Below are 144179 nucleotides of genomic sequence, written 5' to 3' on the forward strand. Positions count from 1 at the left end.
AAATGTTTGAATAAGAGAGATTATTTATTTTATTGTATCTGGGGGGGAAAAAATCAAAGATGCAAAACCCCTGGAAAGATGTTGTAAAATAAGTTTAGAAATGTTTTATATAAAAAAATGCAAAAAAAATGCAAATAAACAACTTAAAGCCTAGGTCTGTCATGTCAAGTTATTTAACTATTACTTGTTTTAAACATTTGCGTTTCTCACAGCTATTTTACTTGAACTGTAAATGTCTATCAATATTCTTTATTTTCATTTTTTTTGTTTCCTCTGTTTCACCTGCCCAAAATCAAATTACATTCTTGGATTACTAAAGTTTTGTTGAATATTAGATTTTTACCATCTCTCTCTCTCTCTCTCTCTCTCTCGCTCTCTCTCTCTCTCTCTCTCACACACACACACACACACCGTCCACCGGCAAATGAATGACCTCCCTCCTCCAGCACCCCCCCACCCCCACAGTTGGTAGCGTCCGGGACGGAGCATCATGGCGATTGACGGTAAGAACTCGGTCTCAGGTGTCCTGCGGGACTCGTGTAAAACTTTGCCCATGGCATACTAAATACGTTGTGTGGGGGGAAAAATCACATGGTAGATTAGGAAAGCTGTCATTTTATATCCCGCTTCGTTTTTAAAATCACGCCGTGATTACCGCAGTGCTCCGGAGCTGTGGCTGGGACAGCTAGCAGCATCACCCGCGCTGGTGCAGGAATGTTATGATCCCTTCATGGGATGCATGCCCTACGAGTGAAAGTGGACATATATAGTCCCTGCATTTTGTTTCACGTATGCGCAAAATATTCGATCAAAACATTACATTACAATATTTATGTTTGTCTTAAACCGAAAATCACAGCAGGCTGCTAAGCATCACCTGACAACAACTTTGTTTTGTAACCGTTAAAGATCTACATCACCTGGCGGATGAATATGGAACGTTAAAAAAGAACGTTTGAGTTTGAAAACCTGCCGATAGATAACCGTTAATATTGTGGGTGCACCGTTCTCTGTATACACCAATGGGTTGTTGATATTACTACGATTCATGAGTGACGTGTACAACATGTGTACACAACGACGACAGGTCAGATGTCCCCTGTAGGTTTTATGTAAAGTGATGGGAACACATGACATTGAGCAGTGATAAAATGATGCAGTCATTGCAGAGTACAGGCGCGTGCCTTGGTCCTGTCCTGTCATGAGCACTATTGTGTCACGTGCAGCCATGCGTGCAGCAGCAGTGTTTGTTGATACACCAGCAGAGAGAGAAAGAGGGGGTACGGCTTGATGAAGGCATATCAGCGGTGACTCACCAGTGGCACAGGGAATATAGGCTATCTCTGCAATTCATACACTCATGTAATCAATCTTATTATTCATACAGCAGTGGTTCGTACTTACAAATCAGAATACAGGCAGACTGGACAGTTTCTATATACTGTATCTATGCAATCCAATGCAACTACTAGCTAATAATTCTACCTTTAAAAAGTTTATAAGTTGTCACTGTCTAGTTGGGACTTAGTTGGAAATGTGTCAATTAAGGGATACGTTTTTTTTTTTTTAGGTCACAGTCAAGTGTTGTACTGGACTGCAATATGCTGAGTAGAGTTTACATACATGACAGGGTTACAGTAGTATACAACACATCTCATTTTAATGTAGACCAGTACAACATCTAACACCTCTATGACAGTGTGAACAACAAAATCTTATGAGACATACAAGTATACTTCATGACAGAGGCCTTGTTTTGGATAACATTAGACTTTATTAAACATTAAAATATTGATATCAGAGTTGTGTCTTAAATATCTCAAAACGAGAATCGTATTTCTTTAAAAATATATATTTATCTTGTAGACATACTATTCTTTCATATAACTATAGAAGTTTAATTTAAAATATGTATACACCTAATTAATTAAAGGGATATAAATAAGCTGTTCCTGCTTTATTCTCCACTGGTCCTTAGCTGAGAAACAGCTGAGCACCTCTGCTTTATACAACGGAAAAAGAAGGCAATCAAATAACTTTTCCTATTACAGTAAAAAGCCTTACTTTTAATCTGAAGACATCAGTGACCAATGTATTACTGATTGCTACATTTGGCCAGCTTTTTGTCTCTGCAAGAACAGCCAATAGAGATATTCTGTCTCATTAAGTGAATTGATACTTGTTTGTGACAACCTCTGAGCTTCCTCTTTGCTCTGGCAGCGAAGCGTCACCTCAGACCATTTTCAGTATCCAATCCCCGAAGTAAGGAAATGACACAAAAAGTCTATTGATTGTTGGTTTAAATTAGGCCATATGAGCAGAGTTCGGGGGACATTAGTGCTGCACAATATGAGAAAGAAAGAAAACATCCAAATTAAGATTAATACTTGGAATTAATTAAGACCGATGTTGGGTAGTTTTCAGTTCTGCCTTTCTGCTGTCTTCATGTACATTTAAAATACAACAAATTGGTTTTCCAATCAAAGACAAATAGAAGGAAATGATTTCTGATATTTTTTTATTGAACAAAAGGCATCAATAAAAAAGAAAGATACTTCAAGGGAGGAATTCTGCTGTTACTCTGTTTGAATTCATTCAAATGAATCCCTGACACATTTTTGTAATTAAGAGCCACATTTATACAGCAGAGGTCTGCTTCTGCCTCACAGTAGATACCTGACTCATTAAATACTAAGGTGTTGAGCCGAGAGAGATAACGTGTGTGTGTGTGTGTGTGTGCGTGTGTGTCTGTGTGTTTAAGCTTTTGGGTGAGTGAGGGTGTGCGTCAGTATCCTTTATTAAGTTAAGCCTCAGGAGGATTGTGAAGGAATTTGTGATTTGAAAATAGTAAAACCTTAAAATATTTCCGGATAATGTGGAAGGAACATAGTAATTGGGGATAATTAGGTGAGATATGCATTTAAACTGTGGATGAAGACAGTGTTCAAACTAATGCAAGCATCGAGGTCACAGAGGACATGACCTCGCTTATTTTATTGTAAGACTTTACGGGGGCCCTGTTATGCTAATATTCAGGTTTCGTAATTGTATTTTTTGCATCTACTGTGACATGTTTAAATACTTGAATGTTTAGAAAGTGCTACCTCTTTTCACCCTGTGTCTGAAACCAGAGCCCATCTGCTCTGATTGGTTAGCTGGCCCGGCTCTGTTGTGATTGGTCAACAGCTTGGAGATGTCCCTCCCCTTATCACGTACAATGTGTTGGAGCACTAGCCAACAGAAGCGCACTTTTTACATAGTGATGTCACTATGTCGCAGAACTAGTTTTAGATTTTAGTCTTTGCAAACCATATACATGCACACAAAGCTATACAACACATTACAGGAAAAGGAAAACCCTAATAACATAATAGGGCCCCTTTAAAGGGCAAGGGAGAATTATATATTATTCACACACATTTTGTGGAATGATTTCACCATTTCTGACTTTCTTTAGGACGTCAGAGAGAATTAATATCAGAATCAGAAATCCTTTATTAGTCCCACAGCTGGGAAATGTACCTTTGTTACAGCAGAAGTAGCATAGCAGGTAAAAAATAGGCATGGAATAACACAGAATAATTGAAGTGAAAATCCCTGAACCTCATATTAACAGGCTTCAGCACAATGTTGACCCATTTACTGCAGACATATTCAGAAGTATTCCATTGAACATCAGTTACAGTTTCCCTGCTTTAAAGATAGTTACAGATTGCATTTCCCCTTGAATTTACACACCATTTTAACATCATATTTTTTAAATACGCCTATTGGATGGAGTAAGATGAGAAGATTGATCCTGCTCTCAAATCGTCTTAGCTTACTGTCATTAAGAAAGTGAATAAAAGAGGTTGAACTATTTGTTTTTAGCTAGGCCCCTCAAACATGCATACATGCAAATATTTCTACAATCACAAAATACCTCCCTCTTATGGAACATTCATAATAACATCATGTTCCTATATACCCATTTGAATGTTTTTCTCAGTTATTTTTCCAGCTAATCAGCTTTATTCAAAGAACCATCTGCCAGCTTCACTAACCTGAGGCATGAACATATGTTTCTACAGTATGTGGAATCATCTTTATAACCTTTGACTCCCAACTTCTCTTTCTCTCTCCCAGGAGGGGGGAGGAACTGTGGTGTTCACGAGCTCATCTGTGCAAGAAAAGGTAAAGCCATATTTACAGCCGAGCACTGCACTTGTGTTTCCGCATTAAAAGGATGGTTCAGATTGTTTGAAGCAGCATTGTAGGAGGCACTTATCCATAGTCAGTGTTTTACCTACAGGGGAGAGCGGTTGTAACGCCTTGTACTGTGGACGGGGGCAGCAGCAAAATGTAATTTAGCCACCTTAAAGAAACAATATTAGTTGAACTGTATGTTATATTTAGAGTATTATTAACATTTAAACACCAAAGTAACACAATAACACTAACAAACTAACCTATCGTGGCAAGGGGTAGACCAGCACCTTACAGTCGGGTGGCTTTGAAGAGAGAGGTAACCATTTCAGTTTCCCATCAAAAAAATGATGGCAAGGTAAAGCAGGGAAAATATATTACCTATAGCATACACTTAAATGTATATTTATTATTTTAAGGTGGGCCTTTATTTTAGGTATAGTTCAAATGTGTTTTGCTGCTTCCCTATTGCTTTACATCTGTGCTGGTCTGCTTCTCCAAACTGGTGCCGTACTGATCGCCATCTACTGTAGAAAATACACAGACTGTGGATAAGTACCTCATTAATCCCTGCTTCAAACAACCAGAACTAGTAGTATTTTACGTGTGTGTTTGTTTTGATCCTGCATAATGCTGTACATGCTTTGTAGTACTTCACAACATTACTTTAAAAGCAAACAGATTGCTACACCCAGGTTTACCTGAGGTTTGGTGGAAACAACGTGTTTCTAGATAGACTACTGAAAGCATAATGACCGTGTTTGAATTATGCACGCCGTATCAAGTTTTGGTTTACTTCAGCAAAAGAAGGCAGCTGTGTGTTCATGATTTATTCAGCGGCAAAGGTTTTGTTTCGTTTCAGAAGACCATGTGTAAGCAATATTTCCAGATTGCCTACCTACTTTTTAAACAAGCACACCCAGAAGCCAATGTAAAAATGCACTGATCCAAAAGCTTAAAAGTTGGGTAAGTAAATAGACTTATACATTCATAGATCATTTGTGCCCACAATGAGAATATTTGTATCGCAAATATGTAAAACAATAGCAGAGTCATTTGTTTCCCTTCTTTCTATGCCAGAAAAACAATTCATCTAAATGAACTCCGGTTTCTCTGAGGGTATTGTTCATTTGCTTGTTTGCACTTTGAATGGTTCAGCTGCTGTGTTTGTTGTTTGTTAGTCAGCTTGCTGAAGTCATTACGTGGTAGAAAAAGAGCAGATTGAATCCTGAGGCTCAGTTCAGAATCCTGGGTTCAGCATCAGTTCACACATCATGAAAAAAACCACAGATCTATGTTTTCTTGTTCATTCTGTTCAGACAGATAGAAAGAAAGAGAAGCGGCTGAGAGAAAAACAAATGAAAATCTATTTTAATCTGCTCTGCTTTAAAAACAAATATGAGCCTCTCTTGATAATCATGGGTTTTATATCAGAAATATAAGTGATTGCTGATTGAGAAGCTCGCTATCACTCCATTTTCCAGTGTACATTGATAGAGGCATCAGGTTACCTCAGGTTAGCTAAATTATTCAGCTCCTGTTGACATTTACAGAGCAGGGCCACATATGAAGTGTCTTCACACTCAGGGCCATGAGCTGCTCATTTCGACAACCCGCCCCTGTGCCCGGTGATCGCAGAGGTCATTCTGGCTCAACCACCACAACTGTCTGCAGTGAGAGTTGATACGTAAGCCTGGAAAGTGCTGGCACGGAGTTAAGTGTGAGGGATTTATTTCATGTTGGATTAATTCAGAGCAGGAGAACTTTGTTTTTTCCCCTCTTCTTAGATCATTTACTATCTATAGCAGCAGAATAGTGCTTTTGTGGAACAGCTGGCATTTAAGAGGATATTCATTTAGGGAAGGTAAGCTCCTGCCGCCACATCACCTCTCGTATCTCTCTCCTACTTCTCTTGCCATTCTTGGGAGTTTAGCATTCGTCACTTTGGCAGGTCTGCGGCAGCACTAGTTGTCAGGCTGCAGTGGTCTCTGCCTGTTGCCATGGTGAAAAAGTCCATAAGTTCAGTCTGTAGTCGGGAGGGGTGAGAAACTATGACTCTTATTTTTCTCTCCTGCGCTCTCATTTGTGCTCTTTGGGAAATGCAATTTAATCAGTGACAGGTGATGGTTGTTTCTGAAATGAGTGCCGGCTATAAAACACATTATACTACATTTGGCCAGCATTACCATTGCTTTTCTTATATATATATATACACACACATTTAATTATAGGGCTGCTACCTACACATTATTTGATTATCAATTTGTCTGCTGCATATTTTCTTAATCAATCAATTCACTGTGTCTATAAAATGTCTAAAAATTGTGAAAAAATCTACTTATGTTACCTAAATCCAGGTTTATGTTTTTTTAATACTATGAATACAGAATTTTCAACACATGAGACAAAAAGGACAGCAAATCCTCATAACTGCCAGGGGACTGAGGAGGTATATAAGCTTTTAGCTATATTACTGTATGATGCATTCAAAGTTAAGTCCTGTAATGAAATGAAGTATTATGGATGTGATCGCTCTCAGATTATCTTGTAAATAACTCAAATAAAGAAACTGGGACTTGGACGTTTTGGGCAATTTTGCTTAAAAATGTAAATTCTGATTCAAACAATGCAAATAAATATCACAAATAACATTTAAAGGCATAATCTTATACGATATCATATGCCAGAATGACCCTCTTGTAGGTACTTAGCTGCACTAATAACTGTTTTCATAGTGATACCAACTCAAATGTCATCAACAGAAAACAATCAGCCAATTCTGCTTGCTCTCCCGAAGCATTTTAGCGCCTTTCAGCTCATTGTTTTGGTTATATGGTTCACAATGCTATCACTATTGTTTGGTTTTCCAACACAGCAAGCAGTAAAGGAAACTTCCCCTGTAAACAGGTGACACACAATGTTAGCAACTAGCTGGTGAACTTAGAGAAGCATTCATATGCTAGAGAGTCGCATATTCCCCCGGTGGAGGCTAATAGACACTTTAAAAGAATGAATATTGGATTCTCTGCGTGGCCAGAAACACGACTCAAAATGAATGCTTATATTGCAAGAGAGAAAGGTTAAGAGCGAAAAAGGCTTGAAGACAAGGACTAACTCTTGGTAGCTACAGTGTTAGCGTCCCATTTACATCCAATGCAGAGCAAGCCTATACTCTGATAGAATCCAGCATTGAGATATACACAGTGGACATGCTAGTTATGCTAGTTTTTTCTAACATATCCTGTCACAAACTAATGTAGCAATTCCAACTCTTGGCCTTGGAAGTAACCGAGTCTTTCTTGCAGTTAGTAAGCTAATTAGCTGGAAATGCTAACATCTGCGGCCTATTGTAGAGCAAACAAACACACTTGAATCCATTCCTTAGAGCTTTTATTCTTGGTTTTGGTCCACCGAAGCACTGTGGAAATGTATAGCACTCCTACGGTTGCTAAGCTACCATTGGAACATGGTCGCTCAAGGGACAGGTTTAGTAAACAGTCAATAGAAAAACACCTGTGTGGGCGTTCAAAGCCTTAAAGATTGGTGACCCTAATAAAAAACTGAGGGATTCATTGTCGAAAATGTCAACTGTGGGATCATAAAGACTGTATTATGTGGTAAGAAACAAGACAGCACATATTACAGAGATTTGATTTACAAGCTGCCCTTTTTCACTGGGGCATTTGGTCTTTAGAAATACCGTTCATGCTTCATTGTCCATAAAACTTCTCCTTTTCTCCAGCTATTGCGTTGTGGCGTGTCTGCGTTTTAACACATGAAGTGCAGGCCCGGTGCGGTTTGGCTGGTTTAGTCCACATTTCATTCAGATACAGCCCCTTTGAGGTTCTCATAAAAATAGCACATCAGCAGCGCAGAGCAGCATGGTTACATGCAGTATGGTTGGCCTACATACACTGCTGTAGACTGTGTGGTGCGCCTTTGAAGTCGAACAAACACTGACTGTTTAAAAACACAATATGCTCCGCTGACACTGTTTGATTCCGAAATAAGATGCTTATCATCAATGAGGTTGAAAAAGTGGGGCTCGAAAAACCTTTCTTTTTTAGTTTAAATTTGATGCCAACTACGCTTGTATTTCTTTGTCATTTTTCTCAAGATTACAAGAAATGTAAGTGGTACATTCCTCTATGATCAGTATTATGTTTGTCTAATTTTTACATTATCTTTTTTTCCTGTCTGTCCTTCCTTCCTCCCCCCTCTCTTCTTCCCTCCCTTTATTTCTGTTTCCTCCTCAGTCTCTCCTGAGCTTCTGGGTGTCCTGTCTTCCATTGCAGCCTTCATGGCGTTGATGGCTCTGTTTTTTCTTTACCTCAGCAACAAGCTGTCAGTGGCGAGTCCTGATGACCTGTCACATCTCAACGGGTTAAAGAGCAGCCAGCCAGGTACTCATCACACACACAGACCAACCACAGTGGCTGCTTTCACACACATTAGGATGATCATTCGGTTATTGTGTGCAAAACATGTCCTCTTCCAAAGAAAAACTGAACATGTACAGAACGGAGCACAGGCAGGACCTCAGGGAAAACAGACACGAACACTTAGACAGACAGGCCTGTATAGTGCCGGGACTAATTACATTAACAAGAAACAGCTGAGGGCAGGTAAAGGCACAGGGGCAGCAAGGAGCTCACACACAGGTGGAAAGAATCAGGGGAATTACAAAGGTGGGAAAAAACACACAAGGACAGGAAGTAAAACCAGACAAGACACAAAGAAAAATAACCTTTCAAAATAAAACAGGAAACGTCAAACACAAAAACTAAGCTCATGACAAGTTCATCACTTTATTCCTTATCTGGTTGCATCATCCAGAGTACCACAAAAAAAAGGCCCCCCTCCTTTTATAGAGAACAATGAATAGAGATCCAGTTATGTAGGGGTAGGGGCAATAATATCCAATCCTATACGCATAATGAATCACAAATGTTTTTTCTGATTCATTTATAATTCAGGTGAATAACTTTGGGGTCACTGTTGATGATGTTGTTGCTGTTTTGCAGGTGGTTTCCATTGCTACAGTTAAAATCCTGCAGTATTAATATTATTATATCTGTTTCCATAACAGCCCAGCTGCTACTTGCTGACAATCAATAACTTTTGTATTGATCAAAAAGTTTGTTGTTATTCGATAAAAACCCAAAAGATTGGGAGACAGGATCCAAAATGAGAATGGATCTGCATGGGATGGAGCAAGCAAAATTTACAAAATGGGAAACACAGAGTCTGAAATAAACAGTTAGAATCTGGGGAGAAACCCTGAGAATGAGAAAAAATGTCTTTAAGTTGAGTAAAGAAGTTTGAACCGCTGCTACGCCAGGTTCATAAATGAATCTAAGTTTTATTCTGTAACACTATAAGAGAGTCCTTGTTTCGAAACATGTACAACGATAGGTTTAGTATGCACATGTTGATCTCAGCTCACATTGTAATGCTGGCTCTACACCCTGCTAACAACCACATGTCCGTGTCAGCACCTCTGATGAGATAATCTAGCGTCCTGCGTGCTGACGGGATCCCTGCCAGAGAGATGGCCTTCTTCAAAAGCTTCCAGCAGAACCTCCCCACTGTCAACATTTCCTCCCTCTTGGACTCGGTCACCAGCCGCGTGGACGACCTGGCCACAGCCGTCAGCGATGCCACGTACGCCGTCAGCGACCAGCTCAGTGAGCAGGTCACCACCATCATCAACAAGGTGGACGATGGGGAGATTAACGGGCAGGAGTCTGGTCAGGCTTCCACAGCACAGGAAGGAGGAAGCAAGGCCAGCAACACAGGATCAAAGACCAACCAATCCGTCGAAAACAACGAGGCTGAGTCCGCTCAGAACCAGCTAGAGTGGGAGTGGAGGGACGGATGCTGGCGAGTTAAAAAGACAGAAGTTGAGTTAGAAGAGGAAGAAAAGAGGAAGAAAGAGGAGAAGGAGCTGATGGAGAAGAAAGAGCAGAGGAGGAGAGAAAGGAGAGAAAAGCAGCTTGAGAAAGAAGTCAAGGCACAGAAAGACAAAGACGAATCCCATGATGGCGATAAAGAGGAAAATGCTTTAGAGAAAACAGATTTCGGACAAAACAGAAAGGCGAGTGATGGCGGAGACGTTACAACTCAGACAAAAGAGAATGATTGTGAAGAATCACCTCATCCTAAACAGATAAAGGAAAAAGAAGACAGAGGAGAAGAGAAAGAGGTGGCGGACAGCTTTGAGAGAGAGGGGGATGACGAGGAAGAAGCTGAAGTTACAAAGTCTTCATCAACAGGGAAAAAGAAGAAGTCTGACAAGAAGAAGAAGAAAAAAACAAAGGAGGATAGGAAGAATTCAGATGAAGCCTCAGAGGTGGAGAAAAAGAAGGAGAAAGGGAAGAAGAGCAAGAAGAAAAAGAAAGCAAACAAAGGTTAGATGGTGTGCTGCTTCTATTTCACCGCCTCAGTCTCTTCTCTTTTCTGCTTTCAAACTAAATACTTGGATTCTTAAACTGAAATTCTCCTTTCCAGCGTGCTGTTTGTGAGTTCCAGCATCTGCCTCTTCGTTCCTGTCTCCCGCATTTATTATAAACGCTGCACACATTGTGTTTTGTGAGAGAAATGAAATGTTTGAACAAGAGTCTCCGTGTTTTCTGTCCAGAGGGAGTTTTATCAGACAGTGAGGAGGAGAAAGGGCCCGAGGACATGGCTCCACAGAACACGACTTCAGCATGGAGCAACAAAAGCAAACAGTCCACAGAGCAGGGAGGCTACAGCAGTGAGGCCTCCAGCGGGCGAGGTGAGATTGAAACAAAATGTTATTTAACTCGAGGAGTACATACAGTGTAGAACATAAAACATTGAAGGTCACAAAACACACAGACACACTTCCAAAGTATTACAACATAAATAAAACCATGAAGGACTGCAAACAAGATAGTGTAATTTTGATTGAAGAAAACAGCAGTAATATAATGCAATAAGGACAATAAATGTTAGATGTAACACTATTATGAGATATTACACTTCCTGCTTCTCAAATGACTGACTCACCCCCTAAATGTTATTTCAAAGCATAGTCTCACATTGTGGCAAATACCCTTGTTTACATTCTTGCAGTCAGATATAAGAGAAGAGTTATACCATATTTCCAGAGATGTTTGACTCATTGTAAACCATTGTGTATTTTTCCAACAATCCATTTAACATATATTGCTGCATCATTACATCAAATGACATAAACCTATAAAACTTTGGAAAGTTTAAAATAAAAACAAGTATTTGAGTTGAATTAATCCAGGCTGTATTGCTTCAAAAAGATGGGCTCGCTCATGGGTGCGGCATAGTTTAAGAGGTTAACCCAACTCTCTGGTCGACTGTATGTTGCATACATAATGAATTTCTCTGCAGAGCACAGTGCGTCTCCGGTAACACTCCTCTCTCGTCTCACGTTACTCCCCGTCTGTCCCCTCTCTGTCACTGTCCTGAAAGCAGCCAACAGCATCCAGAGAATAAAGAAGAACTCGTCCCTTGGCGAGCCCCGGCCTCCTCCCTACCAGGACGAGGGCTCGACGGGGCGCGTGTCCTCTCGATCACGGTCAGAGCGAGGGGTCCGGAGGGGGTCGTCTGCGCAGCGCTGCGACAGCCCCCGCTGCTCCAGTGAGGCCAGCGCTGACCAGGACACTGAGAGCTACCTCAACAAAAACTGTGAGGAGGACATCCCCAGTGACAGCACGGCTGTCCTGGGACCAGAGGTGGGGTCAAAGCTTTGTCATTAATCAGCACACAGTAATATATGTCATACTTACCCCTATACCTGTCTGCAGTTCACCGTAACCTGGTGTTAAAAGCCCTCCTTAATGCCAGCTTATACAATATTTATGTTAAGACCACAACTGTAATTAAATGATTTGTTTACTGTGAAAATGGTGCTTAGGTTACAGTGTCAGTTACAGTTCAGGTCCTCTCAACGTAAGGAGGCAAGGGGATGGGGGATGCACCTGTTTAGAAACAACAAATACACCAGTATGTTTCTACAGAATAGCTTAAATCAAGTCTCAAATCTGACTCCTATCATCAAGTATCATTATACATTTTTTATCTGGATGCGTCTTGCAAGTTGTTTAGGGTTATTATTTAGAAAAATAAAAACCAGCTAAAAGCAGATACTTATAGGACTTTATTAGGTAATACTTTACTTGAATCGGTGTTCATAAGACTGACATAACACTGTCATAACCATGACATGACACCTGTCTTAACATTAATGAATACTTATGACAGTTGTCGTTAAGTGTCATTCGGTAAGTTATGTCACTTTTGATGCAAAGGTGACATTGTTTGAGAGACAACTTGTCATAAACATGTCATAGCAGACATCCATATATGACGGTTTAATGTCGCACTAAGATATCAAGCTAAACGTTTTTCTTAAGTTTGACAGTTAGGTCATAACAAGGACATCTCAAACAATGTCACCTTTGCATCAAAAGTGACATAACTTACTGAATGACACTTAACGACAACTGTCGTATTCATTAATGTTTAAGACAGGTTTCATGTCATGGTTATGACAATGTTATGTCAGTCTTATGAACACCCATTCAACTAAGTGTTACCCTTTATTATTTAACGTGAGGGGCTTTTTTTAAACTTTTTATTGCCAAAAAACGTTAGTCTGACCTGTACTTGTCGCAAACAGTGCTGAACTTCATCAGGAAACACAAGAGCTTGTGAATGTGGAGGAAAAATATGTCAGATTTGTCTTTTCTTTCTATTTTTCATCGAGAAAATCCATAAAAACCTACAAGCTTAAAACAGAAAGACAGTGTCAAGAATATTGTGACATAGATTAACTGACCTTATGCTATTCAGGAACAGGGGGAGATGATAAAGGTGCCTCTAACACTTTAGATTCCCTCTCTTTACTACTCCTCCGATTCTCTTCTCCACTCAGGACGGTCACCTCCCTACAGCCTACGAGCCGGAGCCATTTGCCAAATACGGCACACTGGACGTTGCCTTCGAGTATGATTCAGGGGAGCAGTGGTTGGCCGTCACGGTCACCGCAGCGACAGACATCCCCGCTCTGAAACAGACGGGTAACATCGCGTGGCAGGTCCACCTCGTCCTGCTGCCCACCAAGAAGCAGCGGGCCAAGACGGGGGTGCAGAAGGGGCCCTGTCCCATCTTCACGGAGACATTTAAGTTTTCCAGGGTGGAGCAGGACGCCCTCGGGGACTACGCCGTGCGCTTCCGCCTGTACAGCATCAGAAGGATGAAAAAGGAGAAGGTCCTAGGGGAGAAGGTTTTCTACCTGACTAAGCTGAACCTGCAGGGGAAGATCGCTCTGCCTGTCACCCTGGAGCAGGGCTCTGAACTCACGGTGAGAACACTTTGTACAGTTCTATCCATGCACAGTTTTATCCGAAGCGCTGGGATTCCAACAGTCCAATTAGTAATCAATATAACTTCTTTTAAGACCAGGAGCAGCAGGAGCTTGAACCATTGGCATTTTTGTGTTATCAAAATAGTTGCTCTTTAAATGTATTAGTCAACTAATTGTTCTAGTTTTAAATGAGTCTTCTCATTATTTATCAAGGTTCAGTTCTTGTGTTAAAGAATCAGGGTTTCACTTCATCATTCATTGCTACATTTCGCTGGATGACTCAATAGCAATGATAGAGATCAGTAAATGGAGGACTGGGGGAGATAAATGTAAAGCCAGGAGATCAACACTTTTTGTGAGTATTTCTGAAGAGAACATAAATACCTGTACCAAATTTCAAGGCAGTTTATCCAATAGTTATCTCTAGAGATGGGGCTTATCTGTAGAGAAGCCCATAGTGAAATAGGATCAACAATTCCAGGATTACAAAAATCTGTAGGGTTTAGAAGCAAATTCTGTGCAAAAATATCATGGTAATCAATCTCGATATTTCTGTGTGAATGAAAGTGTTGGAACGCCTGACATCCGTGACTAGAACGATGCTGCTAATGGGGCTAAATTGTGCTTCATGTCTGATCCAAACTCCAAACATACAGTAAAGTATCCCACAAAAACTTTAGTGAGTAACCCACTGCGTATCTGTTTGTGTGTGTGTGTGTGTCTGTGTCATGTTGCCAGGGTTGTGGCTCTGTGGTGAGCGTGTCTCGCAGTGCGGGAGCTCTGTCCTATCGCTCCACTGAAGACTCCTCACTGCCGGAGCTCCTCCTGGGTCTGCTCTACAACTCTGCCACGGGACAGTTATCCGCTGAGGTGGTCCAGGGAAGCCACTTCAAAACCCCGGCGTCTGAAAAACCCGTCAGTACGTACAAAAGCTTCCACGTTAGACTTTTTATTCTGTTGTGTTTTGAGTGACATCTTCCTTTCTTTAAAATTCTCCCCTGTAATGGTGCTTCCCCAAAGTGTGCCGATCACACGCAGCCGTTGTTTTGGCAAAACAGATGGGCAAGACTCCCAGAAACATGTATAAAAAATTAACTGTGCCCCATTACATTTTTAATGTTTCCTGGCAACAAGAACTAAAGCCATAATGCTGAAACATCTGCTGCCTGTCAGAGTCCCCCTGAAAGCTGACCTTGTGGTGTATCTCGATCTTTAAACTGTTTCCTCTCTCTCTTCCTTCTAACTGTGTGTGCCGTGGTGTGTGTGTGTGTGTGTGCCACAGACGGTCTGTTCTGTTGTGTTAAACACTTTGTTGGGGGGCAGCTTTATATCATGAGAGGTAAGTCAGCAGTGAATTACTTGATATTTGATCGGTATATGTAAAGGTTTTGTCCCAAAAAGTTGTAAGGACTTGAAAACTGTCCACAGTGATATGTGTTGATTTATGAGAGTAACTAGGACACAAGTATGTGGATGTGTTTAAAATGTCACTGTTAATGCTGTAAGCAACACAAATCAAATGAATAATATAAGACACAGATATCTAAACAGCCTGGCACTCTATCTTCATACAGTAGGTTTTAAAAAAACACTATAATATTGTACAGTGTGTATCTGGTTTACTTGCATACACTGACTTTTGATTATAGCACGGGTTTTCAAAGTATGAGACTGTGAGCCTCCCCTCAGTCAAAGCTTAGGGGAAAAAGCCCTTACCCACCCTTAGCATACTTGCTTAACTCAATTTCTGGTTGCCTTATGGGACTATGATTATGTTATTGGACCCTTTACATACGCAACAACTGAAGCAATAGAGCCTTACATTGCTGTTTGAATTATCTTGACACTACAAGTCAGATATAAAAAAAGGTAATTTACTAGTTTCTGAGCCTGGGAGAGTAGGAGAAAAAAGACGTATGTACAGTATCATTATCTCTTAAACCTAATCAATCACATTTAGGGTAATTTAGATGATCTTTTTTGATAGAATATGTAATATTTCTGCATCTTTGACACTGTTTGGTGACCCCCTTGGGAGTCCTGTCTCACACTTTGAAAACACTGGATTAAAGCACAAGAAAATAAGTCAAACACTATGTAAACCCCCCAGTTTGTTGCAGTACTGATATCCCTCCACTGGATGGCTCTCTCTGCCTCTCTCTGCCCGCTCTCCTTTCAGACACCTACGTGAAGCTGACCATGCTGGACTCCAAGGGAAAGGAGATGTCCAAGTGTAAGACAGCCGTGTGCCGCGGGCAGCCCAACCCCACCTACAAGGAGACCTTCTGTTCCAGGTGGCCCTCTTCCAGCTGTCCGAGGTGTCTCTGGTGCTGTCGGTGTTCTGCCGGCGGAGCAGCATGAGGCCCAGGGAGAAGCTGGGCTGCGTCTCCCTGGGCCTCAACAGCACCAGCGAGGACCAGCAGGCCCACTGGACAGAGATGAAGGAGGCGGAGGGGCAGCAGGTCTGCCACTGGCACACACTGACCGACACATAGAGGGGGGAGGATCTAAGAACACTGAGATTTTACAACATTCCCAGAGTTTGGGGGGGTTAGCAGGAAGCACCAGGAGTGATGTGTGTGTGTGTGCGCTGCGTACAGGTGTGCAGGCAGCACGGGTTTCACTGCCAGAGACTGCATGAATACCCTTTAATCTGCCACAGACTTTTATTGGCAGTGGTGGAAGCTTCAGCGCCTGCCTTTTATTGACAGAAAAAAATGCAGAGGCAGGCAGACTGAGAATGAATGACATTATGATTACTGACCTTGAAGTAAGAGTGTATTTTCAGTAATTCTGCCTACAGCAAGATCTGCATGTAACTGTTTACAGGACACATTTTTCTGTCTCTGAATCTTGGACCAAAGAGCTCGGTCCACGACTAGAAGACTCCTCCCTCTCTCTGCTTCTTCTCCTCTGGATTTAAGCTGCCACCAGCATACCAGACATTTCTCTATCAGTCATAGCCATTGACAAAAGAGAAGGCAATGAAAAGACTGTTACAAAAGGGCCTACAACATGCTGCAACTATGCTTACAAGCTATGCTTTGTACAGATTGTTTACATGCACATGACATTATGCAAGATCCATTTATCGTTTCCCCCCCTTTTATGTTTTTGGATTATCAGTCAAATGGTTTACCAGATTTAAGTGTGTCTCTCTGGGGTTTGTGCGACACAAAGACAGTTTATTATTTCATTTATTTTAGTGTTGGATAACTCGCTACACTATGCAGCCGAAAACACTTTAAGCTGGAGGAGTGAAATTCTGTCTTCCGCTCGCTGAGTCTCTTACAGAATTGGACACAGCATTGCATGCCAGTGTATCAAAGAGGGGCTTCCTTTCCTGTGTAGTACAGATTGAGCCGGTTTCACCATTCAGCCTTCTGACAACTCAGCCATGTTCATTCATGTAGAAACATGGTGCTTCCCGCTGAGGAGGAATATGCAAAAGCCTGCGCAGTCCAATAAACCTGGCTGCCTCTCTGCCGCTGACAGCAATGAAGCGAGCCGGAGTGGCAGAATGAAATTACATTAAAAGGGAACATTTTCTGATTACAAGTGAATAGGAAATGGATAATTAAATAAAGCCTGAACAAATTAAAGCATTGTACAGAAGTGTGAGGAATCTGGTTTTACATGCATCTGGAACAAAGCCAAATTCATTAGAGAAAAAGCTATGAGTCAGAAAATCCCCCCAAAAACATCACTGAAGACTCCACAGCCACACCCTGTGTTTCAGGCAGAAGCTGAAACCCTCCCTCTTCTCTCCTCTGACTGAAGCTGAGGGGTGTGGGATGCATTTTTCTCATCTCAATGATGTCAGATTTCTGGGTTCGGGGGTCCTGCAGCTACACTTCGCCCCATCAGTTCTCCTGCAGAGCCACATTTTCTTAAAGTCAAATTCAATTCATTAGAAGATACAAACCAGATGTGTAGCATTCCTGAGAGATAAACAACTGGCTTTTGATGGCAGAGATGGGAACAACAGCCACTCCAGTGTTTTCATTGTATAGGCCTTTTGTTCTAAGCACTATTTGTGCTTTACCAGCATTTACAACCATTTAGTTCCACTTTTTGGGAAAAGATTGACCAGTATGTTAATATAAAGCTTGTAGTTTGCTTACAGACAGCAGCGCAGTGATTTAGCATTAAGACAGTAACCAGCAGTAAACTCTGGAAACCCATTTTCCCCCCAAAATACATAAATAGATCCTTAAAATGAGAATGACTTACTTAGGAAAAATTAGTAGCTAATCTAGGCGGATTCATTTTTACGACCCCGACCAGACAGTGGTATCTTTTATCAAAGAAAGGACTCATCAAATACTCAACGTGCGGGAGTGTGTTTTTGTAAAAGTTAGGAAAAGAATGAGGCTATACGTCAGATAATGTTTTAACACTGTTTTATTTCCATTAATCTGGCCTTCAATGGTATGTCAGACGCCGTCATCAGTCTGGCACAGCACAGGCTGCAGGTGGCTGGAGCCGGGCCCTCATCTTGGATCAGACATAGTTTCACAAAACGCCCAGCAGAGTGACCACGGCCGTCAGGGGGGAAAGTATCCTGCTTTGGGCCATGGAAAACCAGCTGTGCCAAATAGCCTAGAGGAGGGGTTTAACTTCCAAAGAATACCAGCTGACCCTATTTATGCCCCAGGACAGGTTTAGTCAGCCAGGTAATTATGAGGCCTCCAGGAGCTGCAATAAAAGTGTTCAGGTGTGTCTAGGTGAGCAGACAAGCTGGTTTTTCAAGGCTGGTGCAGCAAGAGTACACATTTCCATTCTGGATTTGTGTAATTTGTATCTGGCTCTTTATCCTGTTCACCTTACAGGCCCAATCTAATAGTTTGGAAGCAGCAGCCACCTGGCACAGGTAGGGATTTGGCTTCAAAGACACTTTATGACTGTGCCAGAAGCTTCTTTTCATTTTATGACATTCTGTTTCAAGTTGACCTTCCCAAGAACGAGGACATCTTGACGACCGTAAAACATTTTCCTGCCCGAGTGCTGCTCTCAGGTCAGTTAGGTTCCCCCTCAAGCATTCAGTGGCACAAGCTAGTTTTCCTTGGCAATGTAATAAAGATATACGGCTAAGTCCTGTTGGGACTTCTTAAGGGTAAGGAATAATGAACTACAATGTTTTTGTTATTTTATTGAATGTGTCATCAGTTTAAAAAATCTTTTTTTAATAATATATTCAATAAATATACAGGAACCATGGACTTGTGAGAGTTTCTGTTTCATAACAGCATCCTCACAGTTAGAAGGTTATTTAGGGGAAACACATCCTTAATTTCTTTTTATTTAAAGGTATATTTTTTAGGTTAATCTTTTGTTCGGATTACACAAAGTCTGATCAATTAAAGGACTTAGAGTACATGATGGAAAGGGCTCCAATGGATCGACTTTGGAACGGAACTACTATGCAGAGTGGAAATGGATGTACCAGACTGCAACCACTCACACGCTGCAAACAATGCTCTGAAGCAGCAGACATTGTACCTATTTGGCAAAGAAAACATTCATCAAGCAATGGTAAAAAACAAACAAAGTGGAACCAATATGGCGACACTAAAGTGACGTTTGTCTGCGCTGGGAGAGATCTATACAGGAGGCATGAACATGGCGGGACATCTCTAATACATCCGTCGCAGCGCTGTAACTGGAAATATATTCAAGAGAGTAGTTTGAAATGTTGGAAATGTGCTTATTTATGGTCTGGTGGAGAGTAAGATGATAATATTTGATAATTCAATATTAGGCTAACCTTTAGCAAGTTGCCACTTAGCTGAGCAAATAGCAAAACAGCTTGTCATGTTTACACCTTATTATTAGTTTGGATTCAACACAAAAACCATCAGTAAGTGCGCTATAGATACTGATAGGCAGATTTTGGTAGGTTAAGGACAGACAGGCTAGTTGTTTTTAACCAGTTTCCAGTCTTTATGCTAATTTAAGCTAAACTAAGTTTAGTTGACAGATTTCAGAGTTCTGAATATCCAACTCGGCACCTGAAAGCCAGTATGTTTATTTCCTAAAATGTCAAGCTACTCCCTTTAAACATTTTGATATTATCCTAATTGTAGTACAAGTATCCTTCTTTATAATTACAACTTCAATTAGACATCCAAACATTTTATTTTTCAGATTTTGGAAGAGGTGATTCTCGACTTAGTCGTACTTCAGTAAGGGACATTGTAACCGTTGACTGGTTAATATTATTACATTTAAATATGACTACTTTAACCTCAGACCAGATTTACAAACATTATTTAACACCCTATAGCATAAAAAACAGGCCATTTTTAAACACTCGTCCAAGAGTGCAGATCCTGTAAGCATAACAAAATGACCAGATGGTGGCTGGTTTTTCATGACAGATTTGAGGCATTATGGTGACCACTGAAGTGAATTCCTTCTTGAACATGTGACACTACTAAACATGATTGGGCCAAACTCTTCAGTCGAGGTCCCGTTTCTTTCTCGAACATATCAGTTTGTGTCTGATCTCCAACAGGCGGAGGATCTGGAAAAAGTTTGACCATCAAAAAAGATTTACACACTTAGATTTTCTTTTAAAAGAAGACTTTTCAATAAAATACCTCTGACCATCAGTGCTTGTCTTGCGTACAAGAAGTACAGTTTGTATCTGTGAAAATTAGGGTGCCATGTGCTGCTGTTGCTCTCCCAGCTGAAACTGTCGACAGGCCGCTGGCGAGCGCAGCACGACACCCGTCCGTCAGTGATGCAGCTACTCACAGCTCCATTGTAAGGTAGAGTTTACCGTGGGAGAGTTTCTGTACACTCTGTACAACCGTCCTCTTTCCTTGGCGAGCGTTAAGAGGTGCTAATGACATCTGTAGTGGTTGATGATTGAGCGTGATTGAAGAACGTGAAAAAGGAAGAGTGGCATCCACTGAAAAGGCTCATTTTCTTGGCAGTCATCCCTTTCAGCTTCCACTCTTCATATTTTCAGTAGAGTTGTGGATTAGACCACCCAGCCAACAACAACAAGGTCTTGTCTCTCCCCCGTGCGATATCCAAACCACAACTTATCCTTTGTGCATTTATCTGGCAGTCCATCCATCTTCTTCACTGCGTGCAGAGGGAGCTGCTGTTCTCTTAAATACTTCCAGTCCTTCAATCCTCTCTACGTTTGGCTCTTTGCTGGGCCACTCAGCCCGGTGCTATATGAACTTAAAGCACTTGGTCTTGTCGTGGGGCAAACGAGTCTTAAAGAGCACGGAGTCCACGCGAAACTGAGTGTACAGCAGCGGCATGTAGCCGTACACTTTGACGAAGAAGTTGATGCACTTGTGGCGTTCGTGGAAATGGGAGTCGTCGTGTGAAAGGGCCTGAGGGCAGCCGGGACAGCGGAAAGTCCAACGTGATGTTACCTAAAGATGGACGGAGAGACAGTATAGTCATATCTGTAAGTAGTCACAATTGCAGTAGGGGATACTGCAATGTAGGGTTGCAAAAACACTCCTTAGGATGATCTACAATACAATACAAAATAAAAGCATTGCCATTTATTAGTTTCAGGAGTGAGCATGAGTTGAGGATGCCATCTTTTTGATTGGGACCCATCAGCTCAAGCCTCAGTCTTTTAAAGACAACACCATAACAGTCCGCATGTGTCCGTGTCCTTGGGTAAGACACTTCACCCCAAATTGCTCCTCTAGGTATTGTCCAAAGTATTGAAGGTATTACGTGTCTAATAAGTAACATGTATTAGAATGTAAATTAAAGCACTTTGAGCACCTGGAAAAGTGCTAAATATGTAGCCATCAGCAGCATTTTTAACAAAACTATAGTTTATTATTAAAAGTAAGCCATAGGTGGAGTTTTAAAACTGATTAGGGATGATGGGCTGAAAAGCTTTTACTATTTGGGAAATAAAAACTGCTAGCCAGTAATATTTGTCATGCTTTTGTCTTATCATCGTCTAAAATCACGGAACAATTGCTTTAAAAGGTAAGTAATTACTTAAAGTGGTAAATCTGGCCCCATTATCATGTAACCGTAAACTGCTAATGTGCCGTGCAAAAACGGTTATACAGAAATCCTAAAAACTGAGTTTGGGTGTTAATTTATCAGCAGTGATTTACTTTCTGTTTTATTTGACTCCACATTAAAACTTGCCCCAAATTCATTATTCACAAGGCTTATTCCTAGCAGCGAATTGCTGTCATGCACAACACACTCGATCAAAGCAGTCCTTAATTCCCAGATGAAACACCCCTGAATATTAACACCACTAAATCAAAAAGAACTTAAACCCAGGGCTACGATAACATTTCTGCACCAACAGCTTCCATGCTGTGATTGCTATAATCATGTGTCTAGCCATAAATATGCCCTCTGGTAATAAATGTCCTTCCGATAAAAATCCAGTCGAAAATCAGGCGTAACGCACCAATTCGATCTTGTTTTTCTTGATTTTCTCATTTGTGTGCAATATTGGATGTGTCAGTTTGAGTAATGGCGATGCTAAGTGGGAAAAAATACAAATACATAGTGCCTGCAGGAGACACAAAGATTACAGACGCTGGACTGCATGCTCCGTCACTGACCTTGATGGGGGGTTTTCGGGTGATGTGAGACACCAGGAAGTTCATGGCGATGTCTTCACAGTTAATGTACTCGTCCACCATGTCTCTGATAGCCTGGGGCATCACGTACGAGTACAGGTAGGCGTAATACTACAAAAACACAAACACACCAGGGGACAAGTGAATGATGTGGCCATGAGACTAGATACATTTGGCTGCATGTTGTACGTTTTTTCTTTTGGAGGATGAGGAGTTCAAGGTCTGACCTTATGGAAGAAAGCCGCTCCTGTCAGGACCATGGAGAGCTCACAGGAGTAGTTGGAGTTGTAGAGCCAGGACTGATGGTTCACGTCCCACGCGTGATACCTCCCGGGGAAACCCACGATGCGATCTCTGGCCTCGCGCCACACTCTGAGAGACAAAAGTCAGCAACATTTCTCCTTTAGAAAAACTCTGGTGTGTGGGCATTGTGCAGTAACACAAAGAGCTTTAAATATATGTATTATTCGTTTTAAAGAATAAATGTTTTATTTGACTAATTAGTTTGCAAAAGGAAAAATAGAGGGAGAAATCTAAAAAGTAAGTGAGTGCTAAAAACAGATATAGTGCTTTTGCCTCGGCTGATTTGTGGGAAGCATTAGCAGTGTGTTATTAAAATGGCTGATAAAGGGTTGCCAGATATCATAATAACTGTCATCCCTTCCTCTCAATGAGATCCGAAAAACATTTAAATGCAGCTGCTGCGTGATTTCCTTTGTAATGAAACGTCGCTCTAATCCGGTTTATAATTCCTCATTTTAAATAAGACATAACTGGGCTGAATTATTAAAGGTTTAATGGACGTTTTATTGTTAGCCACATTTTTTAATGGTCATTAGTTTGGGTTAAAAGTGCCAGTCCCCTTTTTTTTCATATCCAGTTTTTCCATCCATCTTATCTGTATAAAACATGTGACATCTATATTCCTCTTGGGGTTAATGAAGTCATTGTTCTCTTGTCTTTTATCAGTTACACATTCCCATATTGTAGCCCTATAGCTGCAGGAAAGTCTTTGAGATAAATCTGTGTTTCAGTTTTGATCGGATTAGACACTTGGAATTCCTTCTGCAGACACAGACGAATCCAGAAATCTCTAAAAGCAATCTAATATTTTAAATGAGCTCATGTGAGACCACTTAAATGTCTAACAGCTTCTGCGTAATGTTTCCTCTTTTGCAGAAGTGTAGTTGAGGAAGCATTCCTGGGTAATTCTGGGGAAGTCTGAGACGTTTGATGACGAATGACTCCCCACACACACACACGCGCGCGCATGTGCACGTGCCGCGCGCGATTCCTGCCTGCCTGGACACGCAGCTGCAGCACCGTGTTGTAAAGGAGTGTGTGAGAGGGAAGGGGTGATGCAAAAAAAGATCTGCCGTTTTAACTGGATTAGACACGACCTTCACAATCTGCCTTTCGAAGTAAAGTATTAACATACGAATCATAATGTTTTCCTCTAAATTGACCTGGCAGAGTCTCCAGTGGTTGCTTCAGTTTTTCTGTATAATTCAGAATTTCTCAGGAATGCGATGCTTCTCACTGGAGACGAAGCTTTCCCTTTAATTACGCTGCATTCTCAGACTTTCTTCACACCGTGTCTCTTGAGAAAGCACAACTTTACCATCATCAAACTTGTTTTCCTCAACAAACAAAAACACATTCCAGTAATTACAATCCCTCTTCTTTTCAAAATAACCGGTAAAAACGCAAAAATGGTGGTCCTTAAAGATTTCCTTTAACTGCCTGTGCCTTCTGGGTGCCTATCATCAAACATTCAAAAGGTAATTGCCTTGTCAATGCAGTGCCTTGTTTAAAATGCGAGTACTTAAGCAAACATTTTATAATTAAATTAGTAGAGATTTGTTTTCCCTTCAACACTAACTTGGTTTTTCCCCCCCGTGTAAAATCCACTTTAATCCGATGTTATAAGACAATAAAATGCTTTGGGTTTTGAACCGTTAAAGCAAAAAACTAATGAGAAATGCACATGTTTCCCAAGAGCCCAAAGTGATGACACATGTTGTATAAAGGGTTTTTCTCTTGTCTGCATGAATCCCTAAAGCCTCATGTACTCTGTTGCTGTCACTGACCTGAACCCGAACATGATCTCATCGTGGCGGAGGTGAGCGTCATCATCAATCGACAGGATGGCCTCGGTTTCCACGACGTCCCAGGGAAGGAAGCGGTTGTTGAGGCTGTTCTTCTCTGTGCGGACAACCTGCAAGACAAAATTCATCAGTCATTATCCTGATCAGTGATTCCTTTAAAAGAGGTCCAATTTAGCGCTTTCCCTTTCGCTGAAGTGTGTAAAACGTTTTTTATGCAAGACATATTTTAGCACAGAAGTATTCCAAACATGTGTTAGTCACACGTTGTAGTTGTCCATGATCCAGAGAAGCAGTTTATATAAAAGCCTGGTAAATAGTGGTGCCAGGTGGCAGCAAAGACCCTGCTGGCATCGACAAAAACAGAATCTAATTCTTTAGTTTCTCTTCACAGCTTACCACTTGTCCCCGTCACAAACTAATGGGGTGAATATGAATCACATGAATATTTGATTTTTTCAGACTTAATTCAAAAGCCCAAATTGTATTATTCATGGATGTCAGACTTCTCCTTTTCTGTAAAGCTGCTAGTCATTTGTGTGGACTCCTGCAGAGTTTCAAAGAAGAACGGCTCCAGACATATTATGTAATGTACCGCTTCAAACTTTGCACCACCTCAAACACACTACAAGTTACTTTTCTGCACTTCAAAGAGACGGGATAAGACAGAGATATAAATATTACAAATAAAATCAAACAGCGCTGAGATAAATTGGCCATTTGTTGAACAGTGTTAGTGAGAAGGAGCACTCACCACGATAGGCAGGCCAATGTCTGGCCACAGCAGGTCGTCTGAAGGAGGCTTGGGTGAGTTCCACACCACCACTACTTTGTTGAGGTACGGCAGTCCGTTCAGCCTCTCCAGAGAGTTCATCAGCACCTCCTCCCTCTCATAGGTCAGCATGACCACGGTGAACTGTTCTCGTGGCACGTTCCCTCCTAGAGCTGCCTGAAACTCCTTCCCTGAGCCACCCGTACCTCCACCGATGGGCCTGAAGCCAGTTCCAGAGCCGAGGAATTTGGCTTCAGAGGGCAGCACAGGGTCCAGAGGAGTGTGAGGGAACAGATGAAAAGGCCCCGGGGCCCGGTTCCATGCTCTATATGTGTCTGCAGCTGTGTATGTGAAGTTACGGAGAAAGCGCGGAGAGGCGTAGGGGGGCTCTGTCTCAACAGGACCCAGATCCAGGTCCCCGTTGTCAGCCAGGTTGGCGTCAGTGCCGGCCAGCTTCCCTGCTTTGTGAGGGATCTCGTGAGCCGGCTCTTCTTTGATGGGAGCAGCAGGGACCTGGATGCTGGTTCTGATGCAGGCCAGGAGGGTGTTAAGAACATTCTCCGAGGTAGAGAAGTATGTCTCCCAAAGGAAGCGGCCCTGCCGCCTCATGGTCAGCATGTCATTGTCTGATAGGCTGCGCAGCAGGAAGTGTAGTTCAGTGACACGCGGTTTAGGGACGATGATGGCAGCTTCGCTCCACCGTATAAGCTGATGATACGGCAGTCTAGAGTGGTCCCCCAACACGACTGGGATGGTCCCCACCTCGAGGGCCTCAAAGAGCCTCATCCCACAGCCTGCTGAGGCCACCAGCTGCCCGTCCCCTGGAGCTATCACCAGGCCAAAGGTTGAAGCCTTGAGCACCTCGAGCCGGTCCTCCCTCTCCCCACACAGAGCCCACTCAGTCGGCAGACTCGGCCGTGGGTTCTTGCAGGTGAACTCCACCAGCACCTGATCCAGGTGGCTGTCCTGCACTGCCTTTAAGGTGCCGATGATGCGATCGTCATAGTCGGCTGGTGGGTCTCCTTCCATTTCCTCCTCGAAAGACTGAGGGGGTCCTTCCTGTAAGCTGCTCTTTAGTGACTCCACCCTCTCCCCCTGGAAGGTGAAGAGGTATTTCCTCTTTACAGGAACTTGAGGGGGCACTTCTAAAAAGTTTGGCTCTGAGAGGGCATGAACAAGCGGGGACACAACCAAGTCAAAGCCCTCGCGGTACTGCTGCTCCAGGAAAGTGGACTGAGCGACGGCCGCCCGTCCTGTGCTCACATTATACAGGAAGTTCTGGGTCACAGAATTTCTAGAGAAATGCACCAGAACATGATTGTGTCCGTCAGATCTCCAGTAAGGCAGAGCTTTAAGTTGCTTCTCCAGCTCTGAGGGAGGGGGCAGCGGGGAGGACTCCTGCAGCTCCCCGACTAAAACCAGATACAGACAGGCGATGCTGGGGTTATCTGTGATATAAATGTTGCTCTTTACTGAGGCTGCGAACGCCTGCTTCACCAGGGGGTCAATATAGTCCGCCCATGGATAGGAGGTTGTGTCGTAGACATACACAGGAAACCCAGACGTGAGAGGGCAGCGGGCGTAGTCGAAGCAGGAGCGTAAGCGGCAGGAGCGTGCAGACTTCGGTGGAGGTAAACCCGGGTCCTCCTTATCTGGCAGCAGTCTGACCGGCAGGGAAAGCTTGGGCTGGTTCTGGGCCATCAGTTCTTTATACGAGTGCTCAGTCTGGCTGATGACGTTCTTCAGCTGCAGCAGATCCTGCTTGGCGCTGTCTATGCTGCGCTTGCAGGCCTCGATGCGAAGGTTGAGTCGGGCGATCTCCCCGTTGAGCTCCTGCCTCTTGGCCTCCAGCTGCAGCAGCTCCTCGCTGACCGACTCGCGGATCCGGCATAGATCCTGCACATGTTTGGCCTCGCACAGTTCGCCACCAGGCCGTGGGCCAAAGATGCGTTTATCGGGACCCCCAGCTTCGTCGATGGTCGTGAGGTAGTAGTGGGCGATGAGTGGGAAGAAGACCAGGATGAAGAAGAGCATGAAGCTGAGCCAGGTGAGACGCACGCGCCGTAACACCCATGGCTGGCCACCCGCGCCCACCCCACCACCGTTACGCTGCATCGTTGACTCTCTCAGTCTGCTCCTCGCCCTGCCAAGGAAGCGTTGCTATGGGGATCAGCAGCGGCCATGATACGACCTTGTCAGCAAGGTGAGGTTGGGCCTCACCTGGATTCTAAAACGAGCTCTGATGTGGTATAGCTCGCACAGACTAATACCATCTCTATTGCTGTTGTCCTGATCTATACCAGAAAACACTCTGGCGTCTGGAGAGGGGTTCCCCTCGATGGGTGAGGCAGGGAGGGCATGGCTGCTCACAGATCAGAGAGACGGGTGGGTGGCTCAGTTTATGCTCTCCGGGTTGTGCTCATTTTTATGGCACTTCAGGGATTCCTTTTGGAGATCCCGCCACTGGCATATTCCCTTCCTTCTCAAAGCAGGAACCCTGGGAGAGAAAAAAGAAAAACAGGGATTATTCAATATTTTTGATGTATAAAGTTCAAAGGGACTGTTGGAGCTCACAAACATGTTTTATGTCTTAAAACATTTGACATTTTTCATGCATATTTTGAAACTCATGACAGGGAACTGCAAGATGCATTTAGTAAAGCAGGCTTATTCAAGTGTTACAGATACAGCCTGTTTTGTCTCGAACAGAGGCTAGATGTGAAATGCTGCTCTCCATAGTTAGCACAGTAAATGTTGCTCTGTAAAGCAAGACACTGCAGCCCAACCTTTTCCACTGCATTATGTTCATGATTGGCAAGTCCAGGAAGAAAATAATCGTCAGTGTGCTGCAGAATACCAGGGAGTATCTTTCTTTCAACTTCTTTCCTTTCTGAATCAGCCAGTAGGAGCACAACACAGAGGAGGCCCATCACTAGTCAAGTACACACAGCAGGAGAGCCCACACCAGCAGCACCTCCAGCAAAATCTCATTAAGGGTTCCTCCTGCACCCCGACCTCATCACTGACTCAAATGACCCAGCATCCCTGATAACAGTCCATCTGAAGAAGTGATGAGGAATTATCTTCAGTGGCTCATGGAGGAAAAAACAGCTGCTCTGCTGCAGAACTCTCGCATGCCAACTTTAAGAGTTCAAGTTCTCCCCGATGGCTTGTGTTTTATCTTAATGCAAGAATAACCATAAATACATCTTCTCCTGATCATTTCCTCCAGGTTTGGAGCTCATTAGAAAAATATAAGAATGCAAGAAAGAATGACGACCTCGGGATCTGAAGTGTGCGGATGTTTTGAAAAGATAGCTCAAGGCTAAAAACCCAAAACAAAACAGAGTAATATTAAGTCACCTTTCAGAAAGAGTCTTGCGTAATGAGCATTGAGTACACTTCAGAACAGATTCTTTCCAAAGGCAGACAGTCTGAGCTTTATAGCTAAATCACCGCGGCACGAGCCCTGAGGATGTCCACAGAGTGCCAAACAATCCTTATCAAAGACAGAAACCCACAACACTGAGCATCAGCCTCGATAAAGCAGTGCAGACCAGAGGCAGAAAAGGAACGCAGGTGCTGTTTACCTTCTGCCGACATAACAGCTCCTCTTGATAAGGATAACACTCCTGAGACTGGTGAATTTAAGCCTCTGCGGTTGTAGCGGTTTCATTACTGCCCGGTTATATCAGAGCGTAGAGATAACCATCTCAAAAACAAAACTGGGGAGGAAGAAAACATATTTCATTCTGTCAAGTAAAAATGTCTCCGTGCTGCCTCCATGTGACGGGCATTTCTGATGTTTAGAGATTACTTCTCCCCCCGTCTATCCTGAAACACAGCACAGCTGGCTGGTGTGTGTGTGTGCGTTTGTGTGTGTGTGTGTTGGTCAAGGAGAGGAATGAGAAAAGGTACTGGCGATCACATGGCAGTCATGTGTTTTCATCTTGCCTAAAATGACTGACATCCTACCGCCTGTGTCCTCGTAGCTGCGTCCCTGAATGCACCGTACAGCTGTGATGACTGAAATAAATACCAAAACAGTTGGACAACTAATCAAATCAAAGGGCTGAAAATGCATCAATCAATTACATGTGCAATTGTATGATTGATTGAAGGTCCAAAAACGGTCAACAATGCTTAGTCAAATGTGAGTTCATGATGCTGATATGAAACAGAAACAAAAGGGAGCAACACTTCACATTTGAGGAGATGAAAATTGCAAATGTTAAGCTTCTTTTTTCTAAAAGCTTTGTCAAATAGAGTTGTGTTATCCACTAGCACTAAGCACAAAGCCTACTGGATACTTCTGGATTTACAACGCAACCAAAGCATGACCAAGATACTGACCAAAGGATGAATTTTCTAAAAGCCAGATCCAGAGCATCAGTATTAGATAAAATAGTGAAGGTACATTATCAGCCACAGGTATTCCAGGTCATCATTAGACACAATGCTCTGGTCCAACAAAGTAACTACAGACCAGTGATCTTTGGTTTATTTAGAACGGTTACAGTAAAAACTGCGAGGTCATGTGACCCTTTGAACGCTGACCCTCCTCCTGCTACGTAGCGATGTGCCCGAGGTGCATAGTGACCGAGTGACGACTATCACGACCCTCTGATTAATCGCTGCAGGACCGCCAGTGTCACAGGGGGTAATGGCAGACAGATGCTGGCAAAACGCAGTCGCTCGGCCTAATCTGGAGCCGAAAAACAAGATGGCTTAAAGCTCTGCCAGGGGCTGAGTCTGGGAGAGAGAGCAACACACACACGGATGGAAACTAAATCTCAATCTCTTCAGTTGTAGCTTCCTAATCTGCGGGATGTCTTCTCTGCGCTGCACTCAGCTTAATCTGAAAGCTGTTTGCATGGAAAACACACAGGAGAGCATTGATCGCCCCGGGTTTACTCTGTGGGGATCAATGATAATGCCATCATTACCTACAGTGGAGCTGCGAGGTGGTTTGGTGTTAAGCACCTTAAGGGCTGCTGTTGAAGCCATTTTCACTTGTAGGCTTTAGGCTTACAAGGTGGCAGAAGAGGAAGGGTGAGCCATAAAGTACATTTGCACTCGGAGAGATACTGACATGCCCGTTTGTGTCTTCACCTTATACGAATAAAGCTGCCTAGATGAGCTGACTAATCCATTCGTTCATCGACTGTTAAATAAACACCCACTATTCAGCTTTGAAGCACAAGCCGGCTGCAGCGTAGCGCATCATTGTTGATTTGTCGTCATTTTCATGAGGCATGCCGCATATAATGCACTGTCATTGGTTCAAATACACATGAGGTGGGTCTTGTTGGGTTTTTTAAACCACGTTGACCACCCAAATGTCGTGTGGTTGGCCGACAATCACGTCAATCAATCAGACATTCACGTGCGTTTGTTTTTAACTTTTTTAAAGGCAAAAATGGCTACGATCGACGAATACTTTGACAGCGACGGCAGCGATTTGGAATTGGGAGAGAATGAGGAGTTTGAGAGGGAGGTGGAAGTAGAAGTTTTTGTACCTGATGATCCTTTGGTAGAGGACTTTCCCACCCCTCCCCACTCCTTTCCCACCTCTCTCTCATACCAAGGTGCCTTGGTCTGTGTGTTGGCATGTTTTAAAATGTTATTTGTGATTTTATCATATAAAATATTTTCCCTGCCAATCTGATTTAGAGATTTTTTATAAAAATGTGTTGGTATGTTATTGCTAATGGAGCATGTTTAATACAACCTGTGGGTCTTACCTTTTAAATGCAATTTATTTCATGTTTCTATGTGCTACAGAGGCTTAGATATTAAGGTTTTCATAGACGTTGCCAATTCTTAGTATTTTTTCAGAAAACCCTCAGGGGATAAGGACATTTATATCTATTATACATAGGGTTTTAGAGCCGTTCTTTGCAGGCGTTTTAGGAGTAAATGGGTTAAAGCGGACCTATTGGGTTGCGTTTTGTGCCTCTACTGTGACACGTTACCATGCATTAATGTGAAATACAAGTGCTATATCTTTCTCATACTACCTCTTTTCTGTCTCTGTCTGAAACCACAACCCAGTCTGCTCTGATTGGATGGCTGGCCAGCTCTGTTACAGGAAAGAGAAACCCCACAAAGGCATAATAGGGCCCCTTTAATCTTAAGTCCTTCTTTAAGCAAGGATAGCAGAATGCAGTTTTCAACCTCTCACGTATGGATATTTTCTTGCAGTTTCTTTGCGTGATATTAAACTGAATATCTTGAATATCAAAAAAATATATTTAAAGACGTTACCGTGGACTTTGAGAAACTGGGATTGACCGTTGTTTTGGCATTATATAGACCCAACACATCTAGATCTATAGTGGTCCGTAGGTTCATGTTAAATGTTCATCAGTCCCAGCGTTACACAACACAGCCTGCAGTTAAAATATAACCTCAGCCCGAGGAGCACAGAGTGTTATATTATTCTTTTCATAGATTTTTAATGTTGAATCACCTCCTTCCTGAGGGTGAGTAGTCTCTGCATGTATGGTATAAATAGTCCATTACTCATACTGAAAATCAATGCAAATACGAAATACAACCCAGTCTCTTTTTAGAAGGCTGTATCCTGAGACACTTTCATATCAAATGGTCTGTAGTCTTCACAAGGGAACGGAGAAACTTACCCACAGCCGCCTCGCTGATGACCCAGATAAAGAAACGTATGCTACAAATGGTGAGCAGCAGTGAGCAGGCAGTGACTTAAGACTGAAAGTAAGTGGTCGTGTTGATGATTAACGCAGACTATATTGGACTAACAGTCAGTTACATGATTCAGAGGGATGGAAACAGACGAGACGCATTTAACACGGGCTTTAATATCAGTCAGGATCAACTTTTGCCAAGTCAGAGAGCATAACAGCATGTAATGTTTGCAAGCTCTCTGAAATGCATCATGTTGTGACTAATGCACCAAGACGGTCCGAGCAGAGTGTTTTCATCTGAAGTCAGAAGAATAACAGCAGCAGGTGCAGGGAGCAGGGAGGAACTGGGACACTGCCTTTAGATTTCGACATTCGAGGGCAAGCACTTGTATAAATGTTTGAACAGTCTCTCCGCACACTGGCTTTCTGAAGCAGTCCTCTATGAAGACACACGGACAGAATTGACACCCAACTCTAACAGCTTGACCACTGCAGTCACTTCTCGTGTGGGGAAGATGGGGAGAGGCAGCTCGGGAATGAGTGAAAGCTGAAGGAGTGACATATCCAGCAGCCACACCGAGAGTGAGGCTATTGTTTCTTCCGCCAAGAGGCATCTGAGGTTACAGAAAGAGAGTCGAACTGAAGGATTTAAGGGCCGAAAGAAAGATCCCACAGCTTGTATTTTTAATAAGGCCCCGGGTAGCAAGGCTTCCAGCAGAGGTAGCTACTGCAAGGACTGAAATATTAAGAAGATGAATCTTGGATTTTTCTTTTAATGTCACTGGAAGAAAACGTTTAATGATAAGAATTAAAGTGCTTTCACACTTCTTCAAACGCCCTCTTTCCACAGCTTTAGGTACGACTCCCTGAAGAGAACTGTCAGAAAGAAACCTGTGCTTTGTCAGCGAGCCACCTTCGTAATCAGTTGTTGGTTTTGTAGGTGTTTTGTTAATTGACGAAAAGTTCTAGACACACTTCAAATGTTGGCATGGTGAAAGCGCGACGGCGAAGTCAGAATATCAAAGTTAATTCAAATCACCCCGAGGCGAACATAAACGTCCGTAACCAATTTCACAGCAAAACACTCAAAAGCTGTCAAGATATTTTAATAATGCATTGCTTTCTGCTCACCAAAGACTCTTTTAGAATAATGTTTCCTTTGCTATATTTAGAAAGAGTACATAGTGACTCTTAATCAGGTACACTGTGGGACTGCTAGGATCCAATAAAAACAAGACCCCCCCCCCCTCCCCCCCCCGAAATACCTCAACTGGACGCCTTTCTTTACATACATACACAAGGGACATCACTATGTAACCCTCAGTCCAGCAGTGGCCAAGTCAGTAGGGGCTTGGACTGGGAATCGTAGGGTCGCCGGTTCAAGTCCCCGAACAGACTTGAAATATGGAAAGTGGACTGCTACTTGGAGAGGTCCCAGTTCACCTCCTAGGCCCTGCTGTGGTGCCCTTGAGCAAGGCACTGGACATCTCCAATCCCCCCTCCCCATTGCTCCCCGGGCGCTGCACAATAGCTGCCCACTGCTCCTAGTACTAGGATGGGTTAAATGCAGAGGACCAATTTCACTGTGTGTGCTCTGCTGTGTGCATGCATGTGACAAATAAAGAGGGTTTCATCCTCCGATTCTATCTTTCTATCTATCTATCTCATGCTTCTTTTGGCTATCGCTTCAACACATTGTACGATAGCCTAAGGGGCGGGACATTTCTAAGCAGTTGACCAATCACAACAGAGGCCGGCCAGCTAACCAATCAGATCAGACTGAGCTCTGGTTTCAGACGGAGGGTGAAAAGAGGAGCTGCAGAACAGGCAGTATGAGAAATATAAAGAGCTTTTCGAATATTAAAGCATGGAGACCTGTCCCAGTAAAGGAAAAAATACAAATATGAACCAGAAGTAAGTATTATATGTTCTATTAATGTCAGTAAAATGTTTCCTCTGAATGCAACAAACATTATCAAATGTTATTAATGATCCTGTGACACAAAATAGCTGTGTCCAGAAATTGAGAAACTGCAGTGTTAGATGTCACACAGCAGTAGGAAGGTGATATGTACTGCAGGGCTGGGACCACTTATCCTACATGCAGTGAAATCAATAAGTAATACGCCTTACTGTTATTTCTTCTTCATAAATAAATGCTCTGCACATTACAATATCTGGTAAGAGCGCTGAGAGTGATTATTATTTGTATTTTAACCGTTTCTTATGGATTTTCTTAGCTGGTCGAAGATGTGAATAATCCGTCTTACAGTCATAAATTGTTTTTCTAATTGCTCCGTTCTGTCCCCATCATTGAGCCATTACAGCTGCCCGTAGGTTGACTGACAGAGCATTGATTGTCATTTGATTGTAGAAAAATGCCAAACCCTTCTACCAGCTTTTCCCATGTGTGGAATTTCTGAAATTGTTGTTGGCACTAGAAGAAAATGGATACTCGTAAAAACTGTAGCACGCGAGTTTTGTGAATCCTAATATCTGACTGCAGCGCCGGCCTCTAGATGAGATGTTCCTTCAGAAACTCAACATGGCCTCTGGGACTCCAGGTTCTCCGGATGCATTTCTCTCCTTAGGGGGCTCTGGGTCACTGTGCTTGCAGACAAACCTTCAAATAATTAACAGTGATTTGATGGAGAGGATGGAGGTAGGGCGCTCCCTGTGGAAGTGATGTAGGGGAAAAAGATGGAGGCAGCTGCAGGGGAAAGCACAGTCATGGGTCTGTGTTGGGGGGTGGGGGGAGCAGCTGTTGCAGCCATGGATCACAGCTCATCTGTAGACGGCTGACTGAGCCGTCTCAAGGACCTTCCTCACTGCGAAATCACACAAGAGCCTGAAGGGGTTCTCAAAGACCAAGTACAAAGTCAGGAAATGAAGGACCTTAAGAACTCTAAGAGCTCTTTATTAAGAGAAACAACTCGTGATCAGATCTAGTGATTCATGTAATACAAATAAATAGATCAAAATGTTGTCAGCTCAGATCCTCAAACAGCAGTATAGGCTTCATTTTATTTATTAGTATTAGTTATATATGATGAGAGGGCTGCAGTGCTGGGAAACTAGTGGGAGAAGAGAAACTATATCTAAAAGTATGCATTAAAAATGTTAATTCTGTGCAATCTAATGAACTAAATAGTTGAAAAGGTTACTTAAAATCTCATTGGTTCATACATCTTTTTTCGAGTGTCCTGCTCATGTCTTAGCAACATTACCCTTTTAGCTTCCACGTTAGCAAGGGTTTAGATGTATCACAAGTTAAGATAATATGTGTCATTTAAGTCAAACCCTTTACTGAAAACGATATACTTTGGCGTGGAGGCCACATTAGAAAGGTTGTTAAAATCATCTTTAGCTACCACTTCCTGTGTCAGCGTTGAAAACTTTCCAATGACGCGGGCGGTTGCTGCTTAATGTTGCTCTTTTTATTACCTAACATCGCTGGAGAGACGACAGCGAGGCCGTTATGATCATCAGGAGTATCTGTGTGCTGATGACCCGGCGCAGGAGCAATTATGATCGCCCTCCATGTGGACCACCTCCTACTCAGGTCAAAATATACGAGCGTGTTGACCTTTATCTCTCGATGTGTGCATTAAACAGCGAGAGAACACAAAGAGGCAGACAGGAAACCAGCCCTCGCTGCCCTGGTGTTTAAAAACAAACATCACACGACGAGCACGATGCGTGTATTTATAACTGTTTTGCACAGCAGATAACGAGAGAAAGAGAAGCAGAGAAGGAATGAGTTCATGATGACAGATGGGCCTGGGCGCCTCCAAAGCTCCTGCAATAGGACAAGGATTACTCAGGAGTGCACCTTTTTTTTTTAAAAGTCCTTGTCGGGTGGCACATGTTTGACTCACAAAAGACAATCCAAGGTAAACGAAATACAAAATCTATCCAATAAGTTCTTCTTGTAACTTGTTTTTAAGGTTTTTAGGTTTAAGAGCAGGAAGAATGATAAACATAATGCATCACAACGTCTTTGCAGCGACTGCTAATCTGTCACTGGAGCTGTAAAGCTGCTGCCCCCGCAGGGGTGAGGCGAGGAGACGCTCACTGTGTCGGTGAGAACTGAAAATGTGACAGCCAATTACAGTCGGAGAGGACGTACAGACACACAGGACTCCCCCGTTATTCAGGACACATCAGCTGGCACATTTGTCTAACTAGCTCCAACTTTTGAAAGAAACCTCCTTAAGATTGGATGCCTGTTGGATTTCTACTTAGTTTTTCTTTGCCAGAAAGTCACACAGTAACAAAAGATGTAATTATGTGTCATTTAGTTTCCTAAAAAAGGCTCGTTAGCATTGTAACCTTGTCCCTTCCTGGAAACAGAAGAGAGTAAGCAGCTGGTTTTGCTCAAATTACTGTTTACTTGTATCTGAATTGAGGTTGGGATAAGCCTTGACACAAAGTCGAGTCAATTTCGTAAGTACTTTCACATTTAAAAATAACTACAATTAAGTGTGCATCAGGATGGAGAGAAGGGCAGGTGGTTCAGGTTCAGACTGAACCTCTATTGTTCAGATACAGATGTTTGAGTTTAACAAGCAGACTCTAAGCAAGAAGCTCAATTATGCCTTTATCTTATAGCACTACGACATCAAAAGCAGTACAGAGGAGTTTCTTTTTTTAGATTTTGCATGTACCTTAAATCAAAGAGTACCTCAAACCAAAACGTTTGAGTCCAGGATGTCCTTCATACCAAACATTTATGAAGCACAGCTAATTGCGCTTAATGTTGTGTGAAAAGCAGACTATTTTCTTGGCTTTTCTACAAGCTTTCAACTTCTTGCACAATCTAGTAACATATTTAGCTATTTTAGACTTATCTAAATATGACCTGGATTGCAAATGAGGTAATCTAACAGAAATATGAGCTCACATTGTGCAAGACCTGAGAGTTAATTATCTTTCTGAAGTGTCTATGTAGAGAGTCTGTTATTCCTTGATCTGTGTAACATGTGGACACACATTTTCACTTTATCCAAATGTGCAGAAACATTCGACAGAAGGTCAAAAGAGATATTTTTTTAGAGAAAGGAACATCAACTATCTATCTATTCGGTTAGTCACAGTAAGTTTCTGTACATGTTGTGAACGTTGCATCTGACTCAACTAGCTGACAAAGCTTTTTCGTGACAGTTTGTGCTGATCAGCAGAATATTCAGGGAAAGAAACTACAACATTACGCCAACATATGAGCAATGTCCTTGTAACAAAGGTCCAAACTGTGGCCTGAATGGACTTGTCTAATCTTGTTCCATGCAGAGTAAAACCCTTTGGAATAACACTCGGGTTAACAGCTCCTATGTGAAGCTGATTTACAGTTCTTTTGCAGTTGTGTACAACCCACTCTGAGCATAAGTAACTGGCCTATATTTACTCCACAGCTCAATAAGAAAACTGAAAACATTTTAGACTGGCCAATATATTCAAAAAAGCTTCTGATCCATGATCTGTTAAAGTGTTTGCCTGCGTTCCTTGTGACGCACTCGGTCTTCAGAGGGAATTTCTGAACTCAATTGCCTGCAACTGGTGTCTGACCCATTCATTACCAAAAATCTAATTACAGGCTGCCACATGGTACTCATTTACCCATTCGAGTCTACATAATTACTTCAGGCAGAGATGAAAAGCCACGCAACAGTCTGAGGTTGCTAACACCGTCCAGCCTGGCAGAAGGATGTAAAGTGTCACCTAAAACAGAAACTAAAACCGGTTTCAGGATGATCATTGCTCCATCTATCAGGAATCTGTGTCACCTTTTTAACGACTCAAGTATTATGCTATTGCTTGAATTGATATTCATACTTTAAGGGATATCTTTTTTATTGTACTCATGACGCTTTGATCCCTTATAGATTGTATAACTTATTCTTTAATGGTTGCTTTTGTGTTTCTAGGTGTCAGATTTATACAATGACACCCCGATATCTCCCACTGCGCAATTGTCTTTCCTTAGTGGATTGAATGTAAGCATTTATTGCCTCATACTTTGATTTTGAGACAGAATAAGACGAGGGGGTCTGTTTTTCTCCCTACCTAGATGCCTATCAGATAGGTCTTGCTCAGCTAAATGAAAATGAATTCCTTTCATTGATTGAAAAGCTTAGGACACTTCAAAAGCCAGGAAGTCACATTGTTGAAGGGCAGGGCCGCCTTGCTATAATCACGCTTTATCTGGAGCAAATTGAATCCAGCAGGTCACAATTAAAACAACTTCAACAGCTCAGAGTTACACAAAAAAAAAATGTCTAAGAAGGAAGAAGAATGAGGGCAGGATAAAACACGAAGAGTATTTTTGTATTCAAGAGTGGAAGCTGCTTCAGTGATTAAATGAGAGCTCGCTGCAGCAGAGGCTCCCACTGTTCAAAGGAAACGCCTTCTTTCTCTCAGGGAGCAACATCTGAAGGTGGCGCTGAATAAAGGCAAAGTGTCCACCAGATCCTGCCGTCCTATTTGGGCCTTACCATCGAGAATACATTTGAAAAGGGGTGGATGGAAAATCAGAGATGAAACGACTCATCTCGTGTTTTTGATTTCCTGAAGCAAACCCAATGAGCCTTAGCTGCCGGAAAGATTTTGTTGGGGTTTTACGACAAACGGGTTTTTGTCACTACTTCAAAACTTTTAGAAACAGATATAAATAAAATCACATTGTATTTTATTTAAGCTACCCGTTTTTTTCTTAACATACTTTGATGATTTGTTCCGATGTTTGTTGCCTTTGCGTATACAAGTCATATTTCTTAATCAAGATTTGAAGATGTATTTATTTTTGCCCTTTTCCTCAAACCTTTAAAAATATATAATCAGGCAACGTTCTGAATACTTCCGTCTACATCGTACTTGTTCATCCCTAGGACTGTCGTAAAAATCAATAGAGAATTTAAAAATATATGAAGATTTGATAAGATGAACAGAACATTTCCTACAAATAAATATTCATATTTAGAAGTTGATTTTGTCATGAGTTGCTACACAGATCATTCGTTGGATGTGTACAGGGAAGAAAGGAAAGCAATGTGAAACTTATGGTTATCCCTTCAGACAATACTTCAAATACTTGAGATGAAAGTAAAGTGGTTTTAATGTACCCCCAAATGTACACACATGGGCAGCTGGAGACAAATATACTCATGACTTTATCCGGGGATGTGGTGTCTCTTTATATGAGGGACTAACAACTGTTGTCACCTGTTATCCCTCACTCATTTTGATTTCCTCATGAATAAAAGTCTGCCATCAACATTTAACTATCTTTTTCCACCAGGAAACTTTCTAACTTGTCAAACACAGGTGCAAAAACTACCACTAACGTTTCAGGGCTCTGGCATTATGTATTTACATTTCTTAGAGGCACGGCTAACTGGAAGAGAGGCATCATTAATGTAATGACTCACACCTGTGTTATTCCTGCTATAAAGTCCACAGTGAGAAAGGCTTATTTAGACAAGAGATGTCGTCAAGTACACCTGCTGTTTTGTAGCTGGCCAACCTCTCGCTTATTTTCTGTGGTATTCAATGTCAGAAGTCCTTGTGCCTTCCTCTCCCAACTCCACTCGAAAACTTGTGAACAGCCGGGCTCTCCCAAAAGTCGAATGGAAGTATCCCCTCCAAATATTTGCCTTGACGACTGAATCTCATTGTGGAGGCCTCTGCCAATTCCCTGTCCCTGCATCAACAGCCGCTCTGTGCCAGACCCACACTATCAGCAATTTGGGTAAATCCATAAACAGGACTCGTTTTTAAGCCGTGATAATCACAGAGAAAAATAGCCTATGTCTGGCTAACACTCAAAGGTGATTTAAACCCACTGAGACCTGTCCTAGTTCAATAATAAGGCCAATTTAAACATCACTTTGATGCCGTTAGAATAAATATCTTTAAATGCACTGGCTATTTCCTTTGTTGTTATAAAACCGTTTTGAAAAATCTATATTTGGATTAAAACTAGAAAACATGCAGCTGACATTAAGAGCCAGAATAAGTCAATGCAAATGGATTTAGGGTTTTTCTGCAAATTGCACTGAATAGTATTGTTTCTGTCACTTATGGCTGTAGCATTTAAATTGCGTTCATTACATTATTAATATATACTGATCTACTGATAACAATTATTTCAACATTAAGTCTACAACATCTTAGAAAATAGACAGTTTACATTTCTTATAGTTTTTTTTCCCAACTGAACAGACAAAACTAAAATATGAAATATGTATATGAACAGGTCAAAAAGAAGCCAATCCTCTCATTGAAGAGGCTGCAATAACAGAATGTTTAGTGTTTACTGATGAAGACATTATTTAGTAGATTATCCAGATTGTTGGCTACGACTTTAACGCCTGATTGACTTGCTTGGCTGCAATATCATTGGTTTTATTGTCATGCTTTATTAATACTTCCTCCTTGAACCTGGCTTTCCCCTGCAGATATTTGACAGTGAAAACAGCTATAGTGTAACACAATCAACACAAAAGCGGTGAAATCCTGCCCTGCTAGCAAATAAATCCTCTTGTTATCTTTCCATGCCAGTGGCAGCCGCCTCGCTCTCCGTGTCCTCCTGAGAGCTCTTCCTCTCCGCCCCTCGTGCATGCTGGCGCAGACCATAGCAGATTGACTCAGCCTGACAACAGCTGCCAGAACCCCGCAAGCCTCGTCCTCCAGACACTGATGGATTGTGGGAAGGGAGCCAGGGTGATTAGCCCCTTGACATGGGAGAATTATTGCAATGTACCACCCCGGAAGAAATTGCACCTGAGGGTCGCCGTGGAGCGTTCATCCTCACTACTTAAAGCCATGTTGTTATTGTCCGTTCAGCCTTACTCAGGCACTGGGCTTGAACTCGGCATGTCAACAACAACAAATTGCAGGATTGTTTTCGGGGTCACTGATCACACTAGCTCCGCACAAGAGAAATATATTTTTAAAAGTTATGCACTCATTCTTACAGAGTGCATCTTTTCCACAGGACATATTCTGGTGTGTGATTTGATTTGAAGAAATGTCGCAGCATAGTGTATTTTTAACTGCTCTGTCACATAAGGCACTTACCTTGAGCTTGACAGTGACATACACTAACTAAGGTCCACTGCAGGGAGGCAAATGGAGCAACTACTTGAGAAAAATATTGCTGCTTGGAAAATGAATTAGCTGAGAAATCCTGCTGCTTGACTAGCAGGAATGGCACAGAGCTGCCGTTTGCTTAGCGTGCCGAAAGTAGAACTAGTCCAGCCATCTCGCTCTTATTCCCTGCTCTGCTCTCACTGCCACATCTGTTCCAGTCAGAACTTCTATTCACGCCATTAATTTCCCTCTTGCCTAGCGCAATAATAAGAGAAAAACCCCTGCTGTTATTCAGTAAACATACAGAACAAGCTGCCGTGAGTTAATGTAGCCTAACTTTTCCCGCCTCTTAAAGCAGATGTGCAAAAGAGCTCAGGAACACTCAGCTATTCAAGTAGAGTTAAACCTCTGCACTTACTCAGACGGGAGCAGGACAGTTTGACAGAACGGGAGTCGAGAGTCGGCGGCTCCATTCTGTGATTCATCCAAACCCTCATTACAAGGACAGGGCAATTAATGCCCGAGCCTCGATGATCAACACCACAGCCAAAATCCTCTCACTCACTGGACTATGAAATGTTTTCACACTAGCACCACAAATCAGGGCTGCAATAAAGAAGTACACACAGGCAGTCATATTTGTGTAACAGCTAGCTGCACACTAATACTGAAGCACAGGCAAAGGGTTCAGGATAAAGGGCTTTGATGAGTTTTTGATTTGACCTCAGGACATAGCGACGGAGCTTTTTAATGTGGACTTAAGAACCAAGTTGTCCTGACTGTCCCTGAGCAAATACACTATGAGCTGGCTGAATGATCCCCATACAAAGCACACATGTTAACCATTAAAAGAGCTTTGCATTCAAGTTATTCATCAGAAATCTCATTGCACTAGGAAATAAAACAAAATGACCACTACTTTACTTTTGATAAGCTACAATAAGAGTCCAATGAAGTGTTCATATGTAACACTGAATCAACTAAGTTGCATTTGACAACAGATGGAAGGACGTTTCCTCTCCTTTTGCTCCTGTTTTAACGGCTGTTCTCGCAATAAACCGATACTCCCTGAGGACATTTTGACATGTCATGTCATAAAAAGATGTCACAGTCCGACGGGAAAGGTTAATATTGTGCATGCTCGTTCACTGGCGTGGGTTGCTGGGACCGTTCAATGGCACATCAATAATGTTGTTAGTTACACATCTACTGCTATGACAATTCATACGCCAAATAAGGTTTATTATAATCAGATTTCACTTTTTGATTTGAGTATCAGTGAAGCACAGCGATTGGCAGGTTATTGGATGATGCCTTATAGCTCACAATCCTAGGCTTAAAAAAGGTGTGACACTAGCAACATTAATAATGCCTTTACTTCACTAACTGATCTACTAACTGCTTGGGAACATCTTGCCATTTAGGAGCTAAATTCAACACCAAGTGCCCCAGCTAGTTGCTAACTGTGCCTGTCTGCTGTTTCCAGATTGTGTACAGAGGTTTTTTAGAGGTTAATAGCAGAAAGAGGCTGCCTGATGTGATCGTAAATGCACTGTAAGCGAGATCAGAGTGAATCAAAACAGTGATGTCCTGGCTGGGCGGATAAACAATGACCTGAAACTCACTTCAAAGCTCAATAAATCCATTGGAAGCCGAACCACTGCCTACGCACTTTAATTTGATACTAGGTTATTATACCAAACATCAATTAAAGCCCCTTTGAATAGTGTGTTACATGTAATTTGAAAACACCACTTGTTTGTATTTCATCAGCACCAGCTTCCAAATGTGAGGTTTAATTGGCATCCATCTAGCAGCTCACTATCCAATTATCAACATCTGCCTCATGCCAAAATATTCTACATCGATTTAAAGAGCAGTAATTATTCCACTACAATGGCCTCGACACATGGGAGGAAAAAATGGAGCATCGAGTATTCATTGGGGGCAGCACATCTGCAAGCACCTTGTCACATAATGAAATGCTGATGTCGCCATTATTCTAAATGGTGGCATTCGTTGATTACAATGTGACCACCAGAAGAAAAAACAATTACTCAAAGACAGACTAGTAACCATGCCTCTATGACAAAAATGATCAATATCCTCGTCCACAGTGGGATACACAGTGCCCTGTACAGTCCGTATTAATGCAAGCTGTGGTCTGAGCTAACCATAACAGGGGGGAGGTTAAAGTCATACAACTGGCTCCTTTATGATTAACTAAATGACCAATATAAAATCCATACAACCATGTTTAAGCTTCTTTTGTTTACAGATTGGCTACTGCTTTTGGTTCACAGTATACCAACCTTACAATAACTTACAGCTGTCTTTATCTCAGCGCTGAAAATAAAATCAAAGAGAGAAGAATGCCTCCAATGAACACACCCATCTGTAGCCAACATTAGCATCTGCTGCGTTCAAAGGCAACTGACCTACAAACACTACAATGAACTCTACACTTCTGCCTAAAATTACTGCTGCCCAGTGCTCAACAACTCACACAGTCACTCGCATATAAAAAAAACTAAGAAATTGTTTAGTTTTAGTTTAGTTTTTATGAGAAAACCATAAATCTTTGCTCAGATATTTCTTCTGGAAGACATAAATGAGTCTAGATCATAAATATAATGATTTTTTATTGAGGAAAGGACATATAATCCAGACAGCGGTGTGAAATATGACTCTATAGCTCTAGCTCTCTTTTTACAGAGGTGAATATATAGTGTTTTAGATAACCCTGTAATCCCCTTTTTCTCTGCATCATCACATCCAGGACACTGCATACAGTCATGCTCAGCATCTTTGCTTTCTCACCAACACTTTGAAAAAACAAAATATAATGAAACAATGAAATTTGACTCGCGTATTGCAAAACATCTAACTTTGATTTATTGTTTGATTTAACAAAACCATTCTCCTGTCAAGTAAAAATGCTTTGATGATGCATACAGCCACAGAGAAACTGCCCACAAAACTGTGGGAGAACCAATCTTTTTATTGGCAGCTATTAAATGATCAACTTTGCAAGCTCCCACATGCTGAAAACCTTGCCTTCATATAGGCTACTGGGGATACTGTTCCCTAAACTACAAGCGGCCGGCTCCTCTAATTAAACTCATGCTCTCTGGGCAGTGCTAAGCTCCTCTGTCTGATCAGTCATTGGCTGATAAACATAATGCAAACCACGCAACATCTGCATCCAGTTTCCAGTTAATCAGATACACCTAGCTAAAGCTACTACAGCCATGCAATGAATCCTACCTTCATCAAGGTTGTAATAGTCAGATGGTAGGTGAGTCTAATGCTCTAATACCCTTACTGAATAGATGGGAAGGGAATTAATGCTGTACAATAACACATAGAGTCAAAACCAGCAACATCTTGGTTTTTTCTCATCCATTCACATGTTCTTATCTTGAATACATAAGAACAGATAAAGCTACCTGGCCAAATGACAAAGGTTCAACATGACTGACTGATTTCAAACTTGTAAGTCCCTAAACATAATAGGAAACAGCAAACCGAACTTCTGTTTCAAAATGTGTGGTTTTATCATTTATTCGACAGTAACACGAGCAGCTAGTTTTCTTGCAATCACATATACCAGAATCACCAATGGGATGAGGAACAAATCGTCCGAGTATTCAAGCATGTCGACTTCACCACAAGCTCTTAATGGTATTATTAATTTACACGATTTTGCATACGCCATGATGTGTTCTTGCCATTCACACGTCCACAATGAAATGCCTGTTTTTTGATGAAGTTAGGCGTGGAATTTTGGTCATACTTTAATATCGGAACGTTTTGGGAGTTGCAGATTTGATCATTGGAGGAGGAATAGATTGCGAAAGATTTTTTTTCCATGTGATTTACAGACTACTTAGCGTCCATCGCAACGTAGCCCCTACACCGGCTTGGTTGACGTGTGCTTGAGCCGAGATAAAAGCAAAACAGCCTCACGACTTCCAGCGGCTACAGAGAACAACCCAACTGCCCCAAAGTCTTTATAAAAAAAACACAAATCTGTATCCTATGCACAACATATTAATTACGCATCTTAAACACAACGAGGGGAAGTCGACAAACGGTATCAAATGTGCACCGGGGGCTTTGCAGGGGGAAGACACAAGGGGCCATATGTCTCATCTGGCCAATTAGCTAGCCTGCTAGCCAGCAACGGTCACAACAAAATGCTCTGAACTACACTGGCGCAACTACGTTAGCTTCAGTAGCTACTCACCACAGCAGAAGAGTCCAATTTTTCCAGAGAACTGAGTCAAAGCCGCCCGGTGGGTTTGTCAAAACGTAAATATCTCGTTGTGTTGAATTTTGCACGACAGTCCCCGGACAAGCCTGCGGTGTTGCTGCGTTTTCAGCTCGCTCCGCTCACAGCACCATTAAAAGCTGCATTGTTGGAGCGACGGCTGGACAAACAGCACCGACAGCGCGCTTGCAAAGCATTGTGGGAAATGGCGTTCGTTATCCGTGTCGTTCAAACATGGAAATATTGGCGAAATGCTCCACCCAGTGTTCAGTGTCGGGTACTATGTAGTGACACATCTAAGAACAGATTGCTCTCAATTTAAAATAGAACATTATTTTAATTTAAAGACTACATTGGTTGTTTTAAATGATTGGCTCATTGTTATTTTGCTAATTGTAGTTGTTATGTATTGTATTGTATCATCAAATGCAGTCATTGTCAAATCTTAATATGTGTGTTGGCTTACTGGTCCATCTTCCCCTTGAAAAATACTCGACTATTTTTTCTTACGTCTGTTTAAAATTGAATAATTGTGTCTTACATGTAAGGTGCATTACAACATATAACAACATACAATATAGTTAAAAGGAACATCAGAGGACACAAATAAAAAAGAGATAAACTGGGCTGTGTGTGTGTGTGTGTGTGTGTGTGTGTGTGTGTGTGTGTGTGTGTGTGTGTGTGTGTGTGTGTGTGTGTGTGTGTGTGTGTGTGTGTGTGTGTGTGTGTGTGTGTGTGTGTGTGTGTGTGTGTAGTGCCCCACTAGGTGGCAGCAGTGAGTCGGAGTTGGAGATCAGATAGTCGCAGAAGAAGACTCTCCAGCAGTCGCAGGTTGATGACACACCATCAGGAAAATGGAGAGAAAACACATGTCAGCTTTTGAATTGTACAAAACGTTGTCAACAGATTTGCCTCCTACTGCCACGAAGCCTCCCCTGCAGGTAGATATTATTAAACAAATCATATGGAAAACATTTTTTCTGCATGTTGCTGTACACTGTGATAAACTCACAGCTGCAGGAGGGCCAGTGCTGAAACTAGCACAGTCCTCCTGATAGCTAGTTAGCTGTTAAACCAGGTTATCTGCTAACTATCTTAACTGTGTATATGCGAACTTAAATAATGTTCTAGGTGGCAAATAAGAAGAAAAGGAAAAAGGAGAATGGGGCCAGTAAGGTCATCCCAGTTAAAGCTCCAATAAAGCCTGAAAGGAAGAAAATGCGAAAGAAATCTGCACAAAGAGAGGAGAGTCTTAAGGAAAGTACAAAAGTAAGTGCTGCAAGATACTAAGATAGATACTATGGGGTGCTATTCTGTCACCCATGAAAAGATATGTTTTACTAACAATAGTAGTATGTATTTTTATTTATTTTTACTATACTGTTCAGTAATGTTTCATGGTTTTTATGCCTGTTTTGCAGGAAGAGGAGTGTGTGAATGGAGATGGGGAGGCTGGTGAGGCTCTCGATGCTTTGCTGGCCGATCTGGTAAAAGTGAACAACAGCAGAGAGAGAGCCAGCAAGCTGTTCCAGTGGCTCATCAACCCCATTCCTGTCAAGTCCTTCTTCAGGTACGGATGAGTAATATTATAGTGTTTATTAACATACCTTCAAGTCATCGTTTCTGTGCCGCAGTAGATCAACGTTGTGTTTTGGGTTTTTTTTTAAGCGTAGAGTTTGCATAATAATACAACTATGCAAGTGTCGTATTTCTTGGAACATTCACCGGCTAATATATTTCCTGTCTCTAAAGAGAAACATGGGAGAAGAAGCCCATTCTTGTTCAACGAAAGAATCCAGATTACTACAAGGGACTGTTCTCCACAGCCGAGTTTGATCGCATATTAAGACAGGTAAGGGTCTGAAACGTTATCTCTTCCATCCTTATTTTATCCTCAGTTATAGTTATGTTACCATCCAGAAACATATTTTACACACTACATATTCTACAGAGTTATTATCAATGTATTATTCTAGGTCTTTAGAAATAAAGTTTCTATAAAACAAGTACTTTCCCTTATTTAACGTGAGAAATGCATTTTTTTTTCAACCCAAAAACATGTGTTTATTAGGAGACGGCAGACCTGCAAAAGTTTTTTGGTTAAATCCTGTCTTTGCTGACTGGTAAACATTTATTTTGCATATTAGCTCTTTTGAACCTGAAACTGCTGGGACTTATTATAATCAATAGAAGTTTGATCAGGTTTGCTGTCATTGTTTTAAACGTATATAAAGAAAGAAACATAATGAGAAGTAAATATTGTTATTTTAATGGATTATTTGTATCTTTATATGTTGGTCCTTTCTATTTCCAGTTACAAAATGCCCTGATATATTCTTTTGCCTTTCTTGCATATTGCTCTTTCTATCGTTGATTTAAAAACAACAACAACCGAGCGTGAAAGGAAATCTGTGATACTGAACTATATGTCTGCGTTTTTCAATTAAAGGATGAAGTTCAGTATGGAGTGAACCTTGATGTCACGAGCTACAAGAATGGCAAGAGGGAGACGCACAATCCTCCAGGGAGAGCTCTGCCTTTCACTGTGTGGGACTTCTATGAGGTAAGGCCACATTGATGCAGGCAGCAGATCTCTATAAAGTGATTATTACCAATGCTTACATCCCTGTGATTGAGCATTTTAAATTCCTTATAATTGGATCCTTTTACAGCATGTTATCTGCCCCAGTTTTCTCTCTATGGGGATCATTACAGTTTCCTCTCACTTTGAAATATTCCAGAACCTCTTTCATTAAAAAGCTGTTAGAAGCATGTTTATGTATTCAGCACATTTTACATTTTTCTGTGCTGCAAGCAAGAAGTCATTTTGCGCTAAGTGCTTATAAAATAAAATGTACGCTATCTCCATTTCCCAGAGTGGCTGCTCCCTCCGCTTGCTGAATCCCCAGGCTTTCTCCTCCACCGTGTGGAACGTGCTGTCCACTCTCCAAGAGCAGTTCGGCAGCATGGCAGGAGCCAACGTGTGAGTATTTGGAAGAGTTACTATTCTGGAAACATTTAGGACTTCATCACAATCTAAACTGGATTTGTTCCCTTTACCCAGTTACCTGACACCTCCTGGAACACAAGGCTTTGCTCCACATTACGACGACATTGAGGCGTTTGTGGTTCAGCTGGAGGGGAAGAAGCATTGGAGAGTGTACAACCCCAGGTGAGATACAGGAAGGAGCCATTCAAAGAACTCATTTTTGCTACATAATAATGCAGAAAGAAGTAGATCTTTTTAACAGTTTGAGATGTGACACCACGTTTTATGCACTAAGGATCATTTGCAATTGCTAGCTACTTACATTTTTATTTCTGATGATACACTAAACAAGGATAAGTGAGATATGATGTCCAGAAACAAACGGTGATGTATGTTTACATTTTTTTTTTGTAGGTCGGAAGAAGAAGTCTTGCCCGTGCTCTCAAGTCGTGAGTAGAACATTTTTTATTTTATTTATTTACGAAGGCATTCACTTATTCTCATGATGATTTCAATCGGTTTTTACTGTTTATTTGACTTAGTATTCTTATTTTCATATTACTTAATTTGATGAATTTTGTATCGCTTTCAAACTTTTATAAATACTTTTTTTTTATCATTGTTTGTCTAACATGTTTATTTTTGTCTTGTAAAGTCCTTCGTTGCTTTTTTATGGCTAAATCAATACATTTTCTTATCATTATCTATAGTTTTTTCAAATAAAAAACAACATTTCGCTCATTTCGTTTGAGATATTATTTAAGGACAATTATTCACTGCATTTAATATGGCATATTTTACACGTCTTCAGCTGTCTTTTCTCAGATTTAAATCCATTGGGTTTCCTCTTTAGCAAATTTCAATCAGGCAGACATCGGGAAGCCGATCCTGGAAGTAGTGCTGGAAGCCGGGGATCTCCTTTACTTCCCCCGGGGATTCATCCACCAGGGCGACTGCCTGCCAGATGCTCACTCGCTCCACATCACCATCTCCTCTTTCCAGAAGAACAGCTGGGGGGATCTGCTGCAAAAGGTGATTCTTTATGGTCAACGCGCTAATCAGAAACCTACATCGCTAACAGAAGGCAGCATCTGGACATGTTTTTCTTTTTTATATATGTGTCTTTATATAATGTATACAGTCATTACAAATAGCATTTCCCTCGATACTTGGAGGTGGAAATGGAATTTAACCTACAGCTACGTTTTTGAGAGATTATACATTGCTGATCTAGACACATCCATATCTTCTTGGAGGAAATATTTGAGTAAAGAATAATGAATTCCTTGTGTCCAGTTACATCAAACATAGGAATGCATAAGAAGTGGAGCTGTTTTAGCACTTGTGATGTACCAATCCATGAAAATAAAATAGGAGAAAGATAGTTCTAATCATTTCTGGTGTACAATATTTCTGAATTGATTCTGGATGCAAGTGTTGCAGTAGGTAAACAGTGCATTCAACCACTTTTTTTAGGTTTATTAAATGATTTCAATAACCAAAGCTCTTCCCCTTTTTCAGGTTGTCCCAGCAGCACTGGAAATAGCGATGGAGGAGGATGTGGAGTTCAGACAGGGCTTACCTCTGGATTACCTGACATTCATGGGAGTACAGAACTCTGACAAAGTAATTCATCAGTCCTTTTCTTATTTATTTATCACAGTCCCCATCTTTGTCTTTTTACCGATTACCCACACAATGACGCTCCTCCACCTTGTGTCTTTAGAATGACCCACGCAGGATCAAATTCTTCTCACGAGTTGAGCATCTGATGAATAAGCTAACAACCTACGCCCCGGTCGATGCTGCTGTGGATCAGAAAGCCAGAGGCTTCCTGCATGACTGCCTTCCTCCCATGCTCACACCAGGTAAATGTGGCCATTCACTATAATTAATTGTGAAGAAAATTGCACTGTTGCATTTCAGTGTTATTGATTTTAAACTATGCAGAACAGCCTGAGATACACGCTTCTATTTCAACCCTTTCACACCATCTCTCACAGAGGAATTGGCCACCAGTGTGCAGGGAGCATCTGCGAGGTGGGAGCATGGGCAGGTTTTGGATGTAGGTGCGAAAATCACTGCCAAGACTCGAGTCAGAGTTCTCCGTGGTGGATGTGCCAGGTAATACAACATTTTGACAAGTATAACGGCACGTTCACATACACTATTTAGTACTTGCCTATATGTTGTCAGTAATCCATGAGCAGAAATGTAAATAACACAATCTTAAAATGTAACGTTCTGTTTTCACAGGTTATGTAGTGACGGAGAAGCTGTTCATCTTTACTACACAACAGAAAACTCCAGAGTTTACCACAAAGAGCAGTTCAAGAGTTTTGAAATAAAAGTAGAGGTATGTTGATAGATGTGGGTAAATGTAGTGTCCTTTAGCTGGGGCCACTGACCCTTTTTTTTTTTTTGTCTGTCTTTCAGCACACCGACGCTATCGAGTTTCTGATCCATTCATATCCCAAATTTGTGACCGTAGGAAGTTTCCCGTGTGATTCTGCACAAGACAGGGTGTGTTGTGTTGAGTGCGAATTAACTGTGCTGATTTTGGGCCTGTTGTTAAATGCTCATGTTCTTATTTAAACATCCTGATTTAAGTCAATATTCAAAATGACAATGATGGTAAAATTCCATTGTGGAATAAGCAGTTTTTCATTTTCTCCCCAGATCACTTTGGCTGAGCTGCTCTTTGAGAGGGGGATCATCCACACTGCTGAAGCTCTGTAGTGTCCACAGATTCTTCAGTCATGCATGAATCTGTACAAAATATTGCAGAAACACTTTTTTTCCGATGTATTCTTCATTGGCTCTACTGGGTGATCAAGCTGACTCTCTTTCAGCATCAAATAAACTGGTTTTAAAAAATAAGAAAGTGTGTAATGTGTCATCTCACCAAAGTAACAAACAAGAACAACATTATGTTGATGACAAAGGGCATGTTTATTATTGGTTGATACAACTCATATTAAAGATTGGGAGATCCAACTCAAAAACAGAATCTTAAATATGCTGATTTGAGGGACAGTCACACAACATGGACAGGACACATTGCAGGGAGGGGAGGTCTACTTCCAGGTCACCTCCTCACCAGGCTTCAGCTCCCTAAAGAGACAAGAAGTAGAGCGTAAATTTGTTTTTACACATAGCATTAAGTTTAAACTGGGGGAGAAATGCATAGTATGTAGCAAAAGGCATCTCACCCTTAACAAATTGACAAATGTGGAGGAAACGTCATTCTTACCTGCTGAACAAAAGACTTTTGTTCCTGAAAGATGTCAGCTTCGAGTCCTGCATTTTGTCAAGGTACAATCCGACAAAAAAGCCCATAGGCACCAGGATGTTAACCCAATGCTCACGGGCTAAGGATACAAAGTTGACCATGCTTCCTTCAGAAATAAGCAAAAGACAGACACATGGTAACATTAAATATATGGAGCTGATGTAATACTGATTTAAAACAGGTTTGCTAACTTTTAAAGAGTGATCTGTGCTTTTAAAATAAGTTCCTCAAAATACTTTCAACTGACAGAATCATAACAATCTAAAAAAAACGTCAAATCTTGTAATTGCCTTAGCTTCTTCACAGTGCACATATAGGCAAAGGAGATCATACAAACGAGTGCAACAATCCGACCTGCAGACCTACACGGAAGACTGGCAGAGGACTACACTTTTGTCTTGAGGAAATTGCATCTTTATCTGAGGGCCTCCACAAAACTAGAGTGATTCCAAGTGTCACAAATAGAACAGCATGAACATATTACTGAGGGGAAATTGATAGGCTTGCACAAAGCACACTACATATATCAGGCCTTGAGACATGACAACTTTTTAAAACGTTTCTTTTTAGACTTAGGGCAATCTTACATGTGTTGACAGAAACATAACAGAATGGGTATAGATTCAATATCATTGTTGCTAACGTTTGTTGTAGGTAAGGGTGATCTCTAAGTCCCAGAAATTACATCTCTAGTTAGCTAGTTAACAACAGCTAGTGTCAAATAACTCAAACCATATATGAGGTTCTTCATAATTTAATATTTGCATTATAGCAACCCTCAAATAGTAAATCTGCACACTTAAACAACTCACTGCACCACAGCCACTAGCTAACTAATCAGGTAGCTAGCTTCCATTAGCAATATGTGTCAGGTTTTCGTTGAGAATGTAATTTCAGTTAAAGTACTTTGTGGTTACCTCAGTTAACAAATAAGAGTATAATAAAACCTCAAATGAAAGAGACACGACTCAGCAATATGCAGAATATTACCTTGTGTTTACGCTCGTCGTGGCCTTCAGCTCTTCACTTACCAGGCAGAGGACATTGGACTCTTCTAACTGTGCAAATGCGACAGTGCTGCTTGAGCAAAAGAAATAAAATGTCTTAACGTGATGGCCCTTTCTGTGGCTTATATTATCAATTGCAACTTATTAATTAGAAACTTAAAAGCTACTCTATTGAATTGTATTACGATATAATAGAGACAAGGAAGGTGTATTTTCTTAAACTTATTTTGTACTAACACCGCCCTACTTGGTACGGTCCTTTGCCCTTTCACACATGATGCAGCGGCAAACATGTCTGCTAATCAAGTGTATACAGACAACGCTAGCCAAAATGTCTTAATGTTAGAATTATAGAACATTTACTTATTTTTTTCTATTTGAACGGGAGAAATTTAGCATTTTCTCGTATAAAGGGGTACGTTGCACCTTGCTTTGTCGAGCAAAGCCACTCACATCCGCACGTTTAGTGTAGCTAGCATGCTAAAAAGCCATACATCGCAGGGTACTTTGTTAACGTTGTTGCTAACTAGCTGTAGCTGGCAATCTAACTATGTTTACTTTTAAATAGATGACCCAGCCGCATATGTAATAGACCTATTTATGCATCATAATACTATTGCATCGTACTGTTTCATATATACTGGTTACCGGTTTTTTCATAGATTTAGTTGAATGAGTTCTCAGTCGTAAACAAAGTAATAGAGCCATACTAGTTAGGATTTAACTGCATTGTTTATTTGTATGTTTTTTGTATGTTAACCATTGATCAACAATATTGTACTTTCAGAGAGACACCTAAATAAATATGACGTCCATTATTAAGCTGACAGCAGTGTCAGGGGTGCAGGAGGAGTCGGCCCTCTGTTACCTGCTGCAGGTGGATGAGTTCCGCTTCCTCCTGGACTGTGGCTGGGATGAGACTTTCTCAATGGACATTATCGATGCTATGAAACGGTATGACATCCCCCTTCTTATTAGATCAGTTTCCTCTTTGTTCTGCCATTTGTGAGACGTTTGTCTGATGTCCATTTTCCCTTCAGATATGTTCATCAGGTTGATGCTGTGCTCCTCTCACACCCTGACCCCATACACCTGGGAGCCCTGCCATACGCAGTGGGGAAACTAGGTCTAAACTGCACTATATATGCCACAATCCCTGTCTACAAGATGGGTCAGATGTTCATGTATGATCAGTTTCAGGTAAGAAAGGGATGTAGGAAAATGTCATGCATGTTAAGTAATGTATTAAGAGAGCTTGTTTGCATGACTAACATTTATGATTATTCATATCTCCACTTAGTCTCGAAACAACAGTGAAGATTTCACACTGTTCACCCTGGATGATGTGGACTGTGCTTTTGATAAAATCCAGCAGCTGAAATACTCTCAGATTGTCAATCTGAAAGGTGAGTTAGTTGCAGAGTCTTACAGGTCAGGATCCACCCCTGTTTATGTATCAAAGATAACCATATATCTTTATTTTCATCCAATAGGAAAAGGGCACGGTCTCTCCATCACTCCTCTTCCCGCTGGTCACATGATCGGAGGAACTATTTGGAAAATAGTGAAGGATGGAGAGGAGGAGATTATTTATGCTGTTGACTTCAACCACAAGAGAGAAATGTGAGCACACACCAAACAATGATGAGAAATGGAAAATTCGTTTTAAGTTTGGCTATTAGTTCTTAACCTTTATAACCCTGTTTCTTTACTCTAGTCACCTGAACGGCTGCATCTTGGAGAGCATAAGTCGTCCCTCTTTGCTCATCACAGACTCCTTCAATGCTTTATATGTACAGCCGCGCCGCAAACAGAGAGATGAGCTGCTTCTTAGTAAGTGATCTTTACATGCCTCTATAGTTGCAATCTCTAACATGCAAGGAGTATAGACTAAATAATAAACCAATTTAAAAAACGACCATGTTTGCAAAATGTTAATTTATTTCTTCTTATAATTATAAACATTATAACTGAGAATGACTACAGATTAAATAGAGACTCATAAAGAGAAAACAGTCTTTAGGAACAGAGTCTTTTGAACAAGGATTACAAACTACATATTAAAGTAATGCAAGAAATCAGTTTATCTTCAATAATAATCTCTCTTTTTTTTTCACTCACAGCTAATGTAATGGAGACTCTTCGTGGTGACGGTAATGTCCTCATTGCCGTGGATACAGCGGGCCGTGTGTTGGAGCTCGCTCAGCTCCTGGACCAGATTTGGAGAACAAAGGATGCCGGGCTGGGAGCCTACCCACTCGCTCTGCTCAACAACGTCAGCTATAATGTGGTGGAGTTCTCCAAGTCCCAGGTATCACTGGTTTTCACACTTGAGATGATATTATATTCTTCTACTCCTGCCTGGTTAATTTACCATGAACGTTCTTTAGATTCAGAATCCCTTTTATGTGTATGATAACTTATCCTTTTTGTAGGTGGAGTGGATGAGTGACAAGCTCATGAGGTGTTTTGAAGACAAGAGAAACAACCCCTTCCAGTTCCGTCACCTGACGCTGTGCCACAGTCTGGCAGACCTGGCCCGGGTGCCCAGCCCTAAGGTGGTGCTTTGCAGCCAGCCTGACCTCGAGGCTGGCTTCTCCAGAGAACTCTTCATCCAGTGGTGCCAAGACGCCAAAAACTCTGTCATACTGACCTACCGCACCACACCTGGAACCCTGGCCCGCTACCTCATCGACAACCCCGGAGAGAAGATGCTGGATCTGGAGGTGAGAGCAGCAGTCAAGATGATAACCCGCTGCGTTTATCTCTGATTGCAGCCCCATATGTGTCACACATTCAGACTCATCATTCTGTCATTAACAACATGTCCATTTATCTCATCATCGTCACAGGTGAGGAAAAGAGTGAAGCTCGAGGGAAAGGAGCTGGAAGAATTCCTTGAAAAAGACAAAATAAAGAAAGAAGCTGCTAAAAAAATTGAACAAGCTAAAGAGTAAGTGGAAACAAACACGGGTCTGCTGGGTGCTTCAGGGTTACATGTCTCTGTTTGGTGAAGTTTTATCTATTTTATTCTCTTTTAACAGCTTAAAAGGAAATTATATAAAAAGGCAAATGATATGCAAATAGTGCTCTGGGTTGAATATTTAAAACAGGCTATTTAAATGGGAGATGATTCATGACAGTTGACAACATTTATACTCGGTACAGAAATGTGTTAAAATTGACAGCAGAAAAAGTAAGTACACACACACTCGAAATTAGGGACGTTTGCTGTTTGATACCAACCATGTAATCAGAAAAACAATACGAATGTACACAGTTAATGTTTATTTTAATGCACTGTGCAGGGTGGATGTAGACTCGAGTGACGAAAGTGATATGGACGATGATCTGGATCAGCCGGTTGTAGTGAAAACGAAACATCACGACCTGATGATGAAGAGCGAGAGCAGCCGGAAAGGCAGCTTCTTCAAACAAGCCAAAAAGTCATATCCAATGTTCCCCACACATGAGGAGAGACTGAAATGGGACGAGTATGGGGAGATCATCAGGTACTGCAACAGTGATACACATGGACATCAGATAACAGGAAGATGGACTAAGAATGTAAACACTGTGTGCTGCCATTGTCAATAAGCTGGAATGGTTTTTTCACAGACTAGAAGATTTTCTGGTTCCTGAGCTGCAAACCATAGAGGACGAGAGAAACAAACTGGAATCTGGGATGACCAACGGTGACGAGCCCATGGACCAGGATCTCTCTGTTGTTCCCACCAAATGTGTCTCCAGTATAGAAAATCTTGAAATCAGGTCAGTGACTTTTTTTTTCTTGTGTTTCCTCTGGATGGAACATTGTGATTCTTTCGTTTGCAGACCACTTACATGCACAAAAACCTATAGAACACGCTACAGGAAATTGGAAAGCCCAAACAGGGCCACGTTAAATAAAAATCATCAGCCAGCAGTTCAGTGCTGTGCGGTGCTGGACGGCCTCCAGGTGTGACTATTTGAATTCAAGGCTAATTATTGTTTGAAAAAAGGTTGCGTCTACTCAGCAAACCTCTCCTGGATAAGTGACAACGTCTCTCAGGAAGTCTTGTCTGTGCCGGTGTTCGACACTGTTCGGCAATTATTAAAAAGCGTTATCCTGTCTTCAATCTTCCGCAGAGCGAGGATATCGTACATAGACTACGAAGGTCGCTCTGATGGCGACTCCATCAAGAAGATTATTAATCAGATGAAGCCCAGACAGCTGGTGATCGTTCGCGGGCCGCCGGAGGCCAGCCTCGACCTGGCAGAGTCCTGCAAAGCTTTCAGCAAGGACATCAAAGTGTACACGCCCAAACTGCAGGAGACCATCGACGCCACGAGCGAAACACACATCTACCAGGTCAGCCTTATAAATGCTTCTCTCTGTTTCTAGACTGAATTATTGTACGGAAATCTACCATGTTGGTCCATAAATGTGTTGCCTAAACCTGTAACTGTATAAGAAAGAAAAAGTACTTTTAAAAATATTTCATGGGTTTATAAAGCTTCAGAGAGTTTCTCAACTGCCTTGTTCATTCCTCTGCATCATACAAGCCAGGAGCCAGGAGTGTCCCATATACCAATAAACTAAGGGCGCCCCCTCATGGTCAAAATAGAACACTATCACATTACATAAGAAGTATATATCTCATGAATCACAAAGCTATACACATTACAAACATGAATTAGAAGGGATGATCAAACATCAATGTTAACAGCCCTGTTTCTGCTGTGAGAAAGTAGACCCTGATAAATCTGTGTGTGTCACATAATATTTGTTGCAAATTGGTAATAGAGCTGAGAATATGACTTCTCCAAGGTTGATTCATTCATCTTGTCTCGTCTCTTCTTGTCACGGTACAGGTTCGGTTGAAAGACTCCCTGGTGAGCTCGCTGCAGTTCTGCAAGGCCAAAGACACGGAGCTGGCCTGGATCGATGGCGTGCTGGACATGCGCGTGGTCAAGGTGGACACGGGCGTGATGCTGGAGGAGGGAGTGAAAGAGGAGACGGAGGACGGCGAGCTGCCCATGGAGGTCGCTCCCTGAAGTTGATATCGACCAAAACGCGATAGCGGTGGCAGCACAGCGCGCCATAAAGAGCCTGTTCGGAGAGGACGAGAAGGAGGTGTCTGAGGAGAGCGATGTCATCCCCACGCTAGAGCCGCTGCCTTCCAATGAGGTAAGGCGGGAACACAAGCAAAGGTGTTGCAATGATCTGTCATTATCTCTGAATATGAATATAGGGGTTTTGGAAAATTCAAAGTAAGTGTAAATCCTTTTTAATAAGTATTTGTTTTCCACTGAAGAATTTAAGTTCAGTCTTAAACATTCTAAAGGTTTTAACAAAGACAAGATTAAAATTGCAATATTTAGCAAGATCAGTGGCACTTACTTTTTATAATTTCATGAATACATGTTGAAATTATCCTTAGGGTGTTCCGAGATGTTCAGTATACATGTTACCCTAATTCACCTTCAGGGTAACGTGTTAGGCTTTGAATACACAAGATTCGTAACTTAAACAGTGTTCAGATATGCATGCAATACTTGTATATTTTTTCCAAATAAATCCATGACATGAACTGGAAGGTCTTGGTAAGTTTGGATGGAACAGCTAATCAATCTCCCTGATTTAAAAAAAGAAAACCAGAATCAATAAATATGCAAACATAAAGATTTTCATTTCAAAAAAGCTGGCCACAAGATGTCTCCCACTGCAGTACATTCTCCATAATTGATGTCTCAAGTCATGCTTGCACACCAAGACGAGCAATAAACTGAGATTTAATTTGAGAAATATTCTCACTTTGGCGAAAGTCAAACCTCTAAATGTAGCAACAATGACCAAAAGGGGTAATCCTATTTTAAGTCTTTGCATTAATGCGAATTACAGATGGCTTTAAAATAGCACAAGCAGCGGACGACTTTTAGGTGTCGTGCAGAAAGTGGACACAAACCGTTATTTTGAAGTCTTAAGACTACATGTTGTCAGGCGATAGAAAAAAACCCAGTTTTCTCAAGGTGAGTGGTACAGATCACCATGAGACCGATTGAGAATTGAGCTCACACACGCACTCACACACACACACACACACACACACACACACTCACACTCTTTGTAAAGCGACCTTGAGAGTCCTGAAAGGCGCTATATAAAATTAATTTATTATTATTATTATTATTATTATTGAGAAGGCGTTGTAACACCATTCCACCAGTGTGTGTCCACAAGGTTGTATAAGCACTTGAGACAGCCCTCCGTGTGATTGGCGCTCTCTTCCGTTCTCCCTGCAGATTCCAGGCCATCAGTCGGTGTTCATCAACGAGCCTCGCCTGTCAGACTTCAAGCAGGTCCTGCTGAGAGAGGGCATCCAGGCCGAGTTTGTGGGAGGAGTGCTGGTATGCAACAACATGGTGGCCGTCCGCAGGGTGAGTTGTCCTTCCCACCGGCTCAGAGTGTGCTATCCATCAGATCGCGGCAACACAAGTCCCCCCGCTAACCCTGTGCAGCGAGCAGCGCTGAAGACACATGACACGGGCTGGTTTTACGCCTCAAAACACACGCACACACACACACACACACACAGTTTTATTCCAAATGTCTATGGTATGGCAAGGGAGGTGCATAGTTAATATAAAGAAATTGGAAGCAAGTAAAATGTAAGGACCTTTACAATGCAAATTAAGTATCCAACTAATTTCAAGAATTTTAACAAGCTTTAAGCTAGAGCATAGCTTGTCTGTAACTTTCAGAAACTTCTATTGTAGGTATATATTTTATCAATGCAACAAATATCAAATTTATCTTGAAATATATGAGGTATTTATTGCCTTAAATTCAGTTGATTGAGCCAGAAGTTGTCCCCATTAGACATGCTAATATTGTGGTGAAGCGGTAAGATTCTTACTTTATTGGATGGTGGATTGTCACAGCGGAAGCAATTTGGATTCTAGAAAAACATGAGGAAATATTGCATACAAATGTATTTCTAGTGTGCTGTAGTTACAGTAGATCAATGCTGATCATTATTTACCAACATATTCATATAATATAACACTGGGGTCAATAGTATCTTAGATCTGTATTAAGCTGAATATGACAAAAAAGCTGAATATGACAAAAAATGAGTGTGGTTGTTGATGTTTGAGAGGCTAAGGATTATTTACTTGCACATTCTACAATAAAACACCAGTGCTTAACCCAAGAAAGGAACATTAAACACAAAGGGAAACAGCCTGCCTAAATAGGATTTCTTTTTCTTTTTTAATACCCAGGCATAACAAAACATCTCAGCTCAGAAGAAACGCACATAAAAATAATCACAGGCAGAAGTTAACAACTAAGGGAAAAGAAGCCGTGAGCAGGATACCGCCAACAAAATGCATAATTGACAAGAACTTAAAAATAAACCCCAAACCCGGCAACCCAGAAAATGAGATCAAAGAGAGCTGAGGCTTTTAACGGGGTGTGTGCTCGTGTGTGTGCTTTTTAAACGGGGAGAACTTAAAGTGCAACGCTTCCATTACACATTTAAAATCCCAAGTCTGTGAACGTATTTATTTCAGAGGTCAGCATTTTTGTTTTTAGAGGGCAGGGCTTGTATGTGATATGTTAAAAGGTGGATCCATGTTGTAGGAAATGTTAATGAATGGACCCGTGTGACCTGTGCATCTTTGTCCAGACGGAGGCCGGGCGCATCGGGCTGGAAGGCTGCCTGTGTGACGACTACTATAAGATCCGGGATCTGCTGTATCAGCAGTACGCCGTGGTATAGCAGCAGCAGCAGCAGCAGCAGCAGGAGGAAGAGGAGGAGGAGGAGGAGGAGGAGGACACGCAGCAGAAGAGCAAACCATGGCAGTACAGAGACAATCCTTTACGAGGACTTTACCCAGAGGAGCAGAGTGTACCACACTCCCCTGCCTTACGGGCGGCTCCAGCTGTTTCACTGCAGACCCTGTTGTATATTTTCCCTTTTATAATTTTTCTTTTTCTAGATAATGTGTTTTTTCTCTTTTTTTTTATTGTTAGTTTACCTCTACGAAGTGAGAGGCAGATGCTGTCTCTGGACTGACCTCTTTGTAAACAACTCCTCCCTCTGTACAGTCCTGATGCACTGGATGGGAAAATGGTGTTTCCCCATCTTGTTCTGTCATTAAAAACAGATTTTTTTTTTCAAATATGAATCACGGTTAAAGGTTTGTGCCAGATTAACGCGTTCGGGGTACTGAACCCTTTTAACTACTTTAATACTTTTTGAGGGAAACGTCACGGCAGCATAAAGGATCAGGTTTCAGGTTTAAAGGACAGTATTTCCCTATGGCAGCTTCTGGTTTGTATTTTTGCACTTTCATAAAGATGGCGGCCGTGCAAGAGACAGACTACAGAAAAAAAAGGTAAATAATCAATTTGAAAAAAGTCCCAGTTTGGGATTAATAAAGTATTTCTGAACACAGCTAGTTTTGGTAAACCTTTGAAAATAAACCTAGACCCTATATTTCCAAAAATTCTATTTCAATCCCCTTACAAACAGTGAGTGTTTTCTAAGTGCTCCACATGTGTTGTCAAGGTGGTGAAGAGGTTTCTTCATTTGCATGTGTTTGGGCACATTTGTGTTTTTTTATTTGCATTGTTTTTTTGCAGTGTGCTTCTCCTCATGGAAATGTATTGAGCAGGTTTGATCGTCCACCATACACACATCTTAATATGCCAAACTGGGTTTACCCCCATGACTTAACAAGGGTAATTAGTCCTTACGCGTCAAATTCCCGTTTATGTGAAATGTAAAATGAATATTCCTTAAACAAATTGTGACATCTTACTGCCGAAACGACCAAAATGATCCCCAGCTCTATCCATATTTGATGGGTTTTACACAACATTTACTGCCTACTAGGTCACCTAGTTCCTGCAGTAACACCAGATGGAGACATTTTTCCGCTGCTTCTAACCGGCCTCTGAATACCCGTATCAAATCTGCCCATGCAGCAGGACCATCTGTAATACAGCGGTGAGATGACATTGTCCCTGAAGTGATAACTGGGATTGACTATAATTCAGCATGCCGTCTAGTGAGCCACGATTACTGCTTCTCTTTTTATTTTAGGCAACATTTCTCTTGCAGCAAAAACACATTCTTTATACCTCCCTGGCTCTTGGTGAGGGGCAAAAAAAGAAAATGAAATGGTTCAGCAGTTTGTTTTCTTATCTGTCTCAGGCACACATGGATATACAGCGTCACCTCTGCTGTGCTCCAGTGAGGTCTATCAGCTGTATTAAGGAGGCGGGTGATAAGAGGGGATGCAGCTCGGGTGGCGGACGGAGGGGAAGGCAGGGTGTCATTGCCGGAGAGATGTGTCCGCTGCAGCCGTGGTGGCACATTGACTCGGTTGATTACATTTGCATCGCTGTGTGAATCCCCCGAGGTAGATCCTTAACACATGCAGCTGCGGATTCCCACTTATATGGATACATCAAAACAAATCCCCTCCTCCAGCATCCCCACAACTCCTCTTCATCATCCCATACTCTCTAACCTCACACGTGCATCATAGGTGGCGCAATCACAGGGGGCGCGCGCACACACACACACACACACAACAAGTAGGACAGTGAAAGTGTGTGTGTGCAAGGTTGGAGGAGTTAGACTCGAGCACGCATGGCTCACTGACATGCGGGCCAGTTTTTTTACACTGTTGCATAACATACAGTTTTGCACTTTAGAAACATTAAAATTTAAATGCTCTTCTTTAATCCGTGGCTCTCACACACACATACACACACAAAACTTTCATGTTGCATCAATGGTGCTTTTTATTTATTTCTGCCCCTCCCTCCCCTGAGCCTCACTAACCTGTGACAGACAGAAGCTGAATGAGAGATAGAGTGGAGATGAGGGAGAGAGGAGCTCTTCTGTGCCACAGAGCATGCCAGCCCTGCCCAGTCACTGCTTTTCATTTTGATAATTGACCGACAACGCCAGAAATGTCCATCAGCTAATCCTCTTAGCTTTCATAATGCTGACTCTGTCACAGAAGCCCCTGTTTTAATGTAACGAGCAGCTAAGCCCAGAGCACAGGGCAGGCTCTCCCCCCTGAGTCCACTCTGCCCCCTGGAGGCCGGACAGAGATCGGCTCTCCACTCAACAAGTGCCCTGCCAATCTGTCAAATCTATAAATCCATAACCCCCCCTCCTCTGCCTTTCGCAACGTACACATTGGCATAGAGCTGTAATGAAAAAAAGGGGCATCTTCCTGATCGCTGTGCATCCATTCATCTGCGTAAAGGGAGGATGAATGAATTTAATCCCTCTGAATTCCCGGTCTACTCACTAAGCAGACCACTTAATGCCAATGACATCAATGTAATAATGTGAAAGGGGGACACATTTCTATGAAACCTGACGATATTCAAACATAGCATAAGACACCACAACCCCATGATACCCTGCTCTAAAAATGGACTCTGTGACTCGGCCCAAATGGATGTCACCGTGAAATTTCTGGAGCTTTATCACTGTTAGTTTCACCAGCTCAGGCATAGATTTTGAAGTGAATATGAAGCATTTCTTTGACATAATGACAGTTTATTTGTAAAATGAGTCTCCATGATTTTACCATTGTCATGCTTTCAGATCACCCCCCGAGGAAAATGCGACTGCAATATTTAAAAAAGACGAAACCAAAGCTTAAATAATTATATAGACATTTGAAAATAGGCACAAAAAGAGAATTCCGACAATTATTCCAGCCCCTTTTTTTCAGCCTGACATATCTGGAATTTCTGACAGCCAAAATCTCTCCCACTCAGTAAACTGTACAATGAAGTGTCAAAAAAAGGAACATGGTTGCAAATCTACCATTGTTGGCATTTCCATTTTAATATGTCATTGTCAATTATTTCTCCAAGAATCAGTTTGTGTTGCCTCTTGAAACAAAATGAAGAACCTAAAAGTAGCTTTAGAAGGATTTTGGACGCTGTTCATTCTCTTTCCTGTTTCTAGTCTTTTCATTTTCTTTCCACACATCTTAATTCCTCCCTAGGCCCTAGCTTGCTTTTCCCTCCACCTCTTCCCTAATTCCTGCCTCTGAGGGTAATCCCCATGTGCCAGCATCTTCCCGTGGTAATGGTCCGTCAGTGGAGGAACCACTCTTTCCCACCCTCTCTTTAAGACACGCATAGAAGGGCTGTGTTGAGCAGGAATCCTGAATTACATCATTACGGAGGTGATCCTCTTATGCAACCTGCTCTTCACACCCATCCACAAAGCGGGGATGCTCACGAGTACAAATCCACGAAGGCACTTGCTGCCAGATTATCTGCCATCCACAATACTGCAGCTGCCATGTTTCCCTTTTGATGAAACAATGCGTTTTGTTGGGTGCATGCATGGCTGGGAGTCACGCTGTCTGGCTCCCTGGCACAGACATTTGGATGACTTAGTGATCATGTGTATGTGACTGGATATACAGGACAGATCACATGAGATTGTTTTGCCTGGCTTGTGTACAAACAGTGCATTCTTCTCCTCCCAGAGCAGAAACAAAACTGACCAGTTGGTTGTCCGTAACTTGAGGCGATGAGGGCAATAGGATCAGGAAACACGTTCTTGGATGAGGGCAGTATCAGCCTCTTAGCAAACTGCACTCAGCCTGACATGTGGTTGCAGCCAGTCAGCAGAATGCATCCTGCCTGGCCTGCTCTTTCCGCTCAGCACATCAGAGGCAGCCGGCCTTATCTGATGTGACATGGCGGACACCACCTTGAGAGCTACGCGGACACCCTGCCGATGATTAATTCAAGCTCAGAAGACACGAAGAGGATCGGCTCTCCGTGTTTACCCCTGCAGACGCCTCTCCTAAACTGAGGATGACTCCCTGGCATGACACACAGGCGTGTAATAAGGCTGAATCATTCGCAGCGAATGATGTCGATGTGAGAACGAGTAGAGGCCAGATCCAGGAGTGTGAATCCAGAGAAGTGACTCTGCACTACAACTGTTTGTCTTCGTGCAGCTCAGTTTACATGCCAGCACTCTCAGCAGTGAGCTGCAGACCTCGGCCGAACAAAGAGTCTAAATGATTCCGCTTGCTTTCACTTGAGATGCAACATAAGTGAGCAGCACCTGGTAAAGACAGATAGTGTCAAATCACAGGCAGCTGATTTTTCTTTTGTTGCTTTTTTGTCACTCACAATCTCTTTGAGGCAGATTCTTGCTGTTTCATGCTGAATACAGATTACAATAAAGGCTGTAGTGTATCAGCAGTATGCCGTGGTGTAGCAGCAGGAGGAGGAGGAGGAGGAGGAGTAAGAGCCATATTTGTGTTTCTGAAGATTTGCGTTAGGCTGACTGTGTGAGAGTTGACTTTCTGATACCCTGGGACTGGTTAAGCTTTTTTTCTACCCTTTGGTCACGAGAGGAAAGCCAGAGCCAGTTCCATTCGCTAATTTATGCCATGAGATGAGGGTAAAACATCAAGAAAAGGCTCAGACATTGCCATTACCTTTCCACACATGTAACACGGCTCACACATTTGAACACTTTTTTAATTTCAATGCTAAATATTCCCCTGACTTCAGACATGAGACACAGGCTTGGATTGGAGAACATACTGGTGGCATCACATATTTAACAAATTGGGGGATTTACAAGAAACTAATTTAGAGGGAGTTAAGTAACTGAAGCTGAGATACACTGAACGTTAGAATTAAAAACAGTAACCACAACTTTGAGATGTTAGCCTTTGCAGACCATTTACATGTACCAAAACTTAAATACCCTAAAAACTATAATATGGCCTCTTTAAAAAACCTTTCCACAGGAGAAATGATCCAGCTGTTTTAACAGACTGAGCATTATCTGTATGATGAGCGCACTGCATGTTAAAAATGGTGGAGTGCCACTTTTATTAAAAAACTTTTCTGCTAACATTTCCATCAAAAAGGCACGTTCCAGTCCTCGTGACCGCTTATGAATAATAAGGCTATATGACATTAGCAACTCCTACTCACCCTCCTACCACACAGTGCCTATAACTTTTGTGTCCAGTATGGAGGTGTGTGGGGTGGTGAAATCACACAGCAGGGAAATCTACTGGCTCATTGACTTTATTGCACACGTCTTCATTCCTAGCTCCTCCAAGTGAATGAAGTAGAGGAACTCACCCTCGCCTACCCTCTGTTTCAGAGTCCTGGCTCCTGCATTTTATGAGACTTTGTATCCTGCGTCTCCAACTCTGATGCTATCTTCCCAGAATGAATGGGCTGCATGTTTCTGCTGGCATACCCTCCGTGGTCAGTCTGAATTGGACTCTCCGCTGCTCTTTGCAGCAGGGAAAGATGGCTGTTTGCCTGCATAACCTTCCTTTTGTGCCCTGCAGACAAAAGAATAATGATGTTATTTATGTGCAGCTCATTACAAAAGGTCAAGTCTCTCTCAGATATAGTCCTTTAACTCTAACCACTAAAACTTCATCCAATTTCACACACTCCTGATGCTCACTCTACAATGAATAAACATTCAAAAAGTCGGATGGATCTGTTTGGCGCAGAGGATGAGGGGGGTGTTGAGATGGGTGCAGTGCGGTTCGTAAGAAAAGGAGTTTGACACCAGAATATTGAAAAAGAAGTAACATAATAGTCGAATAACAAGTAACATGAAGAGACATTTACTCTGGAGGAGCACAGTGCAGTATAAAACAGTCCAATGCAACATCAGAGAGCCTCAGGTGGAGCATAAATAAACATTATTGCCCTTTAAAAACTAGTTGGACAACAAATTGTGAATTAAGGTTCACTTACTTGCCTTTACTGAAGCTCTCATTCATATTTTCACAGACTTCCTGAGCAGATTCAAACAGCCACCGAGGTGAATGACCAATTAACGACAGCATCTCAACAAACAAGGTAAGCTTAACAAAAGCAACATATAAAACATGGCACTGTACGGTGTTGCATAATCTATACTGTATACCGTTCTACACATTACGTCAACCTCACGTAGCTACTGAGTCAATGCACCAAACATTTAGAAATACGTTTTCTTGTAAAGGCAGTCCGAAGCCACTCCTGTACGTCACACTGGCACTTATCATGTGTTAGAAAAATAAATAAATCAAAGCCAGCTGGAATGAAACGCACATAAATGACCAATTTGCTGTTTTCTGGTGCAGATACACCTGCATGTCACGTAGTTACAGTATAAAAAAGCGCCTGCATGAATAATATCTTGTGCAGATGCTGGATGTCTCGGGTTGACTGAGTTGCTGACGACAGCTGTATGGGTGAGTTTCTTTTTGATGTCCCGGAAGATGAAGAGAGATACAGAGATGCCTGCTGCCTCCTAGATTAGACTCTCTGTTGCTCCTCTCTGCCCTGTTTACTCTTCACACCTGAACAGGCAAACAAATAAACCTGCAGTGCTGCCCCAGAATGCTCAACACTCACGATTAATATTTTATTTTCCCCCTGCAGCTAACTGAAGAGCTTATGCAAGGAGTAAAAATCAGCAGGTCTCCAGAGATATTTTTACTGTGTGTGTGTGTGTGTGTGTGTGTGTGTGTGTGTGTGTGTGTGTGCCCAGCTTGTACTGTACTATCTGAACCAGCCGTCGGCCTGGTAAAGTATGCTCTGCAATTGTTGGCAGTTTGAGATAGAAAAAAAAAAGAGGTGGGGATATTTCTCCCGCCATCTGTTTATTTGCTTCAGATGATTAGTAAAATATTAGTAACAAGGCCAGCAGCGCATTAATTGAAGGTGTCAAACTCCCTTCTTTGGCTCAGTGTCACCTCTATCCACCACTAACACACCTCAGCAGAATCAGCCCCACTTATACAATACATGGGATATCCCAGCACTGTGCAAACACTGTGAAAGGACATACTGTATTCCAATTGCCCTTGTGTCCTTTGTATCGTATCAACAAAAACAGAATTTAAAGCGATATTCAGGGTAATCTCAGAGTTTTCAAAGTTATATGGTAACATTTATTGAAGGCTTAAAGGGGCCCTATTGTGCTTTTATTTAGTGTTCCCTTTCTGAACATGTAAACATGTCCCAGTAGAGGCACACACATGAAACCTGCAAATTAGCATAATAGGGACCCTTTAAACTTGGAGATAAAAGGAGAAGTTAAGATGGACTGGGCATAAAAAATCATTTCAATAACAAATCCTCCAACAAAAAAACCATGCAATGATTTAATCATCTATATTGGATATATTGACAATCAAACAGCTAGATTTTGCAAAGATAATCATGAGTCAGTTTCTTTGAAGACATCGTTATTAAACAAACTAAATGAGTACACTTCCTGTTTGTCTTTTGCAAAAGTACCATTATAATGTTAACCTGTGACACACTGTGTTGCAGCACCACGAGTAGAGAAGTGATATAAATACAGCAACTTTGACTCTAAGGTAAGTGGCAGCGGCAATGTTTATTTAATGTTTGGGACCAAAAGCTAGGCAGAAGATGGAATTCTTGTGAATTTTGCTTTATACATACTTTCATTTGTATATTGAAGATTGTGACAAACAGTTTCTAAAAGTTATTAGTTACTCAGCTTTATTCTGTATATAGCCATTGTTTACAAACCTCTGACAGCGGTAGGGAAATCCGTCTATAGCGTATACGTTAAGTGGAACATGCTGTGAGTACGCTTCAAAAGCAACACATTATGCACTGGAAAAAGTGTTCCCACAATTACAGAAACAATGTGTAAAGCGTGCCGTGGTTCTGCTGAATCTTAATCGCTGCATGGAACCAGAGAATAAGCTGCATGAGTCATTGCAGCAATAATGGAGTTTGTAGCTGACATGAGCAGCGCTGAGTCAATTGTTGTGCAACACTCACACAGTTCATTGTTAACACCCATGACATCAAGTCATTAGTGATCTGCAGCGCAAGGACGTGACACATGCTTGGCATTTATATCAAACAACACATTTACATCACACTGACTGCTCCCTTTGACATCTACCCACATTAAAACACTCCCACAAAGCCAATCTCTCACCGTCTCCCGGCAGCTAAAACCACAGTTCACACACATTATTATCTCTGTTGCAGATCAGCGGCCTTTCCCTGCGTCCTGCAGGAGGCAAAGGAGGCCATGTATGTATGTTTGACAGAGCCAGGGAGTGTAAAGCAGTGGCTAAATCTCTGTAAGCAGGCCCTGGCACGGATCCCCAATTGCCTGCCTGCTGTGTGGGCAGTGGGCCTGAAGGGGACTAATCCCTTGGCATGGGCTCGGGTCACACATGTCGATGTGTACGTCTGTGGATCTGCAGAAGATCCAAGCTGCAGGATGAAGACCTGGCGAGGGATTCAAAAAGCCATGACTAATAACCTGCAACGCCTTCCGTGCTTAACTAGCAGCCCTGACACAATCTCACATGCTCTTTGGAGAGGATGGTTTTTGGAGATGTACCACAGACAGGGACAACCCTGGTCTTACATAACCTCGCTCTGCGGGAGATTGCGTTGGAGTGTGTGACCTTTGACCCCTGCATGCCGCTCGGTTTTTGCTTAAGTGGACAGCAGATGTGTGGTTGTAAAAAGTTGACATGCTGTTTTAGCCTTTTCGACCTGTGTGCAGATGGCTAAGAGGGCGCCGCACCTTTCCTGTCGGTCATCTTGGCAATCAAGATGACCTGGAGGGTGGCTCGGGGGTAAACAGGTGTATACCAATTAGAGGGTCAGTGGATCAATCTCCAAACCCTGCCGCTGACATGTTGAAGGTTCCTTGGGCAAGACAGGCATCTCTACAGTATTCAAGTGTAGGTACCGTAGGATAATGTAACGGGTAGCAATATGCAGCCTTACAAGTCCCACTGTGATTTCAAGACAGCACTGTTGTCTGTAAAACACATTGAAATAAGCAATATACTTCATAAAAGTTAAAAAAATGTCATAGCATTTCAAAGACAACCCAACTATGATTGGTTGTTTATTTAAGATAACAACATTTCATCCAATTAATAAAAGGCAAAGTAAAGAAAATCCTCTGAAACATTGTCTGTTCATACGCTGATGTAATCTGAGCTCCAAGAACCTAACACTGGCTTTTTAAGTGTTGACATTGAATTTTCAAATTCAATATGATTTACTGTCATGAGTGTAACAAAGACAATAGAGCCAAAGTGTCAAGTTATAAGATTAAAAGGAAAAACTTCATTAAATTCATAAAATCAATTAAAAAGCAGCACAGCTACAACACGAAACATGACTCATGATTAAAGCACAGAGAATTCGACAACGTTATCCATTGATGCTTATTTTATGCAGATTTTTCTCACTTGACAATTAGATGAAAAGATTGAATATACTCTTGAAATTAGAATCCGCCCACCAGCATGTGTAAAACCACACAAACTATTATACTATGAACACACAACCAACCAACAGTGAAGCACATGACTCCCGTAATACCACAAGTTGTCATTTTTACACATGGGCTTTGTACAGACTAAACATATAAGCTTTCCAACTGCTGGGAGTCGGTGTGTGTTAACTGAGTCAAACTGAGCCAGGATAGCTGTTTCCAGTCGTTATGCTCAGCTAAGCTAACTCCCTGAGTGTAGTTTTATAAAAACATTATAGTAGACATCTTCTTTGCTCACTTTCTGTAGGTTTTTAAGAAATCAGGTTTATATTTCCCAAAATGTGGAACTATTTCATTAAAGTTCTTGTAAGTGGAAACATCGTGTGCCTTTAATTGAATGGGAAAAACTATTAAAAGTTCACTAATGGGAAGAGACTTAATTATTTTCTGGGGGCAGACTATAAATACAGCTGGGTACTAACAGGAGATGTGCAGCATGGCTTTTATTACCAACACTACTGCAACATTTAAAATACTTTGACTCATTCTCTTATGGGAGGATTCAGTACAAGAATAAGAAACATGGATACAAGAGATAATATCTTGGGAGTATGTTTTAGATGCATTTTCCCTAACAACATTAATTGATGGTATCATATTAACTTATATCAAAGTATAACGTCTGCTTCTCCTAATCATACTTTCCTTTTGGAGTCTAGGGAATTAAAACTGTCCAATTATTTCCTGTATCAAAAAAAGTGACAGCTCCAGAACTGAAGCGCCCAGTTGTCTTGTTGGGTGTCACATTTGCAGAGATGCGAAGTATCGAACACAAACCAGAGGTGTAGTGGAGGCTTCAAACAGTACAACTTTTACAATTCAAGCTCATACTGTATATCATAGGGAAAATTCATGACATATTAAAGGAAAGTGGGACTCTTTAGTGTTTTTCTAATACACATCAGAATTGATTCCCCCCCCCCCCCCCTTTATAATGCCAATTGTTTACCTTATAGTGACCACCAACATTTATTCTACTACTGTCACACCGACTTAAAGCTCCTCATTACATTATTCATATCTAGTATATGCAGGTCCAATAGCTATTTGTGTGAAGCAATTTTCTGGAGGCAAACTATTACAATCTTGGCAAAAAAAAAGCTTAAGGCAGTGAGAAATGATTTTATGGCTATAGATTTCAAAGGGTGGATGGGGGTAGCACTGATGCCGGTGAGCTTGAAGATCTATAACCTCAATTATTCAGCATGATATCAAAATGAGGATACCAGGTGACTTGGAGGCCAGTTATTAAAGGAGGCTGTGTTTGGGATTTAGAGAAATATGGATTGGGTTGTATAACACTGGGATACTATTGTTGTTTTGAGGAGCATGATAGGGCTTGACTGGTCGCACACATCTAACCTGTGCGTAAGAGATCTCCGGGCTGATCGATGAGGTGTCAATCCAGACAGTGGAGATAAAAGCAGCATTTTTTGTTGTTGTTTGCACATGCAGTCAGGGGAAAGTCCGGTATCCTTGAAAGGGCGCATAGTGGGGGGGCAGCTTGAAGCACAGGGGGCTGATGGTCCTCTCGCTCATCAGCTTTTTCTGCACTGAGGAGGAATCCATGTGAAGGGGGAGGCGCTCGAGCGAGGCGAGCTGCACGACTGCTGGCCGAATTTAACAATTAACCTTGGTGAACACAGATTGGTTTCACTTAACAGGCGCAGGTGCATGGAGTTTGCTATCCGGCGCAGCTGATCGACCCCACGTTCATGGCTGTGTACGCTGACGCATTTGATGCCAAACACAGAAACTACACGGAGAGAGGATATTGCAGCTGATGTGTGTGTGTGTGATTTCTTCTCGACGGGACAGGATACACGTTGCAATGTGAGCCCGTCTGACACCCTTCCTCTTGCAGAATTCAGGTGCACTGCTGAATTGATTTTAATTTGGTGAATTTGACCGCCTTGTCATTGCCCAGCCCACCGGTCCCAGCAGCTAAAAGGCATCTTCGGAGACGCGAAAGGGGGGTGAAACTGTCCGCTCCACTACTCTCCATCTGCGCTCTGGACGGCTTGAAATGAGGAACACATCCCAGTTGTGTTCTGTGTGAAGAAGGCAAGCGGGGCGGCAGTTTTTTCGGCTCTCAAGGACGCAAAAAAAGTGGCCGCCGGCCGAGCTGTGAAGCATGGAGCGGGACGACACCGACACCGTGAGCTCGTCCAAAAAGACAATAATCTCGAAGATATTTAAAGTTCGCAAGAGGAGAGAGATGCTTTTCGTTCAGGTGTGCTTTATCTGCAGTGCCCTTTTCCTGGCTTGGGGTATGTCGGCGCTGTTGACCAAGACAGGTGAGTGGGGAGGAGGGAGGGGGAGACTGCTGAGATGCACCGGGGCACAGGGAGCTGGGGACGGAGGTAAAGGCTCAGAAATCTGCAGTGAAATCATGCACCCACACATATCAGTGTAATTCTAAAGCATCGATCACAGGAACAGCTTTGATCTCAAGGGCATTGGATCACAGCGTTACATTTGTTTGCATGTTCACATAGTAGCAGACCGAAAGTGAAGAACCGATGCCTCTGATTGGGGTTTTCTACCCGTATAAGATATATTAAAATGCAGTAAATAGCCCAGGATGCGTTTTTTGTACCCCCTCAGTCAAAAAAGTGAGCTGCACATGGTATTGTCACGTTACAGTATCTTTCGTATATCCCAGTGTTGAATACATGCGTCTATTTGTCCGTATATGCCGCAGTGTGCGCGCCGTGGCAGCGGCACGTTTTTAATTTGAGAGGCAGGCTCATAATCACGCACACCTCCTGCTCCACATGCACACAGCTATCATGTAACCGATCCCAGAACGAGCGCAATTTGATTGTGGTTTGTTCGCGTTTTGCATTTTTTGTCTGCCAAATCTTCTCTTTCCTTGTTGGGCATTCTCGATCTCACTACACCGGAGCTCAGGATGGTGGTAATGCTGGCATCATTGCGCTTGGCCCGGGGCTACACACACACACACACACACACACACACACACACACACACACACACACACACACACACACACACACACACACACACACACACACACACCACCACACACACCGGCCCACCTCAATCACACTCGATCATCACGCTTCCAGGTTTCGCATGGCCATCGAGGGATGGTGATTTTACGCAGAGGCCACTGACGGTCATTTAAAGGGTTGGAGTGGGTGGGAGGGAGAGGATAAACACTGGGAAGCGTTTGCTTACTGAATGTAACAATATTCATAGCTTTGCTCGAGGTCTGATCATGCGTGATGCGTGTGATTCCCCCATGCAGGCGCGCGCCCCCCCCTTACTGCTTTAACACAGGCATTATGGGTCATGAAAGAGGACAAGGCTTGGTCTGTATTCCCCCCTCAAGTGCTTCTAACCCTATGCCTCAGCAGCCCCAGACCTTGGCCTGTCCTGGGATCAGTCCATCTGCAACCACTTAGGCCCCGGGGCTAAAAGCAGCTGTAAATTCCCCACAACTCCTGCCTGACCACAGATCTCTAACTGATGTATCGGGAGTTTTATTAATTACATTAAAAACAACAAGAGGCTTAAAAGATTATTCTGGAATGATATCATACAGTCGAGTGCAAATCTCTTATCTCCAAAGGCAGGCACTGGGAGCAAAAGTAAGCCCCCCTCTGTCACTAATGGCTTGCCTTTTTTCATTTAATCAAGTTCGCCTGCCCCGCGGTATTTGACAGAAGGCCTCTTCCTCGTGAATACCAGCCTGTGTCCAGTGGTGGTTGTGCTGGGAATTCAAGGTGACACGAAAAGAGAAGAGAACCAGAAATTCTCTCTGAACCCACGAGACCTAAAGCTCGCCATAATGAGATCTGTGTAATTGAATAGCTGTGGCCTTCTCATCTTTCATCCATCACAACAGGAACACTCATTTGTCATGTCACCTTAAAACCTGTGCCATGTGTTTGCCACCAATTTGATGTATAGTAGTGGGAGGGGAGTGTTGATGTGCTGAACGGTCCAGATGGATGGGATTTGATGTACTGCTCTGGGGTTACATCTCCATAAAGAGGGGTGGGGCGCAACATGCTGTCATGCATGCTGATGGTTGCTGTGTGTGGGTATGTGTAGCGGAGGCTGGCTTATAACAGGTGTTTATGAGAAGCAGGGCTCAGCTCTGACAGGTAGCTGCAGCGGGATGGTGGGGTGGGGTGGGGTGGGGTGGCGGCGGCAGCAGGAAGGTGAACACGTATAAGCATCCTCACCACAAAGAGAGATTGATGGATGGTTGTCCTTGGTCCTGAGCTGATTGGACGGAGCTGGAGGACGACATTACTGCTGTGCTATTGTTGCTCCCTCTGCTCCTCAATGTAGTCTCACAGCACTATTCCATTTGGGTTTATTTATTTGTTTCTGCTATAAAGTAGCAAGTAGATTTAGTGTCTTTTCAATGTAACTGTCATGATTTCAGGTTGGCCATGCGGTATAATACTGCTTATCTATAAAGTTACTTTAAGGCTTGACAGTATTTAAATCGGAACTACTTGGATTCGTGTCACAGTGGGCTGCGACTAATGATTACCATTTATTTCTAAGTGATTATTTGTTTGATTTGGTAAAAAAGATGATGAGATATCTCCATTTTTTGCATTTCACAAATCATTAACTGAGGTTCAAAGAATATTTAGCCTCTCTGTGGTAATCTAGTCCAGATTTGACAACTCTAAAACGCAAGATTTTTGGTCTAGATCGCTACAATGCATCCTATAAATGGGAAAGAAAACAGTACATTTGTCGCTTTTCTGGATATACTGTATAGGAGTGTAAATACTGTTTGTTTTAAAGGGCTTCCAAACAGAATTGATCAGAAAAAAGTTACAAATTTCCAGACGATTAAAGACACAAAGGGTACTTTTTAAAGAATCACGTAAATTGGTTAAAGAAACCTGAAAAGACCTCAATGCATAGTACAAAACATTAGAGCAGCATGTCAGCCTGGGTAGCAGCATAGCTGTGCCACTTGTGTCCTCTGTAAAAAACAAAACACTGTGCTCATTGAACATGAAGAATTAGCCTGGACAATAAATCAACGTGAGTCATGCCTACAACACACTGCAGTCCTTATTTTACCCCCAGCCTGCCTAAGTACTGACGGATCGCCTATTAATTTGTTCTCCATGTCAGATGCCTGGCAGAGAGCATGTACCGAATGACGCATGTTTTCAAAGACATGCATGTCTGAACCTGTGTTAAACGAAATATTTCAGTTATGGTCAGGTGATTCAAGGAAATGCATTTAGATTAACTGTTGTGCAAACTTTCTGTGAAAATGATTAAATCCACCGTATCCAATCAGTGTGCATTATTGTGAAACGGCCCTTGTGATGTCTGACTTGTAAGCCCCCCACTTCACACCTTAGATTAGGAGTGCCTTTATCTTGACCATTGCTACAATACAGTGAAACAAAAGACTGGACACAGTATAGGAATGAGAGGGAGCTGGTGAGTGAGGAGGAACAGGTTGGAGTGATGACTGGAGGGTTTGGTCTTTTGGATGGAAGAGCTGTGTGAAGCAGCTGCGGTACAGTCTGTTTGTCCAGCGCCTGCTGATTGTCCGGCTGTCCAACTGTACTGGATTGAAAGCCATTTAATAAAGACATTATCTGTGTCCGTACACATTTGGTCCAGCTAGATGAGTCTCGACAGGGACTTACTTTAAGGTTGGAGAGTAGAAAACAAGAGCGAGGGTTGCCTAAAAATAATACCAGATTTGTTTGTCAGGCGCTCATTAACATGCCACCTGCTGGATGTGTAAACAGACTGCTCATTTTCATAAAAAAACAACTTTTGTTAAATGTGATTACATGTTGGGTTTACAGCTTGTTCACTCAAGCGACCAAGTAAATCATTCTACTTTAAATATTAACTTAAAGTCAATTTGTGCCGTTTATAATTTACTTTAAACTAGGATTGAAACTACAAGTACAGTTAGAGTTAAATTAGATTATTAATTTGATCTATTAATAATTTTAGCCATTTTTAAAAGCAAAATATGCCATACATTCTTGAGTTTAAACTTGTCAAATGTCAGTATATTTAGGGTTTCTTTGTTGTTTTAGATAGAATCGGAGGATGAAACCCTCTTTATTTGTCACATGCATGCACACAGCAGAGCACACACAGTGAAATTGGTCCTCTGCATTTAACCCATCCTAGTACTAGGAGCAGTGGGCAGCTATTGTGCAGCGCCCGGGGAGCAATGGGGGGGGGGGGATTGGAGGTGTCCGGTGCCTTGCTCAAGGGCACCACAGCAGGGCCTAGGAGGTGAACTGGGACCTCTCCAAGTAGCAGTCCACTTTCCATATTTCAAGTCTGTTCAGGGACTTGAACCGGCGACCCTACGATTCCCAGTCCAAGCCCCTACTTACTGAGCCACTGCTGGACACTCTTTGTCATTGGTCAGAAAAAGTAATTTAATAACTATATATACTATAATTATTTGTTTCACAGTTGTTGGACGAAACCATTGATAAATAAATCGAGGTAGTAATGAGATAAATGATTTAATTTGCATCCCAATTAACTCATCAGCAAGCAGACAATGATACATTTACAAACACAGAGATCATGAGTCGACTGCTACAAAGTCTTTCACAACCTGCAAAGGAAATCCTAACGGAGGTAGTCTGAACCACTTGTATATGAATCAAACACAGACCATCTGTCCTCAAGGTATTCCCTAGTGATGCTCATAATTGCGTATACTTGCGATAATGTTTAATCGTGCTGCGAAAAGTTACTACTTTGTCAATTCAACATAGCATTGGTGTGATGACATTTTATGAAAAACGAGTTTAAAACGTCGCTCAACTCGTCGGGATGATTTTACATAATACATTTGGGACAGCAGTTGTTTTTGATGTCCTCATTATGGAGGCTTAAGAGCAGTTTAATGAGAAATGAAACTTGTACGCTCCTCCTCCCACTCTCCCGCCCTGAAACATAATGGCACGGCAGCTGCATGCTGCTGTGTTATTGCTGACGTCTAAAACTTTTAAGAGATTAAAGCAAAGCAACCTTATTTGGATTAAGTTCCGTGATTATGGAACTGTTGGGTCATGAAACATACTGTGCTCGAGCAGCCATGTTGGTTTTGATGGGTCTCAATGAGCAAAATGGGGCGTCGGGTTTCTGCAAATTTTCTTTTGGGTTGACCTCTAATATGACGTGTGATGTCATTGTACATACTTGTGTATAGGCTGTTTTTTATTCATGTTGAACGTGTGATAAGCAGAGCCCTTCTGTTTTCTATTGCAGGCCATGGGATGGTCGTGGAGGGACATCCGAACCTTGAACACTGGGGAAGACGGCTAATGGCCTCAGTACCAGACAACGAAACGGAGCAGAAGAACTGTTCAGCACCAGGTATGTTTTGAGATTAAAGATCAGCTCTTTAACCAACAAAAGATTAATTAACTGTGTAATTCATAAGAGGTCCCTCATAAGTGATATACCAACAGATCATCACCCGACTCCACAGAGCGTTTTAGCATCTTTCAGGTCATTGTTTCGGTTCTACGCCCAACAAAAGTGCCTTGGAAATCCCTCTACACTCTACCAGCTGACACCAACAGCAGACAAGCACAGTTAGCGGCTATCTACTGAATCTAGTAAAGCATTTACAAGCTAAAAAGCCAGATATTTCCCTCAGAAACAAAACAAGCTAAAAGATTAAAAGTGCAGTCGTCATGTCGACAGAAACACGATTGCAAATGAATGGATCTGGTGTTGTTTCATGTTGCTGCGTCTAGGCAGTTGTTTGCTAACATGTTTGCCATAACAACATTATGAGGTTTAATGTTGTCACACTGCCCCCAAGCTGACAAATAAATCAGTTAATACAGCGTCAAATGAGCAATTTTCCTCAATGAGATGCAGTCTGTAGATAGTCAAGATCTTAGTTTCAAAAGCTGGGACCAATTCAAGGTCCAAAACACAGACTGCTATGTCTCAAAGTAACGCCTAATGGTTGAAGTTTTTAAATGATATCCTGCTTTGATTGGTCTCTATTGTTCTGACTCAGTTGAGAATACTTGCGCTGAAAGGGTTATTAAAAGGGTCGGCTATTGATTATGCTGAAGCGTCTTTGGTACGCTTAAAGGAAGCAGCATTCCCTGTAATTAGTTATACAGGACTCTATGCTGACATTTTCACTGACACAGCTCACATCCAAAGCTGCATTTTTTCAGGAAATTATTGATTTGAAATGTAGTGGCAGCTATGCAAAGCCATGTCATCTGAATTTCCTCATTTTATTTTTTACAGGTGCATGGTTCATTTAAACTCTCTTTGATCCTGCATCAGTGTGATAAACATTGTAATAAAACAGCTAGGGTTGGAGTTATGTTGGTAACATTTTATAATCAATATACAGTATATACTTCTGTAATATTAAATGGCTGAACGGGATTGACCTGCTCTTTCAAGCCTCTATATTTCAAGTCATAAAGTTGACATTTAGATTGAAAGGAAGCCTGTTGTAAACTTTGAGAATAACTATTTTGCTATTTAAGCACAAGTGAATACTTGAGTTGTATTACTATACATGTTTGGCTCTCGCTCAAAGGATGACACCAGGATGTAGACAATTTAGGAGGTCATTTAAATGCCTACCGGTTTGTCACAGTAGGAAGTCAATCAGGGATTAGTGACTCATCTCTAACCTCATATTTTATATAAACATTCAAACGAAAGATGTTTACACTAATGACTCTGAATTATTGTGACCATGTGATGGTGAAACTCTTTGAGAGTCACAGTAGCTCCATATTGAAATTACTGCCAAATGACAAGATTATGTGCTTGAAGTTTTTTTTCCTAATCCTTCAGGATTACCTTTTTTTATTTCCATTCAAAAGTCTTAAGCACTGGAGGCACCAGACTGAACTTCACATTCCACACATTTCTCAACAGCTCCAGTTTCCTTTCCTCTGATCCCTCCACTGCTCTGCCTCGTCACCGTGATCTGATCATATGACTCTTTGTTTCCTGGGCCCCGTGAATATCCTGTAATGGCTGTAGATTTCAGGCACCTCAGTTGCTTTGTTTCTTCCAGTTGCCGGCAGTATGAGCGGCCCTGACTCACTTGTCATACTACGTAGAGTAATGCACATTTTCAGGTCCATAATTGTATTTTCTGCTGCTACTTTCAAATGTCTCCATGCTTTAATGTTCAAAAAGCTATTTATTTTTCTCATACTGCTGTGCTGCAGAATCTCTTTTCACCCTCTGTCTGAAACCGGAGCCCAGTCTGCTCTGATTTGGTTAGCTGGCCGGCTCTGTTGTGATTGGTAAACTGCTTAGATATGTCCCGCCCCTTAGCCTATCACGTACAATGTATTGGATGGATAGCCAATAGAAGTGATGTCATTATGTAACAGAACTAAACAAAGGAGCCCAATGGGGCCGTTTCCGGGAGGTTGGTGGGAGAGAAAGTCCCTCTGGAGGGAACTTTGGGATTTTAGCTTTTGCAGACCATTCACATGCACACAAACCACACTACAGGAAAGGGAACACACGCACACACCCCGAAAAAAAGCATAACAGGGCTCCGTTAAAACCATTGGACTTTTCAGTGATGTTGGATGTGTGTTAAGGACTGTTGTAGAAATGAAAAAGTCTGAAGAAAGTGTCTAAAGTGTTTGGAATCTCACACCATTAGCTCTTCTTTGATGATTCATGGTCAGCAAACACAACTCTGGAAATCATCAAGTATGAAAATCTTGGACAATTTGAAACGCTTTACTCAGTAGTCCAAAAGACAGTCTGACTGACTACACTGAACTTAATGTTCATGTTGCATCTGTCATCCGTAATGGATGTTCACGGTGTCTGTGGAGGGAGACCAAATCTTTGTAGTATGACAATCTTATTTATCTCCTACACATTTCCCAAGAACTGAACATAAGTCTTTGCTTACAACTCTCACAGTGATAATCATCTTTGTGTCACAGATCTGTGGGTTTGTCCAGATTTCCCGTGAAGTTGTTTGTCCAGAACTGATGACCCAACCAAAGATAAGCGATGTCTCGGCTGTGCACCCCTCGCAGGGGATCACATTCCGTGGATCCCAGCTCGATTGGTTAAGAATTATTATAGGAGGCTTTTTGTTTTATGCGGAGTGTTTGCAACCTCTGAAGCTCGCTTTAATCAAGCCACTGTTTGTAGAAGGATAGATCACAGTTAGATAGCCCTGGTCTCTCCGTGTTTCCTTATTAGTTCCTTGATCAGTGAAGGAGCCCTTCTCTTGGTTCATGGGGTGCTAATCTTGTTTTTGTTTATCCTGAGACATGGCCATTCATCATAAGTGTCTCCATTATTGGATTTTGGTGAATAACCCTTAATTGAACAGTGTTTGTGCTTCTGCTGAATTGCGACGCATACTTATAAAGAACAGAGGTAACATACTGAGAAAGGGGCTGATGCATCCTCTGGTCACTGTTATTTAACCGTCACATGGAGACCTTGAGTCACACTGATCCTTGAGATGCGTTTCCCCTGTAGCAGTCCCATAACAAATGGAACAAATGCACTCTTTACTTTTTTATCCTTAATTTAACAAGTTGCAATAACAAAATGTTGTATTTCTAAATTCAGAAACCAAGGCTGTGTGAGGAATGTGATCAGAGATGTGTTTGACTTGACTTAAGGACACATCATGTTCAGTCATATTTTCCCCTATAACCCCTGTGGCTAATGCTCTGTGGGAGGAATAATTTGCTTTAAATAAAGATACCATATTTAAAACTCCAACTTGACATAATTGGCCCGATAGAAGTAGACTGCGACAGGGCAAAAAAGAATGTAGAAGTGAACAACAAAGCGAAGGTTTTAGTATGGCTTGGTTTGTACTATGAATTAATCCGACAGGATTTGATTGTAGAGGTTTTAGATATGGCACTAATCTGCTCCGAGTCGGTGGGGGTGCACGTGTTGCATGTTAGGCTTGAACAATGGCGTGGGCGAAGAGGAACTGTGGGTGACTGTGGCCCGAAGCGGAGGCGTCATCACCCTGCGAAAGCTTGCACTGTTGCTTTGGTGTAAATGTCTGTTGGTGGGTAGAGTGTGACTTCTGCTGCTGGAGAAAACACAAAAGGATTTTAGGCAAATGTGTGGATGGTGTATTATGAGGCTTGGTGAGGGTGGTCAGAAAATTTGGCGGCAACTAGAGGTTAAATCTACTAGCTGGTGGCTGCAAGTCCATGTAGGAATGCAGTTAGTCAACTCCAGGAAAACACCAGAAGGAGGCTTTTTAAAAGGGAATTACACAAACGCGGATTATGCTGCGGTGCATAATGGAAACTGACCTCGCTTTGCTTCTCGCTTGCATGCCAACGGTTGAACAATGCAGTTGAGCGGGGGAGCGCAGGCACGAGCACCTGCAACAGAGCACTTTCCGCGCTGTGCAGTTCAAACACGCTTGACTTCTTGTGTATTCAGTCATTCACATTCTGTTCGGCTTCAGATCTGCAGCGGTGTGCTACGTATGAATCTTTCTGTTCTGCTTTTTATGAGTGCTTTTCATTAAAACTGAGGCTAGAAAGGACATTTCACCAGGTTTAAAGCCGCAGCAGAGATGTAGCTCTTTACTCTTTTGCTTTTACAGATCCATGCCAGACCCTGAGGAAGATGTTTGCCTGTTTCTCCTGTACACAGCTGCATGCTTATGTCTCACAGCAGAGTCCCCTTTAGGTTATTGAACCAGGAGTCTTCTGGTCCACCAGCTTGGCCTCTTTCAACAGCCTGGCTGCCCCCTCTCGTACACACGATCACATGTAGGCTGAGGGGAATTCATGCTCAAAGTAGAAGTGAAATAGGTATGCGAGTGTGTTCATGCAGGTGACGTGCTGTGTTTAAGTGCTCGCAAGAGCATGTGTGAGCAGTTGTGCATGTGATGTTTAAGCATGTGAAAGGATCGAGTTAACAAGAGGATAATCCTGTGTTTTGCGTTAACTCGAGCCCCCTGTGCTCATTTTTTTTCCTTTCTTTTCTCAGAAGGTATTCTTTCTGATGGTCACAGATTTTCCAGCGACTCGTGATGTTGTCCTGTTTTACAAGAACGGCTGGATGTCCGTCACATTTGAGTCATGCTGCTCAGAGAAGCGTGCCGGAGCAAACTCATTATCTAATGGACTAATAATGACCCAGAGGAATCATCCTCCTCCGAAGAGTCTCTTGACTACTGTACTGGAGTGTCGACTGTATTCTGTTGATGACCGGGCTGGTGTGTGGGTCTGTGACAGAAGGTAGCACCAGGCACGGAGCCAGAACATTTTACACGCATCATAATGTTATTACTCTGCAGTTTTTATGCGATTACATTGTGATTTTCCGATCTTGTTTGAGGCTTACTTGGCATAGGACTGTACCAATACTTTCTTTCTCAGTCTTTTTAGTCCAGCCCACCTTTAGTCGTGTGGTACAGAGTGTTGTGTACATTAGTGGTTTAGAGTGTAGGGTTGAGACTGTCCTCTCGGTCCTCGTGTTTCTGGGACAACAGACGGCACTCGGTACTGAGCTCCATTATATAACTGCACAATATTATCCAGAATATTACCAGATTATGGTATAATAAATGTAAAGAATGACTGGCATGCTCCATACGCTTTAATAAATTAAGGTTTTCTAAGTAGATTTCCTACAGTAAGAGAGATGTATGTGGTCTGGGAAGAGAGAATATATGCAACACTTGACATTTTTGCAATTATTCAGTGTCTTTGAATAACTGTATTAAGAATACATTTGACTTAATGTAGACGTGTCAAAATAGATTTAAGGAAATTTATGCTTGTTAATGGCATATGCAATACAATAAGTTTTGAAATGGGTTTTATTGACTGTGTGAAAATGAACAGTGCAAGGAACATTATTTTTCTCTTTAAAAAAAAGCAAGGCCCTTCCCAAAGTTAATTTGGTCACCATTAATAACTTACAGCTGCAAAGCACAAACTGTCATGTTTATTGGCCTGATTTACATTAATGCTAATGACGTAAATTAAAAATGTAATTAAAAGCATAAGCAGCAACATTGTGCATGACGATTGCTCATATATATAATAGGAAAATATTCACTTTCTTTCTGTTATTAGGCAAAATGTTCCTTTATTAAACTCTGTACCACCTTTTTATATTGTTTAGTCTTTCAAAGGGAACGCTGGAATAAAATCAAACATCTTGGGTCAGAAAACAAAGAAATGGTGTCCTCAAAATAAATTCAAGTCACTCTGTTCTGACCCCTTGGAATCGTAATGCTGTCCCAACACTTCTTGTTGGGACTTTGTGCGAAGATGTATTTACTTCTGGGGTTGATGAGAAGAGTAGAGATGGGTTAGGGAAACGGATGAACAAAAGTGTTGCCAGTAATTTCTTGCATAATCTGCACAGTCAGGTGTCCAAACAGAGAATCCAGGGTTTATTTATAGTATTTAGCTCAGCTTCGGAAGAGATATCCCTTTTTTCCACGCTCTCGTTCCCTTGTTGCCTCCAAAAATGACAGCAGCCCTGCGCACACACAAGAGCAGCGGGATGGATACTTGTTTTCCCTTCAGATTTGCACACATTTCAGAACACCCTTTATTCTAATAACAGTTTCTTAAACACTTTTATCTGAAGATTTAGAACTTTTTGCTTTTATTGAGAACAAAACGGTGTGTGTTTTATTCAAGGTGCACAAATGAATTTCTTTGTACAAGTCTTAACCTCAAAGCTGTAGATTATGCTGCCATTAATCTGATTAATGTAAATCTGAAGCTATTTTGTAACTTAATTTAGCAAAAACCCCAAACTTTCTAATTCCAGTTTCTCTTTTGTGAAGATTTGCTACTTCTCTGCTGATTTATTTGCCATTATATGATAAAAAACTGAATAAAATTGGGTTGTGTACTGTTCATTTGAGCAGTTATGTCCCCTCTGACTTTTGTCAAGGACATTTACATTTTTTTAAGAGTAGTCAGCCGATTAATTCAAATTTGAGTAAGTGTAAATTGCCTTCTTCTCTTTATTCCCTTTTTATTTTCTGTAATAGTGAGCCATAATTCAACTGAGCTTCACATTATTCATTATTCTATTGATGGGGCTCATTTGGGATGCATCACTTAAGCAATCTGTCTGTTGTGGCGCTCCTGTGTGTACGTCCTGTCCTTGACGCCTGCAGAAGCATGTTCACGTCCGGTTTGACCTCTACAGCGACGAGACGCAGACGAACCCTGTAGACGCTGTCTGCTGAATGTTTACAGGGACTGGGGGGTGACCCCTGCCTGTCTGTCATCTCTCTGCTGGCCCAGCGCTGGCGCCCTTTCAAACGCCTTCTGTGATCACCTATTTTTACCTCGCTCTCAGCCAGACCTGCTTGTATACAGTAGCAAGGTGCTGAACATGTAACCAAAGAACATGGATGTCAATGGCATTTAATTATTGATTCATGGCAGACTTGCAGGTTTGGCTACAGAACGTGGAAGCAGGAGGTGAAAAGGCTTGAACAACGGGAACTTCAAATCATGGACTTTCCCCATGGTTTAATATTTTCAGCAGCCATAATGACGTCGGTCCATGAGGTATCAGCAGGAGTTTAGTGTACTGTATTGGCATCAGTTGGTTTTCAGACACCTCTGAGGGCACAGCTGACAAATCCTGTAATTGATTGCGCATTTGCTTGAGGGCCGTTGCCTTTAAACACGTTTCACTCGGCACATAAACCTTTCAGAAATGAAATGAGCTAACGCTGCCATCGACCGTTAATGTTGCAGCAAAATTCCAATGTCAGCCAGGTGTTCTCCAGTTTCTCGTTGTACTTTGCAAACACATTACTCACAGTTTTTGTATGACTATTTTGTCCTCTAATCAGTCGCATTAAGTCATTTACTGTGTCATGAAGGCAGTCTAAGTACTAAAGTGAGATGCCAAAACTCCTACAAATCACCCAATATTATCTTGTGTCCCATCGCTACAGAGCAAAGAGCCTCGACTCAAAGAAACTACAATGCTATTTCTGGCAGTGATAATGTGTTAGATGACATATGAAGGTACAAAATGTACCACATTTCCATATATATGTGATGTAATTGATTGTAATGTGGTTGGCATGCAGTTGGTTAGGTGGGATTGGACTAGATACTGTGCAGTGTTTGATTTTGCTTGTGCAATGTTCCAAACGCAGCAGTGATTTAGTCATGTGTGAACACCATTGTGTATCAGAGAAACAGGCAATGGTGAGGTTGGGACAGATGCAGGGAGAAGTCTCAGGTGAGAAATGTTCCACTTCACAAGTCCATATGTGACAAGGGGCCCAAATCTTGCCTTTTATTCTCAGTTGTAACGGCATTGTTCTGCCGGCTCAGACTATACCATTTAGTTTTTGCATAATTTGTGAGTTACTGCTCTGCTGGAGTTCGTAAAGTGGAGAATCCCTCCCGTCTATTCGGTTATTATTTTATAGCAAAGGTTTATCCTTGGCTCTAGGGATGGCAAAGTTGGTTGAGGTTCAACTATTTGTCGCCCAAAGGATGACTGAACTGTCGTGGTAGTGTCACTACTGGTAGTTGACAAGTATTCACTACTATTTAAATCTGGCATACAGTTATGTCCCCCTCATGATTACTTTGGTGATCCGCTTCTTATTTTAATGCCATCAATGGGTAAAATACTTTGGCTTATGACCAAACTAATGAATGCCCATTTGGCTTTGTGCTCATTGCTAATTTGCAAATGTTAGCATGCTAACACACTTAACTAAGACGATAAACATGGTCAAAATTAAAACTGCTTCATTTTGACTTCACAGCAGGGAGAGCACAGGTGTACAGTAAGTAGCTAAATGATTGATGGCTGAAATCCACTTTGGCTCATGAGTTCAGTTTCCTAGAAAGGCATGCTGGCACACACTATAATAAAAGAAAAGCCAGTTGGTGTTATTAGTAGCACCTGTGCTTTTCCTACTATGGCAAGTCCACATTTCTGCAGTGAGAAAGGGCCTATTGTTGATGTCTGCACCTGATTTGCATTCTTTTATCAAGGTGATATACAGAATGTAGAACACACACAGCCCTATAGATACTGTACAGATGGCCGGACAGCAAAGGATGCTACAAACACAACACAGAAACCTCAAAACAAATGTACACAACAAAATAGAGTTAAACCCTTGGTGAATATACAAAATACATTCAAACCGTGAGAGTATCTGCTCAACGACAAAACTCTCACAACTGTATCAGTAAAAATCATCTAATGCTAAAATATTCAGCGACTGTGATGCTGACATTTAGCTCAAAGCCTAGATTTAGGTATGTGTAAGTATAGGCTAAATGAGACCCTAGCATGACTGTAGACGTTCTCTTCATACGTCCATGCTGTAAACTTAGTCTTGTTTTTTTCAGTTGGATAGTTTATTCAGCCTGTAGTATAAGGCTAACTGTAGTTTAGAGCTAGCGTGTGTAAGCGTTATGCTAGTTATGTTGCAGGCCTGTTACATGGACAGACGAGATATGAGCCCACAGCTCCTGCCCAACACAAACAGGGCGGACTTGGCCGCAGATGACGGAAGACGGCCAGCTTCTGTCTCCAGCCAGGTGCACCGTGGAGCGGCTGCGCTCCCAGAGATGTGAGCCGTATGCTGGTACCACTATCACACAGTTCCAGCTGCACCTCTGGATGATCAGTCCCCAGCATGGGAGGTTTTTCTGCCTGCTTGCTTTTAATTCTGTATGACTTCAGGCTCTTAATATAGCCTGATCTTTTACATCAGCTTTTGAGGATGAGATAGGATAGTGGTGGTTGTGTTTTTAGTTTTTCCTTTATCCGATGAATAGGTAAGAAGTCATTTGTTGTTGTGTGACTGAAGATGATTTACAAAAAGTGTTCAGATCCCTCTCAGGCCTTTGAAAAATCAAAGCCTTTGATGTCTGAGGTTCCAGTTTTCTTTTTTGGATGATGATCACAGGCTGCTGTTCAATTTGCATTTGACCCCTTCTTGCTGTGGTGCACTGTTTTGAGGTATACAAGACACTTTTGCTGTATTAAATAATCCAGTGGGAAGAGATGGAACAAGGCGTACATTACATATAGGTACCACGACTGAACTAACGCAGTGTTAGCTTGTTTACTCGACCGGGCACCCCAGGCCTGCTCCGCTTAGACTGACGCCCATCTTGAAGTTTATTCGATCCTCTCGGGGTGGGTTGGGGACATGTACCTCGCTGTCATGCGGCTGATGTGTTGTGACCATGACATTTCCTCTCTCCTCAGCGGTACACGAGTTCCCCAGTGACCTTTTCACCACTGATGAACGTAGGAAGGGGGCCGTTGCACTTCACATCTTGGCGGTAAGAAGACTTGTGCTTTTATAAAGCGTCTGCACCTGCATCTCCCGTCACATCAGTCTCAAGTCAAAACATTTCAGTGGAGCGTAGATTGTTGCAGGTGGATTTATGGTATCAGTTTTTACCAAGTGAGATTGTAAAGATAATTTTTAATGTTCAAATGATGCTGACGTGAGGAAAATGTGTATATAAGCAAAGTGGGTATTTGGTTTGAATAGTACTTGGAGCGTTGTGGTTAATTCTTGTCCTTATAATGCATATATGCTGAGGATGGCTGTATCTGGCCAAAAGCTCTTGGAATAGCTCGGTAAGTGCATTTAGAATATTTATTCACATATCCCCTTAATGTTTCTTGGATTTATCTAGCCAAGGCACAACTTCATTTTAATAGGGCTCGGTGTATAGTAAGCAAAAAAGACACAAAAGCAAATCAGTAAAATATGAAGCGCAAGATTAAAATCAGCTGATACAGAAACTAGTGTTTTTATTGGCTTGAGTGTACATCACAACAACTAAACAACGTCATTCATTTCATTCTACAGATTCAGGGGTCGTAAAGCACCGAGGTCTCTCAAAGGAGAGCTTTAACTCATGAGTGTCTGTCTGCAAACCTTCATACATATGCTATTAACTACTCTGAGGTTATAGTATTTTTTTGTGGAGCTCGAATCTAAGAATGATTGATTAAAACAATGCCGAGACGCTTATTGAAAACAGACCAAGAACGAGGGTGAAAAAAAAGGCCAGGCAAATGTCTAATATTTATATTGCATGAGCTGCTTCCTTCCCCATGTCGAGGAAAAAGCTATTACTGTGTACATTCAGCCATGCTAAGCTCCAATGACTTGACATGGAGACACAAAGGCACACGTGGAGTTCAATGGGTTTCTTCAGTATTGTTCAGCAGGAGGTATTGTTGTTCATGCTGAATTTAACTGGCTTTAAAAAAGGTTCTTGGTCAAATACAACTCGGGGCTGTAGCAAGTATTTTAATACATGCTGAGGTCCTTAGGCTCTCCTTGCAACCAATTAAATGGACAACAATGTAAACTAAATTTCCAAGCATGGAATGTTGCTTTAAAGCCTTCTTCATACTTGGGCAGAAATGCTGAAACTTTTAATATATATGATGTTGTTGGACTACAGAACAGTTCATGCATTACCATGTCTGTCAAGTCAAAAACGTATTCACTTTTGCCACAATGTCTCTGCTGCAACTCTGCGAATAAAACACTGGGAATAATTATCCCCAAAACAGCGTAGGAGGGCTAAATAGACAGCTGAAAACTCATTACAGATTTTAGATTTATCAATAGATGTTAATTTATTTTTGCACTCCAAAAAACAACATATACATAAATCCATAAAGGACATTGCCTCAATGTCGGCTCCAACAATACTCTCACTTTTACTAACCATAGTGAGAGACAGTTTTGAGGTGAGGTGAGAGACCTGCAGTACTTTTCCTTCCCTAATATGTTATTCTTTCTAAACCCCAATAAAAGCTGAAGTACACAAACATTTTCATGATCAATTTTGATTTCAATTTAAGGTCTTCTTAGGGACACATTCCTAAGTAAAAGCAGCAATACTCCAGAGTGAATATGTTCAGTTACAAGTAAAACTCCTGCATTATAAATGTTCTTTAAATAAATTAGAAATCCTAAGGATAAAAAAAATACAACATGGGTAAGAGTACTCCTTATACCGACTGGCTCATTTCAGAATAATTTCACCTATATTATTCTACCTGATAATAATCACAGATGCATTAATATGTCCATAGCTTTGCTTTAATGTTGTAGCTTGTAAAGGTGTGGCTTCATTATTACGTCACATACTGCTGGGTAGATTAATTTATAAGGGTGCTTCATCATTCATCAGTTGATTTTATATTTTATATAAAAATCGTAAAAGGTGCCATATTTCCCTTTGAAATGTGTTGGTGTTATAAAGAAGCGCTGAAAGGAAATACTCTACTAAAGTACAAGCACCTCAAAATGTACTTGACTAAAGTGCTTAAGTGAAATGTTTATAGAAACGTTCACCACCAGGAAATGAAGAGACCTATTTCAAATATATCCAAACTGATATTTACGTGTCCCCATCTTTATGCTTCACACTGAAATATGAGTTCTTACTGCTGAGAGGAGTAGTGTGTGTTTGTGTGTGTGTGTATGTGTGTGATCACCCTGCAGTCCTGCACTGCCCCCTGTGGATAGCATAGAGCAGAGCACTGCTGCTGGGCTGCCGGGCCATAGTGATGTCACAGCTGATCTATAATTTATAGATCTTGCCTCAACTACTGAAATAGGTTGCCCCCCCCCCCCTCCCTTAACTCACATCTATCCTCCCAGATTGTGTAGATTTTTCAACATTAGAATTTAAAGGAGGCTTATTTTAATTGGGTGCTGCACTTTGAAATTCCCCTTCACCCGTCCTTTAGCTGGAGAACATTTTGCTCTGCCAAAGCTTTATTAGCTCGGCTAATTTCTGCTGATTTTTAGGATGTATCTACACAGGGACGCACACACTCTGCATCTTGCCCTTGTCTCACACACACAGACACAGTTGCACTTCTAATGTAACTCAGCTGTTTCTGTCTCTAGGCTCTCTACATGTTTCTCGCCCTCGCCATAACATGTGACGAATACTTTGTGACATCGCTGGAGAAAATCTGTGAGGTACTTGGGAGTTTTAAGTCTTTCATCTTTTCAGTCACACATTGCTGGTTCGTCTGTGCAAACTAAAATACTTTGCTTTATATCTGCAGAAACTAGATCTGAGTGAAGATGTTGCAGGAGCCACCTTCATGGCAGCTGGCAGCTCTGCACCAGAGCTCTTTGCATCTGTCATTGGTACACACACACACACACACACACACACACACACACACACTCGGACATTCCCAGATGGTTGGTTTCACTGCTGATTCTGATTGGCTGCTGCTTCCTGTGTGCAGGTGTCTTCATCACCCATGGCGATGTGGGGGTGGGGACCATCGTTGGCTCGGCCGTCTTCAACATCCTTTGCATCATCGGTGTCTGCGGCATCTTCGCTGGACAGGTGTGTGTTTGTGTATGTGTTAGAGGGGCTGACTTCCTGCTCCGGCTGCATCCTGCTGTTTATTTTTAGACTGCAGTACAGCACATGTGTGGCAGAAGTTTTTTTGCTGAGGGGAAACAAAGCCATCTGTTTCGGTTAGCTTTCTCAGAACTGGTTTACGTAGGAATGTAGAATAAACTCTCGGGACAATAACGGATCATAAATCTGTGTTTCTTGAAGTAAAGTTGACATATTGAGTGTGTTTGACAGTACCAATAATGCTCACAGAACTCTTAAAACACACAGATTTTAAATTAAGGATCTAAAATATGACCGTGCACTTTTCCCATGTGTTATCAGGTGGTGATCCTGACCTGGTGGGCAGTTTTCAGGGATTCCTTCTACTACATCCTGTCTGTTTTGGCTTTAATTGCAGTAAGTTGGACCACATTAAATAACATCAGCCATGACTTTCTTCTCTGAGTTTTGTTTTTTGTATCTAAGAACAAAAAATGTTTCCTCATTTTCAGTTCATCTACGACGAGAAGATAGTTTGGTAAGTTGCACATTCAGTTGTGCTGTCAACATGTACATTTTCTTAAGCAAGACTTTGACCTTTAAAAAAATTAATTCATTTGTCTTTTCTAATAATTGATGAGCTTACAATTTTAAGCAATACAACTCACCCTTTCTTCACTATCCAACAGTTATATAATCTTGCTTTAAAATGTAAAACCTTGAGATTTAAATCTTCATTGATCCACTGTAGTTATCTAAAATCTCCTGGATTTTCTATGAATTTCTTACCATGTTATCGCTCATCTTGTCTTTTTCTCCTCTTTAGGTGGGAGAGTTTGATACTGGTGCTCATGTACCTGGGATACATCCTTGTCATGAAGTGAGTTCTGAACATTTTGTCTTATTCGATTATTCAGTCCGTCTGACTGATGCCACGTTCCCACAGCAACCAACTGAGTGTGTGCGTGGGGAGGGATGCTTGAGCTCTTACCCACTGATACCTGTGGGCTGATGAAGATGAGTGCACTCAGGTTTCACAAGAGGAGAGTGGGTTTCCAGCTGGAGGGAAGCATCTCATTTCCATGTCTTCTTCCCCAGATGTTAACGCTCGGCAGCCTCAGTGCTAGAAAGATTTTTTGGATGCTATTTCACAAATTTGGGATTATAATTTTACAGTTTGTTACTTTTTGTCTCTCTGACAATCATACTAGATATGAACACTTATATTTTACATTTTAAATCATTCGAATACATTTATAGACGTAGTTTTAATGCTGGGAATAAACCTCCAGCTGACAATTTCTGATGTTTTACTGGTTTAATTTCAACAGATAATTAACACTTATAAAACTGTGGCCTCATGAAACATTTGACCATGGTGTGTTATAGCCTTTCTTAGGGGTAGGGGTGTCTTTGTAGTTCTTTTCTGGGGTACGCATCATTTATCACAATCTTTTGTTTACACTCGCCCCAAAAATGTCTTCTTTCTGTTTTTCAATCCGTCACCTTTCAGCTTGTATCACCAAAGTCTCCCTATTTTGCCTCCATTGTGTCTTTATAGTCCAAACTGCACCGCCGTCTCTGTCCAGTCGGTAATCTGTGTTACACTCAGCAGCCGTCTGCTCTCTCCCTGCCATAAGAGTTTAATCTTTCTCCCTCTGCAGTGGCTAAGAGCACAGGCTTAACCGGATCCATCCTCTCCTTTCTCATTTGGAGGAAAGAAGTGCTTACTGTAGGATGTGCTGTCATATGTCTCCCCTCTCCCAAAAATATCTGCTGACCATTATGAGCTGTTCCAGGCAAAATGGAGTCGAGAGGGTTTTATTTAGCGCCATCAGAGCACTGAGGTGACCTTCTAGTGCTTGGGTTTTCTATTTTTTTTTTATTTTGCCCGCTCCTCAAATAGCACGCATGCTGGCAATTGTGAAAACAAATAACACCATAGGGAAACAGCTAATGACACACCATGTAAAAGTAAAGAAATCTATTATTTTGCCTTTGAATTCTAAGTAATGAGCATTTGTTTTGGGATGTCATTAGTCTAGATTGCTTCGGCCCAACATTGACTTAATTAAATTACAAACAAACACCCTCCTTCTATCTGCACACAATCTCCATGTATTCTCTCGTCCTTCAAAGACTAGTATGAGCTAACTTTTTCAGATCAAGAAAAGTCAAGCTGGCTCGATGTTTTATCACCTTTTTTGAGGTTAAAGTAAGAATAAAGCTCAGTATTTATTTTGAAACATTATTTGACTCTATCAGCAGTTTCAAAATTCTCTTATTTTTGACTCCTAGTAACTTTTGTAGCCTTTTGTCAGTTTTGGTTGAATTCTGTAAAACAAAAAAACACACTCCATCCTTTTTAACGCTGAACTCAGTGAAGGAAAAAGTTAACAAAAACTTTCATTTAGTTTTAATGATTGCACTTTAACATCAGAGAGGGACAGGGCAGCTCCTATGGGGACTGTATCTATGTTCTCAGGGTCCTATGTTGCCCATCTTAATATCCTTTATATATGACACATTAATGAGATCTTTCATAGTATTTTTGCTCCTGTGGTTTTTCCCTGATTCAGTTATGTAGAAATTCCCCTTATACTGATGTTATGGGCAACATATTGAAACCACTGCCTTTTTTGAAATGTGCGGCAAGATGGTTTTCATTTCCTTTTTCAGACACTAGTATCCCCCACACTGGCACAATGGATTTTAAACAATTCAAGTTGCATAGAAAACTCCACATTACTTCATTCGTTTGTAATTTGACCTGCAAAGATGGCCCATCTCTCACAATCTTGATGACCCTGGCCTTTCTGGGAACTGTTTTTCTACTCTAATGTAGAACAGCATATTTTAGCCAGTTTGTATATTGTAATGCTGACGTGGGTTTTTAGAAAGTAGGCCATCTTTACTGTAAATGCATACTATAGAAATATGTAGAAAAACAGGTTATTTGGGCTAATTAAACCCAGTATTCAACTAAGTTCCAGCCTTTCATCTGAAGCTCATAAACCCTATTTGCTGCAAAAGTATTTCTTCAAACTGAATGCCTTTATCTTTTTGTTTCCCCCCTCCCTTTTTGAACTCTGGGTTGAATTATTTCAGTATCTTTAATTTAGGGGATTTTGTTCCATCTCTTTATCAGATTCAACTCCAGCATGCAGAGATTTTTCATGGGTTCAAAGTCGAAGAAGAACGTGGCCAACGGTAACGCTGCGGCCAGCAGTGAGATGGAGGACGGTAATACTAGTTATGACTATGTTGTGGATGACGACCCGTCATTGCCATTACTCTCACCAGGTAAGGTTAATCAGACAGGCTGGGTTACCCAAGACTACTCTCTGCCAGTAGTGACTAGCGAGATATATTAGACGATTTGATTCTCTGGAAGACTGTGGTTGTTTCCTTCTGTAGAGGGTCTGTGGCTTAAGCTTTGCTCCTTTCTGCTGAACTTGCTTGAATTTTCCTAATCTTATTCTGCAGGAATTAATTTAAAGAATATGTTTGACATTTTGAAAAATATGCTAATTTTGTTCCTTGCTGAGGATACCGATACCACTCTTAGATTTGTTTAGCATATGGACTGGAGCCTGTGTTGTGTCTAGAGGCTATCTCTTGATTTGCAAACTCTTGCATAATGGTTAAGATTAGGCATTGATCCTTGAAAAGTAAAGCTTAGGATAGTTTGTTGAGTCTTGTAAGAGTTTTCCAAAAAAGTTAGCAAATCAAGAGTTACCACGACAAGCTAACTCAAAGTGACGAATAAGAAATAGTCAAACAAATACCAGCTTTGAAACCAGTGAATTATTATTTAACATATTTGTACAAATGCAAGAATGGGTTAACTAATGAGCTTTAAAATGCTGGTAAAGAGATTTGGATAACCTTGGTAGAAGCATGCTAATTAACCCCCATTTCGAGGCTTTACACAATGCTAAGCTAATAGTCTGGTCTGTAGCTTCATATTTAGCATACACACATGACAGTAGTCTCAGTTTTTCTATGAATTTAACAAATAAGAGATTATATGCTGAATATTGATCTCTAGAGGTGCTTGTATGAAGATTTTCCCGCTTTCAGACACAGCTAGAAAACTCTTCACGTCAATGTCTTCCTTTGGTAGAGTATGCTAGGCTAACTGCCTGCTAGCTGTAGCTTTATGTAATTTCCAAAGTGTCAAACTATTTTAAACATGATTCTGCAGAACTCCTTTTTTTCAAAGATACAGGAAACTTCAGTCCCTTGACCTCATGAACTGCACTACCTGAAGAAAGATGGTTTGTTAAATGTATTCCTTGATCTTTTTCTTTGTCCTATATATTCCCTGATTAATTTGTACTTTGCTGCCAAGTCCTTTCCTTGGACGATAAGCACTGGAGCTTATCAGAGCATACAGGGGGCACACAAAGAAATGCTCCTGTTTTTAAAATGGGAGCAGCATTGTGAAGATAGTATTTAATCTTCCTTCAGTAATGCAGTTTAATGTCAAGGGACTTTGTTGTCTTGGGTTTCAGACTTATTAAAAAACTTCTGGATAAATTTGCCTTTTCTAAATAACATCTTTTGATGTCATGCTCGGGTGAGATTTCCTCTTTGCCACAACTTTCCACTTCTTCCTTTCCTGCCTTTGACCTTTCAGGAAAAAGTCTAATCAGTGACATTTAACCCTTTCCACTTTTGCTGCATTAGCTTTAACATGCCTGTCTGTTTAGCCTTACTAAACTTATTCTTGCTTACTGTCAACAGTGTTGTGCTGCTGTGTGCCAATTCTTTCTGCTTGCATACTACTTTTCTTCTGCCGGTCTCTGGGGCGTAGACCCCTCACTCCTGAAGTGGTAATGAATTTCACAAGAGGAAATGTTTATGCCGGCTGTGTTTACACTGTTAATTTATGTGCATTCTTGCATGCATAATAAGTCAAATTAAGGCCGAGTCAAACTAATAAGTTTACTGTAGAACTTCTTTTAATTCCCCATCCACTGCATCTTAAAGTCAATTGTAAACAGAGAGCAATTTAAGAGTTATAGGGTATCAATAAAATATTTAAAGATATGCATTATTGTCAGAGCACACACTTACTGTGTCACATACCTGCATTACAGATTGACGTTGTCAGCTGAAAGACGCCAGAGGTTATGTTTTTCATGTCATTTTAAAATCAATCTTGGTCGACCCATAAATATTCACTACTCGAAGGCACACTTCAAAGCTGCACCAGGCAATTTGGGAAAGCTTTTTAAAGCTCAGTACCCAGAAATCATGTTAACTCTGCTGGTGTGTGATGTTTTATACCAAAGGGGGAATGAGTTCATCGTTGGTAGGTCCGGGGGGTAAATCCCAAAGATTTTTAAACTCCTCCATGATATGAGGGTAGAGTGAAGGAAAAATTGGAGTGATCATTTGGGATCATTATTCTTCTACTGTCAAAACTGCAGTTTTTTAAGTGGTCCCATAGCTGAATTGGGGAAACTACTGTCAAACACCTCAGTAAAACATCCACATATAAATGTATCCATGAAAATACAAACCTATTACCTACAAGTTGATATTTTGGAGACAATCTCACTTTTTTACGAGATATAAGAGACTGGATTTATAATGCTTTTAACCTTCATATCATGTTCCCCTAAAATGAGTTTCCGGAAAGACGACAAAACCAACACAAAAATCTCTTCCATTCTCCCTGTAAAAGGTAAGGGAGAGGATCCAAAGCAGGAATGTACTTCAGAGCTTTGGAAAACATCCCAACCTGTCCAGACGGGACAACCAGGCTCTTATTTAGGGAACGCTGTTACTCTGAAGTTTTGATTTGTGTAGGCATCAAACTGCCCGCACTGAGCCGATGTCGTGATTTAGGGTAATGGGAATGGTGTGTATTGACATAAAAGTCTTGCCTGGTGCAGCTCTAACTCAGAAAGTATGACAAAATATCTCAGGTTTTGCAGCCATTTATATTCATTAGTAAGCTGTGCTAGGAAATTGGAACGCTATTGACTTTAAAATCACACTCCAGTACAGTACATATTTCTTTATGCCTCCTATGTTTTTTTCAATTTTGGGCTTTAGCATGCTGTAATAAATGTTCAGTCCTGAAGTTTAAAGTCAATATACTTCAGTGAAATTAATAGAAAGTGAATGAAAACAATCGTCTCCGAGTCTTTGGTGGATTCATTGATTTGATATGAGGTTTACGAATTACATTTGTTTTATTTTTCTATTTAAATCATTTTCATCCACTCCTCAGTCAAGCCCACCAAGGCTTACAGCCGTGGCTCAGTGGTGATGGTGGACGAGATCATGCACGCCAGCCCTTCAAAGTTCAGGTTTCCAGAAGCGGGCCTCCGTGTCATGGTCACCAGCCATTTCGGACCCAAAACCCGTCTGCGCATGGCCAGTCGCCTCATCATTACAGAGGTACGGATGGACGTTGTGGCTTCAATAAGATTTCCTACAGATATGTTAACTCTTAAATCTTTTCTTTTTTTGTGTTTTCCTGAGTTAAGTTCCCAAAAAGGCTTCCCAAAGAGTCCTTATCTCACACACAGTTTACATTTGAATATTTATATTTACATTCAAAATATGGCTGGAGCGTGGCAGTCAGTGTAGCAGGCCGTCCTCTCGTGTGCTCTTTGACTTAGTTTCTTTTTTCTGAAAGCGTCAGAAGTTGGTCCAAGCTGCCAATGGCGTGGAGACACAAGTGATCGATGGGAAGGTTGAGATCGAGAACGGAAACGTGCCAGAGGACAAACCCACCGAGGAGCCGGAAAACGAAACCATCTCGCCCTTTCATATCCCACGTATGTATTCACTTGTTGGGCATTATTTGGTGGACATAGATGGATTCCTTTGGGGGTAAAACGTATATGGAAATAATGCAGTTTTTAATAAAAACGTTGACATTTCAAGAGATATTTAGAATATTTATGTCCAAACTGTATTTCCTTTCTTAAAATATGATATACATTATTAAGGTCTTTGCTCAAATGTCAGTGGCTTTATATAACAATTATAAAATGTAAAGTGATGTACATGTTGGTATTTCCACTACAGAGGACAGTAGGTCTGCTTAGAGTGACATTAATAATGTAGAAATACATTCATAATATCTAAAGGGCAAAACTGACTTGATTTTAAAGTGAAAGGATTTGTGGGAAATGTAGCGTTTCAATATGTTGAAAAACCAAACCTGCGGCACCTTTAACTAAGAACATAGGTTAGTACATTTCACCCACCATGTTATGAAAGAGGAAGAGGAAGAGGCTGATATTTTGTGCTAAAGCATTTTCATGTTGCAGGGGGTATTGGCAGCAAGTTGAAGTGGCTGATCTCGTGGCCTCTGCTGCTCTTGCTGTTCATAACCGTCCCAAACTGTGCCAAGCCTCGCTGGGAGAAATTCTTCATGGTCTCCTTCTTCTTGTCCACCGTCTGGATCGCCGTCTTCTCCTACTTCATGGTCTGGATGGTGAGTGTAATGTTTGTGTGGAGATCAGGTGCTTCACAAGTGGGAGAAATGTGGCGTTTGTTGGATCAAGGGCTGCTGTTACAATAGACCTAATTAACTATTTTTAAAACGTATGCTTCCTAAAGCTTGATACTGCAAATGCCTTCTGCCAATTGTATCAGTGAACTATGCACATTATTGTATAATTAGTCCATCACATCCAAAATGGTGGAAGCAACCGTTATGAAACTGAAGTGTAAATGTCGATGGCCATTAAGGGAGCATTAAACAAGGACTTTTTTGGCAAAGGTGCATTTCTCATTCATCGTGCTATTTTTGCGCTCTGACACTGTGCATCTGTCTCAGGTGACTATAATCGGCTACACTCTAGGAATCCCTGATGTCATCATGGGCATCACTTTCCTGGCAGCAGGCACCAGCGTCCCAGACTGCATAGCCAGTCTCATTGTGGCTCGGCAAGGTATACCGATCCCACTGACACATTTTTAGATGCAATCATGTTGATTTATAACACGGTGGAGAGCCAGAAAGGGCTTTTTTGGGATGTCCCTTTTTGGATGGAAGAATGTATCCGTATGTAATTCCAGCAGAGTATCCTCCTCGTACAACATTACATATGATATCTCACAAAAGTTATCCTCATTCTCTGAGTTCTTGTACAAATATTCAGCAACATGCACGCAGTATTTTCAAAGTAAATGTTCATCTTTACAGGAAACAACTTGGTTAAGTTTAGGAAAAGATTAGGCTTGTGTCATTACTTATGTACAGGAGTTATGTGACAAATCAATCCTGGTCTTACACGGGACACGCTCCACTGGGTCGAAAGTCCTGTGTATTCAGACCCATCCAACCACCCCTTCCTTGTCCCGATGCAGGCTTTTAGACATTGTATTCTCCCTAAATCAAAATCACATATACATATTCCAGTGAGTTTGCTTCGTAAGACTTGCTGAAGTGTGCATGCACATGGCGTTTACATGCATGTGTGCAAATCACCATAATTGATGAACCTAGCAGACCTTTTTACTAGGGTAACAAATGAGTTGTCTGCCTAATGCACGTAAAAGAGTTGGACAAGTAGGAACTAAACACAAGAAAAACAGCTCTGCATTTATAGACAATCTGGTGTAGATCTGCATCACTACTTGCATCTGAATGAGGTTTGGGCCCTTGTGAATATCTGAAAGTGCAGAACAACAAATCGTTAACCATCCATTAGAAAGAAAAAGTGTTTACTTGACCCGAATACATAAAGGAAAAACTTTCTTACCGATGCTTCTTCTTACTACTTCTGCTTTCGCTGCAGGGTTGGGAGACATGGCGGTGTCCAACACTATTGGCAGTAATGTGTTTGATATTCTCGTGGGACTGGGGGTTCCCTGGGCGATCCAGACCATTTGTGTGAGCTATGGATCAGAGGTAATGTGCTTGTTTTCTTCACAAAAACGTCTGTATTATTGTGCATGTGAGCGTAGGACACAACAATCCAGTTACTCCTTATCTCTGATGTTGACCGATAGCGTTCAGGGGCTGCAGGTGATTTGTTGTTTTTCTCTTGTGTGCTGCAGGTGATGATTAACAGTCGGGGCCTGGTGTACTCTGTGGTGCTTCTGCTGGGCTCTGTGGCCCTCACGGTGAGTAATGGTTAATGATGTTTACGCTGTACAAACATATTGACCACTCCCAGGAAGAATGCCTGAATACCGGACATGTCTGAAATAAAAATCCACAGTACATCACAGAAAAACATCACTGACAAATGCACTATTACACAATAGTGACTAAACCAAATTATGTAATTGGTTCATTAAAACATTTAAATTCAGTGTTGTATTTCCTGTGAAAGACTCCCTGTTGCAAATGAGGTTCAAGCATTTTTCTTTTTTGGAATAAACAGAACAAGATTTGGGTAGTTATTTAAGCAATCTGAATTTAATCTGCGTCTTACTGGAGAAGATAAACCATCCTTTTTAAAGCAATTATGTCTGACTTTCTGACCAGAACTAAACTGCAATATATTCCTACTTTACAATTTGATATCAAACAAACTTGGGTTTTTGATCCATTTTCAGTATTTTTTATAATTACAGTTTCTCCATGTTTTCCGCCCTTGCTGTCTGTGCCAGTGTGTTGATGTTTAGAGTTTCTGCAGCTGACAGAGAGAGAAAGAAAACTGCTGTGGTGAAATCTTTGAGCAAAGATGAACACACAAATGATTTCAGTTTTAGGATGAGATTTGCAATTTGTTAGATAATGCTGCGTTCATTGTTGCATCCAGCCTATAATTCGGCCTTTTTTGCACCATTTTATTAACTGTTTTTTGATGAACTTCATTGAACTGACACTGACATATCTGTTTGTGTGCAGGTGGGGGGGATCCACGTGAATAAATGGAAGCTGGATGTGAAGTTGGGCATTTACGTGCTGGTGTTGTACGCCATCTTCCTCTGCTTCTCCGTCATGATCGAGTACAACGTCTTCACCTTCGTCAACCTGCCCATGTGCATGGAGGAGTAGAGTACTGCGCAGGAATCGCATACCAAATCCTCAACGCTCCCATAGCAACCCAAAATTCTCTATATTTTACTTAAATGATACTGGACCTATCTGCAGACTCTTTTTCTCTTCTCTTCTACTCTCTTCTTGCAATCCTTTGTCCCAAATATGAATCTCATTTCCTAAAGAGGCAGTACATGCTGTAAGAGTGGACTCCATCCTGCGTCTCTATTTGTCCTCTTGTCACACAGTGCCGGTCCTTAATACCCATTATTTCAGGCATTGCCTGTTATTGCAGTAAAAGTCTTTAGTTCCTCTTGTGCGCCTGCTAGCTTTCTACCCATCTAGCATGCCTTTAGATGTCGGGGATCTCCAGAATCATAAGTGCCCCTGTTGATTGTCGGTGTGTGTTTGCACTGTTTTCACATTGTAGATTTCCACACACCATTTCCAAAGCCTTTCCACAAACCAAACCAGAGTCTGTGAAGAAGAAAAAAAATCTTATGATTCCAACCAAAATCCCCACAGACAGAACTCTCCTTGCTTTCTTCCTAAAACAATTACAGTAACCCCGGCACCCAAAGATAAAATACACTCCTTTTTCTCTATTGACCCCACGGAGGAGGGCTTTGTCCTCGGCAGCTCCCCTCCTCCTGGACCCGAATACCCTGGCATGGCCATTGGCATCAGGGAGCAGATAGTGTTAGCGCTTCGATCCCTCTCCGCAACTCTTCCCAACCCTCATCTGCTTGATCAAATCTGCTTTGTTTTCTTAAAAAAAAAGATGACATTTTGTCAGGACGCTTTGTGTCCGGAAATATCACAGTTCAGATCAGATGACTGTGAGGGTGTTATGCATATGCAGCACTGCACAATGTAAACTTGTAAACACTTGTTTTATTTTGTATTAATTTTTTTCAAACAGAGGTTTTGTCTCGTATGATGTGCGGAGGAGAGCTTGTTGCAAATATAGGACATTGCCTGTTTTTCAATGAAACAAATTGCACATGGAAATGCTTTTCTTGCTTTGTGCTGTAAGGAGATTTGACCACTCAGAGGGTGTCTGACTGGTGGTGGGGACTCCACTCCAGGTTTTATTCATTCAGCGATGGGTCAGTCCACTTTCCCTCTGCACAACTTCAGAAAATAATACTGGCTCCAGATCTGTGGATGCATCGGATTTTGTCATAATCAGGTGACTTGTGGCCATGTGAAGACAGCCACAGCATGGAGGTCATTGTTTTACAGAAAATGCAAAGAAACCAGGAGGTTCTCAACACTGACTGTCTGCTATCACACCCTCTGGCCAGTAGGGGGTACCTCAGCCCCTCTACCCAGGGCAGGGGTGCCAACCACAGCCGCCGGTTATCAGGGAAACTCGGAGATGGGCAACTCCAGCAGATGGCGATGGTGTGGTCTCTGGATTTTTGAGTTACATGTAGATATTGCACTTTAACAGCTGTCCTCTCATTCTGAATCAACTAGTGCTTCCTTCTGTGCGTGTGTATTTTCAGTGTATAAGTGTGTGTGAGTGTGTGAGTGAGAGGATTGTATGAGTGTGTTGGCTCAGTATGGGCCCACGCTATGTTTCCCACACCGGGCTCTCAACACCTGGGACAGGCTGGAACCTTGTTAACACCATGAGCACACCCGCCTCTGACTGCAGTGCATGCTGGGACATTAAAACGCAGCTCCTCCACAGCACAGCAAAAAGGCTGAGGGCTTCTGGGCATCACCATGGAAACCGCCCGACCCACTTTACAAAAATCGGCAGCTACACTGCAATCCAGACATTTTGACATCATGCAAAAATGCCCGCGAGTCCACAAGTGCGGTGCAGGGACTAAGCAAGCGCGTGGGGAGTGTTTTCAGTGTCGAAATGATTCCTCTGCTACACCGTTGGCAGCAGGCTCTTGTATATGCAATCTCAATTTAAAGAATTCTATGTGACAGAGGGCCCCTGCAAGATTGCCATATAAAGACAGGGGGGAACCTCGCGGAGATGTGACGTTGGTTTGTCTAGTAGTACTTGATGTGTGAGCTCACAGGTGTGTGTGTGTGTGTGTGTGTGTGTGTGTGTGTGTGTGTGTTAGTAAAAACTGAGGAACTGAGCCCAAAGGACATCTCCATTTCTGGAACTGTGGCTCTTAGGGAAGTCCTACACACACTCTCTCCTTTTTTTTTTCTTTCTCTCTTCTTCTCCACTCTTGTCTCCTCTTGCACAAGGGCATTAACTCTCCACTAACCCTCGCTGAAGGAGCAGCAGGGAATGCATGGATGACTGTCCTCCACCGCCGTTGGGACAATGTGATTTTACAAAGGACAGGGATGAGAGCAGACTTAAAGGAATTAATAATAATAATAAAAAGAAAACCCCCTTAAGCTGCTACTCTATCAGGGTTCAAACTGCTGTGTTTACTGGACGGCGTTGACCACACAGGGCCTACAGACTCCTCCACTATGACATCCTTCCTCCCCCTGAACCCTGACAGTGGGTCTTATGTAAAAACAGGACCTGATTTTTGATGCTTTATCTGGGGAAGGCATGTCCGTACTGTACTTGAGTTGATTCAGAATGTGCAGGGTTATTTCTTTTTGTGTATATTTTTTGTTGTTGCTCTGTGTGGTCATGTCCCGGTTGCCATGTGTGAGTGGCACAGCAGGGGGAAAACACTGCTCCTCTTTTTGTCCTCGTCTTGAAACAGTTCTCACCGGTCGTCTGACTCGCATCTTTGTTACCAAGTCACTTTTTTTTGGAAGTGTGTGGGGGGGGGTAATTAGTATTCAGATGCCATTTTTGTCGTAGTTCTGCATAAATTCAGATTGTATGAAAAAATCCTGTGTACAAAGTAAGCACACACACTTTAGAACACACACGTTAGAAATGGCAATTGAACACGAGAGGACCGGTATGTATTTCTTGATTGAATGCGACCTGATGCACTGTGAGCTCAATGTGACGTGGGAGTTGTTTGTCAAGAATAATAAATGATTAAAAAATATATTTAATGTAAAGTTAGTTACTATAAAAACATTACTGAGGACATCTGTATAACTTATATGAATGTATTGTCTTGCTATACTGGACATATCCAACCAATGCATTTTACTGTAAAGCAATAATGTGAAGAAAAAAAATAAAATGGCAAAAATAATTCCTGTACATTTGTCTCATAAGTTCTTGAATTGTTTGTGAAACCCATCAATTAAATGAAGCCATTTGCAGATGTATCTGCTGCTTGTGCTGTTTTGTTTGTCACAGCATGTACCAACGTTTTAATGGTGATATACTGAAGTCTTATGTTATGTTTATACCTGTCCACAACTACATTTAGTGTAAATAGATGTTCTTTTTATCCCGCTTAATGTATTCCACAGCTGAACTTACCTTTTAGAATAAGATATTGCACTAAAAAACACTTTTCTGCAGAATGATATTTTGCTAATGTTTTATCGTTTCAACATTCTGCTGATAACACTGCTACTATGCAGCAAGATGTTATTGATCTTCTACAAGTCGGGAGACACAAGACACTTGTACTGTATGGTCAAATTGTAAGTGTCAGATGCCAATACTTTTAGTCCTTGGCCCAAAAACACTGGATGCATACACCCTTAATGCAATTTTATAGTTTCACACTCTAAGGGGCTGTATTGTGCTTTTTTTGTTTTCCCTTTCCTGTAGTTTTGTGCATGTAAAAGTTCCCTCCAGAGGGAGTTTCTCTCCCACATACTCCGCCCCCCTGCCTGAAATGCCTCCATCGGACTCCTTTGTTTATTTTGCTGACATGAGGTCACTATGTAACACTTGCGCTTCTATTGGCTAGTGCTCCAACACATTGTAGCCTAGGCTAAGGGACCGGACATCTCTAAGCGGTTGGCCAATCTTAACAGCGGGGCCAGTTAACCAATCAGAGCAGACTGGGCTGTGGTTTCAGACAGAGGGTGGAAAGAGGTGCTGCAGCACAGGCAGTATGATAAAAATAAAGAACTTTTTGAACATTAAACATGGAAACATGTAACTTTAGATGCACAAAATACAAATATAACCTGAAATGAGCGTAACCTTTAAGAGAGTTCCCTCCAGATCCACAGAAGACCTAAAGAAAACTGTCTGGACAGGCTGTGTAGAACTCCATAGGATGAATTGCCTGCATTTGATGTGTAAGGTGGAGGTTCATGAAGTTGGATTTTAATTGCTTTTGACATTGTTGTACTCACCTCTCTCTAATTTCTGAAGGTATAAAGAAAAATATCCCAACAGTATGCTATTTCTTCCTGTAATGTATTCTGAACCATTACTGTAAGATTTAATTAACAGAAAATGACCACTGGAGGATAACTTCAGACCTGCTGACTCTTTATTTCCCCCTTTGACACAACAAAGCTTTCCCTCTGATACTAGCAGTTTAAGATATGTAATATTTCTTTGTGAAATGAGCCTTAAGGTAAATGTAATGAGTTTCATGTACTCCTTACAGCTACTCCTTTTGCATCAGTAGAGATTAAAGAACAAAAGAAGATGTGTATGTTGCTTTGAAAACCCTTTAAAATATATTCCGGTCACATCACCATGGATTGATTACATCTTTTAGTTTTTTCCATTCTACTAGCCATGCTTTTATTCAACACAGAAAAAATCCGATTTTTCTTAAATTAAATCATACCGGCTGTAGTTAGATTCACACTCTGTTGGTGCTAAAACTAATACCATGCAACAATACTTTCACATTTTAGGATATGTGACAGAGTTGGCGGCAAATAAATCATCTACTATTTAGTTGAAGCATCCCTGAATACAAGATCTAAAATGAATGAGATGCACTCATGGTCTAGACGTTGCAGCAACAGCTTGTGTTGTGAATGATGAATAATGATTTATTGGTCCTCACCGAAAACTTTTCCAGTGCGATAATCAAGCTGAAGAGCGCTGTATTTGCGAGACAGGGTGATTGCAAACAATCTGTTATTTACAGTGATGGCTGGCAACATGTGAAGAGCCTATTGAGTGTTGAATGATGCAAAATTGTGATTGCGGCTTTCCTCCATCAGTGCTTTTATTTTTATTTGTATTAATAGAACCAGTAGGGGGCAATGTTGCAACAGGATTCATGTCCCAGTGTCATGGACAAACTTTCTTACAGCTCAGTATGTAATGAAACTGGAGCTCCTTTACCCCAGTGAATAAAACTCTGGCAGTCTATATAAAAGTTTCAGAAATCAAACTGTGACAAAGTCAAACCATGACTGCAATGAATCCTTTCAGTATGATTTCCTGCACATAAAACATACTACACATAATTAGCAAATGATGGATGTCCATATTCTTCATCACCCAGCAGACAGGCAGCCATCTGGTGAGACCAGCATGGCCCGGGTAGGTTACTGGTGCCTCTCCCTAATGAGCCACCCTCTTGGCTCCCGTGCTGCCGTTAACAAGCTTCTCTGTCAGCCGTGATCTTGTGCACTGATGAGTTCCCTCTCTGCCCCCCTAACAAGACGTTTGTGCTGCTTCTCTGTGTCTCCCCTGAATGCCGGCTTAGCTCCCCCTCCACCATTTGTTGTACCACATATAGAGACAAGGCCCACGCATCCTGGCCTCCACATACGGCACGGTAATCCTGCTTTGGAAAGTTGTTTATCTGTTCACCCACCGCCCCTGCAGTTACAGTTTGGGGACATTTCCTTTCCTTGTTTGTGGCTTGCCAGTATTTTTTTTTGACTCCACTGTGCTGTTTGGGTAAATTGCTGTGCTGCATTGATGGATGGTGAACAAACTGGGTTGCTGCTGCTCTCTGCAATCCTTCTTAAGGGCACCCTGTGCTGCTGAACATAAGGTGGTGTGGGTCGCTCATGTTTTCTTAACTGCTGGTTTGTTTGGCTTTCTCTGTGGTGTACCGACATATGTTTGTTTTTCAGCCTACTGACATCAGCTTGTGAAAAATGGATTGCAGTCCTTTTTGAAATAGAAAGTTCAAATTAGACAACAAAGATGTCCACCTCTTGTGCTGTTTATCATTGCAGATGGTTTTGATATATTGTCTCATATGTTTTTGTTTCCAACCCAATTCAATGGTCAATTGAATTTTGTGGTTGGTGCTCACAGCAATGAAAGAAAATGCAGTAAAAACAGAAACAACTCTTCCCAGTAACTCAGGATAATCCACAGATCTCAATGTGAATAGTTTCTATTTTAACTCATGTCTTCATAAAAACTGTTGACAGTCTAATTTGGATTTTTCAGACTAGCCGTAATCTCTAGCCTAAAGATTTCTATCTCCCTTTTTGGTCTCAGTCTGTCGAGCTGGTGACATGAAACTCTTGGAGGTCCTGGGCCTTTAGGAATATGTTTGTTGAGCTAATTGTTCCCAATACTTTCTGGCTTGTAGCTCCTTCAAAATAAATTGATTTTTTCTTGCCATCCCTTATCGCAGATTGAAAATGTCACTTGGTGGTGGACAGCTCCACCGGGAAAGGCCATCTGAGATCATTTTATTGGAAATGATTTTAGGTGGATTAAGATCAAGTTACGCAATAATATAAACCATATACACTTTCTTAAGAACACTTTCTAGACTAAATGACTGATTCACATGACATTTAAGCATTGCAGCAGTCAGTTGTGATGCTGGATTTGAGTTGTTAAAATGTCAAAGGAATTTTGAATTAGTTTGAAATAAAACCCACAAAAAGAGGTAAGTGAAACCAGCTTTTCTTTATAGATTGTTGTATAAACCTAACCCCAAGAAGCCCTTTTTATAATGATTTTTAAACTACTGTGCAGCCTTCAGATGAAAACATTTCAACACGGCTTATAAATAAACTCAATTTTGTGAATTGCACTCTCCAATGGTCTTGTCTTTTTGTTAAGCAGTCAAACATCTTGTGGCTGAATCCATTTAAAGTCTGTACACTAACTTGCCACAATGCTTAAATGGTACATTGCTATTGTACTCCATTGCCACTGTGACCTTTCAATGGTATTTAAACCGTCTGCATACTTTCTAACTAGATACAATTAAAATACAATGAATAATGATGAGAACAGTGACATTATCAGAGCTGTAACCCGTGGCTGTATTGGGAACTTTTTTAAAGCAACCCAGAAAATAATGAACCCACTTTTAAAATATGACATAAATGAAGTCTTGAAGGACAGTCAGCTGTTTTCACAACTAACCGCAGGACCTTCTACGACGGTGCAAACTCAGCTTTCATTTGTTCTTATCTGTTTATGGCAGCCCCCACAGTTCCCTTGTGCATTGTGGCTCCGTGATTAATCCATTCTGCACACGCTGCACAGTTCATGAAGGTAACACAATACCTCCTTATCTACGTATGTATGAATATTAAGCAGTCAGGCAGTTGAAGGGAACGGTGCGAAATGGAGACGTATTTGATAAGACCATCTGGAAATACCAACGTATGGTGAGTCATGCTCTGAGCCCTTTATTCAAGGTTATAGTGGGGATGTGTAATGTACCATAGATCATTGAGCGCTGTGGACTTTTGTTAAACCAATCCATAGACATCTATTATTCAAAGAACACAGTTTGAAAGAGTCCAAGGCTTTCAATTTACTTCACACTCAAAATCAAATTTAATTCAACATCATAAGACTGAAGCTGATTTGGATGCATTGCTTGGTTTTTAGTAGAAAACAATCCTAATTCTGTATATTCTTATCAATAATAAAAACAAAATATGAATCTATGAGTGCATTATATTTGGTTAAAGTTGGCATTGATTCGACATTAAATCCTGAGATTTTCAGTGTGTGTGTGTGTGTGTGTGTGTGTGTGTGTGTGTGTGTGTGTGTGTGTGTGTGTGTGTGTGTGTGTGTGTGTGTGTGTGTGTGTGTGTTTGCTTTTCAATCTTTCTTGACATTACTTCACCTACATGTTATTTGTTGACCAATGCAGCATTTGTGTATATTTATTTAATGATGATATATATTTTTCTCTATTTTTTCATTTTCTTTATGTGTTTTGCTTCACTGCTACATCTCATATATATTTTTTAACGTGGTGCATCTTCTACATGTTTTAATTCTATGCATTGCGGCTTCATTTCTTTTGGAGTCTTTTCTATGTGCCCTAATTCTACGGCAGTGTTTCGGTTTGCACCTGCTTAGACCAAACCCCACACTGTTTAAGCTTCATGAATGCATTATGTTGTCCACTCCGGGGCAGCGCAACAACCTGTAAAACATTACGGCGACGTATTATCACCATGTAAATACGTATATAGTCATTGTGAAATGAAAAAGTGTACACATTAAGTGGCAATGGAGCAACCATGGAGCTACATTGGCATTCATCTGGAGTCTTGTTGCTGGCCATCTGATTGACACATGTAAGTGAAATATTCTTTTATTTTTAGTCTTGTAAATGTTAACTGAGGCGTGAGAGTAATATCTGTCTTTTCTTCCCAAGGCTTAAAAATATAACATTTTAATATCTGTGCGTTAATTAAGGAGAATGTGCCACCTGGAGATATGTTTAGCTAGCTTGGGATAAGACTGAAAGAAGGGGGGAACACCTAGTTGTTTGTTTAACCCAAACGGAAAGTGAAAACACTTGTTGTTTTATTGTGAAATAACCTGCAGCAACTATTAACTAAGATGGTATCCAGCTGCTCACACCCAGGTGTTTTTAATTAGTCTCTGATTACACCTCTTAGTTTAGGTGAAGATAAACTAGGCTACAGTGCAGAGGAAGTTACTTTTGAGAAAATTAAATATGTATAAACTAGTCTGCATCTTCTTTACCTTTAAAGTTAGAAACACATGTATGGTACACAGAGAGCTTGGGAATGAAGAAATACCAGGAGCTAGCCTGAGAGCCATCAGGTTTTGAAAGTCTTCTGCAGTATTGTACACATTTACGGATGATAGGGCTTACATTTGGCATCTGAAAATGGCTAATTCTGCCTACTTTTAATGGGGCTTTTCACCCAAATGTAAAAAAGATGCCCTGAAAAGGCTGAAGGTTGATAACTCCATGGCAACACCATACTTAGTGTTTTGAAGTTTAGTCTGCTTGACCTAAAGTGTCACACTTTGAGAACCCCTACATTAAAGCAAAACTCTCCTAATTGGCATTAAGAGCTGGGATTATGCAAGTATGGCTGCTCAAATGTCATAATCCAACTCACACTTTGTCTCGCTGCAGTTGTTAGGAAGGCTGTTTGGTGACCAAGCCTCCAGTCGACATAAATGTGTTTGCAGTCTTATGAAAGAAGCACAGTCAAAGAGTGATTTCCATATAGATTACTGTGTGCAGTGGGTAGTACAGTCGAAGGGGAGTGTAGCCAAAGTGATTACGGTGCGAGAGCCGAGGCATTTACTAACGAGTGTGAGGCAGAGAGAGCAACCGGTAAAGCAACGAAGTGAACAAACTCCAACAAGTCAGCAAATCCAAATGAGGTCAAGAGAGAGTCTGTAAAACTAAGAACGCCATCCTTATCTGATTGGCTCTGATTTAATTTATCTGAGACTAAGTGCTACAGGAAGTCACGGATACACAGTAAATTAGAGGCAGAGAGAGAAAAAAAGCGCCTTTACCGAGTTATTACACATAGAGAGAGCACAATTACATTCCGGGTACGCATGCCTGGTGATTAATGAATGAATCCCTCGCTCACAGGGTCCCAGAAAAGGTGTTCTGTTGCAAAGGCAGCCACAGGTAATTTATTCTATTCCCAAGTTTGCCATTTACTTTTTCCCCTTCAACCACTTGCGCTGACAAGATTTATTCAGACAATAGCAGTATTATGATGTAAGCCTAACAATGAGGGAATATTTGGTCTCAGTCACAGACATTAGGGTTCTAAATGGTACCAGTGACTGGTTCTTATTCATACAGTGGGACATTTTAATTAAATGCTGGATATAGATCTTCCCATTTTTAGAAAAAGAAAGTGCTGAGTCCACTGTTTAGACGGCATAAGAGGGATTTCATAATGTGAGTTGCGGCGGAGAGCAAACCAGGCCATGATATGCCTAAAAAGGCTCCACAATCTCAGACATTATGTAATGACTCAATGCTGCATCTTTAGCTTTGTTAGAGATAAAAGAAAATACCTGTTGTATTTCAACATTCGGACTGGAGCTGGCAATTGAATTCTTCCTTTTTTATTATTCATACTTGTTTTATTGTTATTATTGCACTGTGCAAAATCCAGATTGACTGCCTCGCTACTAACAAATATGCTCCTAATAGAGAAACCTGGATGTGACAATAACATGTGCAAGGTGACAGGATTTTGACGGATTATTTAAGGTGGGAGAGTAATACTTCTTCCTGTGGGTGTGGGATGATTGACAGTAAACAACATATTGGAATATAAATGTTCAGTAATGTGATAGCAAACTTAGATTCAGGGAAATAACAGGAACAGGAAGTAAGTGCACCCTAAGAGATGTAATAATGCCACATTGATGATCTGGGTTTGAGTTTGACAAAGCCTTTTGTTGCATTACGAAGATATTTGAGGTTTTTTTTATAACTTGGGTTTTATTTTCTAGTTTTGTCTATTGTTGTTATCCAAACTCACTTGAGTAATTGCTGAGATCTCATAATGTGGTGATTTATCTACAACAGAAGAAACACACGCCCTCCTATGATTAAATCCGTTGTAGGAAAGCCAAAAATTAGATTAGATTATTTGAACCACTTTATTTTGGAGGTGCAACTGTAGAAGTCCATCACTGCACAAGAAAACCATGCGTCTGTGCTATGATTATTTAGTCGATCAGCACCAGAACGTTGATCTGTGATAGACAATGGTGCTGCACAAAGCAAAAACAGAACTACATATAACACTTATTTCTTCAAAGCCCCTCCTCTGACAATAAAGCTGTTGAATTGAATTGAAATTGAATTAAATCTTTGATATTTTCAGCCATGTTGGATATTGTCTCTGGCATGTCCTGGTGGTGTCTGAAACATCGTCAGTGTAATAACTTCCATGTCATCATTTCACCGGACAAGCATGTCAGCATATTTGGGGTTCAAATTTTAATAAACTGGAACTTTCGCCAAAAAGCCTGGCAGAAAATCAGAGCAGTACAAGCATGTTGCCCTTCTGGTGTGAAAAAACTAATGATTTTAACCCTTGCCCTTTTTTCTGTCCTCCTAATCAGTTTGGCTGAGCCTGTGAAGTTTCATTGAAACCTGTATGATTGCCTGACCTCTTGATTTATTTCTTTCTTCTCATCTTTTTTTTTTTAGCATCGTCCCTACATCCCCAGATCTCAGCAATGTACTTTGTCAGTCCAGTCTCGCAGAACTGAACGGTAGACTGTATAGCAATGGCGATGTTCGAATAAAACATGCATAACACACCATATAAGCTACTTCCTAACACCTTACATCATTTAACAGTAGGCAATCCCCTGCGTATAAAAGCAACACTTCATATATTTGTATTTCTCATGTCCGTTATAAGGCCTCATGGCACTATCATACAGACCTTGAACTGAAAATAACCAGAATGAACTGCATGTGCCTGGAGAAACACTCCACCCAGCAAAATCAATATCTCTCTGCAGAAGAGATTGCAAGAGACGGGACGGCAGTTTGCTCAGATACTGTAAACCCCAAACTGATCCTCTCAGTTAAACCATTGGTTGTTTGATTAGCAGCATTGGAGTGTGCATGGGGAGTTAAATCACCGTTTAGTTAACTTGTTGTAATTTCTAAACAACATTGTGTGACTCTTGCTCGCTGGATGTTTTGCATATTTGGCAAAAAGTTTTTGAGCAAACTAATATATCTTAACTTGGGTCGTGTAGCAATTTTCCAACCATGCACATCTTTACCTGACTATTACAAAAATGATAATCAAGCTGTTGCGATTGATGTCTTTGCTCTGCTTGGATATTTGCCTGTAAAGTGAGCAAAACCCATTTACTCCTGCAAATGAGAAGACATCAAACTATTAGTAGCTTTAATGATGAAGATTAAATATGTCAATCATATTTATTTCTGTAAATTAAAATATGAGTGCGGTTTGTTCTGGGATTTGCAGTCCAGTCTGTAGGATTAAGCTTCAGCGGTTCGAATAAACAGCTTTGAACTATTTTCAGAACCAGGAATGAAATCGGAGTTATCTTCATTATTAAATGTCCTACATTATGCTTAGAAAGTGGAAAGAAGAACCTCACTCCTTTGATCGTGGTCGAGCTTCTTTGTCACTCTGCAGCTGACAGTTCTCGCTAATGGAGTGTGTCTCTTTGAGCTGAGATCAGCAGTTGGCCTTAGTTAACCTGACGGCAGTAAAGTGTCTGTCCCTGTGCGGCTGACAACACTTGGGTCAGTTAAATAAAATCTTTATGGAAACACGAGGTCATTTCAGTATCAGCTGTAAAAGTTCTATTTGAAGACGGATGTCACGTTGGTACAAAGAAGAACAGTGTCGAGGGAACGAAAGGGAACCATTTGAGAAAGGGTTCATTCAATTGTATCACATTAAAGATACATCCATTGCTTCCATTCTGCAAGCCTGGTAGCCTGAGGGGTAGAGCATTAATGCCAGGTGGAGGCATCTCAACCCTAAATATTTATGTGCTATGTGCAGCGTTTGCTTTTATGTAGCCATTTGAAAGACAACAAGAGCTTCAATAACCCCTTAATTGAGCTAAGAAATCATGATATGAAACCCAAATGGACAAATTTGGAAAAAAGAAACCATGCTTTCATCATAAATCTTTTTATTCATACTTTTATTAAAACATCATTTGCCTCCCAACAAGTAAAGAATGTACATAATTATAATAATAATTAGCAATAATAATTATTAATAATAAACCGAGGAACATCTGTTTGAATGGTATAGTATTTATATTTGATCTTTTGTCAATTCATCAGTGAGGCTTTCTCTGGACTCTGCAATTTTCTGACTTCAAGGCTTCAGCTAGGTTTGGAGGAATGTACAGTACAGCAAACAAAAAGTATCTCACCCCCATGGTATAGTTTTTTTTTTCTATTTTCACTATGTAATTCGTCTCAATTCATTACACACATAAACCACTCACATCTGTGCCAAAAAAATAAGCTAAACCTCCTATGGTGAACATGTACGCCTGCAGGCACACATACTCTATAGGCTCGAGTGTGCTTGACACACACACACACACACACACACACACACACACACACACACACACACACACACACACACACACACACACACACACAGAGTAAAACACACGCTTGGATGCCTGCAGTGGACGGTATAGTGCTGAGCTCCGGTGCTTTTATCAGACATTTGGTCGTAAAGCGTTACACTGACCGAGGCAGCAGCTTCAACAGAGCTCATTTCTCAGCAGAACCCCACACAAGAGGGAAAAGCATTCGTCTGCCACCAACCTCGCTGTAGCACAGCACAGATAGCCCCCCATGACTGACCCTTATCACTCTCTGCTCCTCCTCTCCGTCAGTGCCTCGCGCTGAATGGTAGGTCCTTTGGTGCTGGAATTCAAAGGAAATGCCACATAGTCGAAAAAGTGACCTTTAAAAAATACAAGATACTCACCGAGGGGGGGGGACCAACCGTCCATTTTACACAACATAATGTCACCCGTCTGCACACTGTGGAGATTGTCTTTTAATAAAAGTTTGAGCTTTGAAAACATTTGAAACAATTAAAAACACAATAGCACGATAAAAACCTTTGACTTGATTTCAGAGGCTGCACGCTGCACTCAGAGTCTGGTGTAGGTTCACAGGATGTTCTGACGGGCAGGTGATGCTGAAAATCTCTGTTATGGTTTCACAGCAGTTCATGTGGACTTGACAAGAGCAGATTATCATCCTGTCATGCAGCTGATTCCTTCATCTACCTCCCCTCCAGGAGCTTTCAGTTTCTTATGATGCTCAGTCCAGAGCTGGCGGTCATGTGTCGATGACGTCCTGCGCCGGCGAAGGTTCATGTGGCAAACTGGTGGCGTTGGGCAGCGGCTGCGTGTGGCTGTTCTGCTGCAGCTCGAGTGCCATGGCGTTCTGCGGGTGGGGGAACTCCTTTACCTGTCGACGGTACTCCAGGAAAGTGGACGCCTTGGTGGCGATGGCCACCACGTTCTTCCCGACAAAGATGGTGGAAACCCGGCTGTCCTGAAACAGCACCATGTTCACACCTCGTATGAGGATGGTGACCACGTTTATGGTGACCAGGCTCAGGACCGGGTACAGCATCATCTTCTGGGGCGACATGTGCTCCCCCTGCATGCTGATTTCACTGAGAGACACGCAGGGCAGGATGAGCAGCAGGATGTAGCAGTAGAAGAACATCAGGCCCTCGGCCCAGATGGGCAGGCCCGTCCGCTGCGGCTCCCACAGGTTGGCTTGGATATCCAGCAGGTCCAGCAGGTCCAGAGCCACCCAGAACAGGCGGCTCCTCATGTCCTCTTTCTTTCGAAAAGTTCTCACATATTCCATACTATCCAGAGCCACTAGAACCAAGTACAAGCCTGGCACACACACTGATAATAATAACGTCAAAGCTTTCCTGGCCACCGTCTCCAAGCTCTTCCTGTCTGCCTTGCAATTCTGGAAAACAAAGTAGAGTTTGATCTCCAGGACAAATATGTACAGAAACCAGAGGATCATGGCGTATCCTCTTCGGGCGGTGCGCACCTCTGCACCGACCCACACCGCCACATAGCGCAGCACTATGAGGAAGCACACATCCCCTACCAGCACTATAATACACACGCCAATCTTTCTGGGACCCTGGTTCTGCTCCACCAGGTAGGCGTCCATGAAGGCCATGCTGGTCATGATGACGATGGTGGTGAGGCACACGTGGCGTTTGTCTGGGGGCGGTAACACCATGGCGAGGGCACCTGCTGGCTCTCACTATCAGTCCCCAGCTTTCAAAAGCAAACCAACACCAAAGGGTGAGAGGGCACTGTGTCCAGCTCTGGTGTTCACGGGAGCTAATGTCCGCCTTGTGTCTGTTATATGTATAATACTATAATCAGTCTCTAAAGGAGGACGGTTATTGCAATTTAGAAGCGGAGCAGTGTGTGGAGTCAGCGGAGATATGCTGGCTGCTGATTGCTCTCAGACCATGTGAAAACAGGAACATCACCTCGTTACTCAACGCACTTCCATTGATCCGCCTCTGCCCCTGAGCAGCGACTACACCGCGGGTTTTACAGCTGACACACCATGACTGATAGTAATCCACAAATGGTGAATACTCTCAGAGCATGCTTGTCTAATGGAAATGTGATGGGAATGCGGGACACGCTGCTGCTGTGTAGAAATGTTTATGGAGGGGTTTATTTTTACATGAGATCGTGTTGAAAGCAGGAGTTGTGCGTGCGCCTGTGTTGCAGCTCAGCATGTGCGAGGATTTCCACTTTGGATGCTCCCGTAGACGATGGTGCAGTGTGTGTGGCTCCTTGCGATCCTGCAGTGTGTGTGAAGGGAAAAGAGGAGTCTGCAGTGGCCGGAGGCCCCCAGCCGCCATAAATCACGGAGACAGCAGGTCAACGGCCCATGAGGCCTTGCATCCGACACCGGCTTCCCTGGGGGGAGGCTCTTACACCGGGCTGAAGATCCATCCTTCCCCCCTCCTCTTTCCACGTGCAAGCCTCTTCACCGCCTAGAAGAGGGAGAAATAAAGAGGAGAAGAGGGGGAGGACAGGAGAGGGGGAGAAAGAAACCTGTCAGCACTACTGGGCCATATAATACAGTTTTCATTGCCAATGGCCCTCCACATACGAGGAGCCAAGCAATGTGTCAGCCTGGCTCGAGTAGAGGCTGTTTCACTATTGATAGGGGAGGACATATTGCACATGCTGGAGTCGGACTGCTTCAGGATGTCATTACCTCTCTATTGTCTGTAATATGTCACAGGACATCTGGAGTCATGGCTTACTACCCTCTGGTGGTAACGTTATCATGTTAAGCATATTCTGGGGCCATAATACCAAGTAGTTTAATTTGGGCAGTTGAATTAATAGAAGATTTATTACATCATTTGTAGAAACTAATTTTAAAGTCTCATGAAGTAGCGAACTGCCAGACACGTCTTTTAGATTGCTTTACTTGGTTCTACATTTCCTTCTTTTGCAAGGGTAAATGGCAAAACGATGGCAAGTTCATTTCCTACATCTTTGATTCAGTTTGGTGTACTATGTCCTTGTTTCGATTCTAAATCCAAACAAGGACATTGTGATTGCTGTGTGCATGCAGTGTCATTTTTATTGGAGGATTAATAGGATTAAGGAGTGTTTGTATCAGTGACAGAAATTGATGGCACGGAAAACAAAACCACCTTTCAGCTTTAATGTGTGACTTTCATGCATGCTCCGTATCTAAAATGTGCAAGCAGTGTCTTGAAAACGATACAATTCCCCACGTTTATTTAACCTTCAGTTCAGGCTCCATTTACAGTCTATTTTGGCTGAATGATGTTTCAAAGTGTTTCTGTTTTGACCTGTTTAGTATTCCAGCTGATGTGTGTGCTGAAGCGAGTGACGGCTTGGGTCAGGAGGGGCCTCTCATCACCAGTCCAGTTGGACGTTTACAGCACTTTGGAAAAAGAAACCGTACAGATGCTGAGAGCTTAACTTGCCAGCAGGACTCCACCTTGTGCACTGGCCTTGTCCATAAATAACCCAGCATGTCTAAATATTAGCATAGAGTCCAAACAAGCCTTTGAGAAAGTAAAATGTGTTAATTGAGCAGAAACTTCCCAATGGCTTGAGCTTCTGGAGAAACTGGAATTTATCTGATGCTCTGTTCTGCTCTGTTAATTTCTGTCTGCTTCTCCAGTCTCTGGGTCCTTCAGGCAGAACACAAATAAATCACATTAGTGTTTCTGTCAGCTGGGGGTACGTTTCAAATCAAGATATGACTGTATCAGGGAGCATCTGCAGATATCCCAGATATTACAGTCTCACCAAAGGGGGAGGTTTAGTTGAACTGCAGACCAGGGTATTAATAATGTTTGGTCTAAATCTCTGCAAAGCAAACAGGGGAAACTCGAGGTTACCACCGCTTATTTCATTATTCATCAACATGAAACAACAAAATAAATGACATCTACAGAAGCTTTTAGGGTTCAAACGGTAAATATCGATCCTTCAAGGGTACTCCAGTGACTTTGTATTGCTTTTACATAAAGATTGGTGACCCCCAAGAGACGGATTTTAAAGAAGGTGAAAATCAAAGCCACAGGGAGTGCCTTAGTGCAATGAACCGCATCGTCCCTCAAAACTGTCCGGGGTCATTCGGTGCATGTGTTCCCTCCCTCTCTCCCTCATTTCCCTGTTATTTCTTAACAATCCCTATCAAATAAAAGCACAGCATGATGACGGCCTCGGGTTTATTCTTCAGATTTGGAAAGTCTTTATTAGACTATAAAGACTTTATTTAACTTCTTTCATGGGCTGAAAAGAAGTCTCCATTAATATATGTTTAAATTTGATGTGTAAAGTCCTAGAAGTTTGCTTAAATGGACCCTTTAATAAGCTTGTACTATTGTCCTGTCTTTAGTTAGTTTGTCATTTATCAATGCTTTCAAAGTAGGTCATTAATAAAATTGCATTTTGGGTTGCCACACTGCTGGAATATCAGGTGGTTATTATCTTTTCTTGTTCGTAATAAGGTTGTAATGTTAGTAAATCTGATGAGTCTCATTGCTTTCACACTTTTAAAAAAGCCATCAAGTCTGCAGTTACAAGTGTTCATTTGTTTAAAAGTATTTAACATGTTTGGAGATGCTACAATTTGCTTTTTTGATGAACATTGAATGAGGAGAATATCAGTCATGCTTTCATACAGAAAATATGTAATTGGAGTCAGCAGTCTGTTAGCCTAGCTTAGCATTAAGACTGAAAACAAGGGGAAACAGCGATCCTCGCTCTAACCAAAGACATCTGGACAAATTGCATATTTTACAAAATGTGGAATTATTCTAACAATAAGAAATATAACTTAGAAAACTGTGATCAATAGTGAGTCCAAAAGAAACAGAAGGCCAGAGCTTTCATTAGTCTTGATATTTACAGATCAGGCAAAAAAAACAATGGCTGACCTTTCAGTGATATTGATTGGATTCATTTTAAAAAGCCAATTTAGAAATGGATTACAAATTCTTTGTCCACTGTTTACTTTTGTAAATGAAAGGCTTCTATTTCCCTCCTGTTTTGATAAACTGAGCTCCTGAGACTGAAGTATGTGATAAATAAACATGAGTTTGTTTTCAGGTGCTGTGTGAAATCACCAAACCTAAATGAGCTTTTGAGGTTTTTTGAATGGGATCCGGAGATTGTAGAGAGGATTTTTCAAAATACCAATACATGAACTGTATGTTCATCCATAGAGAATATATGAAAAAAAACCTTCAATGGCTCAGTGCAGAAATGTTACCAGGTACATTGTGCTGTGTCACTGCGACACAACCTTGTGTGTTGAACAAAAACAACATGTTACATCTAATAACATCTCAAATCAAAGGCTGTCCATGAAAGCCCAAGAGCCTGACACCAGACTGAGCTCATTTGTAATCCAAGCATGAATTTGAATGTTTAAAACCCATTATGTAGAACAGTGCCTAAGTAAGAGATTAAATTCATAGTGCGGTGATTAATTGACTGATTAGCAGAATGCTGTGGATCATTAACATGCTATAGGGAAGGCTGCCCCCACATATACAGTACATCATATCATCATTTAAACGCCATTAATTATCGAGAGAGACTTTGAGATTGTTTCCCTAATAAACGGATTACAGCCGGCGAGATAATATGAGAGCGCTAAATTGGATGGTTTGAACCTCCGTGGAATTAAAACTCGAGCTGCAAAACATGGATCCCGAGATGTCATAAATGTGATTCAGCACTACATAGGCGCCCAATGAAACAGGAAGCTGATGAACTTTGGCAGTAATGGATGATTATTAATCCTTTCTGTCATATCCTTTAGAAAAGTGCCTTTGTCTGTGTGAGAGGATGACACGAGTGCTCTGCTCTGCAAACTCTGATATAATGTAGAACTCCACGCTGAAGATTAACCCCGCAGAAAAGGAAAAGAAATGTCCATTAATGTGTCATTTGACAGCTGTGATGACTATCATTGTACATCTTTGCTTGGCTTCTTACCCTGTGAGAGCAGGGGGCCTCTGTGTACTGAACGCTGAACATGCTTATATGCTTCAATTACATCGTATTAATTATGGTATACTATAAAAAAGGCTACATGGAGGGCTGTGAACTGGCTGCACAACATTTCTTTGCAGAGGAAAGGCTATTACTGTGTCTCTGGTCAAGGCCATTATCTCTCTAAACAGCCCGAGTTTTCTTGTCAGGCAATTATATTAACGGTTAGCCTCCTGAATGCCCCAACGCCTCCACATGGATCACAACAAGGACAAAGGTTGGGGCAGGAAGTGGCATTACTGCTACTTTTATTGTTAGTTCTTCAAGTTATAAAAAAGCACACTGAAGGTCTGGTTAGGTCAAAGCTTTGTACAGTCAGTACAAGTGTAGGAACAGTATTTTGGCACCGGATCCTTCCAATCCTTACCAGGTGGAAAATCAAATCAGAGGCGTACAGGATGTTTAAACGGTGCAGTTTTGAGCTGCTGCTTTTTAATATGCACGATTACAGTTCCCCTTTAAGCACTGACTTGCAGTTTCTTAATTACCTGTGTTCTCGCTTTTGATGTTTGTCTTTTTTGTCACAGGCTCAGAGCTTAAGGACAGGAAAGTCTTACAAACTTCAAGAGGCTTTTCTTTCAGCGCTAAGGTGTTCTGACACTTCATACACCTCGTGAGGGGCTGTGAGCTAGCACTTGTTTACAGCAGCAGACTCATTTCATCCAGCAACTGTGGATGGTATGCTGTATTACCTTCAGGCTTCAAAGGAAACTGAGCTGTTTATGCTTTTGGGGAGCCATATTGTTATGCATTGAATATATCCTATTACATTTCAAGCTCTGCATTCACTCCATGCTTCCGCACACATTTCTAAAGCCTCAAAACCCTAAGGATGCTCAAATGTTTAAGTCAATGTCAGCAACACAGCAGTGGGACGGTGCAGGTCTCCAGAGCCGTCCGTTTTGTTCGATATTTATGTCAGGTTGTCTTCATTAGGGCCAGAATGAGACCCATATGTCGTCTTGGCTGCCAGCCATCTCCATCATCGCAGCAGGTGTTCTGTGCCGTCCTTTGTGTTACAGTCAGCGCTCGGATAGTTTTGGGAGCGCTGGCAGATTGCTTTGAATCCGCCCAGTACACAGAAAACAGCTCAGAACAGCTAAGCCGTACGAAATGTTGTGAAGAAACAGAATACACACAGGCATGCATGTGTGTATGAAAACACACACACACACACACACACACACACACACACACACACACACACACACACACACACACACACACACACACACACACACACATTCCTTCCCTGGAAGGTTGCTGAGAGGATCTGCAGGTCACGTCTTTATTCCATCTTTCACATCCTGATAACGTTGTGTAACCACACACTGATCTCATACATCCCGGAATGATTATTACATAGCCAGGTATTAGATCCCCAAATCCCTGAATACGTGTTAAGACATGTCTCAGATAACAACCTGGCTGTGTTCAAACACGTCAGCTTGATTCCCCCTGACGCACTGACAAGTGTGAGACATCTCTCAGGCACTCAGCACATTTCTTTAACATATTAAACCAAACTCATCTGCTCTCATAAGGCTTAACCTTGTCGGTGCTGCATTATTCACACCGTATGCATTTCCTGCATCTAATGGATCGGTGTGGCGCTTCATTGGAATTCCAAACACGTCTGTTTTGCATTCTGTTGTTAGTGTATTTTGGCAGGTGTAGTCCTTTCCACCTGTTTTGTGCAATTCAATGATACACACTTTAATTAGTCAAAACCCAATACACAGGGTGTGCGTGTAATTCGCTGCCATCTTTTCCATTCTGTTGTTTTCCTGTTATCCTGACATAATATGCTTGTAATTGCTTATGAGTTTGCACAGGGTTAGAATACTGAGGAAGGCCGTGTTTTGAAGCAGTGGCTAAGCTCATTTTATCATCCATTACGGTTGATTAAGGCTGATCCTCACTTTACTTTGGTATGTCACATTGTGTGCATGATAAGCACTGAAGGTTCATTTCAGCACATAACTGTTACTAACCCAATCTGTATCCTTCTGTCTGCTTTTAAGTAGCTGTGGGTGTTGATCAAACGCTGCCGAAATCAAGCATGCTGCACATGACAAGGGACAGACAGCTGCTGTGCAGGGTAGCCTCCCATAATAGGCATTGTATGGGGTTAGGAGTAGAAAGCAGCTCAAATGTGCATTTCCTCCAACTTGGCCCACAGCAGCATAGACGGAGCTTTTCAACATAACAGACGTGTCTTTTTCTCTCCTGCCAACTCTGAAACGGCCATAATGTGTGCAGCGTCAATCAACGTGTATTCTGTATTCACAAAGCTGGGGAGAGGATCAAAGGCACCATGCCATAGTGAGTCATCATCAAAGTGAGGAGCATCCCTCTGACAGCCCACCCAGAAGTTAGTCACTGACACGGGGGGGGGGGGGGTCGAACACAACTTATACGCAAGAGACAAGACGCTCTTGAAGTATACTGTCCAGAAATCATGTTGTTTAAGTGGATACGGCTGTAACCTTTTTGTTGAAGAAGCGTTCCACTTCCCGGTCACAAGCGCTTTGAAGCTGCTGTACTGTACGGACTCTGAGAGCTCATCCCTGGAGGCCGGGAGCTTCTGTAACTCGTGCATCTCTCATTGAATCCTGGAGTTTACTATCCATGTTCTACCATCAATCACCATCTTCTACAGCACTCTGAACCGTTTATGAATTCATCAACCAGGATTTCTTTTTTAGCATTCATGAAACTATAGTCCCTGTTTAACGTGCAGTGAGTTCCACCCACACTCTTTCCCCTCTAACCGCCTCTCTTTAAAGAAATGTGAACCATGTTCAGCCATTACTGTCTGTTTAATTCGCTTTGTTTTCATCTCTGTGTGAAACTAGTAACATTTTAACCCATGACTTTTTGCAAATAGTGTTTAAAAACAACAAAAATATTCAATAATTTTGTCCCAAATGTATTCCAATATAATTCAAATGAAGTGAATGCTTAACAAACCTCTAAAGTGGAAATACTTAACATTTAGGACCTTGTTGATTTGGCAAAATCCTGTTTACTGATGGTAAAAGCAACTGTGGTTACAGCAACAAAACAAACAATTTTTCTTTTAAAATTCAGGCGATAATTGGGCTTTTTCTAGCCCTCTGTGAGCAAAGCGCGATCAGATGTTATGCTGCACAGCGCACGAGTATATTAACAGCAATAGTGAACACAGTTGGATTCGTCATTGAGAAGTTGGAGCTGTCGCCTGCAGCTCTTCGTCTGACAGCTCACTGTGGCCTCCATTACTCCCTGCAACACTTCCAGCTGATCCGCTGTCAACAAATCACAGGAATGAACTTTGTCGTGTTTTGCAGACACATTTTTAATGAACGACATCGGTCAGCTCACTGTCAAACTCATTACGTTTCCTTGAGCCTGGTACCCATAGCTTTAATTTATTCATGTACATCTTTTATGAAATAGGTTTCTGGCTTGGTGAAGAACAAAAGACCAATTTCACTCTCTTTTTACTCTAACTTAAATGTCTGTCTCTTTAGCAGCTACAGTAAATGCCCTACCATGTTCCCCAGCTAGTGACTAACTGCCTGTGAGCCTGCAGTTGGACAAGAAGAGAACATTTGCTGCATTGGATTTTTTTTGTTGTATCTAATAACATCGGCCTGCTGAAGCTAGAAGGCTGAGCACGACTGTTGAAAAAGAATAACCCTAGTAAAGTTGCGGCCCATGAAACTAAAACAATGAGCTGTTGGATCCTTAAACACTAAGTAAAGAACCGAGAGGAACTGCAGAGCTGCGGATATTTCTCTGTGGATTCATATAAGCCACCCTTTTTTATGATTCTCAGCCTTTGCTCATATAAAAATATTGATCGGAGCAGCTTTACAGATATGAAAAGCACAATGTTCTGCCATTACTCCGTGTCGTATGCCATGGCTGATGCTTCGGCAGCACGTCCTCTTTACCATTGTTTAAGAGGACACAGTGACATAAATCCAGTGAGGAATGGGGAAACACCACTGCTGCTGCTGTCAGTGTAAACATGATCCTCTAAAGGGAAACTCCACTCACTGTGAGATTTACTGCAGGTTGCACCTCTGATCTCAGACTTCTTCACTTGACCTACAAAATCACTCTAATACCCAAATGTGCTCTAGCCTCTAATGCTGCTGCCAGCTCTGATCAACAGAACCTCATCCCCAGGAAATAGCCTCTCGTTTTTTTCCCCCTTTTATTAAAATTCCCCAGATTGTAATCAGTGAAGCGGGACCACATATATAAATCTCAGCTGCTTTGTCCCTGGCTTTTGGTTTTCGCGACTTAAATTTGAGTAATAACAATTAGGAATAGGCCGAATAATTAAGTCTAGCTTCCTTTTTTAATCCCTTCTGTTGAAAAAACACACCTTCAAGCACATACTGTAACTACCCTTCACACTGATAATTGGATTGTCCCTCCAAGTGGTTGTTGGACACCCTTTTTATTTTTCAAATTGAGGGCCACAAAAGAGCGTAAAGTGCTGCAGTGATTACCATTAGCCCTCATCCTAAACACACACACGCTCGAGTACTATCTCTAGCATGGCATTGGTAACACACTATTACGCACTCCTCTAGCTTTCTATTCTCCCAAGCACCCAAGCAAGGGTTTAACTAGCATATTGATTTGCAATTGCAGCTCTCATATTCATTTCTCTAATGATAATTTGGGAGTTTGATCACCCAGGGACACAAGTGATTTTTATCCTGCGGTTTTACAGAGGGATCCATTTAATCTTTGTGTCAATAACCAACCCACCCCCCCCCACCCCCCACCCTGTCCTTCTCTGCTCCTAAGCTTGCTCTTTTGCCATGCCTTGCAATTCCTCCTCCTGTGTTCACTGTCGCCATTTCTAATCCGACCACCCGAAGGGAGGAGGCACCCATACCTCATTCCTGTCACGCTTCCTTTCAGTTTGCTTTCCATCCCACTTGAGGGTAAAATGACTTCCCAAAGACATCAAAACCTCACAGGTCCTTTTCAGTGTTTATCACTTCTGAATTGGGTTCATGCAGCCAATAGTAGCTGAACATCCAGAGCTGCAGATAATAATCCTCGGGTTAAAACCGGTATTTTAGCCACTAATGCTAACTGTGTTTTATCTTAATTAAAACCCCACTCATCCTGCTGCTCCTACTTGCTCTCGAACAGATGTGCACTGTTAGGTAAAAGGGTAAGGACACCTAAATGCACTGTCCTCAGAGGGGAAAGAAGCCAGAGTAAAAGAGGAAGGAGATGAGATAGAGGGATTGATGCAAGAGAGCAAGGGTTGCAGTTCCACGTGATTGAATGAAAGGAAAAAGAGATGCGATACAGGGAGGCTTTGAAGTGCTGCTAATGAGCTGGGAGTAAAAACGGATAGCTTTGCAGAGGAAACAGATTTGAATATTACCAGTCGGGGACTCGGGGATGAGAAACCAGGCAGAGAGAAGCAAAAAACGTCCCTTTCAACAAGTCATTTAATCTCACATTCAGTCTTAAAGAATTATACTCCATGAAGCGAGAAAAGAAAATCTATTGATAGGGTGCGAAAATGTTCCACTTTTTAAGGGTTATATTTTATAGAGAGCGAACACGTGATCATTTACCCTTTTAGCGCTCATTTTTGGGCACATTCTGCTCATGTGCTTCTCATAACAGCTGTGAAGTGAAACCAAGGATTTGACAAAACATAGCTAAACTTTGAATGTGTCTCACGGGCAGGGTGCTGCTGAAGGCGGCACCTGCTTTGTATGAAAATGAAATGGAATATTTCACTCAGGATTAGACAATTGCCTGCGGTGCGACTCGGTGAGCGAGTGTCAAATTTCTTGGCGAGTTCTTTCGCTGAAGTGTGTTTGGGCATGACTCTAAAGTTTAGAAGTGCTCCGAGTCTCTGAAACAAGTATTCATGCAATTTTAATTTTCCTCAGTGGAACAAAAACGAAATAATAGAACAGCTGTTTTAATGTTTCCACTGTTGTCATGTGGATGTGGCTCATACTCTACCACTCATCATTCCCCTCAGGCCTTATTATGAGTGTTGTCTACTAAGGTTTTTACGGGCAATTATAGGCTGTATAATTGTGAATAGACTGGGCTGGCTTTTGGCATGTTATTGTGAATCTGTTCAGCAGTGTGCAATCTTTGATGGGTAATGATGTTAATGGCATCATTTGGCTGTATGTGACATTGTCAGGCAGAAGCTATCCCGCAGTTACAGAAGGAAATGATACTCAATTGCAACACACTTACTGAACCTCAACATCTGAATTCAGTGGGCTAGGAGGAAGCAACATGTAAGTACTGTAACCTCAGAGCTACCAGAAGACATACTGTACATATGGACATACACCAGACATATCCACTGAACCCAAGGAGAGGAAACTGAATTCCTGGTAAGACTGCATACGAACATATCTCCATATAGTGAAAAAGAAAAAGGGCATTACTGAGATTAGGAGTTGTAAAGTGATTTGTGAATTTCAAATAAAATTCCCTTAATGCAAAAACGAATAGCAGACACTCAGTGTTGCACAGCGTAACTGCCCATTACTGATGTATAGACACGCAAACCCACCGTGTGAGAGAGTCTCAAAGCCCCTATTATACAACCACACACATTTCCTCACTCAAGCTGCCTGATTAGAGCTCTTCTCAGTACGCTGAGGGCCAGTTAATCTATGTGTGATTGACCTCTCCTCTGACAACATGTACAGTTTATTCTAATGTGTGGGCCGCTTTGTCACAAATCAGTGCCTATTCACACGCCACAAAGGAATATAAAAGCAGCATTCATGTAATTGACTTCCTTAAAACTCCCAATATGCTATTTTATAGATGTGAATGTTACAGCAATTGCTAGCGATGACACAAAATGATAACAACCCTACGCTTTTGAAATCTCAATTCCCTGCTAACGACTGCTTAGTGAACTGTGAGAGTCTATAGTTATGTGTGATGGATTGCCTAAGAGCCATTGTGTGAAGATCCATAATAGACATTTAGTCTCAATTATAGGTCAGGTATACCATTATGTGCACATTAAAGAAAAAAGCCTGTGACATCTGAAAAGGATTATTATGGAAGGTGACTTAGAATCAATAAAATATCCTACTTTCACACGGTGATCATGCTAGTAATTAATATAACAATGAGTGTGCCACTGCTACTTCTACACACTGGGCTTACTGGGTAACCTGGGCTCACACAAGGATATCAAGCTCCATTGGCATCCACTTAAAGATGATAGCATGTTCTCTTCTCTTCATGCAGGCGCTTTCTTATCAATTAGAGGATCTGAAGCCACGCATTAAAGAGTGACACAAACATCAGGTTGTCTGATGAAAGCAGCCCTAAAGAGCCCCCCAAGCAGATGGGGCACACTAATAAACTGCTGCTGTGCCATGCTCTCTAAACAATGCTATGCGGTAATTCACAAACAAATCAACAATGCAGAAGAGCCATTAAGAGAAGCAATTAAAGTCTGAGGTATTAATTATGTGACTGCAAACGCTTGAACAGGGAAGTACGGCCTGCATGCAAAGCTTTTATTAGAAATGTCCGTTTCATGTCTGCTGTAAATGTAAGGCTAGATATTTGATTAAAAGCATCAAGGCGCTGAAAAAAAACTGCATTATGTTGCTTATCAAACCTTATAGTGTACGGTAAAATAACCACAAACAACCAGCGGGTCACTTTCTGTTCACCACCACCGCACACACTCCTGGTCTTCCGCTCATTGCGCCCGTGTGTGTTGGCGTCTGCAAGGGTTATAGTTGATGTTGTTTTGACATTAGAAAAAGTGAAATCATCCATTGATTGTTTGTTTTTATAGATGATTCTCTTCTTTTTAAATGGATGGATATACCAGAGGCAGATTCATGGAGCAAGGAAACCACCACAGCACATACTGCAGGTCCCAAGAGGGAATCATCTATATTTTGTTCTGTTGAAATTATTAAAGGTAAATAGATTAATAGGAACTTCTCGTATTTTGAATCCAAATTGATACGTATGTGTCCACCAATATTTCAAGGCAATATCTTTTCTAAATTCTGCTATCATAGTGATGTAGCCAACCTTGATGAAATATCCTTATAAAACCGAAAAAACAACATCATACTTTGATGTTATTTAATCAGACTTCCAACACTGCGTCAAGCGGAGAAAAAATATTGTCCCGTCCTTACTGAAGGTCTCAGATGAAGCTGCAGGGTTGTTGTGAGCTAAAAAGTCAATTTGATCAATCAGCCTGAATCGCTTTTTCAAATGAGAACAGCCTCCATCTGTTGAATTGCTACCCTGATGTATAATAAACACACACACACACACACACACACACACACACACACACACACACACACACACACACACACACACACACGTTCCTCAGGCTAGCCTGCATGTTCATAGGCAACAGAGTGTATAAAGGAAAGAATTAAAAACAGCAAATTGCTGTCTCTTCTGTAGAATGAGCTCTGTGTTTCCAAATGTGATTTTGCCTTTGGGCTGCGCCGGCGCCTTTATTAACAGATTAAAAGCCAAAAAGTAATTGAGAATTAGCAATTCATCAAAAAGTTATTGGCGGGTTGGACTTGCCAAAGTGCGTCTTAAATCATTCAGGCCACGGGCTCCCATTTTAGCAATCCTATTTTTCCAGCCCAGAGAGGGAGTTAGTGAAATCGCAGTGGCCCGCTACTGTATTCCTTTCTGTGGTTTGTAATGTCCTTTGACAGAAGCAGAGCCCTATTTAACTGCCTCCTACATTGACACGCAATTTAGTTTTTGCTAATTATAGGGTACAGCGGTCATAAATTATTCCCTGCTCCTTAGCTCTCCCTCTCCCCCTCTTTCTTCATACACAGACAGAAACACACACTCCCACACTAACCATACAAACAAAATTACCATCTGCTGATTTTCACACTGAGGCTGAATGTCACACACAATGGGATGCTGCACACTCACTCGGATGGGGGCTATAAAGCTGAGAGAAAGAGAAAAGGAGAGAGCGCAGGGAAAATCCAGCAGTTCATCTGTCCCCTGCTGCTTAAACCATTCATAAATACCCTGCCTCACAGACACAGATTCTATGAGACTGTAATGTCTCGGCCTAACGCTTTAAATTATCACTACACAGGAAGATGGAAAAATAAAATGCATCCTGACAAGAGGAGAAGTGTAGGGTTCAGAACCTGGCAGCTCAAATGTAGCCTGCTAACAGCATGGCATGCTAGCTCCCCAATTATAATAATGAGACATTCACAGAGCTGCTATATTTAGCCACATGCAGCACGGAGGTATTATTGAAATGTTGAATAGTGCTGCAAGTGCTGAAACTCTGCAAGTGACTTTTGCTGAGCTTGTGTGTGGCTGTATATGTGTCACTATGTCATGGCGTTAATAAGGTCAACACAAAAGGGCAGAGAAGCTCAATCAGAAAGATAAGACCACTAAAACAGTTGGTACATCTTCAACATGTTTTCCTGCATATTGTATATGTTCCATGTAGTCAATGTATGAAATAAAAAGTAGTTATTAAATAATTAAAGAACATAAACTGAATTCCCCATGCATCCCTTGTAGCTTAATGGCTCTGGACCTCCAGGTGTACACTCAATTATTCATGGTATGTAATCTCAGCTGTTAGGAAGCTAAGCTTGTTAACCTACACAATCTTCCTCATTCAGCTGTGATTAATCATTTTCTTTACATTTAAAAAAGAATACTATGACCTATTCCTTATTATAACAGTGTCTGGAAATTGCTTAAGGATTAACAATAATGCATTATTTATTTTCCATTATTTTTTAAATTTAACTGGCTAGTTCAGTAGCAGACACACCAGGCCAAAATCCTGAGGCATTATGTCTATTTGTGTTGATGAAAAGTAGTGAAGCATTTCAAACGTTCCTGAAGCAGACCAGAGTTTGTGTGCTCTAAAAGAGCTGAAATTGAATTAAACATCAAAGGTTTTTGCAGATTTGACGTCCTTGTCTGGTTGGAACCATTTACCCTCCGAACATTTGACCTATAGTTTACACGGGTCAGAATTTGTCTCTCTATAATGAAGTTTTGTTGCATTCATTGTGAGCTCGTTGTTTTTCCTAGAAGGTCTGGATCAGTGGTTTTTAGTTATCCCTTGTCCGGACTATCTGTTTTTCTCTCTCCTTTATTTCTCTCGGTGTCTGGTCGTAAATGTTGAGTATCCACAAGGGGGAAATGCTCCAGTTCTTCCATTTCTCCCCTTGAGTGAGCTCCGACATTTCTCCTCTAGCTCCTTCCCGCTCTGCTCCTGTCTACCGCTCTGCCTCCACATCACCGCTGCCCTGATTTCTGCCTTCTCTTCCCCAAGCCTGTTTGACCTGTGCTAAGGGGATTCCACTCTGCCCTCCTCACCCCACACAGAGCTAACAATCCTCCCCTGCTCCTGGTTATGCTGAGCATTCACACTGCAACCCTCAGTCAAGGTCATTCATTCAAGTTTAAGCTCACGTTGTTCATGTTTGCAAAGCAAGAAAGGAAGAGTGCTTGGAATCAAAATTGACCCTCCATAACATAAAACAGTGATGCAGAGAGGACACTGAGCAGCAAACTAGCAGGGTATGTTCAATAGAGCATGTTAAAACCAAACTCCTTTGTTGCTGAGGCGACCGATCTCCTGGTGGAGACTGGGATGTACTATTGAAGAACAGGGCCGTAATGAAGACCTGGCTCCCCTAAGAGGAAACACTCAAGGCCAGTTTCAGACAAGGATTATGCCTAGTCCTAGACTAATTTGCCTTTTCAGCGGATGTCTCTTTTGAGAAATCTCTTTAGTTGGACACTGAGTGTAACAGACCCCCTGTGTTTCCTCCTGAACTTTCCTCAGATCAATTGTCTGGCTTTTCTCTCTCTCTGAAAGCCTTGGCCCAACATGGACTCACTCCATTGGCAGTCTCACCCCTCTACCCCTGGCTAGGACTCGAGATTTAAGACCTCAGCAGATAGCACAAGTACGGCTCCGGCTAATTCATCATGTTAAATATCCCTTAGCCCTGCGCTCCCTCGGTGTAGATTATTCAAATGACGGCTCCCTCATATTTGGAATTAGGCCGTAGACATATCGGCTCATAAATTTGCTCGATCCGACAACACACTCCAGCTACAGAGAGCTCCCATGATGTATGCTCTTGTGTGTCATAATGTACCATTATTCCATTTTGAACATGCTAGTGGGTGCTGTGCCTGTGTCAGCCACCCAGATTAGAGTCATAAAACTTGGCTCTGGGATGATGTGACATTTTGCCCGCGCTGTAAAATCTCAGCAGGCTGATTATACGCTCACACTGTAAATTCAAAGCCTGCAGCCAGAGTACCGAGTCAGGCATGCACATGCTAATGGTATGTTAAATGTGAACATATACAGTAGGATGTGGCCTGTCTATTCTTGTCTGTATGTGCATTCATCCAAATTTTAGATGATGGTGCTGTCTGCATGTGTGTCTGAATGTATACATGCACCATTCACAGGAGCTAACGCGCTGCATGTGGGCATCTCCACCCACAAGTGCATTCAGCCATGACTGAACATGCATGTTCACAATAGACAGTGTGCATGCCTCAAACTTATTATGAATATTCATCTTGCTCTCTTTTGCTGTGTGTGTGTATCAGTATCTCCCCAATGCATCGGCTGGGGTGGCAGCGGGTTGTACAAGGGAAGGAGAAGGGACAATGAATGACATTGACAGGCACTGTGCTGCAGAACGTCTCCCCGTTGCAGGGACACTGAGCTGATCGCTGATAGCAGATGTGTGTCTAATTGCAGAGGGGTTGGGCGCCCTGGATACGTCTCTGTCTCTGCCTGCCAGGAAGCTAAGCCCCCTCCAGAGCCCCCAATCACTGCTTCTAATTAGAGGCCTTATCTCTGTCAATCACTGTGCCTTTCGCTCTCTGGATAACAGGGTAGCAGGCCTGGCCAAGGATGGCGTGGTGGTCACAGAGGACGAGAAATGAAGATAGACAGCGAGGAGAGAGAAAATGCTACAGGGAGCTGACAGAGGTAGATTTTGATGGGGGGGGGGGGGGTCAAAGATGTGTGAGTTTGTCCATGCTTGTGTGCAACAGTGTGAAAGCACTGGGCTTGTACAGGTGGAGTTAAAGAGGACAGGTGTGAACATTTTTTCCTTTGATCAACACCTACAGATTCATTTATAGCTACTCCATTGGAACAGTTGGGAGGTTAAGTGCTTTGCTCAATGTCAACTCATCACTATTGAGTGAGAGGCGAATAAAATGCTTTCTCTTTCCACTCCATCATTTATCCAGCTGCTTCTATAGATGGCTTTCAGTCCCAACAGCATGCGCGCTTGATGCAAATAAAATGATAAAATGCATATACATGGTTGGGAATGGAGAAAAACAGAAGGAAATTGATATTCATGGATTCACAAAAGCATTTCAGACATGCACTGGGTCCGGCTAACATGCAAATGATGTTACTACTGAATTTACAGATTGAAGCGTTGAAATCCATTCAGAAGTGACTCTAAATCGTGAGGAATCTGAGAGGAAAGCTGCTCCATAGTAGTTGTGGAAAATATCAGGCTACTTCAGTCTCAAGAGCAAACTCTCTAAGGGGGCATTGTGAATTTTTTCCCCATGCTTCCAGCGGAACTGTGGCGAAGATCAAACTGAAAAATCATCTGACCAGATAACTCCTAGACTGTGAAGTGAGAGTGTAACCAAACACCGTTAACGTGTCTTTTTTGGTGTGCTATTATACCCCTTAACTTGCTTACCCAGTTAAATGAAGAGACTACAGTCATGTCCACAGGTTAAATATGGAGCTGAGGGTTAGATGTGGTTATATTAGCTTGGGCAGGGGGAAGCATTAGTTTAATTATTACAATAAAGCAGCTCTGTGATGTCATGTACCTCCCCAACCACTACTAAAGTTTGTATAATACTTAAAATACAGGACTTCTCTGCACTCTGCTTTTCGTACCAGTATAACTTTATGATATTACGTTTAATCCATTGGCCATCAGATGTTCCATTTCCCTTATACTGAACTTTGATTATATTCTCAGCTAAACCACATTGCAATTCACCAGACTTAAAGTTTTAGGTCAGATATACTTATGACTGAGTTAAAGAAGATATCACTTAATAAGACAATCACATCGTAGGGGTATGTAAACCTGAAACCTGGGCAGGGAGAGGTGGGATGTTGAGGTTAAGTCAAAGAGATTGAAACAAAAGGACAGACGTGTGGCTCTGAAACTTAAGTGTGGGATAAAAAGGGAGATTAGGCCAGGGGTGAAAAGGGCTGGAACATGTCCAGAGTAAGAGTGAAAGCGAGAGGAGAGTGAGGGAGGAATCCTGTCTCTCCCCCCGCTCATCTCAATGTCTCTCCATGCCGGTTCTGTCTGGGCACCTTTTCAAAATCAATTTAAGAAATTACCATTCAGCCGGAGTTCCGTCATTAGGATTTTATAATTTCATCTTCCTCCTCCAGTGCCTTTATCCCAGAGCCCCTCAGTTCATCTCTGCAGCACAACCCCAGTGAATAATTAACCGCGGCCGTGAGCAGAAAGGCGATGAGCGACACAAGCGTTCTATCATTCACACACAGCCGCACACCTTCGGAGGCGATGGCGCGCTTTTAAGTCTTTCCCTCTGCTTCTATCTTTGCCTACGCTTTAACTTAAATCTGACATGTCTCTTGCTCGCACGCTAACACGCCAGCGCTATGAGATACAAGTTCTCCTACACATGCACTCACATCCAGCTTATCATCGGCACACACACTGTCTGTCTGTCTCCTCTGCCCGTCCTCTATTCCCTGAAGGCATTTCGGCTGAGTAGGCAGAGGTAGGTGGGGCAGCAGGGTTTTGGGTTGGGCACGTGTGGAGGGACCTCAACCTCTAAGATCCACTATGTGCCACAGCAAATTGGCAAGCTCCATCAATACAAGCACAGCGATACATGCTGAGGAGGAGGTGGCAGAGCCTTCATCTGACCTCTCTTGCCTGCAGTGTAGAGCTCAATAAGCCCAGGGTGGGGTGGGTTCCGGTTAGAGGTACTCAAGGTGTAAGTCTTAGCCGGGGCTTTGCCTTAAGACCAGATACGGGTGAATGTAATTCTGGGCAATCAATAGGGAAGCTCAAACTCATCCTGTGCAGTCCAGCCATTTCCAGATTTCTCCACACATCGGACTCTTTGTGCAGAAAAGGCATTCATCGCTGAGCCATTTGGTTAGTGCGTCTATAGCGTGTGTGATATCTGCAGCTATTATTCCTTATATTCTGCTAACACAGCTCCAGCATGTCTCCAGCAATGTGTGATACAGGTTCGCCGGAGAATACAGTATACGTCAAAACTGTCCAAAAGCACTGAGATGCAGTCCGCGCCTGACAGATATTTTAAAATAGATTTAGCTCTGCAGTGAAGTGAATGCATTTGTTTGATTTGCTTTGCTCCCTCTTACTGTACGCATATGATTGTTTTACCCGTTCTTTAAAGCTTGTTGTTATTTAACTCTGGATTTTCTTAATGTCTTTAGGTTATCATTTTAATTAGTTTCTGTCTTTATTATAATTGCTTCTTGTGAAGGCGTAATTTATGTGTTTTTTAAAGTTACTGTTTCAAACTATGATTTTATTTTCCTTTTTAAATGTATACTTATTATAAATTCTTAGCCACACTATCAGCTTTTGACCCTTGGGTTGTTTTTTTTAGTCACAGCGTTTGTCCAGACTGAACAGTTCTTTGATGGATTGCCTTTATATTTGTACAGACATTCATGTTCCCTGGACGATGATAACTTCTGAGTTTAGTTTGCCCCTGAGTTTTCATTTAACTCCATCAACAGGCAAAACGCATCAAAATTCTCCTGAGCTCTACATTTGACTACGTCAGCTTTTGGTCCAGCAATTCCTGATCACCACAGGATAGATCCCAACAAATATGATGAACCCAGACTTTTTCTTTTAGCAGCTGTATGAGATCAACATATGTTTGAGTTGGGTGAAATGTGTTGACAACAGTTGCATAAATTAGCATGTCATTTAGTACAGAAATCCATGTTATTGTGAACTTTGCAGAAGCCTTTTCATCTGGTGCTGTCAAAAGAACAAAATGAGCTCCACAGAGCTGCTAGGTAGCGAGGCTGTACAGTCTTGTTATAATGCCGAATAGTGTTACACAGCTACAAACACTCAATGTTTTTAAAGGTAACATTATGTTTTATCTATACAATGAATAGGAAACAGAAGCAGTTCTGGCTGGCTGTGCAATCTCAGGAGAGCCGACTAAGGGGAACTGATTGGTTACTGTCTCTGTCTAGAGTCGGAAACATTTCAAAGATGGGAGACAGTGCCAAAAAAATAGCGTTCCAAAGGATGTAATCTGGGAACAAACCAGCCAGGAGCTGCTGGCAGATGTGCATTCAAATCCCAACTCTGAGTTTGGATAGCAAGTTGAAAGAAACAAAAAGTTTGGAATATTCACTATCCAGTCAGCATGATGTCAGTACGTTGGTTTTAAAAGGGTCAACACTTAAAAACAAGGAGCAAAGTTGCAGACAATGTTTGCTTTAAATATAGTATGAATTTGTTTGGATATTTAGAGTCCATCCGTCTTGGCATGTACACAGGATAAGCCTCAGTGAAGTTGGCATGTGAGTGTGAGTGTGTGGGTTTAGGGTGGCGATGTCAGTCTGACTGAATGCCCCGCTCTCTTTCTGTGTACAGTGTACTTAGTCAACACTTGTTGCTACGCAAGGACCATTGGACAAGTGTAAAAACAGATAGAGATATTCATTTTCACTGCCGCGAACTAGGTGGAATGTGCAGATTGGAAGTGGCATGCTATCCTTCTTAATAATGCCCATTCCCCAAAGTGTTGACTAATTGGGACCATTAAAATCTTGACACCGGTGGTTAATTTGTTTCTCTGTGTTTTATAGCGATCATGTCTCCCATCCAAAAGCTCTGATGAAACATGAGGCGATTACAGCAGTTAGCGAGTCTGATGTAGTTGGAGCGGGTTAGCGTGCGCGGGCCAACATCCCCCACTTCCCAAAACCCCCAACGTCATCAGTCGCTGTCACTTTTTGTCACGTGGAAAAGCAGGGACTGAGTCATCGTCGTGAAAAAGACCTTTGTGCATGTTCCAAGAACTAGATTGGAGAATTGTCAGTTGACCTTTTCGTTCAAATCCTTGAGGAGAACACGGTGAAATATCTTTATTAGAAAGAGATGGAGTTAGTAAGAACAGGCATTGATCAGGCCGAAACTACAGCTGCAGATACAAAGGGTTGGGAGGAGAAAGGGGAACACAATGCAGGGCTGATGTCGGCCGATGCCCATGAATCATGTTGTTCTGCTCTGGAATGAAGAATGAGGTGGCCTTCTGAGCAAACTAGTTTTTAATACAGTCACAGAAGACTCCAAGAGCACAGGATGAGAGAACTGGCTTTCTACATAACAGAACTTCCGTGATTCAATTCATTCTTGTCTGGGTTGAGTATAAACTTCTAGCACAAAAACATGAAGTGAGTTTTGATTGACACATCAGACAGCTTTTTTTAATTAGGTGTTTCTAATGAATCTCTTTTCTTTGCCATAAAACTATTGAAAACAAAAACAACAAAGTGGTGTGCCTCATTTAGTTTTCCAAATGCCTGAACATGGTGAAAGATGACCTTCACAATATCTCTTTGCCTAAGCTCGCGTCTACTCGATCTGAACTGCTGAAACGCTGAACCCAGGGAATGTTTGCAGCCCGTAAAATGACAACATGATTAATTGATTATCAAAGTAACCAACAAATCTGTTCAGCTCGTAAGTGCATATAGATTATTTTTTTAATTACATTTTCTTTAATCAATCTTGACACACAAAGCCATCTCTAGACACTCTGTCAGGAAACACTGCTTTTCCTCCCTTCCTGTATGTTGTAATTAAAAGTGGTGTGACGTGGGCTTCAGCTGACATCAGTGAAATCCTTTTTGATGTGTTTTGATATTTCTTTGATATGCCCTTCAGTTTCCTTATTCTGTGTGTGTGTGTGTGTTTTACTGTTGTTTATCCTATTTGGTGAATGCTTTCTTCTTCTTGCACTTTACTTCCTGTATCACACTGCCGTGCAGATACATGCCATAAAACCCAATGGTGGCCATCTAGGAATTGTTATTGTGATGCTCTACCCATTGAGCTTCAGCATACAGACCCACAGGTTTCCAAATGCAGTCATAAGTGCAGAAAAGGACCTTGTAGCTTGTCTCAGCTATTGACAGAGACCTTGTAAAACTCACCGACTCAGTGAAGCAAGGCAGCAGTCTACCTCTGATTCACCTCCTTGACTCCTGTTGACCGCCTCTGATGTAAACAGAGTGCCAGAGCTGAGCCCTCGTTTGACCAATACGATCTGCTGTCTGTCTGCTGCTGTGATGCGACGCGGCCCCTCATCCAATTTCCTGCCTGCACTTTAGATTTCATTCAACTTGCATCACTGTCTGTGAGTGACTTCAGATATTGGAGATAGATTAAGAGCTATATGACGATACAAGCGATATGATTTGGCCTGACAGCCTACAGAAGAAGAACCGACTGGAGGACCCAGATGCTGCTCGTTTCATCAGAAAACTCCAGAGAAAAAAAAAAGTTTTAGCGGTTGCAAACAGACGGACAGGGAACGTGGTTGATATTGATCTGCTGAGGCTAAGAGTAATGTTCAAAGGCATCAGGCTCTGGGGAGTAGGCTCGTCGGGTTTCATTAAGTGTAAACATTTTCAAGAAAAGAAATAGTCTGAAATGAGAGAAATCTAGGGAGACAGAGATGAGGCAGAGAGATAGAAAGCCAATGAGAAAAGAGAGGGAGAAAAATTCATGTGTTCTTTTCTTTAACATTCGAGCCATCTCTTTTACTCGGCTGCCAGCTCAGGATAGATGAGCGTGTTTGCAGGATGATGGAGCTTTTCAGCCGTGGTTGTGGCTGCTGTCTCTGGCTCTGACATGAAACTGTGGGCAGCAGCCCCTGGCCCACCCTGCCAGAGCACTGTGTGGACAAGGATAAAGCACCCACCGCCGCTTTAACTCCGGTTCCAGGAACAACACCCACATAAATGGCCTATATGGGCTTTTAATAAGTGTTTGAACCAATAGGCACTTGCATCTGCTTTTGTTTGATGCGTTTCAAGGGCATAGTGTTGTCTGTTGTGCAGAGCCGGCTTCCACCTGCACCAAATGCATTGCGGGGAAGATAATAGCATTTGACTTCGATTGAGGGCTTTGCAATGGGCAAGGCATGAATTGTTTCATCGTTGTTTATCAATGTTTTTCCCATGGCTTTCGGCTAATTGCAGAGCAGAGTGGCTTGCAGAATGCCTATTAGTGCCGTGCTGAGTTGAGAGACAGGCCATTGGAAAAAAAAACCTGCTCTTCACTGAAAACGAGAAAAAAACCCACGAGCACTTTGTATGTAGAGTTCTCTTGTACTGTTATTTCAGCATCGTACACACACACACACACACACACACACACACACACACACACACACACACACACACACACACACACACACACACAAGGCACAAAGACAACGGGCAACGATAAGAAGGGCTAGCTTTTTGTATTCGAGCCCACACGGAAAACGAAGCAGTACACGTGAGAGGACATCACTGCCGGGTGTATGTGAGACGTTGCATTATCTTCTGCCTGCTGGTGCTGGTGTTTAAGTTGTGCAAAGAAAGAAAGAAGGAAGGGAAGAGAGAGAGAGAGGGAGGAGAGGAGAGATAGAGTAAAGTCATGGAAGTGAGGATAGGAAGGGGACAGGAAGGAAGGGAGCCCTGTATCTTCAGAGTCCTCCGTCCCAGGGGCAGTGACACAGCAGCATCTGCTCCTGCCATTCAGAACCACAGTCGTACGAAGTAACATTTATCCCCCCAGCAACAGCTTCCAGCAGACTAATCAGCGAACCAGTCTCTGCTTCAGACCGGGCCGAGGCAGGCTGACTTTTCCCCTCGTCAGGTTTGATCTGTATCGATGCCGATATACACAACAGTAGCTGTGGTCGCTCGGCTGAAACACACAACACACAGGCAATGATGTCTTACAGGTGGCCCTATATAGTGAGGGTTAATTCCCCAGCAATGGTGGCCACCCCCCTGCACCTCACTGAGCCGGGGAATATGTGAAGGTCTGGCAAAGGCCGGCGGTGACAAACGAGAGAATATAAGGAGCGGTGCGAGAGAGTACCAAGCGTGCTCTGTTGGCTCACTCCTCTCTGTGTGTGCATTTGACTGTATGTTTCAGCGCTAATTAAATCATGATAGCCTCTGCTTTGGAGCACTGCACATGGAGCCTTGACTAGCTTGAGTGCTCACTCTCTGGGCTTGACTTAATTACAAGAAAACACACATGCCGTAGTTACACACACCCACCACACCTGCACCACACAGCCAGCTCTGACAGTATTCTCCAAGAGAACAGTTTCCTCATCCTCGAATGAGCACGCTTAGAGGACGACCCAATGACGCGCTCTTATTATGTACTGCATGCATTCAGCTCGGACTGTCCTTTAGCTATGCAACCTTCGCTCTGGCTGTTTTTTGTCTTTTAGTGAATAGAAAAACATTACAGATAGGATACTGGCCATTATGATAATAGTTTTATGTCCTCCAGCTGGGTGAGAGTTGCAGCATATGGCCATACATAGAATGTGTTTCAGCTTACTGGACCACACCATAGCTAATTAGAGCAGCATAAAGATGTACAGACAGCGTGTGGTGGAGACACGTCGTTGCTTTCACACACATGGACGCACACACGTCTGCACAGATTAGGTACAGCTACACAAATAGACAAAACACATCCCTGCCAATGATGCATATTTTGGATTAAGCCGTGTCTCGCTGCTTTTAAGATCAGCTTGTTTTTTCAGATGCTCTCCTTTCGTTTTGCTTCTCAGCCAGCATGGCAGCATGCAGACAGGGCCAACAGAGCGCCAGGCCTTTCGGTCACGCTGCGCCCCTGATCTGATCCCTAGCTGTCACTAACATGCTACAGAACAACACGACAGAATAAAAGGTGGAAAATGTCACAAATCACAATGAAACGTTCTGCAAATGCGTTCTGTGATTCCTAAAACGATTTGAACCTACAGATCTGTGAACAATACAGTACAATCCTGAAAAAGGTATCTTAGTTAGGTGTAGGTCTACCATGACACTCCAGAATATCTGTATACTCTTTTTCTACACTGGAGTTCTTCAAAAATATATCCCCACATTTAATGGTGGTTTAATGACAGTAATTGAGAAAACTGTAACATTTAGTTCCAAAAATATCCAATCGGGTTGACATCTTGGCAAAAGCTAAAGAACATCATCTCTATCTAATGAAAAACATCAAGCGAGTGAAGTCGCATGGAATAAATGATCAGTTCATGTACAATATGTACCCTTCAAATGTTTGATGCCTAAGCTCAAAACGTGTGGATAGCACAGCACATCTGGGAGGAGGGAGAGTAATATAACCTCCCCCCCTGAGGGAAGGTAGTCTGCGGCTCTACAGGTGGGTGCGCCGTGACGAGGGGGCTTTTGAAAAGTATATGAACAGAAGTAGTGGCAGCAGGTGTAGCGGAAACTGACAGCAGAGCTTTCAGGTGAGCGGTGTGGCGGCAGAGAGAGCAGAGCGCTGTCAGCCTCAGCACAGCTCTGTGCTTGAAAGGCTGCTCTGGATTTATGTGGCACTGACAGAGTAAGCCATGTGACTGAAGCAGCAGGCTTAGGGTGGCTTGCTTAACTACCTCACAGGGTTTGCTTCATGCATCTCTGATTTTGTAGACTTTAAATTGTCCATGAATTGACATGTGAAAAAAAGCTGGAAACCAGGCTTCTTTTCTAATCTAATGATAAGGTTATTAAGATCCACGATTCACTTAATTACCTTACTCATAAAACCTACAAAATGAATCCTCAAGCATCTGCATTTGTTACTTATTTGTTACTTCTTCCTTTTAAATAATTGATTCATCTGTAGCTTTCACTACTATATCATAGCACTTTAAAACTGTAGAATGCTCTGTTGATTTTCTTTGCCCTTCGTGACGTTACAGAGTCGTCTGCTTCCGCTTTAAATTAAAAGTGTGTATCTGCACTAAGTGCTTCTCAGATTCAGAAATGGTTAAGTTCTCAGTTGACGCCTCATTGCCACTGGTATTTTGCTTCCTTTGTTAAACATAAGCACAACACCGAGACACACTCACATATGCTCATACTCTATTCTCACAAACAAGGAAGAAAAACACTTGTACAGAGACTACACACGCTTACCATCTGCTGCTTGCAGTAATGATACACAAGGATAAAAATGAGAAACAGCCACTTGCAAACAAGAGAAACACAACAACAATTCCTATGAAATAATATTCAAAATCACTATAAACATGGCCCTACAATGACATCCTCTCATGCACGAAAGCATGTATGTGCATGTGTGAATTCACAGCCAAACACACATGCTGTGCCGGTACAATAATGTTGCTGCTTGTCATGCTGACAGTCCAAACATTTAAGCCGGTGAGGTTACGCTTGTTGTAAGTGGTTTCCTGTAAGAGCTTCTTTAAAATGTGAAAATGTAAATGGAGCATACACTTCTTGTCCCTGCCTCCTGTCACGATGAAGCCATTGAAAACTCTGCATGAAAATGGGCTTACATTCCTACTTAAAATCATTATAAAGGAAGCCGTCTCTGTGGGATAATATGGCAATCTAATATTAATGGACACTTAAATCCCGCACAGCCTCCAGCTAAAATACATAACCTCGCGCTGTTCAATTTTGTATGTGATTCGCTGTTGGCCAAGGCTGCAACCATTGCATTGCCTAGCACACACACACGGCTGCAGAGAAACAATAAAATGCATGAATTAGATATGAGGTTGACACAGGGATGTAACAGATCTGTTTGCTGTTTGCCTGCACACTGCATCGCCCACTTTGCACAAAAGCAGATAAATTGATACAACAGATGGATAGGTAGGTAGGTAGGTATGTAGGTAGATGGATGGACCTCTCATGGGACCATTATGAAAACGATTCATATGAGGGTTTTCTGATCTGCAACATCTAAAGGTAAGACCAGGCAGCTAAATGGCTTTGTAAATATCAGACTTTGTAGAAGTAGCTATTTAGGACACTGAGAAAATGTCATATTTGTTTTGGGAATTTAGTTTCTTTTTTGCAAGCTTGGTAGATTTTGTACCCTCGTATTTGTAAGATAATGGCCAGAGGGAGTATCTCTCCCATACACCCCCCCCCCCCCCCTGCCTGTAACACCTCCATCGGCCTCTTTGTTTACTTCTGTGACCCTCGTGTTTGTATTTGCTAGTGCTCCAACACATTGTAGGGGCGGGACATGTCTAAGCGTTTTACCAATCACATTACATGTCCCAACAGGAGCAATTTAGTTTCTTGCCCGGGGACACAACGACATGCTGACTGCAGTGGGACTGGTACCTGCTCTCCCCTGCAGAAGATCAGCACACTATCCCACTGCGCCACAGCCTCCCTCACAACAGAACTGGCCATCTAACCAATGACAGCAGACTGGGCTCTGGTTTGAGACAGAGGGTGAAAAGAGCTGCAGCAGTACAGGCAGTATGAGAAAAATAAAGACCTTTCTGAACATTAAAACATGGAGACATGTCACAGTAGAGGCACACAATACAAATATGAACCTGACAATTTTGCATAATAGAGCCCCTTTAAGAAGCCTATATTGTATTGTCTCTGTCGTAAACATGACCTTCCTTAAGAATTAGCCATTGTAGAAAGCACATACATTCATTTATGTCATCAGTGGTTAGAACAGTGAGCTGCTGAGTTGCATCTGGAGAAGAAACGACTCCTCTCTTCACCACAGGCCAGGCCACTCCACTTGAGCTGATTGATTTCCCATCAGTTCTGTATCCATGATAACTGCATGCCTGGAGGGCTGCAATGGCTCCAATATTTCAACCCCATATACCAGCTCTGTTTTTAAAGCATGGTTTTCCATGTGTGGACATGTGTGAGTATCAGTGGTTATTTTGTTGGCTGTAACTATGTAGGTTTACGTGTTGATTGGTCTGTGTGCGTGTAACAGCACTAACCGCTACTAGCTTTGCATTCTGCTCCTGCTTCAAGTCCCTTTCTCTCACGTCAACAATGCTCCACTGAAGCAAATTAGCTGAGATATTGGCAAGAAAATACCCAGAGCCAAACCAGTGATGAGAAAACATCTTTAATCACGAAGCATATGGTGCAGTGTTTTATGATAGGCCTACATGAACTCCTCATGTGTTACTCAACACCGGCTGCGATTGGTCCAAACCCACATCTGCAAATGAGTTTCCTCATGGAGTAACACTCAAAGATTTGAAGTCTTTGATTTATAAATGTCCAGTGCAGCTATTGTAACTCTGCTTTATGAGATGCTGAGCAGATTGCCAAGCTGCTCTCCCACAGAGAACCTGCCATTTAAGGTGCTAGTGATTTTTAAAAGCTCGATCTAATCATACATTGGTTCGCACGGCGTTAAAGCGTGGTACAGACAGAGAGATAAACATCTTATCTCCCATTCAGGGCAATTTGCTTCTCTGTTGGAATAAAAGCATTTACTGAGCTCTACATGTGACCCTTACCGAGTTACCTTTCCAATTTGTATTCTTGCCTGAACCCTTTATGCTTTTTCACTGTGCCTAATATAATCTCTTTGGATACTGCAGACAAAACATTTCAAACATCTGGGTAGTTTAAGTGCCTTTTTAGATGAGAAAAACTGAAGCTGTAATGTCTCAGATAGAACTGCAGAAATGTTTTTGTTGTCTTTTTACATGGAATTTGGTTTCTTCAACAGGCATGCATACAGCATTGATTAACCCTTTAAAACCAATGAATCTTCGGTCTTCTCAGGGCTAGCCAACAATCCTTTAGTTGAATAGGTTCAGGGTATGAACGACATTTTCTTGCCTGATCTTGAAAACCACCACTTTGTGTGTCAAGGAGAAGTGTAGGGGATTTTTTAACAGCTAGTTATACTAGGATCATTTCTTTTGACTAATCATGAATATTTGCTTTTATTACACTGTTAAGTATGCAAAGTTGTACATCTCAGTTTTGGGTTTACTTTTGAGCTCCTGGGTATACATACTTTGTGTTGGTGTGTTAGAGAGAGAGGCAAGCAAGGATAGTAGAGCCAGGTTTTTTTCCCCCTACTGCTGTGCTTACATTAGCATAGATCATGCAGCGATCCATAATACATGGCTCGTTAACAAGGTTGGTATTTTTGATCCATAATTAAGGAGTATATTTTCAAAGAGTTTCCACAGTTAAACATGTGATGGCTGCAGGCTGCTTTCCTCTACGGGGCCACGTTATTGTACAGTATGGTGGCTATTGATTCCCCGTGCCATTTGGCCATTGATTGGAGTGGACGCCATTATGTCAGTGAGATTATAGCCCTCCGAAGCACAGTGATTCTGGAGTGGAAAACCAGTGGCTGAGAACCGATGAGATGAGCCGAGTGCTTACTGCATCAGATGCAACAGCAGCTGTGTTTCAGCTAATGACATAAAGTGAAGCCCAGCTGAGAAGCATACAGTTTAGCGTAGCATGGCAAAGCCTTGTCCGGAGCAGAGCTCAGAAAAGCAAAGACAGAGCACTCTCATTTCCCTCATGTCTATCGGGGCCAAAGGGAGCTATAGAAACACACAGGGGAGTGAAAAATCACGTTCCGGCCACACAGATTTTTTTTTATCGGTGCAACTCATTGCAGCCTTTTATTTTCTCTGTGACAGCCTTTGCTTCCGTGGTTGTCTTCTGTTGATCATTCAGATCGACCACAACTCACTACGCAGCGGGGTGAGGGGCTTCCAGAGGCCTGGGATGATTGGAAAGGAGAGTGAGGGGGGTGAG

The 144179-nt window shown here is 41.9% G+C and overlaps 7 protein-coding genes and 1 long non-coding RNA gene across 11 annotated transcripts; 5 read left to right on the forward strand and 3 right to left on the reverse strand.

The window, feature by feature from the left end:
- The first annotated feature begins 478 nt into the window (after window positions 1-478).
- LOC134876928 (synaptotagmin-14-like) lies at window positions 479-18772 on the forward strand. The gene is given in 10 exon segments (XM_063902189.1): window positions 479-503; window positions 4126-4173; window positions 8442-8588; window positions 10826-10963; window positions 11656-11918; window positions 13121-13549; window positions 14291-14471; window positions 14835-14891; window positions 15732-15836; window positions 15839-18772. Coding segments are annotated over 10 exon segments (1590 nt in total). The 5' UTR covers window positions 479-490; the 3' UTR covers window positions 16048-18772.
- Window positions 17939-45209, reverse strand: extl3 (exostosin-like glycosyltransferase 3). 2 transcript variants are annotated; one of them, XM_063902186.1, is made up of 6 exons: window positions 45022-45209; window positions 25006-27520; window positions 24237-24364; window positions 22374-22518; window positions 22129-22257; window positions 17939-20949 (listed from the first exon to the last, which is right to left on the reverse strand). In XM_063902186.1, exons 2-6 carry the CDS (start codon window positions 27136-27138, stop codon window positions 20740-20742), a joined length of 2745 nt encoding a protein of 914 aa, XP_063758256.1. In that variant the 5' UTR covers window positions 27139-27520; window positions 45022-45209; the 3' UTR covers window positions 17939-20739. The 2 variants fall into 2 exon arrangements, with proteins under 2 accessions (XP_063758256.1, XP_063758257.1); XM_063902187.1 differs by lacking the exon at window positions 45022-45209 and adding an exon at window positions 28614-28716.
- Window positions 45210-45843: 634 nt separating this feature from the next.
- Window positions 45844-50863, forward strand: riox1 (ribosomal oxygenase 1). The gene is made up of 15 exons (XM_063901535.1): window positions 45844-45986; window positions 46177-46314; window positions 46467-46615; window positions 46798-46897; window positions 47495-47608; window positions 47922-48028; window positions 48110-48217; window positions 48449-48483; window positions 48888-49066; window positions 49556-49660; window positions 49761-49902; window positions 50038-50158; window positions 50291-50390; window positions 50471-50557; window positions 50714-50863. Exons 1-15 carry the CDS (start codon window positions 45900-45902, stop codon window positions 50771-50773), a joined length of 1632 nt encoding a protein of 543 aa, XP_063757605.1. The 5' UTR covers window positions 45844-45899; the 3' UTR covers window positions 50774-50863.
- Window positions 50864-50962: 99 nt separating this feature from the next.
- Window positions 50963-52422, reverse strand: LOC134877251 (NADH dehydrogenase [ubiquinone] 1 beta subcomplex subunit 1-like). Its single transcript, XM_063902684.1, has 3 exons — window positions 52317-52422; window positions 51288-51432; window positions 50963-51148 (listed from the first exon to the last, which is right to left on the reverse strand). The coding sequence occupies exons 2-3, from the start codon at window positions 51425-51427 to the stop codon at window positions 51112-51114; spliced, it is 177 nt and encodes a 58-aa protein (XP_063758754.1). The 5' UTR covers window positions 51428-51432; window positions 52317-52422; the 3' UTR covers window positions 50963-51111.
- Window positions 52423-52607: 185 nt separating this feature from the next.
- On the forward strand, window positions 52608-60502 carry cpsf2 (cleavage and polyadenylation specific factor 2). The gene is given in 16 exon segments (XM_063902683.1): window positions 52608-52748; window positions 53121-53287; window positions 53374-53533; window positions 53634-53739; window positions 53827-53956; window positions 54051-54166; window positions 54457-54644; window positions 54769-55059; window positions 55186-55286; window positions 55642-55845; window positions 55952-56104; window positions 56462-56684; window positions 57188-57364; window positions 57366-57503; window positions 58619-58753; window positions 60007-60502. Coding segments are annotated over 15 exon segments (2364 nt in total). The 5' UTR covers window positions 52608-52748; window positions 53121-53138; the 3' UTR covers window positions 60100-60502.
- A 3548-nt stretch (window positions 60503-64050) lies between these two features.
- LOC134876587 (uncharacterized) lies at window positions 64051-66656 on the forward strand. The gene is made up of 3 exons (XR_010167472.1): window positions 64051-64256; window positions 66159-66227; window positions 66558-66656. It is a non-coding gene; the product is annotated as an uncharacterized LOC134876587 (long non-coding RNA).
- Window positions 66657-71352: 4696 nt separating this feature from the next.
- On the forward strand, window positions 71353-103214 carry slc24a4b (solute carrier family 24 member 4b). Of its 3 annotated transcripts, XM_063902811.1 has the most exons (18): window positions 71523-71538; window positions 71633-72002; window positions 76975-77082; window positions 86959-87035; window positions 89642-89716; window positions 89806-89890; window positions 89995-90098; window positions 90438-90512; window positions 90608-90633; window positions 90922-90975; window positions 93244-93338; window positions 96343-96512; window positions 96754-96895; window positions 97394-97560; window positions 97906-98020; window positions 98870-98982; window positions 99132-99197; window positions 99931-103214. In XM_063902811.1, exons 2-18 carry the CDS (start codon window positions 71840-71842, stop codon window positions 100078-100080), a joined length of 1785 nt encoding a protein of 594 aa, XP_063758881.1. In that variant the 5' UTR covers window positions 71523-71538; window positions 71633-71839; the 3' UTR covers window positions 100081-103214. The 3 variants fall into 3 exon arrangements, with proteins under 3 accessions (XP_063758880.1, XP_063758882.1, XP_063758881.1); XM_063902810.1 differs by having other exon boundaries at window positions 71353-72002; XM_063902812.1 differs by having other exon boundaries at window positions 71353-72002; window positions 96760-96895.
- A 10010-nt stretch (window positions 103215-113224) lies between these two features.
- Window positions 113225-114896, reverse strand: tmem121ab (transmembrane protein 121Ab). Its single transcript, XM_063902518.1, has 2 exons — window positions 113735-114896; window positions 113225-113534 (listed from the first exon to the last, which is right to left on the reverse strand). The coding sequence occupies exon 1, from the start codon at window positions 114894-114896 to the stop codon at window positions 113958-113960; it is 939 nt and encodes a 312-aa protein (XP_063758588.1). The 3' UTR covers window positions 113225-113534; window positions 113735-113957.
- Between the last annotated feature and the right edge of the window lie 29283 nt (window positions 114897-144179).

Source organism: Eleginops maclovinus, chromosome 15 (genome assembly GCF_036324505.1).
Source record: "Eleginops maclovinus isolate JMC-PN-2008 ecotype Puerto Natales chromosome 15, JC_Emac_rtc_rv5, whole genome shotgun sequence".
Taxonomy (NCBI): domain Eukaryota; kingdom Metazoa; phylum Chordata; class Actinopteri; order Perciformes; family Eleginopidae; genus Eleginops; species Eleginops maclovinus.

Coding starts and splice junctions, on each gene's coding strand:
- extl3 (XM_063902186.1), bottom strand. CDS start 27,138: ATGCAGCGTAACGGTGGTGGGGTGGGCGCGGGTGGCCAGCCATGGGTG. Junction 24,365..25,005: donor ACATTGGCCTGCCTATCGTG/GTGAGTGCTCCT, acceptor TTTGTCTTGCAG/GTTGTCCGCACAGAGAAGAA. Junction 20,950..22,128: donor CCCGAAAACCCCCCATCAAG/GTCAGTGACGGA, acceptor GTCCATCTTTAG/GTAACATCACGTTGGACTTT.
- riox1 (XM_063901535.1), top strand. CDS start 45,900: ATGGAGAGAAAACACATGTCAGCTTTTGAATTGTACAAAACGTTGTCA. Junction 46,616..46,797: donor CCTGTCAAGTCCTTCTTCAG/GTACGGATGAGT, acceptor CTGTCTCTAAAG/AGAAACATGGGAGAAGAAGC. Junction 49,903..50,037: donor TCCTCCCATGCTCACACCAG/GTAAATGTGGCC, acceptor CATCTCTCACAG/AGGAATTGGCCACCAGTGTG.
- LOC134877251 (XM_063902684.1), bottom strand. CDS start 51,427: ATGGTCAACTTTGTATCCTTAGCCCGTGAGCATTGGGTTAACATCCTG. Junction 51,149..51,287: donor AAAAGTCTTTTGTTCAGCAG/GTAAGAATGACG, acceptor TTGTCTCTTTAG/GGAGCTGAAGCCTGGTGAGG.
- slc24a4b (XM_063902810.1), top strand. CDS start 71,840: ATGGAGCGGGACGACACCGACACCGTGAGCTCGTCCAAAAAGACAATA. Junction 72,003..76,974: donor GGCGCTGTTGACCAAGACAG/GTGAGTGGGGAG, acceptor TTTCTATTGCAG/GCCATGGGATGGTCGTGGAG. Junction 99,198..99,930: donor TGGGCTCTGTGGCCCTCACG/GTGAGTAATGGT, acceptor GTTTGTGTGCAG/GTGGGGGGGATCCACGTGAA.
- tmem121ab (XM_063902518.1), bottom strand. CDS start 114,896: ATGGTGTTACCGCCCCCAGACAAACGCCACGTGTGCCTCACCACCATC.